Source organism: Mauremys mutica, chromosome 3 (assembly GCF_020497125.1).
Source record: "Mauremys mutica isolate MM-2020 ecotype Southern chromosome 3, ASM2049712v1, whole genome shotgun sequence".
Taxonomy (NCBI): domain Eukaryota; kingdom Metazoa; phylum Chordata; order Testudines; family Geoemydidae; genus Mauremys; species Mauremys mutica.
The window spans coordinates 186,416,725-186,560,903 of NC_059074.1; the positions used below are offsets into that span (position 1 = coordinate 186,416,725).

The following is a 144,179-nucleotide window of genomic DNA, read 5'->3' on the forward strand; positions in this document are numbered from 1 at the left end:
ACTGGTTATCGACTGATCAGTAGCTGTCTGGAGTTTCCAGTTTCCAGATTGCAATAGCCACCTGCTTCTCCACCGGCTGGGCAGCTCTCAATCTCGTGTCCCTACACTGGAGGGTGGGGGCGAGCTCATCACACAGTCCCATGAAAGTGGCTTTTCTCATCCGAAAGTTCTGCAGCCACTGCTCGTCATCCCAGACTTGCATGACAATGTGATCTCACCACTCAATTCTTGTTTCCTGAGCCCAAAAGCAGCGTTCCACTGCAGTGAGCATGTCCGTGAATGCCACAAGCAATCTCGTGTCATATGCGTTATGCGAGTTGACATCATCGTCAGACTCCTCACTGTCAGTTTGTAGCTTAAGGAGTAACTCGACTGCCATTGTGATGTGCTGGTGAGACCCATCAGCATATTCCTCAGCACTTCGGGATCCATTCCTACAGACCGAAAGGGAAGACAGAGCACACAGTACAAAAAACATTGAAAGATGGTGCCAATGTGGATGGAAGCACAGAGATTGCTGGGATGCGAAGCAATGCATCATGGGGCATTGGGACAGGCCCCGCAACCCCCTGCCCACAAGCCATAGTGCTAGAATGGGAAGAGGTGCTCGATAACTGCCCATAATGCACTGCTCCCAGTGATGCTGCAAGTACCACAAATGTGGCCATGCTAGTCCATTTGCAGCTGACAGTGTGAACACACTGCGGCGCTTTCCCTACTGTGCTCTCCGAGGGCTGGTTTAACTCACAGTGGTCCACATCTGCAAGCGTAGCCATGCCCTGAGTTGCAATCAGCTGTCCATGGTTCCTAGGGGCTGTTCTGGCAGCTGGGGATCAGTAGTGCACATGGATACTCTGGCCACACCTTTTTCTTTGGGAACACTAAGCATAGAATATCAGGGTTGGAAGGAACCTCAGGAGGTCATCTAGTCCAACCCCCTTCTCAAAGCAGGACCAATCCCCAGACAGATTTTTGCCCCAGATCCCTAAATGGCTCTCTCAGGGATTGAATTCACAACCCTGGGTTTAGCAGGCCAATGCTCAAACCACTGAGCTATCCCTCCCCCAGGCTGCTGAGATAGGGGTGGCATAAAGCCACTTGGTTGGTTCTACCACACCTGGGGATTCCAGACTTACACAGGTGGACTTTTCAGGAGGTTGGTTAAATCTCTTTAATGGCTCCTTTGTGCTGCTGTAGCTATGCCAAGTGTCTGTAGCAGAGAGAGAGAGAGAGTCTTGCTGCAGATTACTTGCTTGTGAAAATGTTTACCTGTGTACATTTGGCATATGCAAAATTAAAAAAACAATTTAGAGTGAGGTAATAAACAAAGCAGATTTATCTATAAGTATTAACAAAAATAAGTGTTTTACATTCAGTTTTGTCAGAGAACTTGTTAAGTGACAATGAGTGTCTCGTTCATAACACATTAGTTGGAAGAGATGTGCAGAATGCAACATACTCTCATGTAGACTGAAGGAGAGTTTGGTTCAAGTCATGTGACTGAGAACAAAATTAGTCATATGAGAAGAGTAATCTTGAATACCTGAATGAGATTCTATTGCAGTTTGTCTAATTCAATGTGTTTTATTTAGTTAATTTAATTATGCAGAACTCTCAAGTGTTGTGTCATACTGAAATTCACTGCTTCAAGTACATTATTTTATAAGTTTACATTAACACATTTAATGCATGAAAATTAGTTTATCCTGTACTACAGTATGTAGACTTAATTTATGACCTCAGATAGGTGGTTATGCATTACTGAGGATTTTGGAAGAGAATTTGAACATTCAATGATTTTTATGTTTTGTAATGAACATGCTGGTTAGGTTAGAAATAAGAGGATGTATGACAAATCACTCCACAAATTGCCTTGTGAATATTTTGCTGCGTGGGCGATTACACAACTATGTTTGAGTTAAAACAAAACCAGGGACCTATGCTTTGTGACTATAGAGGAATTTCAAGTGTTGCATAAGAGCTAAGGTGGTCCTTTCAGAGACTGATGTTTTGTGAATCTCAAAGTTTAGCTTAGAGTTTACAAAATTAATCTGAGGTAACTAAGCTAACTGGTAAATATACTGTCTACCCCAAGTTTAGATTCAATTTAAAATGTTTTTCTAAAGGGAAACCTGTACTATTAGAGATAGAGACCATCCTTCCCCACGCCTCCAAAATTTAGAGAGGCATGAATGGATAACCTGGACATAATTTACATCAAATCTATTTTTTCTTCAGAATTTTTGCGTCTCTCTTTCTTTCTGCTGTTTGTTTTAATAGTCTTTCTTAAGAAGGATGCAGAACCAACAACATTCAAGTTGAGACTGAATATTTGAATGTTTGAGTGGGTTTGAAATCAGGCAAAATGAGTTCACCCATCACTAATGAGAACAATGCCCAACCCTCAGGAGGACAGGATTTTCCATTTATTTTATATATTTCATTTATTTTTTCATTTTTTTTCTTGCCTTGTTTGTAACCTTGTTATATAGTTAGATTTTGATTGAACAGTGTCATGTAATTTTTTGAAAAGTAAAGCAATATACTGAATTTTGCAATAGAACGTGCACTGAATTTTAATTGTCACTTTGTGCACACAAGTACCTTATTTCAGTGCACACACATCAGGTAGCTGCCGACATAAGGTTCACATAAATGTATGTATGTAGTCATGCATAATGAAGTTGGAAAACCTGGGGTAAATCCTGGTTCCACCACAGTCCATGGCACAACTCTAATTGAATTTTACCTCTGGTGCAAAAAGTTTAATAATTTTTATGAATTATATTACTTTCTAGTTAGCTACGTTCATCAATTAATTTTATTCATAACTTGTCTAACTAGTAATATATTAGCAAAATAGTTGTTTTTTGAGGGTCACAAGTGAAGATTGAAAGCAACGATCTTTATCTTTTATGTTATTTAATTCTGCAAAAAGTTAGATAACTATGTTAGCCAGTTTAGATTTACATAGCATATAACTTGAACTGTGTACCTGCCTTTGATGGAACATGCTTGCAAACAAGATATGGCATCTCAACAGGCCTGTGCTAGATTCAAATTGTTCATATGCAATTAGATAAGTAAACAAATAAGGAATTTAGGGAACTTTTAAATTCTCTATCTCTCTCACACCCACACACCTATCTATGGACCTGCTTTTTATCTATAGAGCTGTCTCAGATGATAAGTCTATTCATTTATTTGTTTCTAGGTCATTACCAGCGTTGTTCATCTTTGTAATAAACTAGCAGGACTTAATAGACCCAAGCACGGTATGCAAGCTTCATGACTGGGAGGAAATACCACACAGATGGAACTTTCATGCAATCTGATAGTACATTTAATTAAACAGGTTCCTATACAGGGTGACCATATTTTTCAAAGGGAAAATGGGACACTGCGCGGGGCTGGTCTGAGTTGCTCGCCTGACCCTCTCCCATGCAGGCTGGCCCGAGCTGCTCACCTGAGGCCCCCCCGGAGCTGGCCCGAGCCACTTGCCCAAGCCCTGCTCCCCACACTGGGGGCAGGCAGGGCGCGGGGAAGCAGCAGCACACATACTAGATAGGGTGACTATATTTCCCAAAGGCTGGGGCTGGCTGCTGGCTCAAGCCCTGCCTTCCTCCTGCCAGACCCTTCCCCCCCACCCCCCACAGGGCTGACATCACTGCTTGCCCCCCCGCACCCCACTTTTTTGACAAAAGTCAGCATTTATCCCATTTGCTCTTGCCAACAGATCAAGTAGGTGAGAGCAAATGGGACAAATGCCCACTTTTGCCAAAAAAGTTGGGACGGCTGGGACTGGGCTTAAGAAAGGGACTGTCCCAGCCAAAATGGGACGTATGGTCACCCTATCCCTATATTCTTCTCAAAGAATTTATGCTCTTGCGAAGAGCGACTTGTCATGTTAGTTACACAAGTTACTCAGTTTAGCTCTTCTATGAAATGCCATTAATCTGTATAATCTTGGATATTTCATTTTGAAGTCCTAGGAAAGCCTGTTGAACTCTAAGCAGGCATGCAGTTTCAAGGGAGACATGATGAAAGGAGACTAGCCACAAAAGAACATGTTATGATGATTCCTAAATGTAAAGCACTGAATGTGTTTGAAATATCAGATATTCAAGTTTAAGTTGCCCCAAGGCAACTTTATCTTATGTGAGTGACATTTACATCATGTATAACCAAGCAGAAACCGAGCTTTGCTAGTGAATAATAGCTTCACTAGGACAAAGTGTTCTTGAACATTTTATCATGTGTGTTAAGAGCAAACCTGCTTTTCTTTTGCAATGGGTAAGATTGGGTATTCATGTCATACCTCCTATTGACACTGACCAGAATGGGATAATCTCACCCCTTATTCAAGTCTGAGTTCCACTTTGTCCTTTTCTTTCTTTCTTTCTTTCTTTCTTTCTTTCTTTCTTTCTTTCTTTATGCCTTTATGCCTTTATGCCTTTATGCCTTTATGCCTTTGGCAATGGATATGGATGCAGCTGCTTTTTCAGCACACCATAAAAGACATAATCAAGAATAGACTGTGTTGTGATTGCTGTGCCATGTGGTATCCTGAAATCAAATGGGTTCTGTGCATGATGTAGTGACAGAGGGTACCTCTCTGATTCACATGCAAAAATGTTAATTTCATTAAATGTCTTGAATTGCTAATAGCCTTTGCAGCTTGAAGTGAGTGATAGCCGTTGATGATATAAGTGGTGGTATGCATGTCAAGAAGCATCATGTGCCTTTCCCATATGTTTCCACTGGGATTTTGCATGCCAGTCTGCACAAGCCAAGTATCTTGATAGTCAGCCAAACCTGAATATTTTGGCATAATTGGGCCTGGTTCTATTCTCATAGTGGTTTTACATTGATGACTCGCAACAGTGCAAGTCAGAAGAGAATTGGATCCTGGTTTATTTTTTGTTTACTTCTTGAAGATTTAAAAAGATCTAGGGGTCAGTCCTGCAGAACTGAAACACCATCAAAGCACCAGTTCTAATTTTGGCTCCAGACATACCTCCCTGAGATATTAAACAAACTTGTAACAGATACAAATGTTACATTATATACAAGAATGCTGACATGAATTTTTTTACAGGTGTTACAGTAGCCCACGATTTATATAGTCTTATAGACTCATAGACTTTTAGGTCAGAAGGGACCAGGATGATCATCTAGTCTGACCTCCTGCACAATGCAGGCCACAGAATCTCACCCACCCACTCCTGTAAGAAACCCCTAACCTATGTCTGAGTTATTGAAGTCCTCAAATTGTGGTTTAAAAACCTCAAGGTGCAGAGAATCCTCTAGCAAGTGACCCGTGCCCCATGCTGCGGAGGAAGGCGAAAAACCTCCAGGGCCTCTGCCAATCTGCGCTGGAGGAAAATTTCTTCCCAACCCCAAATATGGTGATCAGCTAAACCCTGAGCATGTGGGCAAGACTCGCCAGCCAGCACCCAGGAAAGAATTCTCTGTAGTAACTCAGATCCCACCCCATCTAACATCCCATCACAGGCCATTGGGAATATTTACCCTGCTAATAATCAAAGATGAATTAATTGCCAAAATTAGGCTATCCCATCATAGCATCCCCTCCATAAATTTATCAAGCTTAGTCTTGAAGCCAGATATGTCTTTTGCCCCCACTACTTCCCTTGAAAGGCTGTTGCAGAACTTCACTCCTCTAATGAAAACAGGAGTACTTGTGGCACCTTAAAGACTAACAAATTTAAGTCTTTTAGTCTTTAAGGTGCCACAAGTACTCCTGTTTTGTTTTTTTTGCGGATACAGACTAACAGACTAAGGGCTTGGCTACACTTGCAAGTTGCAGCGCTGGTAGAGGCTTTCCAGCGCTGCAATTACACCCTGTCCACACTTGCAGGGCACAACCAGCGCTGCAACTCCCTGGCTGCAGCGCTGGCCGTACACCCAGGTCTGCTTGGGGTATAAGGGTTGCAGCGCTGGTTCTGCAGCGCTGGTCATCAAGTGTGGACACTCACCAGCGCTGTTATTGGCCTCCAGGGTATAAGGAGTATCCCAGAATGCTTTTAACTAAATTATTCCCTTTGTTTTGTTATGCAGCCTCTCTTTGTTTTGTTGTCAATTCGGAGCTCCGGGCTCTGTGCACCGCACCGGGAGCTGCTTATAGCTCCTGTTTGCTGTCATTAATCTGTAACTACTGTCAACAATGAAATGAGATAACCCCTGCAGGGGTTGAGTGTTTGCTTTGCTTGAGAGAAACGGGGGGAGGGGGCAGAGGGGAGTATGTTGGATGCAGGTTGTTTGCAGTTAACAGTAAGGGGGTGGGAAAATTTTCTGATTTTGCACAGTGTCGGTTCCAAAAATCCACTCTCTCTCTCTCCCCCCCGGTCCCTGTCACACTGCCCCACACCCCCCTTTTTTGAAAAGCACGTTGCTGCCACTTGAATGCTGGGATAGCTGCCCATAATTCATCACTCCCAACAGCGCTGCAAATGCTACAAATGTGGCCACACTGCAGCGCTGGTAGCTGTGAGTGTGGCCACACACCAGCGCTGGCCCTGCACAGCTGGATGACCAGCGCTGCAACTACCAGCGCTGCAGATTTGTAAGTGTAGCCATACCCTAACAGACTAACACGGCTGCTACTCTGAAATCTGACTCCTTTAATGGTTAGAAACCGTCGTCTAATTTCACGTCTAAACTTCCTAGTGTCTAGTTTATATCCATTTCTTCTTGTGTCCACATTGGTACTAAGCTTAAATAATTCCTCTCCCTCCCTGATATTTGTCCCTCTGATATATTTATAAAGAGCAATCATATCTCCCCTCAGTCTTCTTTTGGTTAGGCTAAACAAGCCAAGCTCTTTGAGTCTCCTTTCATAAGACAGGTTTTCCATTCCTCGGATCATCCTAGTAGCCCTTCTCAGTTTGAATTCAGTCATCAAGGGAGCTGCCATAGCCTGTTGCAGAAATCTACTTTTAAAGTTCCTGTTAGTTCCTTATCAATAGTCCCAGGCCAGCTACACTTTTCTTGCTTCAATTTTTATTTGAGGAAATCTGTGATCCATCCAGATGAACTAAAAATCTACAATGTGAGCTTGAACACCCTGAAAGTCACCTGAACTGCAGACTAGGTATAGTACTGTAGATCTCCTCTCCTGATTAGGGAGACAAGGTGGTGAGGTAATATCTTTTATTGGTTGAAGTTCTGTTGAAGAGAGAGACCCTTTCAAGCCACACAGAGCTCTTCTTTTCCCAGACTTGAAGAAGAGCTCAGTGTAGTTCAAAAGTTTGTCTCTGGGACCAACATAGCTATAACAACATTCCTCCCCGATTGTCATTTAGTAGGACACATATGCTCAGCTGTTACTTTTCTGTACCACAGGGGATCTCCTGGTCCTTACTAAAGCCCTATCCTTGTTCCTCATGTTAATCTCTTCCTTAGTGCCTTTCACTGTTGAAATAGATGGGTAGGCATTAATATCTTAAAACCTTTTAATGTTTGCACAGACTAATGACTACGTGGTTATTGGCTCCAGCATCAGTGCCTTAGGGCATGATTTCAGCCATATCTATGGAGACTAATTTACAACATCAAAACAAACCAAAATCAGTGGAATTGATATTACCTTTTAAAACATAAGTCAACAGAGCTGAGGACTTTACTTCAAGGAAGTCTCCTGGGTTGGTTCAAGAAATTAGGCAGTGCAGATTTAAAAATCTTGCAGGGATTGAAGACAATTCCAAGGAGCTCTTTCCACGTCCTGCCTTTATGAGTGATGGAGATCCCCCAGATTGCAGGCCAATTCAAGGCTATCCTAAGAATCCTGTAATAATGTGTAATATCAGATTTTGACAACAAACAATCCTTTATTTTGATGGCTAGGTTGGTAGGTATGAGCTTCCTAGGTGATATTTTCTAAACATCTCAGAAATCTATAATCTACCAGGGTGGTGATATTATTATTATTTGTATTATCATAGTGCCTAGGAACCCTAGTCATGGACCAGGACCTCACTGTGGTAGGTGCTGTACAAGCACAGAACAAAAAGACCTGCCCTGTAGAGCTTACAATGTAAGTATACGACAAGGGATAACAGACTGATAGAGACAGGAGCATTCAATAAAACAATGAGACAATATTGGTCAGCATGATGGGCTGTGGTTTCAGCCCACTAGCAGTGAAACTATTGTCAAGTTTTTTGTAGGGATCATGGCAGAAGCGTTTAAGGAGGGCCTTGCATGAGGATGATGAGTTAGTTAGACAATGAGGAGGAGAATAATGCTGGTTGGGAATCCCGTTGGTGGTGGTTGACTAACGGGGTAACCCGTTGGTGGTGGTTACCTTGGGAATTTTTAAAAAATGCATGCATATGTCACGGACTCACAGGACTCGTGCTCTCTCCCAGCTCCATACGGTCCCTGGGAGGAACCCCCTTCAGTGCGACAGCCCTTCTCGGGGCTCCACTCTCTCTCGGGGGTTAAGCTGGTGGCCTCGTCGCCTCCTGGAGCCGCACCTCTCTGAGTCCTCAGCACTTCTGTCTCTCACTGTGGGCCCCCTCAGGGAGTCCATTTGCTCTGGACCCCTGGGGCCTCCAAGCCCAGAGGGAATAATGCAACCCTGATCTCCAGACCGGAGTGACTCTCAGCCAACATAAAACAGGAGGATTTATTGAGCGTCTGAACACAGCATAGGAAACTCTCAGGCCTCGTGCCTAGCAACCCTCACAACAGAACATCTAGGTCTCTCCAGCCTCCAGGTGGGCTCTGGCTGCTCTCTCCTCCCAGCTCAGAGACCCGCTCCTTCCAGCTGAGGCATCCTATATCATCAGCTGCAACAGCTCCTCTCCTGTCCTTTGTCTTCTGTCCCAGGTAAACAGGTCTCTGGAGCCCTCTCTCTTCCATCCTTTGTTCCCCTCTGGTTGGAGCTGGTTGGTCAGGTCATGGGGGTCCTCTCTCCTCAGCCCTTTGTCCTCCCACTGGCCAGAACCAGCTGACTGCCAACCTGGAGTGGGCCTCTTAGTCACCAGGTCACCGGTTGTTAGGGTTCCCCATCTCCAGGCCGTTGTCTGTGGGTCCCAGCTGCTAGGCGAGGTCACACCTGGTCCTCTGCAACAACAAACCCTCTCCCACCACCTTGTTATACATGCAGCTCACAGGGAAACTGAGGAGTGCACACACTATTCATGTAAAACACTACAAAAATCTCCAGCTTCGTCACAGCATATGTGGTGTATTCCAAAGGGGGGGAAAAGCTCTTCTGAATTATCTTTATGCCTCTGGGATAGAAATTATGCCTGGCAGGGATGGTTTAACAGTATCCAGATAGATGGGATAAAGGAATTGAACTTCAAAGGCAGGAAAAGTCTGCAATGAATTATATTAGGATTAATCTGGAGTCCTATCGACAAGAGGCAGTTCAGAGCTGCCATAACATTGGATTGCAAATACTCTATCCTCATCCCCTATATTCCTCAGAGCAGCTTAATGACTGTGACTGAATATCTTGAAGAATCTATAATGGAGTTTCCAGTATGCCATGCATAGTGACCGGAGGTGAGTTGGCACAAGATACTTATAATTAGTGATTGTAAATTTGAAACTTCATTTACAGTTCTAATGCAATAGAAACAAATCACAGTCCTCTGGTCCTGAGCTCTGAGTTGCAGAAGACACAAACTTTGCACAGTATGGAAGCTACCTGAACTTGAGACTGTGTCAGATTTATATCATCATCATCAGCTGGGGAAGTGGTCTTGAGCGGTCCTTCCTCAATTTGTGGGAGGCTTCCAAAGGCAGCCTAAGTATATGGCTAACCTTTGCACGCAAGCTCTGAATGCTCATTAGGCCCTGACACAGCAAAGCACTTGTGTATATAACTTTATGCCACATGAGTAATCTCATTGAAGCAAATGGGGTCATAGTCAGGGTCATAATTAGCTTTGTGGGGTTCTTTTAAAGCACCGCTTCAGTACAAGGGCATGGGAAGCAAATAATTAAAATATTTTACACATCTATAATCTAGTGCATTTAATCTAGAATAATCCCCAAACATATAAAATACAGTACAAATTGGGTTTCCCCTGTATCTTGGCATTTATTAACAATGCGATAATATTATGTGGAATTCCATACTAGATGAAAATGTTGGCAGTTAGGCCAGCAACAGGAAACTTTATAAAGAATCTTTTGTTATAGCTGTTAATCTTCTCCCATGTCACACCCCTCCAGCAAAAGGAGCACAGGAAAGAAAAAAACAGTCAACATTACTAGAGTTACAGTTTTAAAGTATCTTGTTTTAATGACTTTTTGGTCTTAGTACAAGCATCAAATTATTACAAGTTGAATGGTTACTTAACAGCTATTTTTATGATAGCAGAGGGCTATGCCTACAAACTGCCATCTTAGAAATTGTATTCTAATTATGTAGGTGCCTTGCAGGTGAATGTATTTGCCTGGAATATTAATATCAATATTATTTGATGTGAACATGAACACTAACAGTTTTGAGTGTTCATTTCTTTTCTGAACAATGTGATATCTTTTAGGAGAGTTTTATTTGTGAGGTAAAGGAACAAAACTGAATTAGCAAAAGTGGATTGTTAAAGAAACTTTCTGTGTAATATGAGAAAAGGCCAAGTTAGTCTTTTCTACTTTATATATAAATTTCACACAATTCTTCTTAGGCTCCAAAGTAACAGTATTTCTCCTAATGCTCATTAGCCCTTCCCTCCCATAAACTGGTCTGATTTTACTCAGTGCACTGAGTTCTGAAATAAAAAAGAACTCCTTTAGAGGTAGACAAGTGAACATTTACTTTTCATGGACAAGTCCTCCCTACATGTTTGCTCTTAAATTCTTTCTTCCCTCAGCTTCCTCCCACCAAAAGTCAATGAGAGGTTTGGGTATGCAAGAAATTCAGTATTGTCCCCGAACAGCATATTCTACCAGATCCTCACGTACCACCGAAGCAGTCAATGACAAAACTCAGTCAGAATAGGAACAGGTGTTTGATGGTGTTAATTAAACTGCAGAAGTAATTTCACAAATTCAAGTCCTCTGATGATTGTTGTGGCAAAAATAAAAAATCCTAGTGAAAATAGGAGTAGGAATTTACATAAAGTGGAGACAATAGAATTTGTATCACAAATTGGCTTTTCTGGGAGGTGGTTAATGAAGTTCCTACTAGGAAAATTGATTCCTTTCTCTGTTTTCTTTTGTTAGCTGGGAGACTTTCTATTGCTGTCCAATGGCATAATCCCCATGTTCCTTCTAGGAGTGTCTTGTTTACTAAAGCATGGAATGTCCTGCAGCGGAGAAACTTCCTCACTTACAATAATTAAAAATTCATATTATCTTGCTATGTGGGCACTATTTGTTATTCTTTACTGAATCTAATATAGTGTATTTATCTAAAAACCTGAAACACTATTCTCCATTAAAAATATGCGGTGCCTGTTTTCCAACTTATGTTTTCATCTGTATGTGAATAGTCCTTGTACACCATTTACTTTTGCATTTTTCCTGTCTGGTAATTTTCCAATTATTTGCCACTCCCCAAAATAAATTTTAACAAACCTTAAACTGATAATTATGAATAATTAAACTGCTTGTTTGTGATAGAACCAAGAACAAAATTTAGCATAGGTATGCTGTAAATAATAATACAATAATACAATAATAATGACAATAATCAGTTGCTTGTTAGGACTAGCCTTCAAATAAAAATGGGAAGCAGAATTATACCCAATACATTTGGCAGTAATCTGGGCTGTGCCCTAAAACAGTGTATTCTTTTGTAAAGGTTTCACTACAGTTCCAATCAGATAACATTTATTTGAAACAGTGGAGAAATGGTACATGGGTCAGTTTGGAGAGACACTCAGCTCTGCTGTGCATTTATTAAAAGAGAAGGAAAGGGACTTGTTGTGGCATTTACATAATATGTTCTTAAAACAAACGAACCCCACTTTGACAGCTTAGCCTGAATTCCATGAAATTTTAGTGCTTGATTAAAGATGTTCACTGTATAATTTAGGGCTTCCCCTTTCAGCATACCAGAGCAAATGCAGAATTCTTCCTATCCCAATAAGGTTTCATGTTACTATTTTGATCTTCATGACTTGGTTTTAGGCATAAAATAGCTTGCCTCACAATGACTGCTCAGCATGTTGCTTCATGTTTCCCATTATCTACCTTTGCCAGTTCTTTTAAAGAACTCATGAAACAAAATAGCCTCATTAAGGATTAGGGTAGGATGGGGTCTGAGTTGCAAAATACAGATTGGGCTTTCAGATACCCCACAGTTCAGGAGGAGGGTTGTTTGAATCCAGGGCTGCCTGGAGGATTCAGGGGGCCTGGGGCAAAGCAATTTTGGGGGCCCTGTCCATAAAAAGAAGTTGCAATACTATAGAATACTATATTCTCATGGAGGCCCCTGCAGGGCCCGGGGCCTGGGGCAAATTGCCCCACTTGCCCCGCCCCTGGGCAGACCTGTTTGAATCAGGGTTTTTGGATTTACTCATTATAGAAATGGGAGCAGCTGAGAAATTTAGATCCATATCCAGGTTCACATTTCTATCCCCTTCAAAGTGCAAGTGTACCATATTCAAAACTAGGATTTTAGTTTGCCCTACAGTGTTAAGTGGTCAGACTACATCTCCTATAATACAACATGATCTCCTATATAGGTAAGGGGACGAGGTGCATCATGGGAAATACTGAACTGGTTGGGGATACAGACCCTAGCCCATTGAAGAGAATGGGAACATGAGGCACTTGAACAATTTCCATGACGCACTCCAGTGGCATTTCTTAATTAAAATATTTTGGTTAACAGTCAAAATATTTTGGTTTTCAGTGCTTATTGTTTTATTTGGTTTTCTCTAACAAGTTTGGGCAGCTGAAAAGCAGGGAGGTCCTGATTAATACATTAATCTTTTGTACACAGATGTAAAATGTGATGGTTCAATAGACATTTTAGTCATTTTGTGATCCTTTCAATGAATCAGCCCTCAACAAGTTGCTGTGTATTAGCTGACACCTTTTAAGTATTGGCTTTGTTCTTTTAGTTGTGCTTGTCAGTCTGCTATGGCTTAAGGGCCTGATTCTGAAAGGCTCCTAAGGCCCACTGAAAATGCACCTTGCAGGATTGGATTTAGGATAAGGATCCCTATTCCACCAGATCTGGACTTTGTTTAGATAAGGAGATAAACCAAAACCCAGAGTCTGGGTGCTTTTCAGTGTGGTGTTTCCCAGAGTTAATATGGAGAGAGACTAAGCTACATACTTGGACCCCCAGTTTAGATTCCCTGCCATCTCTAGTTTCAGGGTGTATTAACGTGTGATATGGGACTGGTACAGAAACTGCCTGTGTTCCCCAGGAGCACCATACTTTGAATTGTCTGGTCCTTACTAGCTCTTCTTAGTATGTCTTTCTGTGGGCTGTTCCTTGAAATTGGACAGAGACAAAAAACTGCAACTCTAAAATGAACATTTTGTAACAGGGTGCTGCTCGCTGCATTACTCTGCCACCATGCTTAGCTTCTGTTGTGTTTTCTTTTTCTAATTCTGGAGTAGATGGCACATTCCCATCTAACAGTTCAACTTCAAGCCTCTATTTTCATAGGTTTACTATAGCTTGGGTGAGGGACAAATTCCTGGGCACAAGCAAGTGTGCTGGAAGTGCACAGAGCTAATATAATGGTGAGAGTCCACAGGATGGTTTCTGATTGATATTATTGGTGTGTGCCAGCAGCTGAGGGAGAAGATCCCAAGACTAAACAGAAAAAATCAGTCAATTCTGCAAGGACAGCCAGCTTTGTAGATGCCAACTGTATTTATCTGTTAAATTTCTAGAATGATGAGTTGAGACCCTTCCTTTCAGCTGATCTCAAAAGAGACTATATGTGGTCGTATATGTCTACATATCTGAGGCCAGGATCAATCTCTTACTATCTGGGGGGAGGGATAGCTCAGTGGTTTGAGCATTGGCCTGTTAACCCCAGAGTTATGTGCTCAATCTTTGAGGGGGCAATTTAGGGAACTAGGATAAAAATCTGCCTGGGGATTGGTCTTGCTTTGAGGAGGGGGTTAGACTAGGTGATCTCCTGAGGTCCCTTCCAACCCTGATATTCTATCTGACAGATAAATTAGGGTAGACATAATAATGGACCAAATTTCCAACCCACTCCTCTTTTGTACATTTCCTTTGCACATGCAGCTGATTGCTTCTGACTGGAAGCACAGAAATTGAGAGTGGCTTGAGGATGATTTAAAAATTTGTCCCAGTATCTTTGGATCATTGCAATTAATAACTGGCAGTCTGTGGGTTACAAGCAGGCACACATTATATAAACCAGTTGTCAGAGGGTGTTTTCCAAAATGCTACTCTGTATAAACTCTGAATGACAAAAATAAAGCTAAGAATATGTATTCTTCACTTTTCTTACAACCTGTGTCCAGTGATCTGAGAGCCTTACAGTACTAATTAAACAGGTTTTAATTATTGCTGTTATTAATAGGTATGAATCATAACAGAAATATACTATACCAATGGTAACCACCTTTATACTAGCATAACTGTATCCAGGATAGGAGGTGGTACCACTTTATGTCAGGTTCTTAGTTAAAGCAGTATAAACACTATGTATATAGGAGCCCTAAATTTCTAACCTATTTATTTTGTTTTTTGTTTTTTGTTATTATTAATAATAATCAGTTTATAAACATTCATCTTTAGTGAAACATTCTAGAGCAGGCTTAAGATTAGGGTCTAGGGCTTTTGCCTTCAATCAGTAGCCAGACAACTTCATGGAGAACATTGTACTCTCCTGGTCTTGAACCCAGAGGTTAAACAATGAAAAATGATATGCTACAGTAACACTTCCATGAACTGAATCTACTATCAAAGGGCTTGATTCTGGAAGCAATGAGAGGTGTTGAGCACTGAACATAGTGGGAATTATGGATACTTACAGCAATTAAGTGCAGGCTCAGAATGTTAGGTTACCCCAATGGCTTACTAAAAGGATGTGAAGAGGAAGCATTTGACACAAGATAAACACATTTATAAACAAAACTGGAGGTCTAAGTCCAATATTTTGGTCTACAGAGCTCACCAGCCTGCAAATACCTACAGGAAGGTCACCTCACCTACAGCGTCTAGACAGTAGGGGTAAATTAAAGTAAGATTTTTACATTTTTGGACTTATTGATATGAGCCAGAATAAGCCTATTGCTTGATTTGCAGAGACCATTATATGTTTAAAATCATAGGGAAAAGGCTCTTCTTGCCAAACAGAGATGCATTTTCAGATAATTAATAGGAAGTTTTAAGGAAAGGAGCACTTTTGTGACTGCTAATTTGCTTTAAAAAGTTATTTGTTACATATACATGTCCAGTATAAAACAGGTTCTCATCTTTGTTCCATGCAAAGATGAAAACAACTGAATGGTTGTATTCTGCTCTTAAATTTCCTCTTGCAACTATATGCCAACTCCATTTTATTAAACAGGTCTGTCTTTTCCTAACATATACAGAAATACGTGCAGTGTAAACAGCTTATCTAGACATCTATCTTTACCTACATATAAAAGGCAGTTAACTTTTTGCCCTGTTTCTGTTCACCAGTACTGATAAATTATTCTGCTAGCCAGATGAAATAAAATTGATTTAAATATCAGATGTAGCACAGTTGAAGTTTGTATTATGCAGGTGTTCCTCCAGCTGGAAAGTATGGACACTTGCCATTTTGCTGAGATGAGGATTTGTGTTAGAAATGTGAGGGTGTTAAAAATAATTCTACTTGTTAACAGTGGGCTTTGTCCCTGGTGGGCTCCATGTGCCTAGCATATGACCAGGGCAGCAGCTGCTCTATATTTTAATAGGAGAATTATAAAATTAGTAACATGTATAGCCATTCAAAACATAAGCAACTGCTTGCAGTCATGGAAACAGGATTCAACAATAAACTCTTATTTGTGAGTCTTCCAAACAAAATAATCCCATTGCATTACATTCAGGTGGTCTAGGATAAGTGAATGAACTTGGTTTCTATTTCCTTATGTCTTGTTTACTTAAAGTTCTGTTTGACAGAAAAGATCAGTATTTCTGAGATGACAGGAAGCATTTTAGCACTGTGCTCATGAAGGCAAACAGAAATTTGCATTGGATTTTTCACTAAAATGCATTTTAGGTATTACTATAGCTTTGTAAGAGATAACATAGACGAGAGAATTGCTTGTACATATCTGATTACTCAAGCTATACAGATACGCTGCAAGCAGCCTACTCTGCACTAGTGAGCTGTATTTTAGCCTCAGTAAAATTCTTATCTGGTTTTACATACCAAAAGGCCAACCACATGGAGGATTCATATAATAAATGTCTATCACAGTCAGCATGTATGATGGCTAGGAGTATGCTTTGTGCCAAAAAGTTGTTCCATCTTGCCTTGCAGTGTATTAAGCCAAATATATGAGTATGCTCAGACTTGGAGATCTACCAAGTACGGTATGGTAGGTAAGTATGGTAAGTAGGGTATGGTTAGGTCAAAAGTAGGAGGTTATAGTCTTCTGCGCCATTTATTTTCATGTTTATATGTGAAAATAGCATGTGAATATGAGTACAATATATTTCATACAGTAACGTCAATAAACACGAACCTTATTAGATGCACAATCATTGGGGATCTATCTACCTACATGGACTTTTGCCTCTTTCAGTTAGTCCAGAGATCCAAATGCAAAATCCATCATGCAGACAACAGGTGGATTGGTGACATCCACAAGGGATTCTGGATCCATATGTTAATTAATAGACTATACACAGCTTTGTGGAATTTACATGAGCTAGATATAATAGTCTCAATCCTAGGGTCCAATGTGGCTTGTTGGCTCTGTGCTTACCTGTGTATTAGAGTACTCCGTCAGCCTAGGGGACTGTCTGGTGTAATGTTGCCATAATGAGCCTATGCTTTCTGACACTGAGTGTCAGTGAGGAAACAGGTGAATTGACAACATGTATGTACTAGCAGTCTCTGGCTGCCAGAATAGCCCATTGGAACTGTGGGAGCTGTACATAAATTGGAGCAACCTTGAGACTGTTTAATTTATGATGGTGAACAGACTTGCTCTCTGTCAGCCCCAGGATTGGTGGAGTGTAAAGGTGGCTGGAGCCACCTTAATCTCTGGTCTTGCACCAAATGCAGCTCTGCTGGATGGGAGAATCTAACTCAGTATGTATAATAATCTTCATTTTAACCTTAGTAAAAACAATGTCATTTCCAAGAGGATAATCTCTGGAAACACGGTTTAAGAAGTTAGGACCAAACTCTTGGGTGTTGTGGTGATGGGGGTAAGTGGGTGTGTTTTGGAATCAGCTGGGGGCAACTTTGTTCATTTGTGCGGGTAGAATATGAGTAGGGCAAACATGACAGCTTGGCAACTGAGATGGTGTGAAATGGAATTTGTGCCATTTGCTGGAGGTGGAGAAACTGTGGGAGGATCCGAAGCAATGGATGCTTGTCTGGGGTAGTGAGATTTATTGGTGGATTAATTTTTTGGTACGTGAGTTATTATCAGGTGCTAGGCTATTGGCAGGGAGAACGAGAGGTGGGGATGTCTTCCTGGGAGGAGAGGAAAGAGGCTGTGTCTGAGGTTAGACCAGGGGCTGGGACTGGGAGGGGTGGGCAGTGGAGGAAGCAGGGACAAGATGTTTGGAATGTCTGTGGTTAACTAGTGGGTTTAATAGCTGGGAAAGATCCAAAGTGCTTCAATGTACAGGTCTGACTGGGAACAGAACAGTTAATGGAAGAGTGTTGTAAGGGTTAATAAGCAATCCAAAGGTAAGTCAGTAAATTACTAATAAATTAATGGAAAACTGACCCTAATATGCTCAGCCCACCTGTATAAAAATTCAGATTAAGAAAGCGAACAAGAACAAATAGTGAAATGTTATTTTTAAAAGACTTTGTTTGTAATTACCATATAAAACTTTAACAGACGTGCCTGTGAGAAGTGCTGGATTTAGGAATACCACTATTGAAGTCAATGGATCTATGCTGATTCATACCAGCTGAGGATTTGGCCAATTTACAGTTATTCAATATAAAATATCTTAAAAGACTAAATAACTCACTATGGGAGAGAGATTTATTTATTAAAAAACTTTGTACACCAAAGTATAAACTATTACATTTTAAACAAGAAATAAGAGAAGGTCTTACATATTACAAGGAAGATGTATTAATTCTTGAATTACTATGAACACTGTACATGAAAAACAAAAATCCAAGTTATAGAAAACAGGAATAGGACCAATTGCTTGAAAATATGGCATAAAACGTAATAATCAAGCAAATGTTCTGAAGTCTAAGTATACAATTTTGTATTTCTGGAAGAGTAGCATTTAAATTCTGTCTAGAAATGCAGTATCCCTCTACACAAAAACTAGTAGTACCATTCTCATAAACAAGCAGTCATACACATACAGAAATATTTCTTGGTTGATGATTTTCCTCTGAGAGTTTCAGATCCTTAAGAAACATCTAATGCTAAATATTTTTTGCAATGTTCATTTACGCCACACCAGATTAAAAAACCAACTTGATAGCACATAAGTGTCTAAAAAATAAATTTTTATTGACCTTTATCCTTTCTTACAAGGCAATTAAAAAGGAGAAATACATTGTAACCTATTAGAAAGCTTTTATTTTGTATTTCATTAATGCTATATTATCCTTTTTGAGATTCAGTGTAACTGTGCTAGAACTTAAAATCTATTATAAACAACACAGGAGATCACCTTTTAATTGTATGACTACTTGGCTAGGAAAAGTGAAGTTTTACAAAATAGTGTAAGCATATATTTCTTGTACAAAAGTGTAATATGTAGATGTCTAATCCAAGTACAGTAATTAAGGCAAGACTTTAGTCTTTATACAGCAAGTGACAACATCCACATTATAATATGGAACACACGTATTAATTTTGAATAACAGGTATAATGTGTTGATTATAGATATTGATTTACTAAATAAATCTTAAAAAAAAAGAAGCAAAATCTATAAATAAAATAGTAAGTGCTTTCTTTAAGATAATATTCTTTGGCTGCTTTAGGTGCCTGTGAAGGGTTAATAACTAAAATGAGTAAGGTCCCACTATTATTGTTAATCTTAGCACTGAACTTGTACGATAGTTCAAACTGTTGACCGTCAGCATCTCCAGATCTACAATATGTTCTCTTGGTCCCGATAGTGATTTCACCAGTACGAGCATTGCACTTATTGCACTTGTTTGCTGAAAAAAAAATATAGCAAAGATAAAACTGTTTCATTTAGGCAAATCTGAAATCATTCTTTAGTTACGTCCAGACGCTGCCTATATACATTGCTTCCCTGTAAAATAATTAATCTCAGACATCATCATAATGCATAACTCAAGCATTATTTTAACATTTTAAAATAACTATAACAATATTAAACCTAGTTTTGATGATTATACATAGCAGATGTAAGGTAGTATGTGAGACAAAAATTGGATCTCAGGAGCTTACAAATAATTTTCCAAAAGGGACCAGAGAAAGGTGAGACCGCTTTCAAACATTTTAAAAAGTAGTTGTTTCTGACATCTTATTACTCCATTTGCATCAGCCCAGTCTAGAGAGACCCATCACAAAACGGTCAAATGACGTGAATTCTAATGTCTGTGTTTTGTTTCCTGAAACTTTTATAACACTCCTGAAAAATAAAGATCTTCAAACCCCGTCAAAATGAAACCTTTGCTGCAGCCTTAACTGCGGTGTTGCTACCACTCCATCATAATATGTTATGTATATTTTAATGAAAGCTGAGATTCTGAGCGCAGCATATGAGTGAAGAAGTTGGGGCCATAGGCATGGATTTATAGTGCTTACATCTGGGGGGAGGGATAGCTCAGTGGTTTGAGCATTGGCCTACTAAACCCAGGATTATGAGTTCAATCCTTGCAGGCGCCATTTAGGGATCAGGGGGGAACCTGTTAGGGACAATACTTGGTTCTCCTAACAAAGGCAGGAGATTGGACTCCATGACCTTCCAAGGTCCCATCCAGTTCTATGAGATAGGCATAGCTCCATATTTTATTAATCCAGCTCTGGTTTGAGGTCAGAGCATTAGATCCCAGACTATGGCAGTTTTTACTTTTTACAGCAGAGAAAAGAAATGTCATGCAAATAAAATATATTAAAAGCTAAGAGCCAACAGAGACCACTATAGTACAGATACACTGGGGAACAGAGTGAGGCATAAGAAATCCTTTCATAACTCTCCCCTTCAAATGCAGGACAGCCATAATCTGGGTGCTGACCTTGGGAATGCAAGATGTAGAGGGGTGCCATCTGGACCCCTGGCAGGGATAGCAACCCCTCAAGGGGCATGTCCCTGCCCTCTCTGCATGCTACGATATCTATGGTGGGTATATTTAAGCAGCTGAAGTAAAGGGGTGAAGCCCTCCCCTCATTCCCCCTTTCAGGGACTTAATGCCTACAGACACCATGTTGGGCACAGAGCAGCACCTCCTCCTCCCCAATCTCAGCATGGCTCTGCCTTATAAGAGTCATCATTGAACATCAGCTTTGACCTGTTACACTGAGGGCTTCTTTTAGCTCCAAGGATAGACTGTCACTAAATCACATCTCAGTTTCCCCAAACCAGCAGTCTAGTAGTTCATTTTCCAGTACCAAAGAATTCTTCTCCTAGCTGTTTGGTTGTCATATGGTCATTTGGGCGTCTATAGCTCTGAGGACCACAGCAGTCTTTATAGCGCTCCATTTTTCTTCAAGGACTTGCATCTGTATTTATTTTCCAGATGATTATAGTGAATACTTATGAAATCCTCTTATGAAAGGGAACATAATTTGAAGACAATGGGTTCACATGGGTCTTAATTTGTCTTGCTGAACCTTATTATCAGTGATGATGCACTGAATGAAAAGAACCTCAGAGATTGAGTTTGCAGGGCTAATAGAAGAGAACATCTTTTTACTTGTAAACTTAGCACATTTGATAGGGAAATTATAGAGAGACAATAAATATAGGATGCCAAAATACCATTTTTTACAGAGCAGAATTGTTTTTATGGCTATGAAAAACAGCCAAAGCACTGTAGCACTGGCTTTACCAACACATCTCCCAATTCTCTTTGCATGCTTGCACTGGTCTGGCCCCCTACAATACTTACTCGCAGGTAGAATTCTCCATTTTCGTTTCCAGACTTAATCCGGAAAGTGTTTATAGTATTGGGGTAAATAGTTGTTGCCTGAATTTGGAAGATATCAGAGGGCACAGTTCTGTCTGACCGGATGCTCATGTATTTGTACACAATAGAGTATGGCAGCTCTCGACAAATGGCATTGGAAACTGGGCAAACACAGCGACTGAAAAACAAACAAAAATGGATCAAACTTGGTTCATGTGCAAACTAGCACGATGCTCTTTCAGTTGTAATTAGTAATGCTGCCTATTAAGGATAATCCTACAAACTATGTGTGGTTTTTCTTACTTCTCAGATGTCAGGACATAAGGTTCTTGACAAGGATTTCTTGGGTAACAACGAAATCCACCATGATAATTCCAGCACATTTCATCCTCTCTGCATTCATTAGTAGTCTCACATTCATTTATATCTAGATAGGAAGGAAGGAACCATATCAATTCCCAGTCTAAGTAAATGTAGATGGAATGCAAAGTTGGTATGAAAAAACCTATAAGGGAGTGTTTTAGTTTAAAAACAAACAAAATGCCTCCTGCTTCTGCACTGAGGAAACCCAACACCCCCTGCTCCCCACCTCTCTTCTAAGGCCTTCTGGAGTAGGATTCTTCTATGCAGAAACTGAATGTATTTATCAAGTTGACTCTTGGTTTAAATTGACTGAACACATCCAATAGACCAGAGGCTCTCAAACTGTGGTCCATGTACCACCAGTGGTCCGTGAGCTCCATTCAGTTGGTACATGGATAGTTCCCTCTAAGGTGAGCAGCTGGGCAGCCACACACGAGAGAATGAAAGGCCACCCACCTAATTAGTGGAGCTGAGCAGGCGTGGCTCCACTAATTAGGTGCCTGGACCCTGGAGAAGACGCACATGTAAGGTGAGGTGGTGGCCTTGGGGGAATAAGAGGTAGGTGTGAGCGGGCAGTGGGGTGAGAAGAGGGGGTGGGGATAATTTGGGATGTGCAGGGCTGTGGTGGCCAGAGAAAGTGGTGACTTTCCCCATCTCCAGGACTGAGGCTGCCAGGGAGAGATGGCCCTCCTTCCCAGCCCCAGCTCGGAGGCTGCTGCAGCGGGGGGAGAGAGGGCACATCCATTGCATTAGAAAGGTAATACTACTGATATTAAAATGTGAGTTGTGTGCTTTTATTTGTAGAACAAAAAAGTTTATTATTATTAAGGGTTTTTTTATATAGTACTTTTATCCAAAGTGCTTTACAACAGTTAGCTAATGGTATACACAACATTTGGAAAGATCATTAAGTGGTCCACCAAGACCCTCAGCAATTTTCAAGTGGTCTGCAGAAAATTTGTTTTGAGAACCACTGCAATAGACTAAAGAAATATATTAAATTATACTATATAGTACAAATGTTCTGATGTATTAAGAGTCCTAGTTCATAACAACACAGCTTGGTGAGATATTTGTTGTTAGAAGGAAGATTTCTGGTGGGCAGGTAAAGGGTGGGCATCAATAGAGAAAGAGGATCAGGCTTGGTTTGTGGGGCCTCATTTATGAATTGCCTGGCTTTCAAAGGCTTATTTAATTTTTTATATATATAGAACATCCTAACTGTCAATGAGGCTTTATTTAACTGATATATTTTTCATCTTTAACTTTCAATTTTTTTTATCTGAGAATACCCTTTGGTTTTATAGAAAGTGTTTAAAACACAGATATGTGCAAATTTGACCCAGGGTTTCCCCCTGACCACCTTCCTTTCATAGGTTTCTTGAACCTGAAGCTGGTAGAACACTCACACTCTGTATGGGTGGCAGTAAGGAAGGTAGTAGATTGATTCTGAGGAAGAGGCGGTTCCTGTGCTCTAGTACTGACAGGTCACTTGCAGGGGGTGAATTGGGGTTTTGACATTCCCTGTACCCATCCAGGGCCACAATTGGCTCAGTGAGCCTCACCTACCTTCTTGACTTTCCAGTCTCCTGCCTCTATCCATATGCCTTCTAGTGGTTCTGCCAGTTTGCTGTGCCTGCTGTTTCTTCTCTCCCAGCCTTTCTGCCCCACTGTACCCATACCTACAATGCCCAGAACTTATTCTCTAAATGACATTGGAGCCCAGCTGCCCTGTGCTGGGCTCCTGTGATGTGTTGCATTCAGTGTATGCCATGCCTACCCCATTGATCTGTACACTGCGGCTTGTTCTAAACATTAAGTCATCTTTGTCTTGCATGACTGGTAAGGAAGTAAATATGCCACAAGGCTTCAAATCATCAGAGACAGGAATGGAGATTCTGCCTTTCTGATGGGGTTGGGTGTGTTTGAGAAAATCTTCCCTCATCTGCCTCTTATACTTTCACCTCTTGCAGAAGGTGAAGACCCTGTCCCAGAAAGCAAAGCACAGCAGTATCTGCTCTATCTCACCAGAGAGGAGTTTGGAGAAGCAGGGAGAATCTTCTAAGAGTGGTGCTGGAGGAGCTGCTACATCAAAGAGCAAGGGTTTGAGGGCAATGAGTGGGTTTGTGAAGATTCACCATTCTCTGACCTTCCTGATGGGAGCTATGATTTAGGAGAGAGTAGCTGTGGGTGGAGCTGAGAGTGTCTGGAGCAGAAAAAGTGCAGGAAAGGGGAACGCTGGGTTATGTGGAGATGTGGATGTTAAGGAAATAATGACTAGTGCACTTTCTGCTCATGTAGTCAGTATTAATGTTCACGACTTTTTTTTTTAAAAGTTGCAAAAATGAGATCACACAAGTCTGAAGGGTTAGCTGAATCTACAATTTCTCCCAAAACATACCAAAGGTTTCAAAACACCAAATAATAACAACAAATAACCCTCTAAAATTAATTACCCATCCATCCTTAAAATACTCGAAAGTACTCGTTATCCCTGAGAAGAACTGAATGAAATAAGTTTGAAGTTTCTAGACCAAATCGCTTAAAGGAGATGTTTCTAAAAAAAATTACTCTTTCAAAACCAAAATAAAAAATTCTGCAAAATATTTTGTCAAATTAAGCTCTAATTAAAAACAAACTAACAAAACCAACCTAGTCTAAGAAGACAGTATGCATGAGGAATTTCTGCTGGAGGGTAGCTTGCAGATAAGAACTGTCATATTCAGATTTAGAACAGAAGCTTAGTTACAACTTCAGTTATGGAGTTACTGCGGAGCCTCCAAAATAGTGACAGAGAATCCATTTGTGTTATTTCCTTGTTCTTTATTGAGAATAAGTTGCAAAATTATTAAATTCTAAAAATCAAGACTGCTTCAACAATTTTCTGGCTTATATAGCATACAGCTCTTATAATTAGTATACTGTGCTGTTTGTTTGATTTCACAATACAGAGTACTTTCCTAGGTGAGAGAGATCACTTCATGTATTTAACATAAGCCCCATCGGGCCTGTAGCAGCAGAAGGGAAAGAAAAATGATTTGAATGTTGATATATGTACATTTGTTTTGTTTTATAAATATACTATACATTCAATATGCTTTTGAAAAATTCTCGCACCTTTTTTCTGTTACTGGAAAGAACAGTTGTCTTTCACTTGTGGTGTGATGTGACTCAGGAGTCTATGTAAAATGGAACAGCTGATGTAAATCCATATTTAGATACCTGAACAACTGGCTTGATTTTCAGAGGTACTCATCTCTCTGTGTATCAGGCTGCTTGTTTAAGTGTCTAACTATGGATGTAGGGATCTAAATTTACTACACACCCAAGTTTGAAAATTGTGTTCTGAAATCATAAAAATCCCAAAGAGAGACCAGAATTTTTAATAAAATGTAACTCATGTAAGTTATGTGGCAATTGTCAAGCAATGTTGTACCCTCTCTTACTCTAGTATATGGGTAATCCTGTTACAAAAGATACACACACACACACAAAACTTGTAGTCATAGTCTTGTTTTAAATGTTAATTATTGCAGTAGTTTAAAATGTTAAAGATCAGTACACTTACCTTGACATGTTCTAGCTCCTACCACCTGGTATCCTTCAGGGCAGATGCATGAAAATTTCCCTGGTTCATTGACACACTGATACTGGCATATGTAACTTGAAGTTCTGCATTCATCAATATCTGCAGAACAGCAAAATAGTTTGAACTTATTGTCTTAAAAACCTATCTTCTCACAGTAAAAAATGGTTACTCACCTTTGTAACTGTTGTTCTTCGAGATGTGTTGCTCATGTCCATTCCAATTAGGTATGCATGCACCGCGTGCACGGCTGTCTGAAAGTTTTTCCCCTAGCAGCATCTGTCGGATCGGCTGTGGAGCCCCAGGAGTGGCGCCTGCATGGGGCTCAATATGTGACCCTGACAACTCGGCACCCCCTCAGTTCCTTCTTGCCAGCTACTCTGACAGTGAGGAAGAGGGGCGGGTTTGGAATGGATATGAGCAACATATCCTGAAGAACAACAATTACAAAGGTGAGTAACCGTTTTTTCTTCTTTGAGTGCTTGCTCATATCAATTCCAATTAGGTGACTCCCAAGCCTTACCTAGGGGCTGGGGTTGGAGTGAAGGAATGTTGACTGTAGCACTGCTCTACCGAAAGCTGCATTGTCTCTGGTGTGCCAGACGATGGCATAGTGTGAGGTGAAGGTATGCACCGAGAACCAAATCGCTGCCCTGCAGATTTCTTGGATCGGTACCTGGGCCAGGAATGCCGCTGATGAGGCCTGGGCCCTAGTGGACTGTGCGGTAAGAGCTGGGGTTAGCACGCTCAATGTAGAAAGCTAGGGCCCTGTGGACCTCGAGGGAATGCAGCCACTGTTGCCGGGGACCAGCATGAGGTTTCGGGTAAAAAATGGCAAGAAACTATCCTGGCTTGTGTGAAAGGCTGACACCACCTTGGGAGAAAGGCTAGGTGTGGTCTGAGTTGTACCTTATTCTTGTGGAAGACCATGTAAGGCGGTTCTGAGGTGAGGGCCTTCAGCTCGGAGATACGTCTTGCTGACATAATGGCAACCAGGAAAGCTGTCTTCCAGGAAAGATACAGGAGGGAGCAAGTGGACAGTGGTTCGAATGGGGGCCCCATGAGTCGTGAAAGGACCAGGTTAAGGTCCCATGCAGGGATAGGCTGCTGGATCTGAGGATTGAGATGGTCCAAGCCTTTGAGAAAGCGACCAACCAGAGGGTTGGTGAAGACAGTGGCCAGACGCGCCTGGGTGAAAAGCTGAGATGGCAGCGAGGTGAACCTGCATGGAGAATGCCACCAGGCCTTGCTGTTTCAGGTGCAAGAGGTACTCCAAAATGAGGGGCACCGGCACCTGGAGGTTGTGTGTGCAGAGCTGGTCACACCAACATGAAAACCATTTCTAAATTGCCATATATGTGGCTTGAGTAGAGGGCTTCCTGCTGCCCAACCTTATGGGGTCTGAACACAGAAGCTCCATGGGGTTCAGCCATGCAGCTTCCAAGCTGCGAGGTGGAGGGACCGCAGGTCGGGATGACAGAGGCGACCGTGGTCCTGAGTGAGCAGGTTGGGAAGGACGCTGAAGCTACAGAATCACCCTCACCCCATCCCTGCGGATCTTGAGCAGGACCTTGTGCACCAGGGGGAATGGAGGGAAGGTGTAGAGCAGGCGACCTGTCCAGGGAATGAGAAACGCGACCGTGAGGGAGCCCAGGCTGCGACCTTGGATGGAGCAGAATGCTGGGCACTTCCTGTTGCTGCAAGTGGCAAACAGGTCGACCTGGGGAAACCCCCACCTTTGGAAGATGAGGTGGACGACATCCGGTCAGAGAGACCACTCGTGCGAGTGGAAGGACCTGCTGAGACGGTCTGCAAGCATGTTATGGATGCCAGGAAGAAAGGACGCAAAACTCCTTGCCCCTTAGTACCCACGGCACCTCTTCTATAGCCCCCATGGCGAGGAGTGCCTGAACCTCCTGAATAAGGACTGCTTGTGAGAGGGGTCCCTGAAGAGGGATAGGGAAGGGGAGTGGGAGGGTGGAAATAGGATAAATGATTAAAAAACGGTGAGGAAGGATCCAGGGGTAAGTCTGGTATGCCGTCATTGGGCGTCCCTTCAAAAGGCCTGCTAGGAACCCAACGATGGTTTGATCAGGCCCTGGCCTTGCCCAGATGGGGGGTTGGAGGGCTTCCTCCTGCCATTCTGCCCCAACCGCCTGTAAAAGTCCTGCCTTGGACAAGGAGGATAGGAGTGCTGCTGAGGCTGTTGGGGCTTGAAATGCTTCTTCTGGGTTGCTGGGGTGTGCATACCCAGGGACTTCAGGGTCGCTTGAGCCCTTAAGGCTATGCAGCCTAGAGTTAGTCTGCTCCATGAACAGGCCCTCCCCATCAAAGGCTAGGTCCTGCAGTGTCTGCTGAACCTCAGGTGGCAGGCCAGAGGCTTGTAGCCAGGAAGTGCGCCTTATGGCAATCCCCGAGGACAAAGTATGCGTGGCCAAGTCTACAGTGTCCAATGAGGCCTGTAAAGAGGTCCATGCCACCATCTTGCCCTCATCAACAAGGGCCCCAGTCCCTGGACTCAGGAGGCACAAGCTTCTTGAACTTCAGCATGGAGTTCCAGGAGTTAAAGTTGTAGCAGCTCAGGAGTGCCTGCTGATTGGCAATTCGGAGCTGGAGCCCACTCGTGGAGTACACCTTGTGGCCAAACATGTCCAGCTGCTTGGTGTCCTTCAACTTGGGCACTGAGCCTCTCTTTCTCATTCATGGCCACAACCACCAGTGAGCAGGGCTGTGGGTGCTTGAACAAATAATCATACCCCTTCAATGGGACAAAGTATTTACAGTTGACTCCTTTGGCTGTAGGGGCAATGGAGGCCAGATGGTTTTGGCATTGGTCTGGAAGGTCTTGATGAGGGGCAGGGCCACCCTTGACAGACCTTCTTGGGCCAAAATGTCCACCACCAGGTCCTCCAATTCCACCACCTCCTCGGCCTGCAGGTTCATGTTGCGTGCCACCCTGCGCAGGAGGTTCTGATAAGCACAGATATCTATGAGGGGGGGCCCAGAGATAGAGGTGCCCACCACAGCTGCATCAGGAAGGACGATGAAGAGGCTACAGGGGGAGAGGGTCATCCTGACCCCCCCGTGCCATGGGGGCCTGATGTCCTGCATCGCTGACCAAAGGCCCAAGCTCGGGAACCGGAGTCAGAGGGGGTCTCGAGGTGGGAGGGGTCATGACATCTCCTCCACACCCTCAGGAGTGGGCCGACCATCAGAGGTACCTGTGGTTCAGAAGTGGCCAACCAGGAAGCACCACACTGTGCACCCTGGGCCTGGTGGTATGCCCATGGGGTCCAGAACAGCCACTGGGTGGGCCCCTGCCTGTGCGCTGCCATGGTCCTGCCCCCACATCAGGGCAGCCACAGTCCAACTGGCAGCAGTCCCGGTCTGAAAACTGCAATCTCGTCTCCAAACCCGAGGAACTAGAACTGGACCATGAGGGCCAGGGCAGTGCTGAGCAAATCTGTGCTGGTGAGCGATGTCAAGGAGAAAGAGAGTGATGCTGAGAGACTGGGGACCGGTGTCAGGACATGCAGCGGTACCGGGATCTGGAGAGGTACCGTGGCCTGGAGCTGCATCGAGATGATGAACGGCACCGGAATTGGTGCTGGGTCTGGGACCTGCTGTGCAACCGGCGGGCGGAGCGGCACCATGATTGGGAGCATCGACACGAACCAGAGCGATGCTGCGAGTCTGACCAGTGTCGTGATGGAGAGCGGTGCTGGGACTCCAAGAGGTGTTGGGAACAGGAGTGGTGCCGGGAATGGGAGTGGTGCAGAGGCTCGACCGATGGAGCCGACGGTGCCGAAGGTCAGGTCAGTGCTGGCTTGCCTTGAGACAATGCCGTCCGCTACGGCACCGGAGGCTTAGCAGGGAGCAGAGGGCACCTTGCTGCCATCATGGCGATGAGGTCCCCCACTTCCACAGTGCTGCAGGCTGGGGAGTCCAATGGCACCAGACTCAACGGTTCCCCCCGTGGGGCTGAAATTGATGGTGCCATTTCCACAACCTTCGCTGCTGGGCTCTCCCCTCGGGGATGTGCCACAGTGGCTGGCTCCAGGGAAGTGGGTCTCTGGGAAGGAGAGCCACCCTTCTCTAGCTTTCAGTGCCGCTTCGGTGCCGGGGAGTGGGAGCGCTGTTGCGTTGATGTTGCCGGCTTCAGTGCCGGGGAGCGGCGGTGCCGCAGGTCTCAGCCATTGTCCAACCATGGTGCTGCCTCCACTACTGCTACCGGGGTGCTGCGCACCGAAGAACTCGCTGCCGGGTCCTGCCATGCCGAAGGAGGCTGGGGACTAAGTGCCACCTCCATAAGGAGCTGCTTCAGGTGAAAGTCCCGCTCCTTTTTAGTCCGAGGACGAAATCCCTTGCAGATCCTGCACTTCTTGGCTTGGTGAGCCCTCCCCGCCCCCCGGACACTTAGGCAAGAGTCATGGGGGTCGCCTATTGGCATAGGCTTGGAGCAGGACTCGCAGGGCTTGAATCCCGGGGACTTGGGCATGAAGCCCCAAAGAAAAATAGTCGGGGTGGAGGGTAACTCCCCAACCCGATTGCCACTAACTAAAACAAAAACAAAGAACTACCAACAAAAAACAAACAACAACTATCTACCAAAGCTAGGGAAACATGGAGAACTTGCAGAACAAGATGCCACAGTTCCAACATCGTCAATGGGTGGTAAGAAGGAACTGAGGGGGTGCTAGGTTGGCAAGGGTATATATTGAGCGCAATGCAGGCACCACTCCACGGGGCTCCACAGCTGACCCAACGGATACTGCTAGGGGAGAAACTTTCCGACAGCTGTGCATGGGGTGCGCGCACACCTAATTGGAATCGATATGAGCAAGCAGTTGAAGTATTAATATATTAATTTACAACTACTACACATTAGCTTTAAGAGAAGTAAAATATATCCAGTCTGAAAGAAGGAAGTTCTCCATAATCTGAAATGAATGCTATGCTTAAGCAACTTAAAGTTGTCACCAAAAAGCTAATTCTACTGGGTATATTTAACTATCTCTAAAGATCAAATTTTTAAGAAATATACTCTAGGAAACTGAGATTAAATGAAAAGCCTTCAGAACAGGTTTGGGAAAATAATTTTAGAAAGTCATTTTTTAGTGTTCCAAAATGTGATTTTTCCCCCCTTGATCAAAGCATTTACCACTTTAGTTATTTAGTTCAGAGGAAATGTTTTGCCCTCACATATGTATGGAACTCCCACTGTAATCAATGTGAACTGCTCTTGGGAAGAGGATAAGGACCATTTTCTCCCTTCAAATAGTATTGGCTGCATGCCATTCTCTTTTGGCTTTTGTAGCTTTGCCTAATTGATTAGCTGTCAGCAAAAGCAATTTAGGATGGAATTTAATTTTATTTAGCAACTTATGTGATATTTCTGAAAAAATAGATGCATCAACAGAATTAGGGGGTGTCTTGACATTACTGTAATGTGTCTTATCATATTGGAGACCTGAGCTCAGTCCTTTACTCTTGGGCTGCGAGCTCTTTGGAGACATCATGTTGAAGGCTTGCTCCTGCTCCCTACGATCACCATGTCTCCAAAGTTGCCTAGAGGACACCAGTGGGGTTCGGACAGAGAAAATTAAGTGCTAATTGTATAATTGTCAGGAGATGTATGCTGTTTGGACATCCACTTGCATAAAAGCAACTCAAAGGCACAACTGTTTCTTCTTTGGAATGACAAGTTTAAGAGAAAAGAACAGGAGTACTTGTGGCACCTTAAAGACTAACAAATTTATTTTAGCATGAGCTTTCGTGAGCTGCAGCTCACTTCTTCAGATGCATAGAATGGAACACACAGACAGGGGATATTTATACATACAGAGAACATGAAAAGGTGGAAGTATGCATACCAACAGGCAGAGTCTAATCAATTGAGATGAGCTATCGTCAGCAGGAGGAAAAAAAAAACTTTTTGAAGTGATAATTAAGTTTAAGAGGATTTGTTTAGAGCAATTTTACACCACACAGAGTTATCCTTGTTTAGGTTTGCCTTCATTTCTAGTTTGTTGTGATCTTCTGTATTAGATCAAATACCGTTTAAGTTAGTTTCAGGAGTAAGTTTTCAGAAGTGTGTCCGCCGACCCAGGTGTTGCCTGAAAAATGTGTATATGCAATTTTGTGCTTGCAACTGAATTGTGAGTACACATCTGACAACAAAAATGATGAGGGAGCTGGAGCACATGACTTATGAGGAGAGGCTGAGGGAACTGAGATTGTTTAGTCTGCAGAAGAGAAGAATGAGGGGAGATTTGATAGCTGCTTTCAATTACCTGAAAGGGGGTTCCAAAGAGGATGGATCTAGACTGTTCTCAGTGGTACCAGATGACAGAACAAGGAGTTGCAGTGGGGCAGGTTTAGGTTGGATATTAGGAAAAACTTTTTCACTAGGAGGGTGGTGAAGCACTGGAATGGGTTACCTAGGGAGGTGGTGGAATCTCCTTCCTTAGAGGTTTTTAAGGTCAGGCTTGACAAAGCCCTGGCTGGGATGATTTAGTTGGGAATTGATCCTGCTTTGAGCTGGGGGTTGGACTAGATGACCTCCTGAGGTCCCTTCCAACCCTGATATTCTATGATTCTATGATCTGAGTAGCAGCATCTCTACCTACCTGAATATAGGTACAACTACTCGCACATGTGTCTGCAATTCTATTCTGGCAGGTGCAAAAATATGATATCAAATTTTATGGCTGCAAACTGTACCCACTAATAGGGATGCCAGACCTCAGTCTGACTAGAACCATGCATACCTTTTAATTCACAGAATAACTTCTCAGAAAAATTGCAGAATCAGAAAATGGCACTTATCATGTATCAATATCTTTCTATTATGACATTATGTATAAAGCGTAGTTTACCTTCACAGTTGATTCTGTCACTGCTTAACTCAAATCCTGGATTACACTGACAGATAAAAGAACCAAGTATATTGTAGCATTGTTGTGCGCATGGGTTGTTGGCATCACATTCGTTTATGTCTGAAAGGAAAGGTTACATATCTTCATGCACATCTTGTTCTTTGTATTTGATAATTAAGCTGATCAAATTGATTGGGTCCACCACTTTGCAAAAGTTAGTAGATTGTATCAATAAAGATTTTGCAGTTGCTAGAACAGTGTCGGATCTATGCTCTTCATTCCTTGTAGAAAAATTGGAATATTTTTCCAGGAATGAGAGTTATTCTAACATGTAATGAACTCTTCCAAAAATGTTTAGTACAGCTATTAAACTCCACATTCCAGCATCTTTTTTTCCAGGTATGAAATGCCAAGTCTATAAATAATTGATATAAGGAACACATACTGATAAGACTTCTCAGCATGCAGTGATTTTATCTGAGCTATTTATTACTCTTAAAATCTGTTCTTTTAAATTCCATTACAATTATAACATATGCCATTGAGACCAGTAGAGAGTTTTGCAAAGCTCTAAGACATAGAACATATTGGGGGAAGGCATTTTTTGATACTAGATTATTTCTATGATGTTCCTATCTTAAGATCATGTGTGAGGATACTGCAATCTGAAAAAGGAGGCATTTTCAATGGAAATTTATGTACAGGAACCTGCAATACATCCCTCTGGAGTCTTTAACACTTATTTTCCATACACCGTTGACTACTTTATTTATGTGTATCATCTTGTATGTAGATTTTTAGTGTACATAGAGGAGGAATACAAGAGAAAATACTCTTCATTCACATCCTAATGTGTTTTATCAGATGCAACCATTATTGAACTTTTACAGTTTTAATATATTTTTTATTTCATGGGCTTTTAAAATGCATATAAACAATGTCAGAACTATTCAGGTGCAGATACAACTAATACAACTGACAAAATTCACTTCTCTACAATCAAAATGTCTATTAAAATCAACCATTCACAAAAAATTCAACTAGGGAGTAAAACATTTAGCCCATATATGTTTAAGATGTGGATGGGGAGGAATGACTATGAAGCATTTTTTCTGTTAAATACTTTTTGATAAAAGTGCAGTGACATTTGTGAGAACAATGTTATCAGAAACACTAAACAAAAAGACAGAAAAAACAAATGTATCTACTGTATATGCTTCTCTAAAGTTCAACCATTCTCAAGAGATACAAAAGTTTGAAAACTCGGTGATCGGGGGAGGTCTCGGATGACTGGAAAAAGGCTAATGTAGTGCCCATCTTTAAAAAAGGAAAGAAGGAAGATCCGGGGAACTACAGGCCAGTCAGCCTCACCTCAGTCCCTGGAAATATCATGGAGCAGGTCCTCAAAGAATCAGTTCTGAAGAACTTAGAGGGGAGGAAAGTGATCAGGAACAGTCAGCATGGATTCACCAAGGGCAAGTCATGCCTGACTAACCTAGTTGACTTCTATGAGGAGATAACTGGCTCTGTGGATGAGGGGAAAGCAGTGCATGTGTTATTCCTTGACTTTAGCAAAGCTTTTGATACGGTCTCCCACAGTATTCTTGCCAGCAAGTTAAAGAAGTATGGGCTGGATGAATGGACTATAAGGTGGATAGAAAGCTGGCTAGATCATCAGGCTCAATGGGTAGTGATCAACGGCTCCATGTCTAGTTGGCAGCCGGTTTCAAGCGGAGTGCCCCAAGGGTCGGTCCTGGGGCCGGTTTTGTTCAATATCTTCATTAATGATCTGGAGGATGAAGTGGACTGCACTCTCAGCAAGTTTGCAGATGACACTAAACTGGGAGTGGTAGATACGCTGGAGGGTAGGGATAGGTTACAGAGGGACCTAGACAAATTAGAGGATTGGGCCAAAAGAAACCTGATGAGGTTCAACAAGGACAAGTGCAGAGTCCTGCACTTAGGACAGAAGAATCCCATTCACTGTTACAGACTAGGGACTGAATGGCTAGGAAGCAGTTCTGCAGAAAAGGACCTAGGGGTTACAGTGGACAAGAAGCTGGATCTGAGTCAACCGTGTGCCCTTGTTGCCAAGAAGGCTAATGGCATTTTGGGCTGTATAAGCAGGGGTATTGCCAGCAGATCGAGGGACGTGATCATTCCCCTCTATTCGACATTGGTGAGGCCTCATTTGGAGTACTATGTCCAGTTTTGGGCCCCACACTACAAGAAGGATGTGGAAAAATTGGAAAGAGTCCAGCGGAGGGCAACAAAAATGATTAGGAGGCTGGAGCACACGACTTATGAGGAGAGGCTGAGGGAACTGGGATTGTTTAGTCTGCAGAAGAGAAGAACGAGGGGGGATTTGATAACTGCTTTCAACTACTTGAAAGGGGGTTCCAAAGAGGATGGATCTAGACTGTTCTCAGTGGTAGAAGATGACAGAACAAGGAGTAATGGTCTCAAGTTGCAGAGGGGGAGGTTTAGGTTGGACATTAGGAAAAACTTTTTCACTAGTAGGGTGGTGAAGCACTGGAATGGATTACCTAGGGAGGTAGTGGAATCTCCTTCCTTAGAGGTTTTTAAGGTCAGGCTTGACAAAGCCCTGGCTGGGATGATTTAGTTGGGAATTGGTCCTGCTTTGGGTAGGGGGTTGGACTAGATGACCTCCTGAGGTCCCTTCCAACCCTGATATTCTATGATTCTACACGAATGTATCCACTGTGGACTTCTGAGCTGTCATGGGAATATAATAGTTAACAGATATACTCATCACAAACAACAGGTCACCACATTATATAACAAAAATGGCAATCAGCCATTTGTAAAATTTCCTTTTGAGATGAGACATGTGCTTCGAGGTTGGTAACAGGAGAAGAATGTGCTGTAAAGGACCTTTCATGTTTCTTGGTGCTATAGTAATACAAATATCTGAAGAAATATTTCTTGTAAGCTATGGGCTCCCCTCTGCTCACACAACCTGGAGAGGAATGATTCAGTACCTGTGAAGGGATATGGGATGGGAAAGTGTGTGGAGGGTGGCTTCTTTTTCACAACCACCCCAGGAAGCTGCCTCTCCCCTGTTGCAGACACTGTAGATGTGTTCTACTCAGCGATGGTGGAGTGGAGCGAGGGGATAGTAAGCAGCCAGGGGGAATAGCAGCTCTCTGTGATGTATATCACCTCAAGACAATCTGGAATTATAACTAAACCATTGTAGAAGTAGCAGTAACTTACCTTCTGTGGCATTTCAACACCATGGAGAAGGCCTGTGTATGTATATGGCATATCACATGGCAATGCTTTGGAGCAGTGGTGGCAGCTGTGATACCCCTGGAGAAGCCCAGTGATTGGTGGGCTTCTTCCCTGCCGGTCACAGCATCCATAGATTTCAATGGCCAATTCCCTTCCCAAATCCACCATACCCTGGGTAAAATCTCAGCTCCACTCATGTCAATGGCAAAAACTCGATTGATTTCAGTGGGGCCAGGACTTCTGCAATATCCTCTCTTGGGGGCTGAAGATCTGTTTTCCCGTTATTGTCATTTCAAGCTCAAAGGGGGATAATTTAGTCTTATGTATCATATAACCATTTAGCTTAGTCATATTCAGTGAAAACAGATTCCCTTCCCCACCCCACTTCTTAATTCGAACCCACACAATAGCAGTAGATGAAATGCAAACTTTAGTTCCCTTCTTCATAAATTAATTCATGGATTGCATGTATCTTCACTGGTGCGACTGAGTAGTTTTTGCCACATACGGAAATAAATCTATTCTTGGCCCCTGGAAAATCAACTTTCTTATCTGCTTCACTTTAGAAATAACATCCCTCTATCAAAAAGTTACTAAAAGAAATAGTCATGTTGAATGTATCTTGCACCTCATTAGGCAAATCTGCTTGCAGCCCAATGTCCCCCTTTCTTCTTATTAACTCTAGGTCTTCCAATAGAAAATCCTGTAGATTCCATCAATGTCAGTAACGATCTTATGGCTCAGTTACTAGGATTTCTTTAGCATTTTATTTACAATGGCACTAGTCCTCAGCGTGCCCCAAATCACTCATTTTAATTTTTAATACTGTTTCCCAAGGATTTACATTTGAAATGCCGAGACATGTTTTCTTTCATCAATATATTTATCACGTGCTGCTGCGAATTAACCTGAGTTGTAAGAACTTGGCATTGCTTTCTCCAGTTTCCAGTTCTCGGGCCTGATTCTGATCTCATTTAAGCTGCTGTAGATCAGAAGTAACTCCACTAAAGTCAATAGATTACTAGTGTAAAACCAGCATAACTGAGAGGAGAGTCAGGCCCAAGATTTAATAATGAGTTCAGTGCCCTGATGACCAGATTGCCAAATTCATGGCCCACAGAAACCAGTCTGCCAACAAAATAATCCATTTTCAAAGCGAGTCTCCATTTTTGTGTCCAAGGATTCTGTGTTCCTCAAGATAATTACTTTGATCAGTTCCAAGAGTCTGTAAGCCTAGGAAAGCACGACATACTTTAAAATATTCTGCCTGGTGACTTGAGCTGATGAAAGCTAGCAATGGGTCAGTAGTTGTCTTTTGTAACCACATGGGCTGGTTCATATGGATATACAGAGAAGTGCTTACCTACGCAAGTGTGGTTGTTGGCTGCTAACTGGAACCCAGAGTTGCACTGGCAGTAATAGGAACCTGGAGTATTCACACATCTATGGTGGCAGTATGGAGGGAGATTGCATTCATCTATGTCTGTTACCATAACAAGAGCAAAACAGTAAAAATGTTAGCTCAAATGTAAAAACAAAAGTTCACTGTAGCTATCTTGTGCCCAAATAAACAGTGTAAAGTGAGCTGGATCTGATTAAATGAAAAGAGAGAAGCTAATTTGCAGCTCGATTCTGCTCTTACTTAAGTTCCCTCCTTGACTTCAATGGGAGCAGCATTGTGCTCTTTTTCTTATCTTCATGTCTTAAGTTTTGTTAAAATCAGCTTTACACTGAGTATGTTTCTCAGCCAATGATGTCAATACACATAAACATTATCCTTTATTTGGTGTTTAAATCAGATCCATACTGTAGTATTGATCTCTATATTTGTTATGTAACTTACAACATGCTTCCTGACTATATCTTGACCAGACATAAAGTAGACCAGCAGAGTGACAATTATGCTCATTTTCTGTACAAAAGTACACATAGCAACAACTTAATGCTAAACCTCTGTAGTTCCATTAGCAATTCAGAATCCAAGCACTCTCTCTGTCCTGAGTCCAGGGCCGCCCAGAGGATTCCGGGGGCCCGGGGTCTTCGGTGGCGGGGGGGCCCTTCCGTTCCGGGACCCGCCGCCAAAGTGCCCCGAAGACCCGCGGCGGGAGCCCCCCGCCGCCGAATTACCGCCGAAGCGGGACCGCCGCCGAAGCGCAGCCCGGTCTTCGGCGGTAATTCGGTGGCGGGGGGGGGTCCCCGCCGCGGGCCTTCCGGGCACTTAGGCGGCGGGTCCCGGAACAGAAGGGGCCCCCCGCCGCCGAAGACCGGGCTGCGCTTCGGCGGCGGCGGCGGCGGCGGCGGCGGGTCCCGCTTCCCCCCCCGCCACTGGTCCCAGCCCCAGCCCCGGCCCCAGCCTCTTACCAAGCACGTCTCCGGCGGGGCCTGAGCTCCGTCCCGCTCAGAGCCGCGTGGTGAGGGGGCGGGGCTGGGAGCTCCACGCCGAGCGGAGGCAGCTGCCCCGCCCCCTCCCCACGGCGCTCTGAGCGGGACGGGGCTCAGGCCCCGTTGGAGCTCCCAGCCCCGCCCCCTCACCACGCGTCTCTGAGCGGGACGGAGCTCAGGCCCCGCCAGAGACGTGCTCGGTAAGAGGCTGGGGCTGGGGCTGGGGCCGGGGCCGGACCGTCTCTGAGCGGGGCGGGGCTCAAGGGCCCCGCCGGAGACGCTGAGGCTCCAGGAGAGGGGCGGTCCCACCTCCGCCCTTCTCTTGGGGGCCCCTGCGGGGCCCGGGGCAAATTGCCCCCTTTGCCCCCCCCTCTGGGCAGCCCTGCCTGAGTCCATGGGAGTGACAGGGGTGTCAAGTGAGCAGGGATCAGGCCTGGAAAAGAAGCAGAGAGCTGGGATTTCAGGGGAATGTGGGCTCCATCACCCCACAGGACTTGGCCAGCTACTCAAAGGACTCCCCTCACCCCTCTCCATCCCTTCCTAGGCAAGACAGCACAGCAGTTCCCTATAGCCACTGGCTGCCAGCCCTTGGCTGTGCTCTCTGACTCAGTGGAGGAAATAAGATTGCATGATTGAAGCCAATGCTATCTCGGGCAGTATTAACTTTCCCTGCCGACTGGCCAGAATTCTGGGGTGGAGCATGCTGCCTTTCCCAGTTTCAGCATTCCTAAAGTGCAGCCGAGCAGGTATTCCACCTACAAACTGTATAAAGTGTTCAGCAGCCCTACCTTGACCTCTTGGCACATTGCAAGCTATGCATGGGTCAAGCCACAGGCCTCTGCCTCAGCTCATGTGCATCTGCAGAACAGTTTCTACTACATAGCTAAGTTGGCCATGCATGCATGGGAGAATCTTCTTTAGCTATGACCTTTACAAGCTTAACAAAAGAAATCCATGCAAAGTCCTATGTATGTAGAGAACATGATCTCTAAAAGGCTCAGCACTCAGTCAAATAAATCCCAGTTTTCACTGGAACACAGTGAAAGGCAGTTCTCATTTTCATGCCAAATTTAGAATTTCCTGCCCCCAGCTGATTCTGTTGTAGATATGTTTTTAAAGATATATTTTTTTACAATGGGGAAAGTGTTCATTTTTTCACTTTAATATTAAAAAATGACTTAACCCCTTTTTTTGAAAATGTACTAGTCTCACACCCAAAAGCTGAGAATTTTAGACAGTTATGAGTGATGGAAAACAGGGCTTTGATTGGACAGAGTTTGGCAATCTTAACTATGGGGGTGGGGGGGAATGGAGGAGGCTCACTACAGCTCTTTTATTTCAGAGAAACAGTAGTGCCATTGAATCTTTTCAGTTCCATAAGACTACTCTTATGCTTAAAGTTACTCCTGTATGTACATATTTACAAGCTCAGACCCTAAGTCAGTGTGAGTTTAGTGTGAAGGACTAGGCTATACCATTTATGTGCATGATTCTATGAAAGACTATGTGAAACCTTAGCTAGGCAAGATTTGATCATAGAACCAAATCATCTGTTTGAAAGAATGTTGCCAAAAAAAGGTTTCCTTGTATCTGAAGTCTCCATGTTTCAGAAAATAACATCTTTGTGACATCTGAACAAATTGTTTTTAAAAAACAAACCCTTTAATTAAATAATAAAAAAACCCCACCAGACATGTTTTTAGAGTAAATTAAAAATAAAATAAAGTTAGAAAAGGGTCTCTTTCTGTCTTCAAGCCAGAAAAAGTCTGGAACAATTTTTTTCAAACTTTGAAGGATCATTTCCTCCCAGGATAAGAGACTTTATCAAGGTTTTTCTGGCTCACTTATTTTAAAGTCTCAAAGGAGTGGTTTTATTATGAAGTGCTGACAGTACTTAACTGTAGCATTGTGTTTGTGCTGTTTTATACTCTGACCTAAGTCACATAGGAGGAAGTAGGAGAATGGAAACTTTTCCTTCTAGAGAGCATATGTATGTTTAAATTAAAATATACATACAATACTTTGACTTTTAGTAATTTATCATGACGGTTCTTTACTTTCAATGTTACATTAGACCTTTAGGTACAAGCTGAACCCTAATTCTGTTGAAATGAAAAGGAGTTACTGTACAAAGGGAATATACCTTCTAGTGAAAGCATAACTTTTTTTTATAAGAATCAACAACTTGTCAAAATGATTCCCCTACCTATATGCCAAACTACTCATCCTAGTCCTGCACAGAAAACTGGCAAATACTGGAAAGAGTTATATATTCAGAAGTCTGCTCTAAAGCCTAATTAAGTCATTGAGAATCTTTCCATTGACTTTCATTGGCTTTGCATCAGGCCCCTAAAGAGAAGAGGTTTATCTTTCTTACCAAATTAAAAAAAATTAGCAATCCATCTAAATGGCCGCTGATACTGCCTCTGCTTCCCTCCCAATGTTCTCTTTTGAGAGGAACTGACTCTCATCACAGTGAGGCTATGGCTATACTTGCACTTCAAAGCGCTGCCGCGGCAGCGCTTTGAAGCGCTAAGTGTAGTCAAAGCGCCAGCGCTGGGAGAGAGCTCTCCCAGCGCTGTCCGTACTCCACCTCCCTGTGGGGAATAACGTACAGCGCTGGGAGCCGCGCTCCCAACGCTGGGGCTTTGACCACACTGGTGCTTTGCAGCGCTGGAGAGGGTGTGTTTTCACACCCTGCTGCAGCGCTGCAAATTTGCAAGTGTAGCCATGGCCTGAGCCTTCTAGTCACATATTAGGGATCTTGCAATTTGTGACAACTCCTTCAATTTTGGTTTTGTCTCTATTTTGAGGATGTGAAAAGGCCTTTCTCTCACCCGGGGTGCTGGAACAACCTGTATAGTGGGGATGCTGAGAGCAGGGGTGAGCTGCAGACGGTTCGCAACGGTTCGCGCGAACCGTTTGCTAAAATTAGACGCCGGACAGAGAACCGGATGCTAAAGTTCTCTGTCCGGGGTCTAATTTTAGCAAACGGTTGGCGCGAACCGTTGCGAATTCTGCCTCCACCTCCTGCCATGAAGCTCCTCCTTGCTTCTCCTCCCCCACGGCTTCCCGCGAATCAGCTGTTCGCGCGGGAAGCCTGGGAGGGCTGAGAAGCAAGCAGGCTTCCCCGGCCCAGGAAGAGGACGCTGAGGTAGGAAACGGGGGGGGCGTGTGCCCCGGCCGGTCCCTGGCCGCGGCCCGTCCCCGCCTCCCCGGCCGTGACCCTGCCCGGCCCCGTGTCCCCGACTCCCCCCGAACCCCTCCCCGGCCGCCCGACTCCGGCCGCACCCCCCCCCCCGGCCCTGCCGTGCCCCCACCTACCGTCCCCGGGTCCCCGCCCGACCCTCCCTGGCCGCATCCCCCCCCCCGCGTTCCCGGCCCCGAGTTCCCGGCCACGACCCTGCCCGCCCCCCCCCCCCCGGGTCCCCGCCCGACCCTCACCGGCCTCCCTGGCCGCGTCCCCCCCCCGCGTTCCCGGCCGCGACCCTGCCCGGCCACCCGCCCCCCCCCCGTCCCCGGGTCCCCGCCCGACCCTCCCTGGCCGCGTCCCCCCCCCCCGCGTTCCCGGCCCCGTGTTCCCGGCCCGGCCCGGCCCCCCCCCTGGCCCCGGGTCCCCGCCCGACCCTCCCGGGCCGCATCCCCCCCCCCCGCGGCCCTGCCCAGCCCCCGCCCGTCCCCGGGTCCCCGCCCGACCCTCTCTGGCCGCGTCCCCCCCCCTGCGTTCCCGGCCGGGACCCTGCCCGGCCACCCGGGCCCCCCCATCCCTGGGTCCCCGCCCGACCCTCCCTGGCCGCATCCCCCCCCGCGGCCCTGCCCGGCCCCCCCCCCCATCCCCGGGTCCCCGCCCGACCCTCACCGGCTGCGGCACGGCCCCGCGTCCCCGACCCCCCCCCCGAATCCCTCCCCGGCCGCCCGGCTCCGGCCGCACCCCCCCCCGGCCCTGCCGTGCCCCCACCTACCGGGATGCTCAGCTCTGGACACGGCCCCCCACCTCCAGCCCGGCCTGGCCCCGTGGCTCCAGCCGCCCCTGCTGTTTTGCCAGGGGGCCGGGCTCCGGCAGCGCGGGTCTGGGCGTGGCGGCGGCCCCGGCTGCCCGGCTCCAGCTCTGGCCGCAGCCCTCCCTGGCTCCACCCGGCCAGCCACCTGGCTCCGGCCGCTGGGCTCCCGCCGCATCCTCCGGCTCCGGCCGCGCGACTCCTGTCCTGGCCCAGCCACGTCCAGGCAGTGCGGTAAGGGGGCAGGGAGGGGGTGTTGGAGAGAGGGTAGGGGAGTTTGGGGGTGAGGGGGGTCAGAGGGCAGGGAACAGGGTGATTGAATGGGGGCAAAGGTCCGGGGGAGCAATCAGGAAAGAGCAGGGTTGGATGAGGTGGTGGGGGCACTCAGGGACAGAGAGAAGGGGTAGTTGTATGGGGTAGGGGTTCTGGGGGGCCATTGAGAATGAGAGGAGGGGTTGGGTGGGGCGTCAAGGGGCAGTCAGGGGACAGGGAAGGGGGGGATGGGTCAGGGGTCTCGGAGTGTGTGTGTCAAGGAACATGAGAGGTTGGATGGGGCACGACCCCCCCCCCCGGAGGGGGGGGAAGGAGGGAACCCGTTGTTAAAATTTTGGAGGGAGGAGGGAACCCGTTGTTAAAAATTTGGCAGCTCATCACTGGCTGAGAGCCATTGAACCAAACTGTAAATCATGTATATAATGGTAACCACTTCAAGCCAGGGGGTGTGGCAGCATCCCCAGCACCCTAGTTCCAGCACCTATGCCCTCTCCTTGTCTGATCCAGTGTATATTACAGAGGTACTATTAGACATCAGCTAATGGAATGCCTTTTATTCTACTATTTCACACTTGTTTTCTTACATGTGACAAATGTATGGCCCAATCTTGTGGCCCTTATGAAGGCAAAACTTCCAGTGAAGTCAAGATTTGAATTCTGTTCCTTCATGAATTAGGGCTTATTATTATGCTAGTAGTTTAGAGTTTACAGCCCCTGCTCTTGGCTCTCAGGGATTCAGAACTGTGGCTGATATGTCACAAAGATCAGACATCTAGACCCAACATTTCCACTGAGTATAAGCTCTTCAAGGCAGGGACTGTGTTGTCTTGTGTGTCTGCACAGTGCCTAGGTCTGTATCGCTGGATCTAACTATTACTAAAGTCAATGGAAAGACTCCCATTGATTTTAATGGGAGTTGCACTTGGCTCACAATTGTGCCAAGGACCATCGGGCACTACCCCCATACAAGTAATAAATATAGTAACAGCTAAATTCAATTAAAAGAATTGAATATGCTTAAAATAGTTTGCAGCTCCATCCTTTGGAGACTATTTACTTTTCATCCGTCATCTTTCTAAACAGACCCTCCGACAGCAATTCTGGGTCCCAGGGCAGAACAGTCAATGGGCTCCCAGCCCGTGCAGATGTGGTCCACCTGACATTTAGGTGGTGCTGCCGCCTACGCTGGCTGGTGCCCAGCAAACACTGCTGGTGCCAAGCGAGCTGCTGGCTGTGCTGCTGGGCATGCTCTTTCAACACAGCCATGGCTTCCCTGTGCCTACCTGGCTGCCTTCGCCACCGCCAGTACAATCCTGCGCATACCTAGGAGCCCTGCCAGAGGCGACTAGTGGGAGGGACTCAAAGAGGAGCACCAGCTAAGAGGGGAGACACATGACACCCCAACATGACCCCTCCCACAGGACTCCTCCCTGCCCTGCCCCCAGCCCAGGCCCTCCGTGCTATCCCCGTCCCCTCCTCCCCAACCCACATTAACTGAGCAGGGGGTTTTGTCCTCCTGCCAGGGTCGGATCCAGGCATCAGCTTGGCAAGCAGGTGCTTGGGGTGGCCACTCCGTAGCGGGGCGGCACATTCAGGTATTCGGCGGCAATTCGGCAGAGGGTCCCTCACTCCCGCTGGGAGCAAAGGACCTCCCGCTGAATTGCCGCAGATCAGGATTGCAGCTTCTTTTTTTTTTTTTGGCTGCTTGGGGCGGCAAACCCCCTGGAGCCAGCCCTGCCTCCTGCTGTGCCAGCCCAGCTCCCACTGCTGTTCAGTTGCTCTTCTGGCCACCAGGCTCCGGAACCACACTCGGATGCTGCACGGTGCCGCACAGCAGCTACTTGGGAGAGTGCCTGGCTGCGGCAGCAGCATGCCGCAGCTGGTGATAGTGGCCGAGTGAGCCGGAGTCCCCCCACCCTCCCTGGCATACTCGGAGTCGGCTCCTGTCCCCAGAAGCTGAGCCTGGGCAGGGAGAGGGCTGCCACTGTTGCTGCTCCCTCCCTTGCCCAGGCTCAGCTGCTGGGGACAGCAGCCGACTCTGAGCATGCCAGGGAGGGTTTTGGCTCACTCGGCCACTGTCACTAGAGAAGCTGAGCCCCAGGGCAGCTGCTGCGCTGCATTGGGCAGCATGGCCGGAAGAGGAGAGACTCTGGCCCCGCCTCTTCCCTTCCGGCTCCGGCCCCGCCCCTTCCTCTCCCCAACCAAGGCTGGCTGCTGGGTTAAGTGCCCTGAGCAGGCGTCCGGGGAAGGCGGGTGGGCGACGCTTCCCGCCCCCCCCCGCCCCGGCGTTGCCTCTGAGCCCTGAGCTACAGTATTGGCGGCCGAGGGCCTCCAGCCCCTTTAAGTTGTCCTGGCCCCTGGGAAATTGCCCCCTTTCTCTCTCCCTGCTCTCGGCAGGCCTGTTTCTAAATTATATGGAGTTACTTTATAGTTCCACATAAAGTTTGAAAATGAACTTTGATAGCCAATGAACATCACTTATGCTAGTTCAGAACTTACCAACACACTGTTCCCCACGTTTCTGGTAACCTGAGGGACACTGGCAGCTGAAAGACCCTCTTAAATTGACGCATACTTGATCTGCCCTGCAGTTATGGGTTCCTGTTGCACATTCATCTATATCTTCATAAAACAGCAAACACAACGTTAGTCAGAAACTTTGGTTCAAATTTAAAAATGTTTACCCATCTCCAACCATACTTTAAATGAAGATAGCAAGTTTCAAATTCATTCAAAAGATTTTTATGCCAGGGTTTATTCTGTTTACAGAACACACAACACTGTTCTGACATTCCCCTCTGGTGTTATCTGGACCAGTGATCTGCTAGGTCACCCCAATCCTTGACTCTGGGAGCCAGTCTTACCCTGCTCTGCTGTGAGAACCCCCACTCCTGGGCTGTTCATGTACAGCCTCTGGCATGTAAGCTGCTCCCTGCATTGTGCAACCAAATGACAGTAGCCAATATCTCCCGTCCCAGACACAATCCTAGGAACCTCTGTCTTGCAGTTCCCAGTTATGCCCGCTGGATGCTGCAAGCTTATATAAGTTTGTCAATTTAACAAAGAAATTGATATGTACCAGACTTGTTATCCTAAGGGAAGTCTCTGACATGCTTCAAACCAAACGCACTGCTTCAGGTACAATAAACAAACAGATTTATTAACTACAAAGATAAATGTTAAGTGATTATAAGTCAAAGCATAACAAGTCAGATTTGGTCAAATGAAATGAAAGCAAAACACATTCTAAGCTGATCTTAACACTTTCAATGCCCTTACAAACTTAGATGCTTCTCACCACAGGCTGGCTGGTTGCTCTTCAGCCAGGCTCTCCCCTTTGATCAGCGCTTCAGTAGCTTGGTGTGGTGTATGTAGATGTAGGTGGAAGAGAGAGGAAGAGCATGGCAAAGTCTCTCCCTTTTATAATATTCTTTCTTCCCTCTTGGCTTTGCCCCTCCCCCCAGTCAGGTAAGCACTACCTCATCGCAGTCCCAAACTGGCGAAAGGAATGGAGGGTGACTCGCTTAAAAGTCCAACAGATCCTTTTGTTGCTGCCTAGGCCAGTGTCCTTTGTTCCTGTGAGGCTGGGCTGGGTTTGTCCTATACCTGCCCTGATGAGGTGTGAACTGCCTCTCCGCTCTTGGAGAGTTTTTGCCTGGGCTTATTTTAAGACATGAGGATACATTTTCAGCCTCATAACTACATACATGAAATTATAACCTATAACATTACAATAATAACAATGCTCAGTGCATCAGGCGCCTTCTGAAGATACCCAACATGACAAACTTTGCATTGGATACCACACAATCATTTTACAAGAATGAACATGGGGGTGCTGGGTGTTCCCCTGAGGTACAGAGCGTCATAACTGTCTGATTCCTTTGGGTCACAAACCAAAAATTTCTAACAATACTTAAATCTGACCGATTGTATCTTAACATATTTCCAATACTGTTTTTTTCTCCATAGGAATTTATTCTAGATGGGGCTGGTAGCGCCACCTATTATTAATGTTGCCAGACACTCCCCATTATAAGACCTGTTTTCAATTGCTTACAACTTTCCAAATATTAACTATTTGGGCTGAAATTGTCACTGCTGGGTATCTTTTGTAGGTTGAATATTCAGCTACAATGCTTCAACTGTTTCCAAGAATGAGACTAGCAAAAAATATGTTGTTCTGTGGATGTTAAAAAAAGTTCTGGTGATCTCTTTTTGTCCTGAGAAGGGGACAAGTTTCATTTAGAAGCCCAAGTGCAGGGCTGGAGTTTAAAGGGCTCTAGGATGGGGCTGAATACCTGGAGGTAGACTAACCATTTGTTAAACTTTGTTATCCCCAGAAGGCAATGGAAGTGAAGGAGTGACCTGGCTAGAGAGCTGGGGACATCACAGAACCCTAAAGGCGAAGAGTCTTCAAGCAGAAAGCCCTGGGGGCATTGCTCCATACTAAGGCAGGGACAGACTTAAAGCTCAGAAGGGGCTAAGAACTGAGCCCAGAGACAGTGCTGCAGGTACCAACAAGGGCATAGTGATAGGCCCTGTTGTACTTTTGTTACTCTGGAAGGGACTTGCTTGTTTGTTCACATATTGACAGTGTGTGAACTGGCTGGAGGGCCGGGCCACTGAAGACCCACCTGATGAGGTTAACAGCCGACACGGGGTGTCGGGACCAGAAAGAGGGAGAGTGTAGGGTTCACACCCAACTGAGAGAAGGTGCTCATGAGAGGTGAGTGTCCCCCATCTCAAGTCCATTAGCAAAATGTCTCAGCCTTCTGTAGTGCTGGTCCCTGTACAGGATTAAACAAACTACTACTATCAGTTATTTGTTAGCTCAAGTGGCAGAGGTCTGTGCAGCACATCTAAAGATTCCAACCCTGCTGATGAACCATGTGGATATCATTATAAGGCCACATGATTAATTTCTTTTTTTAAAGTTAGGAAATTACACACACAAAATGACATTAAGAGAACATTATTAAGTTTGCAAAGTTAAAGCACTTAAAGTAGGAAATGACAGAATTAAGGTTGCTCGTACACCTGAATCTGCCCTCCTTCTGCATACACATTATGACAGTCTTCAATTATATGATCATATACTCATCAATGGTTTAGATAATGGCATCACGAGTACACTTATAAAGTTTGTGGATGATACCAAGTTGGGAAGGTGGCAAGTGTTTTGGAGGTTAGGATTAAAATTCAAAATGATCTGGACAAGCTGGAGAAATGGTCTGAAATAGGATGAAATTCAAAAAGGACAAATGCAAAGTACTCCACTTAGGAAGGAACAATCAGTTGCACACATACAAAATGGGAAATTTTGAGTTTGAGGCGCAAGTGGTGTTCTCGTCTATCCTCCCTGTGGCAGGAAAAGGCCAGGGTAGAGACCGTCGAATCGTGGAAATCAACGAATGGCTATGCAGATGGTGTCGGAGAGAAGGGTTTGGATTCTTTGACAATGGGATGGTCTTCCAAGAAGAAGGATTGCTAGGCAGAGACGGGCTCCACCTCACGAAGAGAGGGAAGAGCATCTTTGCAAGCAGGCTGGCTAACCTAGTGAGGAGGGCTTTAAACTAGTTTCACCGGGGGAAGGAGACCAAAGCCCCAAGGTAAGTGGGGAAGTGGGATACCGGGAGGAAGCACAAGCAGGAGACTGCAAGAGGGGAGGACTCCTGTCTCAGACCAAGAAAGCGGGACAATCAGCGAGTTATCTTAAGTGCCTATACACAAATGCAAGAAGCCTGGGGAACAAGCAGGGAGAACTAGAAGTCCTGGCACAGTCAGGGAATTATGATGTAATTGGAATAACAGAGACTTGGTGGGATAACTCACATGATTGGGGTACTGTCATGGATGGCTATAAACTGTTCAGGAAGGACAGGCAGGGCAGAAAAGGTGGGGGAGTTGCGTTGTATGTAAGAGAGCAGTATGACTGCTCAGAGCTCCGGTATGAAACTGCAGAAAAACCTGAGAGTCTCTGGATTAAATTTAGAAGTATGAACAACAAGGGTAATGTCGTGGTGGGAGTCTGCTACAGACCACCAGACCAGGGGGATGAGGTGGACGAGGCTTTCTTCCAGCAACTAACAGAAGTTGCTAGATCACAGGCCCTGGTTCTCATGGGTGACTTTAATCACCCTGATATCTGCTGGGAGAGCAATACAGCGGTGCACAGACAATCCAGGAAGTTTCTGGATAGTGTAGGGGACAATTTCCTGGTGCAAGTGCTGGAGGAACCAACTAGGGGAAAAGCTCTTCTTGACCTGCTGCTCACAAACAGGGAAGAAATAGTAGAGGAAGCAATAGTGGATGGGAACCTGGGAGGCAGTGACCATGAGATGGTCGAGTTCAGGATCCTGACACAAGGAAAAAAGGAAAGCAGTAGAACAGAGACCCTGGACTTCAGAAAAGCAGACTTTGACTCCCTCAGGGAACTGATGGGCAAGGTCCCCTGGGAGAATAACATGACGGAGAAAGGAGTCGAGGAAAGCTGGCTGTATTTTAAAGAAGCCTTATTGAGGTTGCAGGAACAAACCATCCCGATGTGTAGGAAGAAAAGTAAATATGGCAGGCGACCAGCTTGGCTTAACAGTGAAATCCTTGCTCATCTTAAACACAAAAAAACAGCTTACAAGAAGTGGAAGATTGGACAAATAACCAGGGAGGAGTATAAAAGTATTGCTCAGGCATGCAGGTGTGAAATTAGGAAGGCCAAATCACACATGGAGTTGCAGCTAGCCGGAGATGTTAGGAGTAACAAGAAGGGTTTCTTTAGGTATGTTAGCAACAGGAAGAAAGTCAAGGAAAGTGTGGGCCCCTTGCTGAATGAGGGATGAGGGAGGGAACCTAGTGACGGAGGATGTGGAGAAAGCTAGTGTACTCAATGCTTTTTTTGCCTCTGTCTTCACAGACAAGGTCAGCTCCCAGACAGATGCACTCTGCAGCACGGTATGGGGAGGAGGTGACCAGCTCTCTGTGGGGAAAGAAGTAGTTCGGGACTATTTAGGAAAGCTGGACGAGCACAAGTCCATGGGGCTGGATGCGCTGCATCCGAGGGTGCTAAAGGAGTTGGCCGATGAGATTGCAGAGCCATTGGCCATTATCTTTGAAAAATCATGGCGATCGGGGGAGGTCCCGGATGACTGGAAAAAAGCTAATGTAGTGCCCATCTTTAAAAAAGGGAAGAAGGAAGATCCAGGGAACTACAGGGCAGTCAGTCTCACCTCAGTCCCTGGAAAAATCATGGAACAGGTCCTCAAGGAATCAATCCTGAACCACTTAAAGGAGGGGAAAGTGATCAGGAACAGTCAGCATGGATTCACCAAGGGCAAGTCATGCCTGACTAACCTAATTGCCTTCTATGATGAGATAACCGGCTCTGTGGATGAGGGGAAAGCAGTGGATGTGCTATTTCTGGACTTTAGCAAAGCTTTTGATACAGTCTCCCACAGTATTCTTGCCAGCAAGTTAAAGAAGTATGGGCTGGATGAATGGACGGTAAGGTGGATAGAAAACTGGCTAGATGGTCGGGCTCAACGGGTAGTGATCAATGGTTCCATGTCTAGTTGGCAGCCGGTATCAAGTGGAGTGCCCCAAGGGTCGGTGCTGGGGCCGGTTTTATTCAATATCTTCATTAACGATCTGGAGGATGGTGTGGACTGCACCCTTAGCAAGTTTGCAGATGACACTAAACTGGGAGGAGTGGTTGATACGCTGGAGGGTAGGGATAGGATACAGAGGGACCTAGACAAATTAGAGGATTGGGCCAAAAGAAATCTGATGAGGTTCAACAAGGACAAGTGCAGAGTCCTGCACTTAGGACGGAAGAATCCCATGCACTGTTACAGACTAGGGACCGAATGGCTGGGCAGCAGTTCTGCAGAAAAGGACCTAGGGGTTATGGTGGACGAAAAGCTGAATATGAGTCAACAGTGTGCCCTTGCTGCCAAGAAGGCTAATGGCATTTTGGGTTGTATAAGTAGGGGCATTTCCAGCAGATCGAGGGATGTGATCATTCCCCTCTACTCAGCACTGGTGAGGCCTCATTTGGAGTACTGTGTCCAGTTTTGGGCCCCACACTACAAGAAGGATGTGGATAAATTGGAGAGAGTCCAGCGGAGGGCAACAAAAATGATTAGGAGGCTGGAGCACATGACTTATGAGGAGAGGCTGAGGGAACTGGGATTGTTTAGTCTGCAGAAGAGAAGAATGAGGGGGGATTTGATAACTGCTTTCAACTACTTGAAAGGGGGTTCCAAAGAGGATGGATCTAGACTGTTCTCAGTGGTAGAAGATGACAGAACAAGGAGTAATGGTCTCAAGTTGCAGAGGGGGAGGTTTAGGTTGGACATTAGGAAAAACTTTTTCACTAGTAGGGTGGTGAAGCACTGGAATGGATTACCTAGGGAGGTAGTGGAATCTCCTTCCTTAGAGGTTTTTAAGGTCAGGCTTGACAAAGCCCTGGCTGGGATGATTTAGTTGGGTTTGGTCCTGCTTTGAGCAGGGGGTTGGACTAGATGAGCTCCTGAGGTCCCTTCCAACCCTGAGATTCTATGATTCTATGATTCTATGAAATGACTGCCTAGGAAAGAGTACTGCAGAAAGGGATCATAATGGATCACAAGCTAAATGAGTCAACAGTGTAACACTGTTGCAAAAAAAAGCAAACATCATTCTGGTATGTATTAGCAAGAGTGTTGCGAGCCAGACAGGAGAAGTAATTCATCCACTCTACTCTGCCCTGATAATTAGGGCCCTACCAAATTCAAGGTCTATTTTGGTCAATTTCACAGTCATCTGATTTTAAAAATAATAAATTTCATGATATCAGCTATTTAAATCTGAAATTTTACGGTGTTGCAATTGTAGGGGTCCTAACCCAAAAAGGAGTTGTGGGACGGTTACAAAGTTATTGTAAGGCGGGTTGTGGTACAGCTACTCTTACTTCTGCATTGCTGCTGGCAGTGGCGCTGCCTTCAGAGTCAGGTAGCTCGAGAGCAGTAGCTTCTGGCTGCAAGTCCAGCTCTGAAGGCAGAGCCACCAGCAGCAGCAGCGCAGAAGTCAGGATGGCATGGTATGGTATTGCCACCCGACTTCTGCGCTACTGCCTATAGAGCTGGGCCCTCCGTCAGCAGCTGCCAGCTCTGTCTGGCCGCCCAGCTCTGAAGGAAGCAGTGCAGAAGTAAAGGGTGGCATGGCATGGTATTGCTGTCGGGGCACTGCCTTCAGAACTGGGTGCCCAGCCAACAGCCACCGCTCTCCGGCTGCCCAGCTCTGAAGGCAGCACAGAACTAAGGGTGGCAATACTGCAACCCCCCTAAAATAATATTGTGACCCCCCTGCAACTCTCTTTTGGGTCAGGAACCCCAATTTGAGAAGCACCAGTCTCCCCCATGAAATCTGTATAGAATAGGGTAAAAGCACACAAGAGACCAGATTTCACAGAGGAAGACCAGATTTCACGGTCTGTAACGCATTTTTCATGGCTGTGAATTTGGTATACTGATTCGGCCTCAGCTGGAGTATTGTGTCCAGTTCTGGGTGCCACATTTCAGGAAAAATTGGAGAAAGGCAAGAGAAGAGCAACAAAAATGATTAAAGGTCTAGAAAACATGACTAATGAGGGAAGATTGAAAAAATTGGGTTTGTTCAGTCTGGAGAAGAGAAGGCTGAGGGGGGACATGATAGCAGTTTTCAAGTACATAAAAGGTTGTTACAAACAGGAGGGGGAAATTATTCTCATTAACCTCTGAGGATAGGACAAGAAGCAATGGGCTTCAATTGAAGTAAGGGTGGTTTAGGTTGGACTTTAGGAAAAACTTCCTAACTGTCAGGGCACTGGAATAAATTGTCAAGGGAGGTTGTGGAATCTCCATCATAGAAGATTTTAAAGAGCAGGTTAGACAAACATTTGTCAGGGATGGTCTAGATAATACCTAGTCCTGCCATGAGTGCAGGGGACTGGACTAGATGACCTCTCAAGGTCCCTTCCAGTTCTATGATTCTATTATTCTATTTTTTCACAGAACCCTGGCCACATTTAGTACACAGGATGGTTCTGCTCTGGGGATGATCAGGTTAGTGTCCAAAGAAGGCTGTTGTCTGTAGAATCCCTGCCTCATTTGTTGCAGAAGTTGGAAAGTGTGTACTATTTGTACCACTGGGGCAGGTGGGACTTGGCCTGCCCATAACTAAAGGCTTGCCCTTCAGATAAGGAGGAGGGACCACAAAGCACAGACTACAAGTGAGTCCTTGAGACAACAAATGAAAAAAGCAGGAGCAGGAGTGAGGTGAGATTTAAAAAATGAGGGATCTAGAGGAGAACCCCAAGCAGGGAACCCTGGACAGCTCCCATTGCTTCTCTAAAGGAGTCAGTGGATGCTGCCCAGAGGAACTCTGCCTGGAGATGTGAGCAGACAAGGTACAGGAAATAGGCCCCACAGTCACTGAGTACCCTGTGTCCAGCTTCCTCCTCTTGAAGTGATGGATGGCCATCTTGGCTAGTTCTAGGAGGAGACTGAGGAGGAGGTTCTTTGACTTGGTGGGGCCAGGGATGGGGTGTGCATAGATTAGGGTGACCAGATGTCCCAATTTTATGAGGACAGTCCCGATTTTTTGGTCTTTTCTTATATAGGCTCCTATTACCTCCCAGCCCTGTCCTGAATTTTCACACTTGCTGTCTGGTTACCCTAGCATACATCAGGAGGAACAGGGATGGAAAATGTGTAGAGAATGAGGCAGGGAATTGCAGGAAGAGAAAGGAGGGCCTCATGATTAAGGCAGCTGAATGCTGCCCTAGAGCAGTGGTTCTTGAACTGTGGGTCAGGACCCCAAAGTGGGTCACAACCCCATTTTAATGGGGTTGCCAGGGCTGGCATTAGACTTGCTGGGACCTGGGGCTGAAGCCAAAGCCCCCATGGTGGGCCTCGGGTTTTGGCTTCAGCCCTGGGTGATAGGGGTCAGGAGGGAGGGATAGCTCAGTGGTTTGAGCATTGGCCTGTTAAATCCAGGATTGTGAGTTCAATCCTTAAGGGGGCCATTTAGGGATTGGGGCAAAAATCTGTTTGGGGATTGGTCTTGCTTTGAGCAGGGGGTTGGACTAGATGACCTCCTGAGGTCCCTTCCAACTCTTGATATTTTATGATTCTACAGACCCCCACCAAAGGCTGAAGCCTTTGGCTTTGGCACCCCCACCCACTGTGGTGGAGCTCAGGCTTCAGCTTTGGCCTGCCCCCACCTGGAGTGGCAGGGCCTGGACGGCCTCAGGTCTCAGTCCTCTCTCCTGGGTTTGTGTAGTAATTTTTGTTGTCAAAAAGGGGTCCCAGTGCAATGAAGTTTGAGAACCTCTACCTTAGAGACATGGATTCTACCTTTGTTTCTGGCAGAGAGAACTTCCATGATGCTACTCAAATCACTTAAACCAAACTTTTCACAAGTGGGTGGCCACTAATTATCTTCCTCATTTTCCGATTGCCTGACTTGAGATTTGCAGAAGTTCTGAGCACTCACAGCTACAACTGAAGCCAATGGAAGCTGTGGTTTGAACATATACATGCTATAAAATGTTAAGTACTCTGAAAAATCAGAGCATTTCAAATTGGGCACCCAGAATTAGTGGATGGTTTTGACCTTATTTTGTGTGCCTCGGTTCCCAATCTGTAAAGCAGTAGTACTCTCTCACACACAAGGGGGTTGAATGAAGTTTGCACGGGCAACTGAATTCTGGCATTTCCTAACTTTTAAATGCTTGACTTTGTAATCTTAACAATGTTCTTTTAATGTAGTTTTTTGTGTATGTAATTATATGTACCATTCCATGCAGTTTATGTCAGACTGAATGCAGATATATAAAAGTATACAAAAGAGTAACTATTGTGTTTTTCTGATATTCTGATTTATTTTCTTCATAATATCTTGGTGTACTTAGTTATAATTATGCTCTGTGTGTTGATAAGGATTGTATAAAACTAAATTACAATTTGCTTTATCATTTGATCATCCAACTTGTTTCTTAGAGTTTCTTATTGTAACCTGACACAGAACAGTGAAAAGACTTTGTAATGTTGGCATTCTACACAAACTGGAAGCTGTAGGCTGAATAAACAAATTCCTTTAAACTCATGATCTCTAGTTTACATACCTCAGCTAAACTCTCTATTTGTACAGGCACCGGGGATCTAAGAACATCACCTGTGGCAGATTCTGGGTGGTGCTTTGGAAAAAAGTGATGGATTCTTTCACATATCAAATTAAAATAATTTTGACCACAAAATTCAATAAAAAATAAACTATCAACAGTTTGAATTAATTCTCAGTGTTTGCCCTTTTCTCAAAAGTCCAAATATTTGCTATATACTTCCTCTCAATCTGACAGCTCAAATAAAGGTCTAACTCTTGTGCTGTCCTTTTCATTTCTGCATGTTATCAGTTCTGAAGTCAGCATACTAATACAGAAGTAGCTGATTCCACTATCCTGGACTGACAGCTGAGAAGCTTGTGCTCAGATGCAGAGCAGGTTTTTCAGGCACCAGACCAGGCTGCCTAGCACAGAGCAGACAGGCCATTAATGGCTTGATCCAAAGTGCAGTGAAGTCAATATGACTCTTTGCATTGACTTCAATGTGCTTTGTATGGGACTCCTAGTCTTTGCATAAAAACGGAGGAAAGCTGTTTATACTGCTTAGATACTTTCATCTTTTTTATAATATTCCTGGAACGAGGCACATTTAACCTCTGATGACAACTAAATGAGTAGAAGTGTCACTGCTCCAGAGCAAGCAATGCCCTGGACAAACAGCCTTGCCAGAGGGACACAGGCTTTTCAGTAACAGGTACTCCAAAAGCATACTGCAATAAGACAGTTTAAATAAATGTTAATTTTATTTCTTTTTTATGAACTCATCAGCTTGTCATGAGAAACTTGGTACAACTCACTTTTGATAAAGGCTTTTACACCTACTCCATCACATCTTGTGATATTGTTGCTTTCTCAGAGTTCAGTTTTTAAATGACTGGGCCACCTTAACACTATATCACTAATGGAGAGTTAGGTTTGTCATGAATGCTTGCTTTATCAGATTGTGAAGTAGACTCGTCTTGTAAGTAGTGGATACCTTTGCTGGAAAACTTAGCTTCAGCTCTAACAAGTAGGTCTATGCTGGGGTGTATAGGCCCACATGGACAAGTAAGGGGCCAGAGAGGTCCTGGCAGCAAGGCTAGCCCCACTCTTCCGGCCTTGTCATGTATGCATGATAGGGAGGAGGCCTTTAAAAGGGAGGGAAAAAGCAGGCGGGGGCAGGGGCAGAAGGGGGAGGAGAGGAGAGAAGGATTGCCCCAAACAGCAGTCTGCAGGAGTGACTCCTGAAGCTGTACAGGGAACTCTTCCTCAGGGTCAGGGTGAAGGTTTCCTGCCTAGGATATAGCGGACTCTTAAGGTAAGACAGACAGGCTGAACCTGTCTCAAAGACCCAGTCAGAGCGATTTCCCCAAACCCATTACACTGGGGCTGGATCATTGGTAGCACTATAGACTAGACAGTCCCCTTGCCCTGTGCCTAACCCCAAACCTGTAGGACCAGAGTGTCTGTTTTGTCTGGCCCCTCCCTCACAGACCAAGCTGGCATGGCTGAACGTGCCAGGAGCAGAAAGCCCCCACCGATACAGACTCTGGGGATCTTTAGACAAGGCACAGACACCAGAAGCAGGAGTACATTGGAGTGTGTCATGTCTGCAATCTTCTTCAGCATTCCCATTGACTGGGTAATGCAGCGTACAACAGAAGACATGCCAAGAGGCATTAGACCTGGACTTTGCAAATGATCTCCCTCTCCTATCACAATATCCAACATCATATACAAGAATAAACAGCCTGACTCAACACATTCAGCCAGCAAATTGGACTGAAAATCAGCCACAGTAAGACAGATATCATGACCTTTAATATTGCCTCACCATCACCAGTACAGATAGAGGATCATGTTCTCACCAATGTAGAAACATTCACATACTTGGGCAGCACCATCAGCAAGGACAGTGGAACAAGCCAGGACATCCAGAACAGAATCAGTAAAGCCAGGAACATCTTCAGGAGCTTAAAATACAGTCTGGATATCATCAAAATACAACACCAAAACCAAACTCAAGATTTATCAGAGCTGAGTACTTTCAACACTACTTTATAGTGTAGAATGCTGGGGAATGACAAAGTATGACATGTCCAAACTGTCTTCATTCCATACAACTTGCCTCAGAAAAATCCTCCATATCTTTTGGCCAAGAATAATTTCAAACCAAGACCTATTCACACAGTGCAGCCAAGAAGATATGAGCACCATCACTGCCAGAAGGCGTTGGAGATGGATTGGGCATGTGCTTCAGATTAAAACTGATTCCATCACCAGAATAGCAATAAGATGGACACTTGAAGGCAAATGAAAATGAGGCTGCCCAAAAACAACATGTTGAAGGGCTGTGGAAGCTGAGCTGAAAAACACAACTGGGGAACCATTGAAAGACTTGCCAGAAACAGACAGGCGTGGAGGAACTTCATCGCTGCCCTAAACACCAGAGGTGTAATGGGAACTAACTAACCAACTAACTATAAAGGGCAGCGCTCCCCTTGCAAATAGATAAATGGGCCTATATTGTGACCACCCCGTGTAGATAACTGGATGTGGTCAGGTTCCCCTACTTCTGAGGGAGGAATCACAAAGGACGCTGTTACAATATCAGTTTTTTAGTCCATTGCTATTGCAAACACCATTGTGTGGACTTCTCCATTGGTTTTTTACCCTCTATGATTAAACTTGATATGTGCATTTCCTAAGCTCTTAACTGAAGACAACTTGCCAGAACTATCAATAATTCATTTAAGTGATAATAGCTCTCAAATATAGGGCCTTTTGTCAATCTGATGATGTGGGTTGTTCCGCTGTATATAGTATAGGGATCCTTCTACTGCCATCTGTCCTTTGGTTGGTGATGGCAAGAGATCATACACCTCAATTCTATATATATCTAATATAAGCTATGAGTTTTCTGTTCCCAGACTATTTCACTCACATTGCTTTGTACCATCTATCTCCTCTGACCACTATTTTTGTTTAAATTGAAAGCTTATATTAGGATAAATGGTATAGAATATCCAGCTCAGAATCAAACACAGAAACAAGAGTGTCTGATCCGAGAGTGTCATTAAATCTGACAAATCAGTCATGTTTCCAGTAATTTTTATTTCACTTCTGCTTCTTCACATTAAATGAACCACATATCTCATTTAGTACCAGCTCACTCATTGCATATGTCTGCACTGAAGGTGGAGGAGCAACTTCCAGCTTGGGTAGATGTATATATGCTAGCTTTAATTGAGTTAACATGCTAAAATATAGCAGTTTACATATGCTATTCCATGGACCACACCTCTTTGTTCTACTTGATCTTTCAGGACAAACCCTCCCCAGCAGAATATGAATAGCAATGAGGCTATTGGGAATCCATGCCTTTTGGCCTGTACCTAATGCAGATACCTATGACTGCAGCTTATTTGTCACCACTGAGGTAATGCTGTTTGCAGAAGACAGGCTTTTCTAGGGGGTTGGCCCATGGCTGTGGAATGAACACCCACAGGAACTAATAATCATCACAAACTTTCCGCTCTAAATGCAAGGCATGTTTCTTTGACCTTGCCTTCTCTAACATAAACATATATCAATGCGAGTGTATGTTTGTGTGTATAAATAAATTGTATTTTCCAAAACAAAACACTCCACTGTATACACACTTCTCTCCTTGTGAAGGCGATGAGAGAACAAACACATGATGGATGTTAGTCACATTATTTAGTGCATTACCAGAAGGTACTCATATACTATGATGATGAGCGTGGTATAAGAACCTCTTTAGAAAAGAAAAGAATGTAATTTTATGACCTCATTCTTGGACATCTCTCTATTCCCTCTTCATCCTCTTCCACCCCGCCCCAAAACTCAATGTAATCGTCATACTAATGTTTGTTTCTTGAGTGTTTCAGAAATAGCTGCTATCTTATATACATTTCTCCTGGGAAATGCCTAAATCTATTCCCACCAGGGCAACAAGAAGGCCCATGTCCCCACCCCCCGGGTCCCCTGCCCAGGGCAGGTGGAGGGTCCGTGGCTTCTCACAGCTTTCCGCGTGGCTCTTATCCTGACCTGGCTCCAGCTTCTGGCCAGGGGGTGGGGCCTCAGGGGCCAAAGAGCAGCAGCCGGGCCATGGTAAGAGCTGCCTGAGCAGCTATGGGGTGCTGTGGACCCTCCACCTTCCCTGGGCGGGGAGTCTGGGGGATGAGGACATGGGGAGCTGTTCTCGGGGCCCCCCACCCTAGACAGGTGGAGGGTCCATGGCTCCCCACAGCTGCCCAGATTCCCAGACCCAGGGCTGCTCTTACCTGGCCTGGGCTCCAGCTTCCAGCCTGGTCAGGGGGTAAGACCTTGGGGGGAAGAGGAGGGGCAAGGAGCTGGTCCCGTGGCAAAAAGTGGACTGACCAGGCCCGTTCACTTTAAAAACTGGGAGGTCCACGGTCCCTTGGCCCCCTGTGTCCTGGTGCCCCGACCACTATCACTTTCTTAGTGACTGGTGACTGTATTTTTCTATTCCCTTTCCATATGTTACATAAGGTCACAAGAACAGCCGTACTGGGTCAGACCAAAGGTCCATCTAGCCCAGTATCCTGTCTACTGATAGCGGCCAATGCCAGGTGCCCCAGAGAGAGTGAACCTAACAGGTAATGATCAAGTGATCTCTCTCCTGCCATCCATCTCCACCCTCTGACAAACAAAGGCTAGGTACACCATTCCTTACCCATCCTGGCTAATAGCCATTTATGGACTTAACCTCCATGAATTTATCCAGCTCTCTTTTAAACGCTGCCATAATCCTATCCTTCACAACCTTCTCAGGCAAAGAGTTCCGCAAGTTGACTGTGCACTGTGTGAAGAAGAACTTCCTTTTATTTGTTTTAAACCTGCTGCCCATTAATTTCATTTGGTGGCCCCTAGTTCTTGTATTATGGGAACAAGTAAATAACTTTTCCTTATTTACTTTCTCCACGTCACTCATGATTTTATATACCTTTATCATATCCCCCCTTAGTCTCCTCTTTTCCAAGCTGAAAAGTCCTAGCCTCTTTAATCTCTCCTCATATGGGACCCGTTCCAAACCCTTAATCATTTTAGTTGCCCTTTTCTGAACCTTTTCTAATGCCAGTATATCTTTTTTGAGATGAGGAGACCACATCTGTACACAGTATTCAAGATGTGAGTGTACCATGGATTTATATAAGGGCAATAAGATACTCTCTGTCTTATTCTCTATCCCCTTTTTAATGATTCCTAAAAATCATTAAAAAGTTTGCTTTTTTGACCGCCACTGCACACTGCGTGGACGTCTTCAATGAACTATCCACAATGACTCCAAGATCTTTTTCCTGATTCATTGTAGCTAAATTAGCCCCCATCATATTGTATGTAAAGTTGAGGTTATTTTTTTCCAATGTGCATTACTTTACATTTATCCACATTAAATTTCATTTGCCATTTTGTTGCCCAATCACTTAGTTTTGTGAGATCTTTTTGAAGTTCTTCACAGTCTGCTTTGGTCTTAACTATCTTGAACAGTTTAGTATCATCTGGAAACTTTGCCACCTCACTGTTTACCCTTTCCCCAGATCATTTATGAATAAGTTGAATAGGATTGGTCGTAGGATTGACTGTTGGGGGACACCACTAGTTACCCCTCTCCATTCTGAGAATTTGCCATTTATTCCTACCCTTTGTTCCCTGTCTTTTAACCGGTTCTCAATCCATGAAAGGACCTTCCCTCTTATCCCATGACAACTTAATTTACATAAGAGCTTTGGTGAGGGACCTTGTCAAAGGCTTTCTGGAAATCTAAGTACACTATGTCCACTGGATCCCCCTTGTCCACAAGTTTGTTGACCCCTTCAAAGAACTATTAGTAAGAAATAGTTCAAAGAATAGGTTAGTAAGACACGATTTCCCTTTACAGAAACCATATTGACTTTTGCCCAACAATTTATGTTCTTCTATGTGTCTGACAATTTTATTCTTAACTATTGTTTCAACTAATTTGCCCGGTACTGATGTTAAACTTACCAGTCTGTAATTGCCGGGATCACCTCTAGAGCCCTTTTTAAATATTGGTGTTACATTAGCTATCTTCCAGTCATTGGGTACAGAAGCCGATTTAAAGGACAGGTTACAAACCGTAGTTAATAGTTCAGCAACTTCACATTTGAGTTCTTTCAGAACTCTTGGGTGAATGCCATCTGGTCCCGGTGACTTGTTACTGTTAAGTTTTTCAATTAATTCCAAAATCTCCTCTAGTGACACCTCAATCTGTGACAATTCCTCAAATTTGTCACCTACAAAAGCTGGCTCAGGTTTGGGAATCTCCCTAACATCCTCAGCTGTGAAGACTGAAGCAAAGAATCCATTTAGTTTCTCCGCAATGACTTTATTGTCTTTAAGCGCTGCTTTTGTATCTCGATCGTCCAGGGGCCCCACTGGTTGTTTAGCAGGCTTCCTGCTTCTGATGTACTTAAAAAACATTTTGTTATTACCTTTTGAGTTTTTGGCTAGCCGTTCTTCAAACTCCTCTTTGGCTTTTCTTATTACATTTTTACACTTAATTTGGCAGTGTTTATGCTCCTTTCTATGCTCCTCACTCGGATTTGACTTCCACTTTTTAAAAGATGCCTTTTTATCTCTCACTGCTTCTTTTACATGGTTGTTAAGCCATGGTGGCTCTTTTTCAGTTCTTTTACAGTTTTTTTTAATTTGGGGTATACATTTAAGTTGGCCCTCTATTATGGTGTCTTTGAAAAGTGTCCATGCAGCTTGCAGGGATTTCACTTTAGTCACTGTACATTTTAATTTCTTTTTAACTAACCCCCTCATTTTTGCATAGTTCCCCTTTCTGAAATTAAATGCCACAGTGTTGGGCTGTTGAGGTGTTCTTCCCACCACAGGGATATTAAATGTTATTATATTATGGTCACTATTTCCAAGCGGTCAATGTTACGCATATATATAGATATATAGATATATAGATACACACACACACACCCCAATAGCCATTTCAGATTATATCAGTAACCCATAGTTAACACTGTCTTTTATTTTGCCAGTATCCTTTCTTTATTCCTTTATATTTTCTAATCTCACCTATCATTCTAGCTGATGACGGTGTGTATAAATCAACAGCTGCATGACTGTGCCAAATTGTTAAATGTCTTGTATCATGTTTGATAGTTGAAACATGCAGCATACACATTGTATTTAGTATTTTATAACTTAAGGAATCTATCACAGTCTCATCATTGCAAATCACTCACATAAACAAACAGAAGTTTGGGCAGCGATATTAACTTTGTGGCAACTAGCCACTCACTCACCAGAAATGATAGTAGAAAAGTGAGAACATATAAGACAATATCATAGCCAAAACGCATCCAGCAAAGGCTTGGCTGAATAGCTGAGCTCTGCATCATTCTCTGAAGGATAATAAATGCTAACAGATTGCCAGAGGAAGTAAGCTTCATAGTAAGGGACCCTCCACTGAGATTACCCTGTCTCCAGTCCTCAAGCACAAACATCTAGGAGCTGTTAATTAAAGCACAGTGGTTAACGTCAGCCATCATGAAAGCGCATGGTAGTGTCTAATATATGCCTTTATTTAAATTTTCATCTTTTTTTGTGATAGGGATTTCTCATGTATTTTCCCCTCCTATCCAAGGATGTGTTCCAAGGAGACTCACAGTTCCTTAAGGTGGTTAATCAAGCTATCTAGTCTATCCCAAATAGAGCCAGTAAGCTTTTTATCATGTCACAGCTCAACATTCAGGCCTCCATTTTTTATCTTGTTTTAAACCCAGTTCCCCCTCCTCAACAAGTACACTAACCCTACACAATTTCTTTTGAATAGCTGTATTTTCTCTACCAATAGATATACACTAATTTTTTTAAAAATTCATTTTGAGTTAAGCCACTTTCTTTATTTGCAATGCCTTAAACAACAGTCATATTACTTGAAGAGGCTTGCATTGAGAGCTAAGTTTTGTTGCTAGATTTATTTATACTTGCTGTACAGTTATAAGTGTTTGGTAGTTTTTATTTTACTATAACTTGCATTGGAATTGAGTAGTTTGGTTACCATGTACTGTTTGTAGTTATTACACCACAAAAAACTACCTTAAAAGAATGTTAAGGTTGCAAAGTCAAACACTCAGAAGTTAGGAAATGCAATGTGTTCAACTTTAATTCAGCCCACTTGTGCATGTGCATTATAATAGTCTTGAATTACATGATCACATAACATTTTTAACACAGACTTGCACTCAATCAAACCCCACCATTCCCAGAGTGGGATCAGGTGGCATGGCTTTCTCTATTCAAGTAGAATGTACCCAGATGCTATAAAAGATTAATGGTATATAAAGTCCTTAGTTAGATGTTATGGGTCAAAGTGATGGTGGGGGAAAAATAACTGAAGTTAACTACATTAAAATTTAGGGTAATGGGCTCTGAGTAAAAATGCATTTCAACATCTCTTTCAGAAATGTTTATGATGGTATACTATGGTATTGCCACCAGACCCCAATCACTCATCATAATATAAATACTGCCTTTTGCAATAATCTCCAAGACATTTAAAAATCTATTGTAGAAGGCTTTCATATACATAAATATCTATAGATTCAGAAAGTGCTAATTGATTTGCATTGCTACTGTTTGAAGTTTGCAGGATGCTGCAAAAATAATGTGAGAACCATTAAGGGCAGCAGAGCTTGCCCCTTGCATTCTTGCGAAATATAAATCAACTTGCATTTCATAGTTTTAATTCCACAAGCTTTGCTAATAGCTATACCCACTGATTCCCTCACTTTCCAAAAATGTACCCACGCTCCCTCTTGAAGTGATTTACACAATTATGTCCTTCCATTGCTGACTTTGGCAGCCTGCTCCATATTTCAACTGCTAGTTGTGTACAGACATTTTGCCTGACCTGCTTTTAGCTATAATCTTAGCTATAGTTTCCCCAAAATCTAATCCACAGATCCTTGCTGTAGAGATAGTTAGTTAGTTTTTCAAAATCCCTACTATATCTATCCTGTAAGTCTCTTATCTATAATCCACAAAATCCTCTCTTAGTCTCTCTCTTTCTGAATTACAAGCCTGGCTCTATTCTTTCCATGCTGTGACTCATTCCTCCCAAGCCCCTGACTCATGCTGCTTGCTCATTTATGCAACTTTTTAATCCCTGCAGTTTTCTTCCTATAACTTGGAATTAGAACTGCACACAATATTTCAGTGTGTCTTTCACCAGTACTTTACACTTCTGTAAATTCAGTTCATAGCTACTCTGCACCTTTATCTAACCAATCAAAGCTCCTTTTTCTCTTTTAATCACTATCAAGTATGAGGCCATGGCTAGAGAACAATATCCACTATCAATCCAGCTATATCCTATATTTAGGACAGTCCATTACTAATAAGGTTTACAGATGACACAGATGAGTGGGGGTGGTAAATAATGAAGGAGACATGTCCCTGATCCAGAGCAATCTGGATCTCTTGCATAGCTGTGGGTAAGCAAACAAAATGCATTTTAATATAGCCAAATGTAAAGTTATACATCTAGGAACACAGAATGTAGGCCTTATTTGCAGGATAGGGGACTATATCCTGGGGAGCAGTGACTCTGAAAAAATGTCATGGTGGGTAATTAGCTGAATGTGAGCTCCCAGTGTGATGATGTGGCCAAAAGGCCTAATGCAATCCTTGGATGTATGAACAGGGGAATATTGAGTAGGAGGAGGGAGGTTATATCACCTCTGTTTTTGGAATTAGTATGACTGCTAGTGGAATACTGTGTCCAGTTCTGGTGTCCACAATTCAAGAAGGATGATGGTAAATTGGAGAGGCTTCTGAGAAGGGCCAAGAGAATGATTAAAGCATTGGAAAACATGCCTTTTAGTCAGGCTTGGCAGAATTAGATATTTTTTAAAATAATTTTGATAGATAATATCAATGTTTATTTTTAGGCAGGTTTTTTTTATTTTATTGATTTACAATTTTGCACAACTGTGAACTTTTTTTTTTTTGCGGAAGGAGGGAAGGGCAGTCAGTATCACATGTCAAAATATACAAAATAAATATCCATCAATCAAACTCTAAGAAGTTCTGAATTTTTCTTCCTTTGCCTATCTGTAACCTTCAATTATTAACAATGAAAATATTTTTGTTGGTTTATATGTGCATGTTGAAATTGACATTTAATGGCATTTACCGAATAAAAAACCCAAATCTCGCCAAGCCTACTTATAGTGATAAATTCAAGGAGCTCAATCGATTCAGTTTAACAAAGAAGGTTAAGGGGTGACTTGAGCACAGTTTATAAGAACCTATATGGGAAACAGAAATATAATCAGAGGGCTCATCAATCTAGAAGACAAAGGTAAAATAATATCCAGTGTTTGGAAGTTGATGCTAGACAAATTCAGATTCAAAATATGGTGCAACTTACCAAAGGTTGTGGTGGATTCTCAATCACTGGTATTTTTTAAATTGAGACTGGATATTTTTCTAAAAGAGATGCTCTAGTTCAAATGGGAATTAATTCAGGGAAGGTCTATGGCCTGCATTATGCAGGAGGTCAGATTACATTATCACAGTGATCCCTTCTAGCCTTTCTGAATGTTTACTGGCTTTGGAAGACAACCTTTTATATAGTATCACTTTGAAATATTGGCAAATTATATTTGCATTGCCTACCAGTTTAGGAAAGAGTATTCAAAGAACGTAAGGAAATACAATAGCCATAACCTTTCCATTAACTTATGCTCACTGTATTTTACCAAATTAAGTATTCTAGCCCTTACTTAAATGTCTCATATTGTTCTTACAACTGAAGCCGAGCTCACTGATATTAGCTTCCAGGATCCTCCCTTGATCCTTTCTTACACACAAGAACAACATTAGTAACCTTGCAAACTCTCTGGTTCCCTCCCCAGCCTTAGCAAGCTATCAAAAAATTCTGTCAAAAGCTTTTCTATTTCCCTTGCTACTTCCTTCAACATTTGAGATGTTATTCATCTGGGCATGGTGCCCAGATAACTTTTAACTCATTGGTGATGAGAGCCTGAATTCTCCAAGGCAAGCACCAATGGAAAAACTGTTATATAACATCAGATAAATAGATACCTAAAGGGTTAATAGTTTTAGTTGACTATCAGTTCTGGAATGATGGAGCCTATTAATATTTCAGTGCTGCTTTAGTGTATTCAGCATAAGCTAACAAATTCTCATGCTTTTTTTTGCCGTTTATGTTATGTGTATGTCAGACTGACAGCCCTAGCAACTGAAGTTTTCAGATATTTAAGAGCAGACAGTTTGCAAAAACATCTGTTTGCAAGGGCAAGATACCTGCATTTTTGTGAGCAAAAACCTGTATTTGTGCATACCTCAAGTAATTGTGAGCAAATGGAAACACAGGTTTTCACCTGATTTTCATGCAGAGATGCAATTTTTTTGCATGCATAAATATATGCACTCTCAAATTTTTCTGGGCACAGCTAAGGAGGACCCTCATTATTTTTTTTTCAGTGCTTCAGGCATTCCTAGCAGGGTAAAAGTAACCCCTTCAGGATGACAAGCACAGTAGAGGTGAACCATAATCACCAGATGAGATTCCTATATACAGTCTCCAATAAAGTGAGCATATAGTACAGAAAACTACCCACTACAATGAATTTATGAAGAGGAAGACATAGCAAAAGTGTCCATTTGTTAAACAAAGGAGTGAGCTGTAACAGTTAAGTTTGGTTTAGAGTACTTTGTCACAATTATGTATTGTCTTTGGTATGTCCAAATTGAATTGATTTAACACAGAGATTAACTAAATAAAGGAGTGAGCCATAGTTTTCAGCACTGAAACATCTACCACATGTTTGTTTGGGAGTGGTAGGCAGCCGAAAGGAAAGCAGTGAATGAAGCTGTCAACCAATGCATGACTTCCTTTCTGCTCCCCTCTGCCTGCACCGGGGTACCATCTTTCTTCGTTAGAAGAGTAGATAAGGTAAAGTGCTTTTGATTCAGATACTATTTTATATGACCTGGTACAAGACTAATGCAAGCCCTATAGAACTGAACATGTGCTACATGCTTCACTCCTTACCTAAGCCCTGATTAAGGAAATACTTAAGCATGTGCTTAAATCCATGGACAGAAGTTCAGGGATGTCCTAAATAGGAACGTTTTCTTGAATTGGTGCCTCAGTGCATATTCTGCCTCTATAACTCCATTGAAGTTTATATTTTCTAACCTACCCAACATCTTTTGAAAAATGTAAGTTTGAAACAATATTCCTTTTCTTACTTACTTGGGGATTTGTCTAGATTGAGATTTTAACTTGTGTTGTTTAGCAGGTTTTAGCTAATATGCTCTAAAACTCTCCAGTAGAGCAGTCTTTCCCAAACTTGGGTCACCGCTTGTGTAGGGAAAGTCCCTGGAGGGCCGGGCCTGTTTGTTTACCTGCTGCGTCCGCAGGTCCGGCCGATTGCGGCTCCCACTTGCCGCGGTTCGCTGCTCCAGGCTTCCAGCAGCTCCCATTGGCCTGGAGCAGCGAACCGCGGCCAGAGGGAGCCGGAAGCCAGTGGGAGCCACGATCGGCCGGACCTGCGGACACGGCAGGTAAACAAACAGGCCTGGCTGGCCGGGGCTTTCCCTATACAAGTGGCATCCCAAGTTTGGGAAACACTGCAGTAGACAAATGCAAAGCTGATCATGTTGAATTCAAAGCTACTTGTTCCTGGGCTTCAATTCTACAAGTTTAGCACTGGCTGCACTATGCTTGTAGTAGTTAGAACTTGTTAGCTAAACACCTTCTAACAACACACCTTTAAATTGAAGTTGAGACAAATCCTGGAATTAATCAGTCCTGGGATCTACTCCACGTAGATCAGTCTCCACGTATCTAAATTGGGAAAATAGGTGTTCGCTAATGTGTTAAATAAAACACAGTCCCAAACACAGTCAGACTGTGATTATTTAACCCTAGGTTGATCCACTACCAGCTAACGTATTGTGGACCCCAGTTACAACAAAGTAGTGCCAAACACAGGTTAAAACATAATTTGGTTTTACAGTGCAGACCAGACCAAACAGTGATTTAACTGTATTCTTAAAATGTAAGTGTGCTGAAGCACAGATTGTGCTAAAACCTTGGAAATACAGTAAGAGTGGAATGATATTGTAACCATGCAACCATGCAACCAACATGTTATAGCTGTGTCCCATGGTAGCTCTTCAAAGTATAACTGGGATGGGATCTAACTGTCTTACTGTGAATTGTAGACAGCTGTCCATAGTAGTAATACCATAGTTAGAAGCTTCTTTTGCTATGTAATAGCATTTTACTTTTTAGCATGGTGTTTTATACTTCAGCAGATCTCTAGCAACAGATGTCCATAATTCAGCAAAGTATTTAAGCATGTGCTTAACATCAAGCATGTGATTGAGTACTTTAGAGCCGGTCAAAATTCTTAACCACATACAAAGAATCCTACCTGCAAAATATTGCTGAAATAATAGAACATTTAAGCAGTTGACCATATGTATGTATGCAACCAATATATTAATCCAATATAGGGGCATAAAAGTTGTTCCATAAAGGCTTTTCATATGAGTGTTTTCAATTTGAGGTTCTTTTCATTAAGATAATGGAAAAACTGAAGGTCCTGTTCTTAAAATAAGCACATGGTCGTTACATTAAAAAGGAAAAAGCCTCTCAGAGGGAAGAGTAGAATTTCCCCTAGTGCAAGAATGTAAAATTAACTATTATCTTCATCATTATTCAACAAGACAAACATTCCACATTGTAAAATTGTCTACATTTACTTTAAGGGCTGTATTTTTGGCTTTCCTGGTTCTAGTAGGATTGTAAATTGAGATATATTTACTTTTACGTTATAATCTAATAGTTGAATGCAATATATCAGTAAGCTGCAGAAAGTCTCACTGACTGGTATGTTAATACTAGCTGTCAAAATAATAATCTGACTGATTTACACTGTAATAGCTTATTTTTACATTTAGTGGAGTATTTCCTGCTGTTACCGCCTTATGATCTTATAGTAGAGAACTAACAGCTTAGGCAGGCACGAACTAAAAAGGACAAGTAAGGATTACCCACCCATGATGACCAATACAATTGGACTATATTCAAAAACAACAAGGGTGGATAAAAAAATTCCATTATTGCAGATGAAAGAGTTTTCCCCTACATCTGGCATGTCATTTTCAAACCTGATATGAAACATTTCCATAAATTCAGCTTACCATTGTTTTCACCAGTGTTTCAAAGTATTTTTTAACATGAAGTAATAGCATACAAACCCAATTTCACATCTGAAAATTAAGCTTCTAGTTCTCATTCTCTAAGTAAATCACACAGTTATGAAAAAGATGATCACTTCCTTGAGGCATGATGTTTTGTTTAGTTAAGTTAATGGAAAAGCTAGCCAGTGTTTGATGTAAAGTTGTCACCCTTGCATGAAAGAACCAACTAGTTATTTATTATGAATATCTTCTAATAGTTTCCAGAATTATCTGAACTATGTATTTTTTCTTAATGACATAATTTTAAATTCCAAGTTCCCTATTCATTTCGTTTTTGTTTATTTCTCTCCGTGGAAACCTCATAAGCATCTTCTTTTACTAGGCTTGACTGGACAAAATACTACTGTTACAACCTGCAATATTGGGAAGTAAAAGTGTGAATTTTTTTGTGTTTTTTAACTAGGATGTTGGAGAATCACATTACATTTTTGCTAGGCTTTTCAAAACACTACCACTGCACAATCTCCCCACAAAGGAAAGCCTGCATAGTATACTTTTAAATGAAAATCTGTGTATTATTTGGGGGAAAAAAGCATAAAGAATCCCATAGGAAACAGTTACTCCAGAAGTTGCCTTTTGGCAACTAGCTCAGAATGGTATTTTAAACTAAAATAAACTGTAGTTTATCAGTGTACAGAACAATTTGGTTTGTATGGAAAACTGCACATGCTGTGACCCAATGGCGCTCAACCTTTCTAGACTACTGTACCCTTTTCAGGAAGCTCATTTGTCTTGCCTACCCCCAAGTTTCACCTTATTTAAAAACTACTTGCTTACACAATCAGGCATAAAAATACAAAAGCGCCACAACATACTATTACTGAAAAATTGCTTACTTTCTCATTTTTACCATATAATTATAAATCAGATCAATTGGAATATAAATATTGTACTTACATTTCAGTGTATAGTAATATATAAAGCAGTATAAACAAGTTATTTCATTGTCTGTATGAAATGTTAGTTTGTACTGACTTCGCTAATGCTTTTTATGTAGCCTGTTGTAAAACTGGGCAAATATCTAGATGAGTTGATGTACCCCCTGGAAAACCTTTGTGTATCCCCAGGGGTATATGTACCCCTGGTTGAGAACTGCTGCTGTAAATAATGACGTTTAAAAAACCACACTGGGAAGCATCACTTTTCAGCGATAAATCTTCTCCAGCTGTATACTACAGTATAATTCCAGTTATCCAAAATCCCTAGTTATCTGAATCCATAGTGTGTCTCCCATGTAGTCCTGTGTTAGGCCTGGTCTACACTACGCGTTTAAACCGGTTTTAGGAGTGTTAAACCGATTTAATGCCACACCTGTCCACACTAAGAGGCCCTTTATATCGATATAAAGGGCTCTTTAAACCGGTTTCTGTACTCCTCCCTAACAAGAGGAGTAGCGCTAATATCGGTATTACCATATCGGATTAGGGTTAGTGTGGCCGCAAATCGACGGTATTGGCCTCCGGGCGGTATCCCACAGTGCACCACTGACCGCTCTGGACAGCAATCTGAACTCAGATGCAGTGGCCAGGTAGACAGGAAAAGCCCCGCGAACTTTTGAATATCATTTCCTGTTTGCCCAGCGTGGAGCTCCGATCAGCACGGGTGGCGATGCAGTCCGAAATCAAAATCCAAAAAGAGCTCCAGCATGGACCGTATGGATGTGATCGCTGTATGGGCAGGCAAATCTGTTTTATCAGAGCTCCGTTACAGAAGACAAAATTCCAAAGCATTTAAAAAAAATCTCCAGACAGAGGCCACAGCAGGGACTCAGCACACTGCTGCGTGACAAACATAACGGAAAGCCAAAGAATCAAATGGATGCTCATGGAGGGAGGGAGGGGGGACTGAGGACTCAAGCTATCCCACAGTTCCTGCAGTCTCTGAAAAGCATTTGCATTCTTGGCTGAGCTCCAAATGGCTGTAGTGTCAAACACATTGTCCGCGGTGGTTCAGGGCATAGCTCGTCAATTTACCCCCCTCACCTACCCCTAGAAGTAAAAGGGAAAAAAATCCTCTCTTGACTCTTTTAAATGTCACCCTGTGTTTACTGAATGCTGCTGATAGACGCGATGCTGCAGCAGTCAACTGCAGCATCCTCGTCCCCCCTCCTTGGTGGCTGATGGTACAATATGGCTGATATCCATCGTCATCATCAGCCTTGTGGCAGATGGTGCAGTGCAGTAGGACTGGTATCCGTCCTCATCATCAGCCTGTGAGTGCTCCTGGCTGGCCTCCCGTGAGGTCGGCCGGGGGCGCCTGGGTAAAAAACTCCTAATCATTCCCAGTAGATGGTACAGAATGGCTGGTAACCATCTTCATCATAGCAACAGGGGGCTGAGCTCCATCAGCCCCCGCCCTTCATGTGTAAAGAAAAGATTCTGTACTGCCTGGACTATCATAGCAGCTGGAGTCTGGGCTCCTCTCCCCCACACTGCTTAATGTCCTGTCTGGACTATCATAGCAGCTGGAGGCTGCCTTCCCCTCATTTTATCTCACTAACAAGTCACTGTTTCTTATTCCTGCATTCTTTATTACTTCATCACACAAATGGGGGGACACTGCAACGTAGCCCAGGAAGGCCGGGGGAGGAGGGAATCAACAGGTGGGGTTGTTGCAGGGGCATCCCCTGTGAATGGCATGCAGATCATCATTTCTGTGGGATCTGACACGGAGTGGCTGTGCTCTCTGGTTCTCTGATACACTGGTTCTCTAGTACACTTGCCCCATATTCTAGGCAGGACTGATTCTATTTTTAGGTACCATAAAGGAGGGATTGACTCGGGGAGTCATTCCCATTTTTGTCTTTTGCGCCCCCAGCCGATCTCAGCCAGGGGCACCTATGACAGCAGCAGATGGTACAGCACAGAAGGTCTGGTAACCATCATCTCATTGCCAATTTACAATAGCATGGTAGATGGTACAGAACGGCTGATAACCATCTCTGCTATCATGCAAAAGCAAATGAATGCTGCTGTGTAGTGCTGCTGAATCGCCTCTCTCAGCGGCATCTAGTACACATACGGTGACAGTGACAAAAGGCAAAACAGGCTCCGTGGTTGCCATGCTAATGGCGTCTGCCAGGACAATCCAGGGAAAAAGGGCGCGAAATGATTGTCTGCTGTTGCTTTCCCAGAGGAAGGAGTGACTGACAACATTTACCCAGAACCACACGCGACAATGATTTTTGCCCCATCAGGCACTGGGATCTCAACCCAGAATTCCAAGGGGTGGGGAAGACTGCAGGAACTATGGGATAGCTACGGAATAGCTACCCACAGTGCAACGCTCCAGAAATTGATGCTAGCCTTGGACCGTGGACGCACACCACCAAATTAATGTGCTTAGTGTGGCCGCGTGCACTCGATTTTATACAATCTGTTTTACTAAACCGGTTTATGTAAAATTGGAATAATCCCGTAGTGTAGACATACCCTTAGTTAACCACCCACTAATAACTTCTCAATTAGCTGCTTGAGTCCTGTTAGAGCTAATCAATGGGTTTGTATTTATATAGTGGTTCTGAGTGGTTATCTGCAGTTACTGAGACCTAATTCCATTTCAGCTGCAACAGCTCAAAATAGCACTTCTGAAACTTTCAGATAACCAGGCATTCAGATAAATGGCTGTCCCCTAGCCAGCATTTCTCAAATGCAGCCACCGTGGCTGCATGTGGCCACCAGGGGCTTTTCCTCCTGGGCTGTGATTGGGGGTGGGGAGCGGGATGGGGAGAGAAGAAGCAGTGGCCCCTCCCCCTCCCTCTTGCTCCTGAATGCACAGCCTTGGTGTTGGCTGCTGGGGCTGTAAGCAGGGGTTGGACCTGGCCCCCCTCTGGAGATATCAAGGGCACAACGCTGGAGGAGCAGGAAGCTTGTGAGTTCCCCACTTTCCCAGGGGTGGTGGGGCTCAGGCTTTGGGCTTCAGCCCTGGGGTGGTGGGGTGGCAGGCTCTGGCCATGGGGCTTCAACCTCCAGCCCTGGGCTCCAGCTTTGCGGTGGCAGGCACCAGGCTCCGTCCACAGGGCTTCTGTCTCCATCCCTGGACCCCATCCACCAGGCTTCAGGTTCCGGCCCCCCACTGCCTCCCCCAGTCACCCACCCACCCAACCCATCTCCCCTGGTCCCCGCTGCCTCCACCTGACCCCCCATCCATGGCTTAATTTGTCCCCAAGCTTTCTGGGACTGAGTAAGTCTGTTGTGAAAAGTGATACTTGTATGTTTGTTAATATCACTTTTCACAGCAGACTTACTAGCTAGCAATAAATAAATTACAATGATTTGGATGTGTATATTTGCGTATTTATTTGTTTTTCCTAAAGCTAATTAAGTATTTTAGGAAAAAGTGCAAGAGCAACCACCAGCAAGAGTTGGTGGCCACACTCTGAGGCCACCGAATAATTTGTCCCGAGAACCCCTGGGCCATTTGGATATCTGTACTGAGTGTACTGTACCTTCACCATCAGATAATAATGTAGGCCCTCTTTCTTGTCCCCACTAATCAAAGATATGCTATGGGAATCTGTCCCTTGAGGTAGTTGTAACAAAATTTTAGAATATACCACAGGAATTGTTGATTTCAATTTCTTTAGCTCTAGATATTGCATTATAATTAAAATAGATAATGAAGTTTTCTATAATAATAATAATGGCTCATTATCATCATAACAAAAGTCCTACCTCTGACCAATTTAGATCCTTCAGCAAATCCTTTACCTTAAAGTCCTGAGTGGGTGAGAAATCCATTCAGTAGCAGACCAAGAGGAAAGTCGAAGGGAGGCTTCTTTTGTTTCAACCTTCTGGCTATCAACTGTCCCAGTCACCCACCTAAGAGTGATCTACTTGTCTTGTAGCTAAAACAGGTCAATGGATGGCCAGCTGTTAGGCAGGAGAGACGGACTACAATGATGACAAGAAAATGCCAAATAAACTGTTCACTACAACAGTCCAAATTATCTGAAACAACCCCTGGAATGCTTTAAGGAGTGAAACTAGATAGCTTTGGGGAAACTTGAGGCCTACTTTTAAAATAAAATTCAGCATCTACGCTGCTGAAGAAACTACATATATAATCTCTGTTTACTGTTTGGTATTTTGGTCTTCTTGCCTTCCCCAGCTGCACGGCATCCCAACCGCATGGGTGAAAAATGCGAAAAGAGCATGCTAGAAAGACAAATCCTACATCTATCGTGATTGTAGGTTATCAATTTTGCAAATTTCTTTTTAATTTTAATGTAAATAAATTAAACGTTACCAATTTAGCAGCATCTGACATGACAGGCATTACAATTTCCCAGAGTTCTATTCATTATTACACTCCAAAAGAAAGTTTCTCATTTGAAGCATTAACATCTTGTTTGTGTGGCAACAGTAATTGATAATTTTCCATTTATTATACTATAACTTCACTATTACCAGGGCCCACAGAGGTGGCATAGAGCAAAATCTGAAACTGAGATACCCCCTTACAAAAAATTACCGCTGAAGGGGGCCCTGGTGAAGGGGTGGGGGTGGGAGTTTGGAGAGTGAACCCACACCACACTCACCCACAGTGGTGGCTCAACTCTTGTCCTGCAGGGCTGGGCCTGGTTCCCTGAAGGACAACCTAGTATACAAGGTCACAGTGCCACTCCAGTTTAGTCATGACAGAGGGGCTGCCAGGCCAAATTTCAGTGGGTGGCATTGCAACCTAGCATGCAGGGCTGCTACACCACTTGTTTTGGCGGCCCTCTCAAATAGGGGCCTCAGGGAAAACCATCCTCTCCCTCTCCACCCCAAGGCAGTGCTTTCTGTTATTGCTCTCTGTCAAACACAAGACAGTGTGCTCAGTGCTCTATAGAACAAAGAACAGACACCGGCCCCTCCTCCTGCAAGGCCAACAGTTTCAAACCCAGATGCTTAAAAATAGCACCTACATAAAAGTAATTTGATTTTATTCAGAGATAATGAGCTCTCACTGACTTCCACTCATTCCATATTGACTTCAAAGAGACCTGCAGGTGCTTGGAATTTCTCAAAATTAAATAACTCTTCTTAGATGCCAGACTTCAGGCACTCAAGTTTTGAAACATTTCACCTTTATTATTATTTGTTTTATCGTAGTGCCTGGGATTTCTAGTCATGTACCAGGACTAGGCACCCGTGATCCCCAAACTGTGGGGTGCAACATTCAGAGGAGGAGCGTGCATGGCAGGGCCAGGGCCAGCCCCCACAGAGGGAGGGAAGGGAGCGCCACCCAGCCCGGCTTCATCCCCAGCTGCAGCTCCACTCCGCTCTCAGCCCAGCTCAGGACCCAGTGACAGCCCTGTTCCCAGCCGCAGCCCCATCCTGCCCCGCCCCCTGCTCTGCCTTCATTCCCTGGCCGCCCCCAGGCCAGTTCCAACTCTAGCCCCAGCTCCTTCCCCATCCCCAGGTCTGTCCACAACTCTGTCTGCAGTGCAAGCTCCTTTGCTGAGCCTAGAGTTGCCAGGCATCTGGTTTTTGTCCAGAATACCCAGTCGAAAAAGAACCCTGGTGGTTCTGGTCAGCACAGCTGACTGGGCCACTAAAAGTCTGGTTGTGGCAGGCTGGTTCCGTGCCCAGTTCCTCATGGCTCCCAAAAAGCATCCGGCATGTTCCTCTGGCTCCTAGGCGGAGGAGCAGCCAGGAGGGCTCCACACACTGCCCCCATCCTCAGGCGCTGCCCCGAGTGCCAGCTCTGCAGCTCCCATTGACCAGGAACCATGGACAATGGGAGCTGTGGGGGTGGTGCTGCAGGCGGGGGCAGCCCTCAGAATCCCCTGGCCTCACCGCTGCTTAGGAGCTGGAGGGACATGCCAGACACCTCCAGGGAGCAGCCTGAGGTCACCACCATCCAGAGCCCGCACTCCCCCCCACGCCCCAACCTTCTTCTTCAGCTCAGAACCCCCTCCTGCACCCAAACTCCCTCCCGGAGCCCACACCCTGCATCCGCAGCCTTCAGCCCTCTCCTGCACTCCAAACCCCTCATCCCTGGCTCCATCCCAGAGCCTGCATCCCCAGATGGAGTTCTCACCCTCCCCTGCACCCCAACCCTCTGCCCTAGCCCTGATCCCCCTCCTGCACCCTGAACCCCTAATTTCTGGCCCCACCCCAGAGCCCACCCCCCCCAGCCAGAGGCTATATCCGCTCCCACACTCCAAACCCTCGGCCCCAACCCTCAGCCCAGAGCCCCCTCCTGCACCCCAAACACCTCATCCCTGCCCCCACCCCCAGGCAGAGGCCTCACCCCCTCCCGCACGCCAACCCGCTACCCCAGTCTAGTGAAAATGAGCGAGTAAATGGGGGAGAGAGAGTGATGGAGGGAGGGGGGATGGAGTGAGTGGGAGGTGGGGCATCGGAGAAGGGGTGGGGCAGGGGCAGGACCTCAGGGAAGGAGTGGGGCAAGGGTGTTTGGATTTTCTGCAATTAGAAAGTTGGCAACCCTAGCTGAGCCAACTGTGCAGTAATGGAGCGGGGCTGGGGACAGATTCCATTCCCACAGTATTCTTGCCAGCAAGTTAAAGAAGTTTGGATTGGATGAATGGACTATAAGGTGAATAGAAAGCTGGCTAGATTGTTGGGCTCAACAGGTAGTGATCAACGACTCGATGTCTAGCTGGCAGCCGGTATCATGCAGAGTGCCCCAGGGGTCGGTTTTGGGGCTGGTTTTGTTCAACATCTTCATTAATGATCTGGATGATGGGATGAAGTGCACCCTCAGCAAGTTCACAGATGACGCTAAGCTGGGGGTAGAGGTAGATACGCTGGAGGGTAGGGATAGGGTCCAGAGTGACCTAGACAAATTGGAGAATTGGGCCAAAAGAAATCTGATGAAGTTCAACAAGGACAAGCATCTTTGCTCAGGAATGGTGCTGACGGATGATCCTAATTTTAAGCCTATGATTAGGCTCTCTGGCTGAATAGGGATACTTTCTTCAATCAGAATTTAAAGTAGACAAAGAAAACAATGCATTTAGCATTGGGTAGTAAGAAGCTGTGGGAATAACAGGGCAGTGCAGAGAAATTTTTAAATAAAAACTTTGTTGGGTGGAATATGATTGAGAGGCTTCAAGGAAAAGTGTGTTTTATGGAGGAAGAGGAGTAATATAAGAGCCAATATAGGCATGAGTGCATTTGTAGTTAGAGGAAAATGAGGACAAGGACATTGAATCTCATGAAGAAGGAGTGAGAGCCATTCTTCGAGAGGAGCAGGATTTGGACACAGAGTGACTATTTTGGATACCTGAAGGGGGTGAATGAGGAAAGGGTTCAATTGGTTAACGTAAGATAAAATAATTAGATAAAAAGGTTTTACTGGTAGGAACGGAGAGAAAAGGACAGGATTTGGGAACATTTCCCAAACTGGATGAAAGAGTGGTACTGAAAAGCACATAGATGTTATTCTCAGGGAGAACAACAGAAATGGATATTATATTACAACATTCTGTTAAGAAAATATTACATGAATATAAAACATCAAGCATTTAAAATTATTGTGAATGTATTATTTTATGTATTACAGTTGCACCTAGAGGACCCAGTCTAGATTGGGACCCCACTGTGCTACTGTACAAATGTATAGGAAAAAACAGTCCCTGCCCTGAAGAAATTACAGTATAAATAGACAAGACAGATGGTGAACTGTGGCAGAGAGATCAACTGACTTGCTGTAAATAGAGCAAAGCTGGGAATAGAACTCAGATCTCCTACAAGTCCATCCTTCCTAGCCCCTACATCTAATTAAACTATAGATAACTATCAATTATTCTGTTCAATAATCAACATCCCAAAAGGACAAAAACAATGGTTTAAAAAATAGTTTGCAGTGTTCCTACACAGCCATCCCTTTATTAGTTTACATATCTTTTTGTAATGAATGCAAGAAGTGGTCCCATGTAGTACTAAAAGTCACAAATCAACTCTTCATTTATATGCCAGAAGCTTATTAACTGCACATTCAGTAGCAATGGTCAGAAAACAGGCTATTTTCCTACAGAGAACTTCAAATTTTTGGCAAAAAAATAAAACACAAAAATAATTTGGTTGAAAATTGAAATATTTTGATTAGGAAATGCTGGTGCCTCATGTTTCCATTCTCCTGTGTGGGCTGGGCTTGGACTACATTTCCCATTATGCACCACGTGGTGGAGGGGAGGTATTTGCATCATGGATGTTCCTGGCCATGGTGCATAATAAGAGATGTTGTTTGGCTTGGGTCTAATCATACTTTTATTGGCAGAACCCCTTACTCATATGTTGATTATTAAAAGTAGTTATAAAAAATAATAGTTAACACAACAGGGAGCAAATGTGTTGAGAGAAAATAATTTAAAATCTGAGCCTACTCTGAAATACAGTGGCCTAATTTTTCTAGCAGTGATGTCTCAGGCAAGACATAACTTAACAGTCAGTGAATTTCTTTCCTTTTACTAAATTGGGATGTTATAGGTATGTACCACTATAAGGACAACTCACGTGAATAAAGTTACTCGTGCTTAAGATTTGGCAGGAAGATCCCCATAGGGCAGAATCACTTAAAATTTTTTTTAAAAGATAACTTATGCGAGAAGCCATTTAAAATTATCAGAAACATACACCAGAGTATCTGAGTGTATTTTCCTCCCCCAAATTAATTCCCTTCGATGAATGAGCTCTTTTAGAATCTGTACCTATAATTCCCTGGGAACATTTAAGTTCATGTTGAGTTCAGTAGCAACTATCAGAAGTAGAAGCTTTATCTAAAAGATGATTTTTTTAGCACTAATCATCCTATCTGTTGGCAGTACCAACATTCTAAATCTCTACAACTCCCTGTGTAAATAAGCAGATTCCTGATGCTGTTCCAGCTTCAAAAAATGCCTTTCAGCTAGCCATGAATTTTTTCTACATGCTTGTGTAATACTTTAATGTGCTTCTGTGTGTACAGAGGTATGCTGTTTTGTAAGAAATATTTCCAAAACATATTTACTTCTAAACTATAACTGGATTATTTGGAAAACACTGTCCCATTTATGAACTTATCTAACAGTTAAGATGAGATGAATACAGTCTAATTCTTCTGCTCTCTGCCGTTATAAATGACTAATTTATAAAACCAAATTACAGAAATTATACTTTTTATAAGCAACAATGTCAGTAGATTTAGTCCAGAACCCAGGCTTTGTGGGGATGGGGGAGAAAGACAATGGTCAGGTTGCAGAGTTCAAGTAATATGGTAGGAAATGCATAAGTTAAAGTTTCTATAGCAATGTTGTTTCAGTCATCCCACAGGCACGCAACATTATATGGTATCATTTAACAAGAACAAGAGGAATATTATATACTCCTATATTGACAAAATAGTGTTGGCACAGGAACCATATATTTGCATTACCTGATTTTTTTAAATGTGAATTGTGCAACTTGAATATTCATTAACAAAGATTTTTTCATGGATTATAACTAAGCTCTAAGAGTACCTAATAGATAAAAAGTTTATCAAAAGTTTGCTTTATTAAAGATTTCCATAGATTCTAAGGTCAGCAGGGACTATTATAACAATCTAGTCTGGCTTCCCACATAAGACACACCATAATGATGGCCTGGATGAAGATTTGGATGTTCACATTTTGTCTGAAAGGTTTATAGGTACTTGTCAAAATGTGAACATCATACTCCTATTCACTGTGCACATGAGACTGTCAGGAGTGTTAGTTAGAAGGTAATAATAATAGGAGACATACTAATCTCCTAGAACTGGAAGGGACCTTGAAAGGTCATTGAGTCCAGCCCCCTGCCTTCACTAGCAGAACCAATTTTTGCCCTAGATCCTTAAGTGGCCCCCTCAAGGATTGAACTCACAACCCTGGGTTTAACAGGCCAATGCTCAAACCACTGAGCTATCCCTCCCAAGGTGTGGGCTGAAGTGTTGATAACATACAGCTTTATATCTCCATCTTGTTTGTCTTGGATAGTGCAGGTGAAGGTGTCTCCCAGTGTCTGTACAAGACTGGGACATGGATGAGAACAAGCTAGATAAGATGAAAATGAGTACAGTGGGTTGGGGTGGAAGGCTTGGCTGAAATTAGATTAGAACACCTTTGACATGGTGATCACTCTAGATTTGTTACTAACGTTCATAACTAGAGTCAGTTGGGAAATATTTTCTATTCCTATGAAAAATTTAGATGAAAATCCAAAAACTGATTGATTTTTTTTCCTGTTTCTGACAACTAAAAACCAAAACTTTTTGGCTAGAAACTGAAATTTTCTGGATTTTAGCCACACTTTTTACTGTTTGGTAACTGAAAAAATTCGGGACTTTGGTTTTTTGATGAAAACCAGAAAAAATTCTCTGAAAATTTTCCCACAGAAATTTCTATTTTAATGAAAAAGCCATTTTCCATCTAAAAATATTTTGAATTAAAAAAAATTCAACTGGCTCTTTTCACAGGCTTGGGATCTGGTTTAACTCCCTGCTACTTTTAGAGGATCAAATTGCAGTAGTGATCATGACAGTTTTTCTTCTGTCATTGTCTGGCCAGGAGGCTGCATCCTTTTCTCTCAAATATTGAACACACTGCTTCCAGGATCCAGACCTTTGCCACCTGGATATTAGATTACTACAATATGTCGTACAATGGCTACCTCTTATAACACTTGGATACTGAAGATAGGGCAGAATGCAGTAGCTTTGTTAAATGTCATGCTGTGAGCATATGACACCAATGCTTCATGATCTTAACTGGCTGTCTGTTGGCTTCTGGTGGAGTTTAAGATGTTGACTTTGACCTGTAAAAGCCATAAATGGCCTAGGACTATCCTCCTATGACACTGCCTCTCCACCAGTGTCACTAGGGCTAGAGCTCTCTTGGTATATAATAAGCAGAATAAAATAGAACGGGTAAATACCAGTAAAAATTGCAGTTTATTAAATATAAAAATGCAACATTACTGGACGGAAGGGATGAGACGCAGTAGGTGGTGCTTCAAGTCAGGACAAATAATCGCTCACTGACTAGCCAGTAGCAATGGCAATTCTCTCTTTGCTATTAAGCCTATTTCTGTGTTCTACATTTGCTTTTAAGCTTGAAGGATTTTGTTTCATAAGATCCTTGTTTTACTTCTCTGTATTTACACATCATTTAAACAAGCATGTAAATATATTTAGAATCTAAGTAAAGGCTAAATGTTCTCCTTCCTCTGGTTTTTCTTCAGGAAGAGAAAAAGTGCTCAGAAAACTCGGAGGGAGTGGGATTTTCAAGGGGGAAGAGGGCTTTTACACTGAGGCCACGTCTACTCTATGAGTTCTACTGCAGCTCAAGTGCAACGCAGCAGCTATGCCACTGTAGCACCACAGCTTCAGATAGTAACGGAAGGGGTTTTTCTGTCAATGTATGTAATCCACCTCCCTGAGCAGTAGTAATTAGCTTTGTGGAAGAATTATTGGGTTGACGTACCTGCGTCCACACCAGGGATTCAGTTGGCTTAACTACGGCACTCTGAGATGTGATTTTTTCATACCCCTGAGCAGCACAGCTAAATTGATGTCAATTTTAAGTGTAGACCAGACCTTAGTGGTGAGACCACAAAACACAGTATTGAAGCCCTGCTCTTCAGAAAACCCCATAACCTTTGAGTATCAGGAAAGAGAGCTGGGCACACCATGTGCACTATGGGAACTCTACTGGCTCCCCAGGGTAGCCTGCCATGGAAAGCACCTGCAGTACAGCTCCATCTCTGTTCCAACCACAAGTTCAAGGATCAACACTTGCAGAGTTTTAACATGGAGTTATTTTGGCAGGCTCCCTAAAAAGTACTAGGAAGAAGGTGCAATGTGCTGATGCTTCCCTGGTATTGTGACTTTTCAGCTCATATTTGGGGGACTTCTTTGCCTCCCTTCCACAGTTGAGAACATTAGGGAGTATGGTAAATAGCACATTTGCAAAATATTTAAAGATACTAAATTGGAGCAAAGCAATAATGGATTGGTTAAGCTATACTAGAGTTTTGTAATTTTGTAATTTTATATTTCTCTCAAAATTCCTCCAAACATGGTAGGATTTAGGATCTGAAGCTTCTGTAAGCGAAAACCCCAAAGAAGTGTCTTTGTGTAAATCACAGTCATATAATCTAAGCAGAGCATAATTTCTCTTGAATGAGAATAAAGATATTCACTAATGAGAGATTTTGCAAAGGAGACTTGGTTGATCTGAGCTTGATTCAGCTTTAGCTGAAGTCAATGAGGGTCCTTCTGTTGACTTCAATTGGACTGAATTTTAACAGGATAAACTGGCTTCTTTTAAAAATGCTGAATGTTTTACTCTGAATTTTGCCAAATTACTTGTGAGACACATAGGTGACATTGCACTAAATCTAAATCTAGTTAACATTTCATTTAAGTCCACCATAGGTAAATTGTCTAAAGAGCTTTAAAACTGTACTTTCAACTATATCAAATCAAAATTTTCTCCTTGTTTGTTTCCTTCACCTCTGACCTCCCACCTTCCTTCTCCTCTTATTTTTCTCTGTATATTATTCTCCCTGGTTCTGCCCTTCAAAATACTGCAGGGCAGGGAATTTGTCTTCTCTGTTTGTAAAGTGCCTATGGCATCCTATTAATTATATTTATTAATCATATCTAACTGAATTTTTCTCATAGCCCAAAAGTGGCCATATGCCCAGAGGCATTACTGCCATTAGCTGTATTTTCTATTTCTAAGGTATATTTCAGTTTACATAAGAGGCCGAGGGAGAGACTTCTGCTTGATATCACTTCTGCCAAGTGAAATCCACGGAGAGGTTGTAGCCAAAGAAATTCTGTAAAAAAGTCCAGGATCTGTAATCTTGTTCACATGGGTACATGGTAAAATAAATTAGCTGCCAACAAAAATAAACTAAAATAGATACAGCATTGTGCTAGTCTCAAAATGATCCTAAGTGAGAACTGAAAGAGAACATACTTTGGCAAAATGCAGTTCTGTGAGAAGGTGAGCCCTGCAAGGTGGCCATGAAAGGATGGGAAGTTTCTCTGACAGTGTATTCCACTCTGCACAAGTTAATGAAATCCCAGAAAGAGTAGTTTATAAGCGACTTAGAGAAAATTGTTGTTTTTGAAAATATTTGTGGTTGTGACAGAAAATATAGGTGCTCGAAAAAGCATACTAAAATTAAATATGTAGTATGGCAGGGAATAGTATAAATTAACTCTCTAAGTACTACAGGGGGTTACTAGTATTGGTAGCTCCTGAGACCCCCACAGGAATTATTAGTAAACTCCCTTGTACAAACAGGGAAGACGGCAGATCCTGGCTGATCTACTGGGCAATTTGTTTTAATTGTGTGGCAAGGGATGCTTTTCCCACTCCTGATTCCAGGGGATGGTGGTGGCCAGGGATGATCTGCCCACATCAACAAGGAGTATAATTTGTGGTGATGCCCTTTTCCCCCATTGAACTTTTTTCTGGGGGTTGGGCATGATGTTTGGTCTGGTACACCCTCATCTTTCAGAAACAACATTTCTAGGCCATAACACAACCCCCTAAAAATTCTTCTCTGGCTAACTGCATATACTTAGCCAGGGACAAACCTGCCTACAGCTTAGCACTTTTGAGGGATCAACTGAGCATGCTTAGTACATCCCCCAGCATAATCGCTTCTTCGTCCAATTGCCATAGAAGTCACAGCCACTAATTCTTGGACACAGTCAGAAATGGATGTTTAATACCTAACCTGGTCACCACCTGACAGCCACTGAGATGAACTAGCCCCTCTGAAAAGGGGAGGCACAAGGAGGCTGTGTTCTGCTGGATACAGGCCAGTGATGGCTGGTTTAATTTATTTTCTCATGTAAAAATGTGTTCAGTATGGAGGAGGGATTTTTTACCCAATTTGAGGTTTACAAAATGATTGGAAAAGACTGTCAGAGTCATTGAAGCTTTTTTCATAAAGTGCTATCTTCTTCAAATGCTTTCCAAATGGATTAGACCCAAGGTGAGTGACTGGCCATTCAGCTGCAGCTGTGCAGTCTAGCTGAGGAGCCTAGATCATGCTGATTCCAATGCTTGATGGCAAAAAATGACAAAAGAATTTGTCCAGCAAGAACTAAGAGGAGAGATTGCCTATGTCCAACTAACATATCCAAAAAAGAACAAGAAATAATTAAAATGAAGAGCAGGGAAAGATGTCTAAACAGGTGCTTTATAAATGACTGAGGAAAGGAAATCCAAGTATCTTCGTACAACTGCTAGAAGTATATCAACTTTATTTACAAATAACAGAATAATAGCAGAATTGCATAGAAAGACAAGTTAAAAATCATATATTTTAAACTAATAATGCCTATTATTATTACTAACTCATGAATAATCAGATTTGCTCATCACCTAAATTCCCTCTAAGCTGTGCAGCCGCGCAGCAGCCTATTAAGCACCACGAAGGTGCTCAGGGCTGCGGTGAGGAGAGATGCCTCTCCCCCAGCCCCGGACTTAGGGTGACTGGGTGTTCCAGTCGAAAAGGGATCCTGGCGGCTCCAATCAGCACTGCCGACCAAATCGTTAAAAGTCCGGTAGGTGGTGCTGTGGTGCTAAGGCAGGATAGTCCCTACCTGTCCTGGCACTGCACTGTGCCCCGGAAGTGTCCAGCAGGTCTGGCTCCTAGGTGGGTGGGGGGCAGGACTCTACGCACTGCCACTGCCGCGAGCACTGGCTCCGGTCCGCACTCTCATTGGCTGGGAACTGCAGCCAATGGGAGCTGCAGGGGTGGTGCCTGTGGGTGAGAGCAGTGTGCAGAGCCACCTGCCGCACCTTTGCCTAGGAGCTGAATCTGCTGCTGGCTGCTTCCGGGGTGCAGTGCAGAGTCAGGAAAGGCAGGAAGCCTGCCTTAGTCCCTGCACTGCGCCGCTGACTGGGAGCCACCGGAGGTAAGCCCACACCCCAGCCCTGAGCCGCAACACCCTGCCCCATCCCTGAGCCCCCACAAATCCGGAGCCCCCTCCCACACCCCAACCCTCTGCCCCAGCCTGAGCCCCCTCCCACACTCTGACCCCCTAATTTATGGCCCTACCCTTGAGCCCACACCCCCAGTTAGAGCCCTTACCCCCTCCTGCACCCCAACTCCCTGCCCCAGCCCAGTGAAAGTCAGTGAGGGGTGGGGGAAAGCAAGCCACCAAGGGAGTGGGAATGTAGTGAGCAGGGGCAGGGCCTCAGAAAGGAGTAGGGCATGGGGTGTTGCCTCAGCAAAGGGGTGGGGCTAGGGTGTTCGGTTTGTGTGATTAGACAGTTGGCAACCCTACCTGGATCTGCCATGGTGGGAAGAGGGCCCCTCCCCTGGCCCCAGCCCAGTCCTGGCCCTGCCGTGGATGGGAGAGAGGAGCCCCAACCAGCCCAGCCCCAGACCTGCCTCAACCATGGCAGAGGCACCTATCCCATGGCAACAGCCCAGCCACGCCGCAGCCAGTGGTAAGGCACTTCTCCCTCCCCTCCTTGCCAGCCCAGGTGCTGCTGTAGCGGGAGAGGGCTGAGGGGAGTCCTCTCTCCCCATTGTAGCCTGCACCCCAAACTCCTCATATCCAGCCCCTCCCCAGAGCCCACACCCTGCCCCATCCCTGAGCCCCCACAAACCCGGAGCCCCCTCACCCCCACCCAACCCTCTGACCCAGCCCTGAGTCCCTCATCCCCGGCCCCACCCAGAGCCCACAACCCCCAGCTGGAGCCCTCACCCCTGCACTACAACCCTCTGCCCCAGCCCTTAGCCCCCTCCCACACTCCGAACCCCTTGGACCCACCCCCACCACATGAATTTTTTTATGTGCACCAATATGGAGGTGATGTCTCAGACATCACCTCCATATTGGTGCACATAACAAAATTCCGCACATGCATGCAAAAAATTAGAGAGAACGCTGCTCATCACTGTGATCTTTGCTTTCTAATTCTCTATCTGGAAGGACAATGAAAAGAGACTAGTCAGTTTCATGTTTGTTATCAATTTCACTTTTAGATTCCCATGATTGAACCAAATGCTGCAGTACTTGAATTGCAAACAGTGAAGGAATATGGAAATGGAAAACCTTTCCTATGGAATTTTAAAAAGTTTTCCAAAAGAGATTAGGAAAGTAAATACAGGTTGGTTGCAATGTTGAGCCTGTAAAAATGAGACAGCAAAAACAATAAACTAGTCAGGTGAGTGCTGGCTCTTCATGAATTGTAGATATCAATGAGACAAAATGGCTGCAGTAATACCTTTTATTGGACCAACTTCTGTTTGTGAAAGAGACATGCTTTTGAGCTCTATAGTCTACTTCCAGGTGATATCAGATATCAATGGCAGTTAAAGAAAGTGGATTGGAAATTGTTTCTACTGCTGTAAGAAGGCTGGAACATTGCTTAAAGGACTTGTTTTAATTACTCAGATGTTAACTCAGTCAATAACTGCAAAACACAGGTAAGAGAACAATTGCAAGATTGAGTTCCATTAATTTGTTGAACATCCTACATGGATAGAGCCTATCGGCACCTAAACTTATCAAAGAGCCCAACTGATGAGAGCATCTACAATCAACATCATTATTTGCTTTGAAAACCACATGAGAAAGTACCAGAGGAAGCAACAGATGAGCTAGTCTTTAATATTGTTGATTTTATGGGAATGCAAACTGCCTAAGAACTTGTGAATGGATTTCTGGTAGGGCTGTCAAGCGATTAAAAAAATTAATCGCAATTATTTGTGCTGTTAAACAATAATAGAATACCATTTATTTAAATATTTTTGGATGTTACCTACATTTTCAAATATATTGCTTTCAATTACAACACAGAATACAAAGTGCATAGTGCTGACTTTATTTTTGATAACAAATATTTGCACTGTAAAAAAAAGAAATAGTATTTTTCAATTCACCTAATACAAGTACTTTAATACAATTTCTTTATCATGAAAGTTGAATGTACAAATGTAGTATTATGTACAAAAATAACTGCATTCAACAAGATCACAATGTAAAACTTAAGAGTCTGCACTCAGTCCTACTTCTTGTTCAGCCAATTGCTCAGACAAACAAGTTTGTTTACATTCACAGGAGATAATGCTGCCTGCTTCTTGTTTACAATGTCAACTGAAAGTGAGAACAGGCATTTGCATGCCACTGTTGTAGCAAGGTATTTACATGCTAGATGCACTAAAGATTCATATGTCCCTTCATGCTTCAATCACCATTCCAGAGGACACAAGTCCATATTAATGATGGGTTTTGCTTGATAATGGTCCAAAGCAGAGCGGACCGACACGTATTCATTTTCATCTTCTGAGTCAGATGCCACTAGCAGAAGGTTGATTTTCTTTTTTGGTGGTTTGGGTTCTGTAGTTTCCACATTGGAGTGTTGCTCTTTTAAGATTTGTGAAAGCATGCTCCACACCTCATCCCTTTCAGATTTTGGAAGGCACTTCAGATTCTTAAACCTTGGGTTGAGTGCTGTAACTATTTTTAGAAATCTCACATTGGTACCTTCTTTGCATTTTGTCAAATCTGCAGTGAAAGTGTTCTTAAAATGAATAACGTGCTGGGTCATCATCCGAGACTTCCATAACACAAAATATATGGCAGAATGTGAGTAAAACAGAACAGAAGACATACTGTTCTCCTGCAAGGAGTTCAGTCACAAATTTAATCAATGCATTATTTTTTTAACAAGTTTCATCAGCATGGAGGCATGTACTCTGGAATGGTGGCAGAAGCATGAAGGGGCTTGTGAATCTTTAGTGCATCTGGCATATAAATACCTTGCTACGCTGGCTACAAAAGTGCCATGTGAATGCCTGTCCTCACTTTCAGGTGACACTGTAAATAAGAAGCAGGCAGCATGATCTTCTGTAAATGTAAACAAACTTGTTTGTCTTAGCGATTGCCTGAACAAGAAGTAGGACTGAATGGACTTGTATATAAGAACATAAGAATGGCCGTACTGGGTCAGACCAATGGTCCATCTAGCCTAGTATCCTGTCTACCGACAGTGGCCAATGCCAGGTGCCCCAGAGGGAGTGAACCTAACAGGTAATGATCAAGTGATCTCTCTCCTGCCATCCATCCGCACCCTCTAACAAACAGAGGCTAGGGACACCATTCCTTACCCATCCTGGTTAATAGCCATTAATGGACTTAACCTCCATGAATTTATCCAGTTCTCTTTTAAATGCTGTTATAGTCCTAGCCTTTTCCTGAAAACTTTGCCACCTCACTGTTTACCCCTTTCTCCAGATCATTTATGAATAAGTTGAATGGGATTGGTCCTAGGATTGACCCTTGGGGGACACCACTAGTTACCCCTCTCCATTCTGAGAATTTACCATTTATCCCTGCCCTTTGTTCCCTGTCTTTTAACCAGTTCTCAATCCATGAAAGGACCTTCCCTTTTATCCCATGACAACTTAATTTACATAAGAGCCTTTGGTGAGGGACCTTGTCACAGGCTTTCTGAAAATCTAAGTACACTATGTCCACTGGATCCCCCTTGTCCACATGTTTGTTGACCCCTTCAAAGAACTCTAATAGATTAGTAAGACATGATATCCCTTTACAGAAACCATGTTGACTTTTGCCCAACAATTTATGTCCTTCTATGAGTCTGACAATTTTATTCTTAACTATTGTTTCAACTAATTTGCCCGGTACAGACGTTAGATTTACTGGTCTGTAATTGCCGGGATCACGTCTAGAGCCCTTTTAAATATTGATGTTACATTAGCTATCTTCCAGTCATTTGGTACAGAAACCAATTTAAAGGACAGGTTACAAAGCCTAGTTAATAATTCAGCAACTTCACATTTGAGTTCTTTCAGAACTCTTGGGTGAATGCCATCTGGTCCCAGTGACTTGTTAATGTTAAGTTTATCAATTAATTACAAAATCTCCTCTAGTGACACTTCAATCTGTGACAGTTCCTCAGATTTGTCACCTACAAAAGCTGGCTCAGGTTTGGGAATCTCCCTATCATCCTCAGCCGTGAAGACTGAAGCATAGAATTCATTTAGTTTCTCCACAATGACTTTATCGTCTTTAAGCGCTCCTTTTGTATCTTGATCATCCAGGGTCCCCACTGGTTGTAGGCTCCAAAGTTTTACATTGTTTTGTTTTTGAGTTGTGTAACAAAAAATAATCTAGATTTGTAAATTGCACTTTCATGATTGCATGACAGTACTTGTATGAGAAGAATTGAAAAATACTATTTCTTTTGTTTATTATTTTTACAGTGCAAATATTTGTAATAAAAAATAATATAAAGTAAGCATTGTACACTTTGTATTCTGTATTGTAATTAAAATCAATATATTTAAAAATGTAGAAAAATAGCCAAAATATTTAATACATTTCATTTGGTATTCTATCGTTTAACAGTGCAATTAAAACTGCGATTAATCATTATTAATTTTTAATCGCGATTAATTGTTTTGAGTTAATTGCGTGAGTTAACTGTTATTAATCAACAGCCCTAATTTCTAGGTTTCAAATATACTTCAGAACAGCAGAAGCTAAGGCCCCATCCTGAGAGGTCCCGAGTGTCTTCTAGTACCATGGATTTCAGTGGGAGTGGAAAATGCTCAGTGTCTTTCAGGCCCAAGTCCATATTTAAGTGACTTCCAAGAAGACCACATGTAGAATGGTTTCGTTTTTTAAATGGGGAGGAGGGAAATGAAAAAAGAGGCTAATGTGTAACAGATGAGTAGGAATTAAACAAATAGTGTAAGAAAAAGTAGAAGGCTCTTTGGGGGGAAAAACGCAACAATCTGGAAATGGGCATACGGCAAAAAGTTTAGGGTTTGAGGCTGTTTTGGATGCTTATCTGAACCTCCTGGGACTGAATCTCCACTCATTTTCACCTTGTGTAGTCACTGACTCCTGTAGTTAAAATCTTAAGACTTCACTCATATTCTGAATATGTGTGAGTTTCTGCACAAGGTGCCAGGCAGTGGAGAATCAGGTCTCTTGAGTCTGAAAAATTAGTCTGAAAAGATCAAGAAAACAACTCTCTTGTAAGCTTTCTGATACTCACACTTCCATTCCCTGCCAGGAGTAATGCCAGAGGAACTGTCCTTTCAGTGTTCTGTCATTTCTAGTTCTGATCCTGGCTAGCAAATGGTAGTGAAAGGAATTTATCTGAATGTTTCAAGTCGTGACTAGATTTCACTTCTAAAAATGGGTGTGGAGTAGTAGGGAGGTGGTTATTTTGCAAATCAGACCGAACGCAATCCACTGGGACCTGTTTTTAAAGGTATTTTTAGGTGACTAAAGATGCAGATAGGTGCCTGAGGGATTTTCAAAAATGCCTAGATACCTAACTCCCACAGATTTAAATTATTGAGAGAGACAGGGGAGTAAAATGTAGTGACATAACAGTGTTGGGGAGATGGAGAAATTTAGACTTATTGGTCCAAATGGTCTTTTCCTATTCAGCAGCTTCTTTTGTCTATTATTGTAACTGAATAATGAATGGTATACATGTCTTCATCTGTTAATAGTAACAGAATATATAGTATATTTTATGTGCTTGGCTAAATCCAAGATCCAGATTTCTTACAGAAATACAGTGTTCTGTAAGTAATATTTGAGTGAGATTTCTGCAATAATAAATGTATGAAGACTGAGTCATACATCTAATCCTTATGCAAACTAAGCACTAAACTAAAGAAGATTAGGACAGCTGTGAAATAGAGGCCAATAAAAATCTTAAAAGAAACAATTTGCTTGCCATTATGCTAAACAGTAAAAATAGTGTTAAGCTAAGGGTCTTATATGCAGGACTGCAAATGAAGGAAAGGGAAAAGATTAGGCACAGAAGCACAGAGGACTTGGGAGCTGTGAAGCGTGTCAAAGATTAAAATGGAAGAGTGCTGATGGAAGACAATGAAATCACTAGCAGGTGGCAGTGGTTTTAGGAAATACTGCCCAGTGAAGAGAATGCACAGAAACCGTTGAGGGAAGTATGAGCAAGCAACAGTTTCAAGGCCCATCACCATCATGGAGCTAAAGATGGTGCTAAAGATGATGAAACGTGGGGAAGGCAGTGGGTGTGCTCATGGAGGCATTTAAAGCATTAGGCCATGAGGGAGTGATGATGATGACAAACTTTTAAAACTTAGTTCTCTGTACTGGAAAAATGCCTGAGCACATTGGTTCCGATCTTCAGGCATAAAGGAGATGTGCAAGAATGTAGTAATTAACAACCCATCAAGTTAATGAGTCACATGATGGAATGGCTGGGAAGAATTATCAAGAAAAGACTAGGAGGATCTGGAGCATCAAGTAAGTGACAACAATTCGTATTTATGCCAAGAAGGTCAACAATGGATGCAGTGTTTGAAGCCTGAATATTGCAGGAGAAGTACAGGGAGAAATGCAAGGAACTGCACTTAGTGTTTGTTGATTTAAAGAAGGCATATGACAGAATTCCTAGAGAACTGTTACTGTGGTGTCCGTGGTCATACCATCTGCCAGAGATGTATATTCAGACTATCATGGACATGTATGAGTGTAGCAAAATAGTATTATAGCTGCAGCTACAGTGAGTCATTCATTGTGACAGTAAGTATTCATCAAGGATCAGCCTTAAGCCCATTCCTATTCGATTGTAATGGACACCTTGAGGCAGGAGATTAGAGGAGAAACTCCATGAAGCATGCTTTTCGCTGATGACACTATGTGGTGATATGAAGATAAATCCGAACTGGAAAGGGACCTAGAACTATTGCTTACATTGTAAGCCATGAGAAAATGAAAATCTGTGAAAAGACAGAATAGGAGCACTGCTTTGTTGTGTCATGATCAGGATGTGGACAGTCTGACCAAGAGGTCAGTCGGGAGCCAGGCTGCATCAAATACCAGGAGATTAGACTCTGAGATATGCCAGCGGACAGACTGAGAGTCAGGTGTCAGGAGGCAGGCAGGATCACGTTAACAGGATATCAGAGTTAGGCAGTAGGAGCAGGCAGTGCAGGGAAGGTAGTCCTAAGTAGGAGAAACCCAGTTACATGGACAACTTCCTGTTCCTGTACTTGGTTTAATAGAAGCAGGGAACCAGTCAAGACCCCCAGAATTCTGCCAGTCAGATCCCAGGATTGAAGTCCTCTGTCAGAGTTGAGCTTTTAGTTCTGGCAACTGTTAGCAGATCACTGGGTGATCATTCAGAACTTACTAGCTCCTAAGAACCCTGCGAACCAGCGTTCGAGACCCATGGTCTCTGATATTTTAAGAGGGAGTAGAAGCAACCAGTAGAGCTGGATGGTATAGAGTTAAAGTTGGTATGACAGTCTAAAAACGTCAGTGTTCAGCCATGATGTGGATGTTATAGGCTTCATGAAAAGTGCTTTGGTGTAAATGGAGGGAGGTGACAGGAATTCTCTCTGATAAGAATATGCCAAGTAAACTAAAGAGCAGCGTGTATAAGATCATGATTAGACCAGCCATGACGTATGGGTTGGAATGCTGGCCAATGAGGAAAAGAGAAGAGTAACTACTTCACACTGCTGAAAGGAGAATGCTCAGGTGGATGCTGGGTCAGAAAAGAACTGCACAATGAAACCATACAAGCTTTGATGCCGGTGGCCCACATCACAGAAAAGCTGAAGGCATTCCAACTTAGATGGGTGGGTCATGTGAGATGATAATATGTGGGATATGATGGCCAAAGTGCACACGAGCTAGCATCCCACTGGTTCAAGATGCTGCAGGGGGAAATGAAGAAGGGTGATGTCAGCTTGGAAGACACACTTTTCCAAGAATGCTTGGAGATGAAGAACAAGAGCTGCCAACCTCAGTTGATGGGACAAAAAGCATACTTAATGTCAAGAACTGAACAGAGAAATTTTGTTTTTCAAATTAATATAAAAGCTGGTAGGCTCACATACACAAAGGCACATAGTAATTTTCAATTGTAGATTATCTGTATATCTTAGGATCAAAATTGGGCATCACTATTTTCTTAGACTTCTTTGGTAAATGATTTTTAATCTAAACTATAAAGCCTGTGCAGGAAATACTGCAGATGTAACCGGAATATTTAAAATTGTGTTAACAAGCCTAGTTTACTCTTAACATGCTCTGAAAACACAGAGACAGAGGCATGGGCAAAGCTGCCTATTTTCACTTCAGATTCTAAGGGCCATCAATCTCTCCATCCACATCCTTGTATCTCCTGGGGATATTAAAACCATCTTGAATCTGACTCTGTAGCGTAAAGGAGGTTCTGCATGGAGCAGGAGTGTGTTTTTGTTTGGTGTGTTAAGTAAGTTTCTGCAGTATTCTGAATAGGTCAGCCTGTGATAGATCCTGTGCCCATGGCTATTCAGCTTGGACTGCTATGGATAAAACCTCCTCTCCATTGCCATTTTTCTTATTTTCAGGCATGAAGATATATTTTTCTACCTGGCTGAACCCCCAGAATGGAGTACTCGGTCTTGGAAAACCCCAGATTGTCCCTTTGGTCTTTTTAATTTTTTTTTCTCTTAGCCTACTTTGTTCAAAACTGTCACAAGTTTGCCTCTTCCTCAGGGTGGGGTCAATGTGCAATGGCCCATTTGGCACCATGTGGTCACAGATGAGGCATGCATATGGAACCTAAGAGGCCCACACAGCTTCTGAGAACCATCAGTTGCTGAGACCATGTTTTGGCTACACTGGACACAAGAGATATTCATTAAAACTTTAAAGAATCAAATCCAAAGAAAAGCAATTGAGGAAGAAATCACTTTAGGCCCCATGTGTAATGTTAAACATGTGTAAAGCACTTGATTATTCATTTGCACATGTGTAAGTGCTTGCAGCATCAGGGTCTTAGATTGTAAGACAGGGACCATCTGTTCATTCTATAAGTGTACATTGCCTAGAACAATGGAACCCTCATTAAGGTCTGTAGGTGCTACTGCAGAACAAACAATTATAGTTTCAGGGTATGTCTACACTATGAAATTAGGTTGATTTTATAAAAGTTGATTTTTAGAAATTGATTTATACAGTCGATTGCATATGTCCTCACTAAGTGCATTAAGTCGGTGGAGTGCATCCTCACTACCATGGCTAGCATTGACTTACGGAGTGGTGCACTGTGGGTAGCTATCCCTCGGTTCCCACAGCCTCTGCTGCCCAATGGAATTCTGGGTTAAGCTCCCAATGGCAAAAACATTGTTGCGGGTGATTTTGGGTACATGTCATCAGTCGCCCCTCCCTCTGTGAAAGCAACGGCAGACAATTGTTTCACGCCTTTTTTCCTGGGTTACCCGTGCAGACGCCATACCACGGCAAGAATGGAGCCCGCTCAGCTCACCATCACCGCTGCTGTTGTGGGCAAGTCTACTGTGGGGGCTGCTGTGATCCAAGTAGCCAATGCAATCATTGACGTTCTGTTATCAAGGGTAGTGACTCTGGGAAATGTGCGGGCTTTTTTAGATTTTAGGTGCATCATATTCCTGTCCTTTGCCGCTGGTGAAGAAGTCTTGCAGCCGTACATTCCAGTCCGGTCAGCGCTGTAACACCCCATAGCACTTCTGTGGTTGACACATGTAACAGCTCCAGGGCTCTTGCTCTTTTGCCTTGGCCAAGGTACCTTGCCCTACCAGGACCTCCAAGCTTTTGACACAGCAGCAGCTCCTTGCCTTCGCAGCAGACAGTGCAGTAGGACTGGTACCCGTCCTCGTACTACATGTAGAAGAGCTCCAGGAATCGATCCCTGCAAGTCTGGCAAAGGCCCCCCTCAAACAGCGGGTGGAATGTGGCTGGGTTTTTTCTCTCGCACAATAAACAACTGTGTTCAAGGCTCCTGTTGTTGTTTGTGACTTCAGAAACCATTTGCTCTCTGCTCTGGTCCTCCTCCACCCACTCCTTGCTGTTGTTGAAGAAGTTATTTTTTAGCCACTTGGCTGGGGGTTCTGGGAATGTCTTCCCTGCCCGGATCCTAGCAACCTCCAGGGCATGGTGTACGGCTTGTCAATAGGAGACCAGCTTATTAAACGTGGAGTGTCTGAAATGCTGTCTAAAAGCCATCAGACCCACCAGCTTGTCTGTTGAAACCTCGGAGAACTTCCCGTCCCCAAACCATTGCACCCAGCGCATTCCGGAGATTGCCTGACATTTGGACGTGACTCTGTAGGAGACGATGATTGCAGACCACCAGGAGAAGCCCTTCATCTTCCCCCACACGAGCTCCCCAATTCCAAAATCTTTCCCATCCTGGTATTCCACTACTTCCCCTGCAACTCTGCTCTTCTGCTCCCCAGTGACGAGCTTGAGGGATCTGTTCTGGTCTTCCTGGGTGCTGCTGGCAGACGTGGTACTGCTGCACTGGGATGACTCCTTGGAATCATCCTCAATGAGGTCGATCGGGGTGCGTGGACAGACATGGCCATCCTCCTCTTAGAGCATCGAATGGGAGGCAGAGACTCCAGGTCATTCTCTTCTTTAAGTTTCATCTCATGGAGATTCAGTCCTGCCTGGAATATCATGCGAGCGGGAGGCTTCTGCCTCAGGCTGGTCTCCCAGCTGGTAGCACTGTGTGGTCGCACCTACCCCAGCCTACCCCTTGCTCCCATTGCTCATGAAGCCTGGACAGTAGTAAGGAGCAGTTCAACTATAGGCTGAGCAAGTGCAGAATGGTGGTAGAATGTGCCTTTGGACGTTTAAAAGCTCACTGGCGCTGTTTGCTGTGGCTTTGGTGTGACAGTTGTGTGTGTTTCTCTTTGATGCAAACCCACCCCCTCTGTTGATTTTAATTCCCTGTAAGCCAACCACCCTCCCCCCTTTGAAATAAAGTAACTATAATCATTTTATTAATTTTTTAAAAATGGGATAACGGACAAGGTAGCCCGGGTGGGTGGGGGAAGAGGGAAGGACAAGGCCACATTGCTTATTGTAGCCACACGAAAAATCAAATTGCTTGAATGACAGCCTTCTGTTGCTTGGGCCATCCTCTGCAGTAGAGTGGCTGAGTGCCCAGAGCCTCCCCCACCATGTTCTTGGGCGTCTGGGTGAGAAGTCTATGGAACATGGGGAGGAGGGTAGGCGGTTATACAGTGGATGCAGCGGGAGTCTGTGCTCTTATTGGCTTTCCTGCAGCTCCAACAGACGCTTCATCATGTCCATTTGCTCCCCCATTAGCCTCAGCATCATGTCCTGCCTCTGCTCTTCACGCTCACTTAATTCTTTCCTGGCCTCTGACACTGTATGCCTCCATGCATTAAGCTGTAGCCTATCAGTGTGGGAGGAGTGCATGAGCTCGGAAAACATGTCATCGCGAGTGCGTTTTTTCCACATTCTAATCTGCGATAACCTCAGGGATGGAGATGATAGGGAGACTGTAGAAACATTCTACATTCTACGATTCTGGGGGGACTGCATGGTCACCTGTCCTGTTGAGTGCTGCTGAGTTCGCCATGCTGACCAAACAGGAAATGAAATTCAAAAGTTCCCGGGGCTTTTCCTGTGTGCCTGGCTAGTGCATGGGAGTTCAAAGTGTTGTCCAGAGTGGTCACAATGGAGCACTCTGGGATAGCTTCCAGAGGCCAATACCATTTATTTGTATCTGCACTACCCCAAATTCGACCCAGGAATTGGGGTAGTGCTACTCCCCTCACTGGGGAGGAGTACAAAAGTCGATTTTAAGATCCCTTTAGGTCGACGGAATGAGGTTGGTTGCATGGATGCAGTCATTTTTAAATTGCCCTACCGTGGCTAAATTCGACCTAACCCCGTAATGTAGACTAGTCTAAGAGCTGAACTCCAGGCATTAAATATATAAATGACTAAATCAACATATTTCAGTATTATGCATATTTCCTTCTATTAGGACTCTTTGGCTCTTTTGCTGAAAGCATTCTGATATTTCTATCTGATTTCTATTTATTGATACGGAAACACATTAAATTCTATTAGGTAGCTAATGTATTTATATATGATTTATATATGATTATTTGTACATAAGCTTAATAATGTTACAGAAAAATTTCTGTATTTTACTCTCTTTTCCCTGATTTCTTCATGGCATATTAGTTTTATGACAAAAATATACTGGTTTACTGACAGTGAAGCTGAAAATCTAATCCTGGTCTTTGTTCATGTGGCAGAATGGGGACAGGACTCCCATATGAATACATAAACCAGTTCTTCACTATTTTGACTGATCTGAGATCCAGTGCACAGAGAGGTGGAGAGGATCTATGTCAGCTCCATGGACAGCACTCACTGAACATAGGAATTGCCACACTGGATCAAACTCAAGGTCTATCTAGTCCACTAACATGTCTCTAAAAATGACCAGCACCAGATGCTTCAGAGAAAGGTGCAAGAATCTGAAGGTAGGAAGGCAGCTGTGCGGTACTCTGTCCCACCACTATTTGGTCTCATCCTGATCTCTAGCAGTTAGCGATTGCTTTAAACCAGTGGTGAGCATCCTGCAGGCTACACGCGATCCATCAAGGTATCTGCTGGCGGGCCACGAGACAGTTTGTTTACATTTGCACAGCCACCTGCAGCTACCAGTGGCCGTGGTTTGCCGTTTGCGGGCAATGGGAGCTGCGGGAAGCGACGCAGGCCGCAGGAATGTGCTGGCCACCGCTTCCTGCAGCTCTCATTGGCTGGGAATGGCAAACCGCAGCCACTGGGAGCTCTGGATGGCCATGCAAATGTAAACAAACTGTCTCGCGGCCAGCCAGCAGATTGTCCACCACTGCGTTAAAAACTGAGTCATCAGGTTTATATCACTTCCAAAAAATGTTCTAGTTTTTTTTTTTTCATCCGAATAACCCATCCAATCCTTTTCAAAATCTTGTTAAATTCTTGGCCTCAATGAATTCTTATGGCAGTGATTTCTGCATTTTAATTGCACATTAAGTCAAAAAGTATTTCCTTTTATTGGTTTTGAATATGTCACCCTCCTCAATTTCATTGAATGTCCCCTTGTTCTTGTGTTATGAGACAAGGAGAACAGAAGTCCCCAATCTACTTTCTTTAGAGTATTCATTATTTTAGATAACTTTTAACACGTTCCCTCTTATTCATCTCCTGCCTGAGGTAGACAATTCCAATCTTTTCAATCTCTCTTCATCTGAGAGCTTTCCCAGGCTCTTGACCATTCTCTTTGCCCTTCTCTGAACTGCCTCTAATTCTGCAATATCTGTTTTGAGATGGGGTGACCAGTGCTGCACAAAGTATTCCAGATGAGCTGTTCAACAGATGAGAAACTCATGCAAGTGTACTGTCTCTCCATCTGGAGCAGCTCTTAGCATATCCTGGTCCTGCTTCTTCCTGAACTGGGCTATAAGAACTCGCTTGCAGTGCCAACAAAGGTGGGGAAGGCAAAAACAGGATCAGGACCACAGGGGAAGAGGAAGTCGGAGGGGCTTCTCTGGTTCATTAGTTTCTGATTTTGGCTTTATATATTACATGGCCTATACTTTTAATTAAAAGAAACGTGCCTGGAGCCTTATAAATCTAAATAAATCAATAGGTATTAAGGAAGATAATCTTTTGACTGGTGAATAGTGAAATTCCAAATGAATACCATTTGGGGGATGTTTATACTGAAACATAGACTGAAGCAACCTTTCCATAAAGATGTTTTCTATTAAGCTAGATACAGCCTTCAATTGATGTACAATATTAGTACAGTAAAAGCTTTATCTGGCATTTTGAGGGAATGGGGGGTGCTGGTAAGTCAAAAATTCCAGTTAACTAAGAGCATCAGAGGCGTAGCTGTGTTAGTCTGGATTTGTAAAAAGTGACAAAGTGTCCTATGGCACCTTATAGACTAACAGAAGTATTGGAGCATAAGCTTTCATCTGATGAAGTGGGTATTCACCCACAAAAGCTTATGCTCCAATACTTCTGTTAGTTTATAAGGTGCCACAGAACTCTTTGTCGCAGTTAACTAAGAGTTATACTTACCGATGGAGGGAGGGAGTTTGGGTGCAGGAGGGGGCTCAGGGTTGGGGTGCAAGAGAGTGTGAGAGGCATGGGTTCTGGGAGGGAGTTTGAGTGCAGGAGGGGGCTTGAGGCCAGGGGTTGGGGCATGGGTTCTGGATCTGGATCTAGGTGGTGCTCACCTCAGGCAGTTCCCGGCAAGCAGCAGCATGTCCCTGCTGCTCCCAGGCGTAGAGCCTTTATAGAAATGGAGGCAAAAAGGAACCATCTGAAGTGAACCAAAGAAAAATATTTGCTCTGGCTCTATGAAGAAGTTATTGTAGTTCCTTGCTGGAGGGTAGAAGATTATGCCATGATGGTTTATTAATTTCACAGCAAAAGGAGGAGGATTCTCCAAAGATTGTTTGAACATGCTTTAGAAATGCTAGATCACTACTGTCATTAAAAGGCCATTCCTGTTCATTGATATTAATAAAAGGGTATTACAACAATTTTTATTACCCTTTCACCATGTAAGTGAGCAAGTATAGCCTTTTACTGATGTCAGCAGAAAAGTGTAACAACTCTTAGTAGAACAACGACATTACAGGTAAGGTTGGCAACTTTTCCAATGAAGAGGTCAATATGAATGCTTTATTAATGTATCAATGGTCAAATGTTAATCTTTAACTGCTTGATAGTGCCCCTTTAATAAATAATAAAAAAATTCATAAATGGTGTCTTAATATAGGAAATATTAAACCAGTGGTCTGGCCAGCTAAACAGGCATGGGATGAACATGACTAAGACTGAGGTAATGTGTGTCAGCAGAGGTGCCACAGGGAAACTGGATGTAGAGATTAATGGAGCATGCCTACACCAAACTGACCTGTTCAAGTACCCTGATGGCAGGCTTATGGAAGATGGTGAGCTCGAATGTGAGACACAGTCCAGACTGGGGAGTGCTGGAATAGTGCTGAATAACACCTCAGGTCTTGTGTATGACTCTGAAACTGAAAGTCCAACTGTTATAATACAATGGTACACCCCACCATGCCGTATGGTGTAAAAGCATGGCTGGTAGAAAGATGGCCTACAAGTGGTGTTCAAGATATCTTCACACAAATGCAAGTTACATGAAGGGACAGGTTTTGAAATGAAATCATTAGGATGGAAGTCAAAGTCATTGATGTGACTGACGAAATCCTGGAAGTGTGACTTCGCTGCTTCAGACACATACTGAGGATGAATTAAGGGGGCCTGGTGAAGACAGAATGGAAGGAGATGTTGTCAGGAAAGAGACCCTGAAGAAACCCTAGGAAGCAATGGATGGACCTTAGTGCCGCCTTGGACAGACAAATATGGCAGATGCTTACAGGATGACCCGACTCCAGAGGATGGGCTAAGGGGAACAAGAAGTTTATGACTCGTAGAGCACCCGATTGCCAGCTGGCACGCTGTTGTCATGATACTTACCTTAAAAGTGGCATGTAATATACCATTAGAAAATTAGTAACTCACTGTTCATTAATGTTCTTGTGTCACATATGTACGGCAAACCCACAAAGAACTTTATAGCGGTGTTGGACACATGTGACTAAAATGTGTGTGTTTTAACCAGGAGTGTCAGGGATGTTGATAAACTGGTTTTCTCCAGACAGAGGAAAGAGACCAACACCTCAAACCAGGTGTGACTAAAGTCTATGTGATACTTATTTGTATTGGAGGTTGCAGGAAGACATCATTTGCATTGGAAAAAGCACCAGAAGTGGGAGAACCAGTATAAAGTCTACACTAGACAACATGGTGTCTACAGCCAGGAGGGAAACAGAACTTTATCTGAGGATACCCTTCAGAAGAATACATTTTGAAGATTTACTACTATAGAGAGAGGGGGAGAGAACCCCTTCACCTGAGAAGCCAAAGGGTCTGACCACTTTGAGCTCTGTGAAGGGTCTTGGCCAGAGATTCTGGTCAGCCATGCAGGAGAAAATACTTGGTTTTAGAGACTTAGAAACATATTTTTATTTTTATTTGCTTGTAACACTTTCTATCTTTATTCCTTATACTTGGTATCACTTAAACCAATGACTTTTTGTTTAATAAACTTGTTTTACTTTTACTAGCAGGGGTGGGTCTAGCTTTTTTGCCACCCCAAGCATGGCAGGCAAGCTGCCTTCGGCGGCTTGCCTGCAGGAGGTCCACCGGTCCTGCGGCTTCGGCGTACCCACCACCTAATTGCCGCCAAATCTGCGGGACCGGGGACCTCCCGCAGGCATGCCGCTGAAGGCTGCCTGACTGCCGCCCTCACAGGGACCGGTAGGGCACCCCCTGTGGCTTGCTGCCCCAGGCACACGCTTGGAGTGCTGGTGCCTGGAGCCACTGCTGTTTACTAGAAAGCAATCCAATACTTTGATTAAAACAGAGTGTTTGTTAACTCCAGTTAAGGTAGTAAGCTGCTGGGCACTGTCTCTTTAAAGAAGCAGCGAATCTAATAATGTCTGTAAGTGTTCAGCAAGAGGGCTGGACACTACAGGGCAGACGGTTTGGGGAAATTTGGGACTAGGTGGATGTTGGGGTCAACCTGCAAAGAGTAACTGGGCAGTGGAAGCCAGGGTGTGACCTGCATGTTTATATGCTGGCTATTGGTGTTAGGGTTGTAAGCCACAGTAGCACAGCATTTAAGGCACCCCAAGTTGCAGGGTAGGCAGTGACACAACCCCATACTGGTCTGGCTTGAACACCAAAGCATCATAAAGGTGTCTTAACATAGGCCCTAATTCAGTAAACACATGCTTAAGTTCCATTGAAGCCAAAGCTAAGCAACTGCTTAAGTGTTTTGCTGAGTCAAGACCATAATGTGTAATTAACGTACGTAATATAAACTAATCTCTGTGTGGAAAAAAACAACAAACAAATTGGTCCAGGGATTGTGACATTAATTAGCACTAATTCAACTTCCCTAGATAAAGTCCTGGATTGAATGTGGTAGATAATTGTGTAGGCTGTTACCAGAAAAAACACAAAAAGAGGTTATGCAAAAAATAGAAGCTAACTGTATCAGTTTAAAAACACAACAAAACTCAAATGCACCTTTAAAGACCTATTGTATCCTAGGCTAAAAATAATGATGGAACACATTAAATACTTACATGCTATAGAGGATTCTGTTAATGATGAAATATAAGTATTTGTAACACACACACAGTACTCTTTCATATATTCAGGGCTTGTTCCACACTACTACAAAAACATGTTTTGTACATAATACCAACGGTTACAGGCAGGTTAGAGACCAAAATAATAGTTTGCTTACTGAGCTGCTTGTGGAGCATGATAGGCTGGTACAAAATGTATTTTTTCCTTCTCAAACGTATCAGTTTCTCAGTGCATGAAGGTACATTTTGATTGTCATGCCATTCCAGCCAAAGCTAGTAGTTATATATAGGCCAGATCCTGCACCATCAAAGTCATTGGGAGTTTTTCCATTGACTTCAATAAGATCAGACTCTCAGTGATCTGAACAATAAAGTAAAAGTAAAATATGTATACTCCTTGTATACAGTAGAGGTGAAATCCTGGCCCCACTGAAGTTAATGGCAAAACTCCCATTGACGTCAATGGGAAAACTTTAATGTGTTGCTCCCCCGTATCATAAATAAATGTTGGTGGCCGTTAGTTAAAGTTTATTTAAAAATGTATTTCCTCTGCTATTTCTGTTCAGTAATCTTGCAGCTTCTTCCCTCTTTGGGTGATGTCCTCCCACTAGCCCTCACATTTACCAGTGTGAGAAGAGCTGATAAGTCTAGAAACCAGTCAGCATTCTAAATAAAGGTTTGTCTACTTAGCTCAGCAATTCAGTAACAATTTGTATGCAACAGGGAGAGCTGTTTTAGAAGTAACGTGAACTCACTTTCATCAGTGGAAGTTGTCTATTTGAATCAGAGAAAATGGATCAAATTGAGGGCATATTTTAAACCTAATTGATTATTTTTAAACGCTGAATTTTCTGAGTTTTTGAATTTAAATCAGACACCTAATTTTACTGTATGCATTTTATATAAAGGTCTTTGCTTTGCAATATATGACTTAAGGCAAAAGACTACTGTTTCCTATCATATAAGTATATATTCATGCTATTTTTCAATTTTTTATTATGTATCTGATGTAGGATGCATAATGAACAGAGATTTGGTTTTTGGATAAATATGGTAGATTGTATGTTACAAAAGCCACCTGAGAAGTACTTATTATACTGTATATGGACAGTAAATACTAATCAAAGTGAAATATCTTAATAATTTTCATGTATTTTCTTTTAAATAACAAAAATGACTGAAATATTATGGATGAATAGCTACATTTCTCTTTTTTGCTAGTCACATTAGTCACAGCATTGTTGTAGGAAGAGCTTAGAATATAGTGTCCATTGAAGTCAAAGAAACTTTTGCCTTCCATGTCAGTAGAAACAGAATCTGGGCCCATTGTGTATCTTTAAACTTTACCCGTTGACTAAGATTGGTTGAAAATTGAAGTAAATTGAATGCAAATATGATTAATCTTTAGATACTCATTTATTCCAAATTTATATACCAAAGTGAATGTATTTTGATTATCATACCATAGCTACACAAAGTTTAAAAAGGGAGTGGACATTTGTATTAAAACAGAAGGCCCTTCTTACTCCAACATGATGTCAGTAATATAGCTCCTTAGAGCATACTATTGTTTTAAACAGAGGTCCTCAAACTTTCACACTGGTTGTAAAATATTATTTAGTGTTGCTGGACTGGGAGGAAAATGTCATACATCTGTAAACAATTAGAAGGCGTTGGACTTTTTTTTTATTAATTAAACAATAAAACATCCTTAAATGTGACTGTGGGCTCATCTACACAGTGTGGAAAACATGCTACAAGGGTCCTTTTTGTAGAAAGCTCTAATGGGTTGTTCTCTAACTTCCCCATGTAGACCCTGCTGGTGTGCTCTAAAAGGTACTGAATTCACGTTAATGTCCTGCCCTGTAGAGCACTTTTCCATGCCATGTAGACAAGCCCTGTATGTGTGGAAGTCAGATTCCCTGGGTACTTCCTGCAATTGTCATATGCAATAAGAACTTTTAACAATTAAGTAAATCCTCTGTGGGGCCACTGGTGATCAACAATATCATTTATAAGATCTTTTCAGCATTGCAATGCATGAAGATATCCAAGTTGTGTGTGTACTTTAAATCCTCCAAAATCTTTTAACCTTTCTTTCAAACATAGTGACCATTACCCATTTTGGAACTGGGATTCATTCAGTATAATAACTACCACTGACTTTAATGGAGCTAAGATTTCATCCTTATTTCATACAGTCTGCTTCTCCAACATGATTAGCCAAAGTTAAGATTTTAGCCACAGTTAGTTAATTATTGTTATAGTTAACCAAAGCCTTTACAAAACTGGTTTTATCTTTAATTGGAAAGCTTTCTGGAAGCCAAAGAATAGACAAAAATATTAATACCACAAGCACCTTTCTGCTCAAAAAATGCTGGTATAAGAAATTAGAATGTTTTGTTCAACACTAGGAAATTAATACTTCATTATACCATGAATTTTATAAATTCATATGAAAATTCAAAATACTCAGAACACAGTAAGGCATTAATACTACATAAAATTAAGCACTTCCATACTGGCACCTTAAATAATTGTAAACCTAAAAAGAATGTAGCAGGAAACACACTTCTATTTAAAACATTTTAGAGTTATTTATGAACACCATAATATATAGTATATATTAAATAATCCATTACATTGAAATAATATTGAAATTCAACAAAATGAATGTTAACGAATGTCACATTAAGTTCAGTTCTATGTACCATAACTCTGAAATTAAAGACATAAAATACACTGGTCAGACAGACGAAGCATCATTGTTGAAATTTTGATTTATGGTAGTAACTAAAAACAGTTTCTATTACAATAACTAAGCTTCTACTTATTAGTAAGCAAATGATGTTGGTACTGTATAAATGAATACTAAGAAGAAAGGAATTACAGCTGTGTAACACAGCTTGCCCTGATTATAGCCACTTTACTACTATTTTATATGATTACATTGATTTTGAAGCCAGAGGATGGAAAAAATGAACAGGCCAAGTTTCAGTGGACACTCTGAGTGCTCCACAAGTTTCCTATTGACTTGCTTGAAAACAATGCTTATGAATCAAGGGCAGAATTTAGCCCAACATCTTTTCTTCCATAAAAGTATACTTCCTAAAAGTAACAGATGTTCAAGTAAACTATTTAAACAAACAACAAATGAGAAACCATCTCAGTTTAGAATAGTGTTGCAAGTCTGACTCTTGAATTAACATTAGCATTGCTAATACTCTGAGAATTGTGGAACTGCGCATGATGCATATACACTCATATGGATGTTGTTCATTGCCATAGTTTCACAGGCTAGCTAACCTTCATATTGGAAGTAAGCTGGCAGGCTCTCAGACGATATACTCTTTTAAAATCGGAAGAGCACAAGTTGTTCAGATATTTGGTTCCTAGTCTTTCAGATAGAGACTGTAGGCAAATGTGATCTAAATATATGAAACATTCTACATTATAGTTTGAGTCTAAGGTAAAGTTCATAGTGCACATAATCTTTCATGCATTCAGATTTTAATTAGAGAAAATATATAGTTTAAGGAAATCTCTGAAACTGAAAGACTACCGCTCGCTTTCTCGGGTACTATGTTGCCTACTTTCTTCAATGCAGTGTATCTCAGACCGATTTAATGTAATCCAAAATGCTTAATACAACTGAATTTGCTTATCTAAATTTAAAATGAAGATTTATAAACAATAGGACTGATTCTACTCATTCACATCAGTGGGAGCAGGAGCAGAACCAGAGTTGGTAAAGCTGCAGAAAATCGCAAATATTGTTACCTTGAACTGTGACAGTGAAATATATAAATGACAAATTTTAAAGAACATCCTGAGGAAATATATGTGTACTATACTAGGATGCAGCAATGCAATTGCTGGCAAGGACAAAACTCCACTGCTGTCATTGTGTGTATATATGGTTTTCTATCATTCACTTTGAGCATGAATGTAAAGGTTAATAGAAGGCAGTTGCTTACCTTGGCACACATTTTGCTCGCTTTGCTCATACCCAGTTGCACACTGTATTTGGTGAGTTGGATTTGGAGGTGGTCGATGAGGATCAGCAGGGGTCCGTCGAATGACATTGTTTCGTCCACCAGTGGATTCAGCAGCTGTGTCTTCTCGCCCATTATTTACAATAATTTGAGCTGTTCTAGGTAGACAGAGGTATCCTCCATAGTGGTTAACACATTTCATCCCACCTTTGCATGCATCTGGGACAATTTCACATTCATCAATATCTGTGGTTAGCAACAACACAAGTCATGTTTTAAAATGGGACCTTGACAGACATTAACATAAGTAATGTAACAAGGCATGCAAGCACACTTGTATTGTCCAAAACATCAAAACAGGGGATGTAGAAGATAATAATTCTTTCACTTGTAAAGATTTACTATACCTTTGCACCGCTGCCTGACAGGATCCCATTCATAGCCATCTGTACATTGCTGTATAGAAAAGAGATTCAGAAAAATGATCGATTAATTCATATTTTAAATACTTCATGCACTTGTTATTGCTACAGAAAATTGTGTTCTGAACAAACAATAACCAGGCTGGTTATATATTTTTGATAATATCAGGGAAATAGATCTCAGTGCAATACTGCTGTGTAACAAAACTAAGCAGTAGTTTATAACAGGAAATGGATAATCTTTTCCTAAATGTTGGCCTAATGTCTATTTTAAATTGACAAATTTAGGGCCTGATCTTTTAAGGTGACATGACCTTCCTCTGTTCCCAGGAAAGTCAATAGTTGCAGAAGGCTCTCAAGATCTTGCAGGACCAGATCCTAAATTCTTTGACTTATAAAAGTGTAGATTATGCTCCAGTTCAAGACCTTGATCCTGCCAAGCCTTACCCACATGAGTAGTCCTATTGATGTCAATGTAACTATAGTATTGCCAGCTTAAAAATAATGAGTCATGCCCCAAATCATGAGATTTTTAAAAATAATAAATTGTGGGCTCTTTTTTATCTGCCTTCTTGATTTTGAGCCATTAAGGTTCATGTTCTTAAGCTTTTCTCTGCAGCCAGGAGGGCTAGAGATTTACTTTATTATTTTAAAGAAGAAAGTTGAGATCCTCACATAATCATATGACTCCAGGAGCTCGGGCTTTAGGAAAAACAGCAAGTATTGTGAGACTCATGATAAAATTGTAAGTTGCAACACTGGGACTACTCATGTGAGTAAGACTTTGCAGGATTCAAATGAGAAAAAACATGCAGTCCATGTATCTATTCACATCAGTATGGACTACAAAAGTGAGGAAGAGTTTGAGGGTTAAGGTCCCAGACTTTTTAGAAGGGCATCTTCCCTCTGCCCCAACGTATTCATTTTCTAGAACACAAGATCTAATTTTTGAGAGGCTTAATTATCATCTGACAATTATCATCTTAATTATCAATGACAATTAGTGGAAACTGACTGAGCATCATAGTGCTGTTGAAGTGCACGAGGATACAGATGTAAAATATCAATAGATAAACTAAGATGTAGTACATGTTTCTGTCCTGCTTGATATATTATTTCTCATAGTGTTGCAGAAAAGGAGTTGACTAAATAAATCAGCTGGTCACAGTGAGCCAAATTAATTCTTGCTGTATCTCCTTGGCTTTAGTGGAGCTACATCAGGGATAAATTTGACCCAGAGTGTTGATATCCATATTGCTCAATGTATTATGCTGAAGTTGTTTTGAGAAACTTGTTACTAATAGAGATTGAATCAGCAGTAGAAACAACAACATTTTGTTTATTCACAGGTGACATCAGTGATCTGCCAAATGTAGCAGTGAGCTGGAGAGAAAAGCCTCTAGTGTTAGGAGGGGGTAAGAGGACAGCTAATTGTATTATAATTCTAGCTCTCTAAAGGAATGACTACATGCTGAGTTGACACCACAAAAGTTACTGTAGCTATGAAAACCCAAGCCCAAAGGAAAACAAGCAAATTCATGTATTTACTGAATCACCCAATTCCTGCTAATGCACAACAGAAGTAATGTATACTTAATACTAATGAGCCAAATCTGCTCCCATCAAAGTCAATGGGAATTTTGCCATTGACTTCGGTGGAACCAAGATTTGGCCCTAAATGCATATAGTACATGTATCAAAAATATTAGTGTAATAGGGGTACGATTTTCAAAAGCAACTAAATCCCATTTTTAAAAGCGAGTTAGGCACTTAAAGCCTAAGTCCCACTGACATTCTATGAGGTTTGGGCTTCTAAGTGCTAAAGCCACTTTGGAAAATGGGACTTGGCAGCCTACATCACTTAGAGGCTTTTGAAAAATTTATGGTAGGTCTAAATGAAACTAGGCAAGCTTACTGGAAGAATGCTAGATTTTTTTTAGGGAATACACAATAAAAAATGGAAAATGAGCCTGGGTACTAGGCATAATCTCACTTTTAAACATTTTATAAATTGCTTGTTGCTGTAACATAAGTAATTATAACATATAGACTGATTCTGCAGCACTTACTGAAGTGAGCAGTCCCCTGACTTCAGTGAGACTACTTATGTGAGCAACAATTGCATGATCTCAGGCCCTTTAGCCACAATCCTACAATTTGTTCCACAAGGACAAACTTCTCTGCTTGTGTGGAATCCCACTGATTTCAGTGGGGCTCTGTGCAGGAACAGCAGTCCACCTACATGAAACAAGTTTCAGGATCAGGGCCTCTGTTTGTAATAGGGGTCAAATATGAAAATGTGTTGTTTTTTTCATGATCCAAGCCAACGTAAACATTACTTTGATATTCATTACAAAAGTAAATGAGCAAACATAGATGAAAAAGTAACATATAAAGGAGACAGCCCTGCCCCTCTATTCTTATCACTTCAATTTTAGGGTGTGAGTAGAACATATTTCCAATATTTTATTAGCAGCTGGTCACAGCCACTCAAATAATTGTTCAAAACTATTCTTGACACTGATGATATACCAGCTAGAAAATTTTGTAATTTACATACAGCATTAAATGTTAAGACTACCATTACGAAGTACTTATATTTTGTTAAACCACCTTGAAATCTCCCAGCAGAAATGGAGCAAAACATTTTGATTAATAGCCGACATATATGATGTTTCATATATTTGTAATTAATGTAATACATTTGTTTTAAATAAGTCATATACAGTATTTCTGTAATTTTGAAGATGCTTGGGTGTCTTATTTCATAGAACTTGGACTAGCATATAACAATATGTCATACCCTTTTCTGTTATGGATGACATTTACTTTGTACATTTATGATTTTCCAGTCTATTTTGTGCATCCATAAAACAAAACAAAAATACTTCCAGAGGGTTCAAATCTTTCTGAAAGGTAGGGAAAAAGCCTCATCTTATAATTTTGTTCAATTCATATAATTCAGTACCTAAATAAACCTTTCAAAACAGAAGGTATCACCAACAAGTTCAAATTCTGAAACTTGGTTTCACTATAAAAGCACCTTAGTCTAAGATGAAAATACAAAGTCAAAGAACTTTGAATTGAACACTATATTGGAAAGGAACTATGGTTTCTCTGTCAAGGGTTATTTAGAAAAGAATCCCTGCTTAAGCAATAAGTATCTTAAAGTCTATTAAACCTTACCGTGTATGTTATAGTTTCTTCAGTTTCCTGTGAATTTACTGTAGTAAGAGTGAAAGCAGCTAAGAACATAACTGTCAACATCATGAATCTTGAAAGAAAGAAATAAAACAAAACAATTTTTAGCACCTTTTACTGTTAAAAAGCTAAGAATAACCAGCTATAGGGGCATATCCCACACTCCTTACTAGGATAAGACTTCCACTGAAGAATAAGGAGGGCAAGATGGAGCCCTTGTTAGATTATGAGAAAGTGGCTGAGATTTAGCAATGTCTTAGTCTGTCTTATCTTTCCCCAGCTGAAGTAACAGACATTAAAATAATATAGCAATTAACACTGCATCACACTCAAGTGTCTGTTCTCTAAAACAACATAACCCAAGTACTATACATATTTACAACATCCTCGCAATTATCTGATTTGGTTTTAAAATTAATTTCCAAATGACTTCATGTCCCACCAGAAATGTGTGTGTGAGAGATATAACAGGTAAAAGAACCAGGGGAAAAAAGGGTAAAAATGGGATTTACCTGGATCCTGCCAGTTTTTGTAAACAACCCCCATACTGTACAATCAAAATAGAGACTAAGTCTAGCCCTATCTACGGCACCAAAAAATCCCAGACCCTGATGAAACAGCACTGCAAAATGATAGATCTAGCACCTGCATCCTGACAATTGTTGGCCCTAGTCCCCCAAACTGCATCATCTAAACAGATAACAGGTTTAGCTGCTCTGACTGCAACTTAAAAATCCAGATCCTGAGGTACCCATATACAACCGTCCCACAAAAACTCTGATCTGAAATCTAGATGCTGCTGGGTCTTGCCCAATTTTTCCACAAACCCAGAAACTGTACCACCTTCCATTATTCCACCAAAACAATCTGGATCTCCACTCACCCAGGTACAAGGAAAGCTACCAACAACTCTCATTTGGCATATGTACTCTGCTGGATCTGGCTAAGTGCTGGCTGCCTACTCCCCAATTTCCCATTTAAATGTATGTTTCTCTTAGTCCACCACAATCATCTGGAACCCTATGTATCACAGTGCAACAGTGCTGCAAAAACTTGTATCCAGTGACTAAATCTGGCTGACTTTTGGCCATGAACTTCCCAATCGCACTATTACCACCCAACTGTATTTGACCCTTCATTTCAAGGAATTAATTTATGTTTACCAACATACTGTGGCCACAAAAAATGCTTTTTGGCGCTGCTGCACCGGGGTGCATCAGGGTCAGGGTTTTCAAGGTTGCTAGGAGCAGCTAAACATGTTCTCTGGGTGTTCAGATTTGGGTCAGAAAATGGGAGATCCGGCAGCATCCAGGTGCGGGATCCAGAGCTGGTGACACTGTTGTGCCATGATGTGCCTGGGGCCAAAATCTGGCAGGATTCATCTTTTCCCCAAGTCCCTGGCAGAACCAGTTTATAAACTAAGCGTGGGAAGTTCCAATGTATTCCATTCTCAGAAGGTTTTTAAAAATAAACCCATCTAGTCACCTTCAGTTCGGGTTACTTCCTATTTCAATTAACTCAGAAAAGTTCTCTGCTCAACCTTCCCCCATGCCCTGATTCACGTTGCCAGCGTCGGCCAGATTCCAAGCAAAGCAGCCCCCCATCCCCTGCGCACTGAAGAGGGGGCACGGGGGAAGCCAGTGCCCCGACCCCGCGGGAGTCGTATTCTGCCCCGAGCCCCGTGATCCCATCCCCACTCCCGGTCTGCTCGGCCTCTGGTGCCCACAGAGCAAGTCACCAGCAGCTCTCGCAGGACTGTGCCCCACGCCCGCACTCACCCCACGGCGAGCCGTGCGCAGTGCGCCCCCAGCTCCTCGTCTCCCGCGCGGGCTGCTCCGGGCGCCTTACCTGAGCGCACAGCAGGGCTCCTCTGAGGGCACCTAGGAGCGGGGCTAGCCTGGCAAGCGCCGCCGGGGAGGAGAGCGAGTTTCCGCAGCAGGTTGGCCCCGCGCTCGGCTCCCAGCCCGTCCTCTCCGCACGCTCGCAAGGCTGCCTGGCGCGCCTGCTCCCCCCGCCGGCCTGGCATTCAGTGACAAGGGCCCGCTCCGGTGGTGTCTATTGAACGCCCCCTCCCGGCCCCTGCTCAGTGCATTAACCCCTTCGGCTAGGGCGCTCGCTGCGGGGGGAGGAGAGACAGACGGGGGATAGGGAGCGCTCTCCCCACGCCCAGCGGTGCCACCCACAGGGGAGCGTGTCACCTTTGTTAAGAGACCCCAGCTGCTGCCCCTCCGCACCTGCCCCAGGCTGCCGCAGGCTGCTCCGAGGCTAAGCGAGAATAATGTGAACGCGTCGTTATTTCGGTAGCTCCGGGGGGCGGGCTGTCCCCTTCCAGACAAAATGGGAAGAGCCCGATCCTGCAGAGACTTCAGCACTCAGTGGGCCAATTTGGTTGCAATGGGACTGCTCGTGCTGTTCAAATTGAGCATGTGCCGGAGTGTCTTCAGGAGTCGGACCACTGTGTGTAAAGTTCCTCACAAATGTAAGTGCTTATCGGAGTTGGGGGCTATAAAAGGCAGGTCCCTGCCCCAGAGAGTTTGCCATTGGAAGTCAGGCACATCTGCATTAGCTGCGGTGGTCAAAAGGACACAGGGTGCACTAGGATGGAGATTAATATGGAAAACATTATAATGCCATTATATAAATAAATGGTGCAGCCTCATCTGGAATACTGTGTGCCCTAGCTAACAGAAAAAAATGCAGAATTAGAGGGAATGAAGAAAAGAGTGATGAGAATGATGAAGGGCTTGGGAAAACTCATATGAAGGCCGAAAAGATTAAGGTTATTTACTTTAGAAAGGAGATGAATAAGAGAGGACATGATAAAAGTATATAACATGATGAATGGTCTAGAGAAGGTAGATGAGGAGTTTCCATTCTCTCTGTCTCAGAACACAAGAACAAGAGGGTGTTTAATGAACTGAAAGATGGCAAATTCAAAACCAATCAAAATACTTTTTTCACACAATGTATAATTGAACTGTGGAACTCATTGCCACAGGATGTTGTTGAAGTAAAAAAATCAGCAAGATTTAATACTGGATTGGATATTGATATGGCTAACAGTAACAACCAGCATTGTTATAGTGAATGCTAATGTGCATTTTGGAAGATGTAGTAAACCTTATAATTCAGGGTTTAAGGTAAAGTCTAATTATTAGGGATTAGGAGGAGACATAATGTGGGGAGCAGAGTAAACTATATCTGTCTAAAGTGGCTTGCACTCTCCTTTGAAATATCTGATGTTGACCATGTCAGAGACAGGGTACTGGACTAGATGGATCATGGCAATTTTTGTTTCCTGTGTGAATACCTTAATCATGCACTGAGGCCAATGGGACTACTATGTGCGGTTTTGTCGGCTTGGACCTGATCCTGCAATGAATTCAGCATGGGTGGATCTTTATAACTGACTTCAACAGGGAACTGCCCAGCCACCAGGATCCATCTATGCTGAACCCACTGCGACACTGGGGTCCAAATTAATGGAAAAATTATATTTGCCTTCCTGAAGAAATAATAAAAAAAAAGAGATGAAGAGATTTTCCTTACCCTTGTTTTTTAAAATACACCATTGGGTTGAGGCCAAACATGGAAAGGAGATTTTTTGAATAGCTGTGAATGAAGACAGGATTAGAATGAGATGCCTTGCAACCTTCACTATATTTTGTCAACTCTAGGGGGTTGTACTGCTTTCAATATACTGGGGTAGTTCAAATGGTACAACTTTTGCTTGTAGATAAGTGCTTGTACATATGCTTAACTTTATGCACCTGAGTTGTTCCATTGGGACTACTCATGTATAGAGCTAAGCACAAGTTTAAGTATTTGCAGGATTGGGGCTGAGTTTTTAGAATGTTAAAATAACCCCAAAATCCTAAAAAGACAGATGTATTCAAATCTTTTCATAAGCCTTTTTGTAATGTAAAATGTGTTTAAGAATTATTACTATATCCATCCCTTGTTTTCATGCGGCATTGTGCAATTCTTTTTGGAAAATGATTTGAGTGAAACAAGCAAAAGTAAATTTAAACAAAATAAATTAGTTCACTTTTGAAAACTTAATCCAGCCTAAGACTCTTTAAGTATTGAGTAGTTTTTTTTTACAGCCAATCCATTTTGAATTTGAAAAAGCATGGGTGAATTGGGTAAAAAACAATCATAAATCAGTAAACAAGAAGAAAATGAAGCAACATATCAGACCTCCAGCTGGAGAGCCTGCCAGAAGAGCACGATTATTGTTAGTAGTAGTTGTAAATGTTTGTAAGACTCAAAGGCCCTAATTGTGACTGGAGTCCACTTGTGAAGAGTGCTGTACAAAGATATAAGTGCAGTGAGGGCTTTTCCTGTACAAAGATAAAAGAGATGGAGGATAGGGGGCTTTCTTGGAGGCCAGTCCAAGACTGTGGAATGTACTCCCACAGGAACTAAGGTTCGTCACACACCTCACCATTCTCAGTTTTAAGTGCAAGATGCCCTTCTTTGACCTTGCCTTCTCTAACATAAACCCATAGGAAGGTGTGTAGCTGTATTTTTATATGTAACCCTTCTGCCTGTCTGAGTTGGCAGCAACAAGGGCCGGGTTCGGTATCTAGGGGATCCGTTTCAATAACACAGTGCAAAACCGGCCCAAGCCCCCACCCAGTGACCTGGGACAATTACATACTTCCCCGCTCCCGCCCCGGGCAACTCTAAGAGGCAATACTTCCCCTCTCGCAAGCACGGAGCAAAATGTAGCAAAATCCTTTTACTAAAGAAGGAAACAATGCTGCATTATGTTGGGGAAACACCACACACAGGATTCATAACACCAACCATGAGCAAAAGACCCACCCCCAAGTAAGTTTGGCAGTATCCTTTTCCCCTAAGGGTCTTAAGTCCAGCAACCCAAAAATATCACCCAAAGTCTCAAAAGTCCAAAACCCCAAAAGTCTCTTCAGTCCAGCAACCCAAAAATCACCCAAAAGTCCAACAACCCAAAAGTCTCTATCCCTAGTCAGTGCAGCCCCAGAGTTCAAAAATTTATCTGCAGAGTTTTACCTCCCAGCCTGGGGTGGGGGGCGCAGTGGTGTTAAGGGGCACCTTACGTGGTCCGAGGCCGACTGCCCCGCCTCTCCATGGGGTTCTGCTGCAGCCTTCACCGTGAGCCACTCCACCAGCCGCTCTACTCCACCAGCCATCCCATGAGCTGCTCCAGCCATTCTGCGAACTGCTCTGCTCCGCCAGTCGCTCAGCAACATATAATGAGCCCCCCCCAGCACTCAGTGATTTCAGCTCTTAGTAATTTTAGCTCTTAGTGATTTCAGCTTGTAGTAGGGGAGCCTCAGTGCTGGTGCACCATTGGCCCAAAGTGGATTCAGCTCAGTAGCTTGTAACTAGACTCCTAACAGAATGAAAATTAGCTCTGATATTCCACAGTAAAGAGAGAAGAAGGTGTAACTGGTATTTTAGGCCCTCAAAGGGGGCCCATACCATCAGGTACAAATATCTGCCCCCAGCCTCTCTCAGTTCACTGGGTTTTGGAATCCATGTCCCTTGTCTAGCGAGTGCTACTTAGTTGATGGCAAGTCCCTCTGTCATAAAACAGTTTCACCGTCCTTGGTTCACATAATCAGCGTAACAACACTTTATTCTTCCTGCCCCAATAACAGCGAAACTGGGGATCCCACAGCAGCCAAAGTGACCATTTGGGCTGCTGCGGGCTCATGCTAGGCGGGGTAGGTGTGCTTATGCAAACAAGATCAGCCCCTGAAGTTCTTTTCCACAACTCGCCACAATTCACCACCAGATGTCAGGGTAGAGCTCATCCTGACTCTGCTTACATATATATAAATATAAAAATTCCCAAACAAAACATTCCACTGCACACATGGGACAGATATGCAGTCACATTGCTTAATGCACAACTGAAAGGTGCTTAGATAATGTGGTGATGAGCTCAGTATAAAGAACCTATCTAGAACAGAAGAGTGTAGGGTTTGGGGATATAATGTTACAAAGTCAATGTATATGGTGAAGAACTGGCAGAGCTTTACTAGTGACATTTTGTTGGTGGTTTTGTTTTGTGTTTTAATATGTTTAATTGGGGTACTGGTAGGGTTAGAAATGGAAAAATCAGTAAGAGTTAGGGCGTAAGAAAGGAAAGTGAAGAAGCATGCTCACAGCTCAGCACCTGCCAGCCATGATCAGCAGGCATCATGACAGAGGTGAGTCTTATAGAGGGATTTGAAGGAGGATAAGGGAGAAGTTTATATGGATTTTATCATTCATAAGAGGCAGATGGGAAAAAGCAAGAAGTGTTTATGGACAAAGCTGACTGGTGGGTGGTAAAGGCTGGGAACATTGGAGTGAAGGCAGGGGTTGATGTTGCAGTGCATTACTAGATCAGATGAGTAAAGCAGAGCTAAGTTGTAAAAGGCCTTAAAGGTAAAGTAAAGGGGGGATTTTCAAAAGGGCCCAAAGGATTTAGGAGCACAAGTCTCACTGAAAATCAGTGGGACTTGTCTTGTGCTCCTGAGTCACTGAGGTGTTTTTGAAAATCCTATCCAGGAAACTTGTGGTTGATGCAGAGCTGAAGGGAGAGACAGTGGAAGGACTCAAATAGGGGAACGGTATAGGCCAAATGAGGACCCAGGAAGTGGGAAGATGATTTTAGCAGCAGCACTTTGAACAGACTTGAGGGGAGCAAGGTTGCAGTGGCCAGGGCCAGAGAGGAAGATGTTACAGTAGTTAAGACAGGGAGGCCCTTTCTCTCTTTGGTATCAACAGAAGACTATTAATGGGGAGGCTCAAAAGACTCCTTCAGTGCCCAGGTAAGCTCAGGAATCATTAGTTTATGACATCTGGTGTGTGAGGTGTTAGGCCTTCAAGCATGGGGCACCTGTACATATGAATGCCTTGCTGCTTTGCCTTTAGAAATAAGAAGTCTGTTAGGAGTTTCCACAGAGATATAGAAACTCTCATAGGCTGTGTGGTTCCCATGGGAGGAGAGAGGAATAGGTTCAATGCACAGGATTCTGTGCACTCTATCTGCTCTATCTCTCTCTCCTCCTCCTCCTCTGTATCCCTGTGCAGGGGCTGGCACACTGGTAATCCAACTGCTTCTCTGAACTCAAGGACCACTCAAAGCTAACGGTGCTCTGCTCCCTGGGATCCTCCAGGCTATCCTTAGAGGAAGGGGTGCTGGAACAATTTGTATAGTGGGAGTGCTGAGAGCCATTGAACCCCCAGCACCCCTAATTCCAGCACCTGTGCTTGGGGCTAGATATATGGAAAAGATAATACTGTCCTGGGCTGTATTATTATTTATGGGGAATCCCCACAGTACAGAAGTGGGAACAATGGGCAACATCCCTGTCTCAGACAATTCTTCTCCCATCCTTCCTGCTTTCCACCTCCTCCTCCTCTCCTGAAGCCAGTGGGATTCCTCTGTGGAGCTTGGAGGGTGGGGAATGTGGAGGAAGTGGTTGAGTATCCTGTTGATGTAGGAGGAGGAGATATTCATGCCAAAGGACGCCCCTCTACGTATGGATGATAAGGGCCAATGGATAGCTCAACAGATGTGCTCCTGCAGGGGTTGTGCCTGCCTGTGGCATAAAGCCACCTGAGCCTCCTGCTGGGGTAGTGCAGCTCTGCATGGCTCCCGAGCCACAGCTGAGTCCATAGGGAGTGGTGGAGGGAGGCGCTTCGTTAACAAGAGTTTTCATCTCCTCTGCAGCAGCTTATGAATCACTAACACAGATCAGAGAAGGCTGAGATTTTTTGACCTTCCATGGTAGGCAACAAATACTCTGCTGAAGCTGGTCAAGAGCACGACTATTTACATAATCTACTAAATCCCCAGTTTTAAAACATGTCTTGCTTTATTCAAAACATTAACTCTTTGTTTGACCTCCATATACTGCACTAATTCTTATTCAGTGAACCAAATTTATGTCTCTTTTCACTTGCTTTAGAAGAGCCATGTTAGCATCTTCCAAAGCAGCTTTAGAAGCACAGTATATTATCTTGTTTCTTTCTCCACTGCAGTTTCTATGGTTACAGGTGAGTGAGGCTCCCTCTAAAAATTCAGGAGTTGAAGTTCATACAGTTCATTGATAATTACAGCATAGCAGTGGCAACAAAATGTGGTACAAGAAATGTATGTTCAACACAAGTTTTTAAGGGCATTTGGCACATATTTTCATGAAACTGGCAATTTAACAAGCTATCATTTGACAAAAGCCGTTTCTTTTCCTCAAAGTGCATATAAAGCTTCTAGAAACAGAAGTTCAAAGTGTTGTATAGGTTTTAACTGCATGACTCCTAGATTGGATTCATGTCAATTGGATGCATGTGGCTAATGCCCTACACAGTGCTTTGGAAATGTTCTGGTCAGTGCTTATATCCAGCAGCATAGACATTAGGAGAAAACAATTTTGTCCTTGACTCAAAAGAAGTCTTCCCAATAATCCGATGGATGCAAAATAATAATATCTAGAATACAGATGTGATAAAAGCAGGGGTCAATGAATTTTGAATGTGTAAGTCTTTCATCTCAGGGGATCTGGATTCAAACCTAGATTAAGTCAAAAAGAAAAAAAAACAGTTTGGTCTTAACCTAGCACATAAGGAAAATTTTATCTGTACCACAAAACTATCTCAGATAGTCCCTGCTCTGGAAAAGCCTAGGACTGAGGAATACTGGCTGACCATGTACCCTGTAGACAGTGCTATACATTCACTGAAATACACCTCCACAATATCCCAAGAAATATTATTTCCCCTTTTATATTAATAACCATAATATCTTTTTAAAATAGAGATAATAGGTCCATGCCATAGTCCTGTAGTCTGGAGGTTTCCACTGACTTTATTGGGGTTTTAAAGGGCAGCAGGATCCACACCCTTGACAATTTGAAGAAGTATTTGAGAGAGCTGAGTGAGCGTGTTGGTGTGACACTCTGTACCTTGGGGGAACACCCTAGACCCCCATGTTCATCTTTATAAAATGACTGTGTGGTATCCAATGCAAAGTTTGTCATGTTGGGTGTCTTCGGAAGGCTCATCATGCACTGAGCATTGTTATTATAGTGATGTTATAGTAATAGTTACTGTAATTGTTATAGTAATGTTATAGGTTATAATTTCACGTATATAGTAATGAGGCTGAAAGTGTATCCTCATGGCTTAAAATAAGACCAGGCAAAAGCTCTCCAAGGGCTTGGCTACACTTACAAGTTGCAGCGCTGGGAGTTACAGCGCTGGTCATGCAGCTGTGTAGGGCCAGCGCTGGAGTGTGGCCACACTGACAGCTACCAGCGCTGCAGTGTGGCCACACTTGCAGCACTTTCCAGCGCTGTATTGAGAGGTGCATTGTGGTCAGATATCCCACAGAGCACCTCGTCCCATTTTGGCGCTGAGTATTGTGGGAAGGGGAAGGAAGTGTGCGGGTCATTCCGCTTCCTGTTTGCCAGCGCCCCGTGGTGCATCGCTTCACATCCCAGCATTCACTCTTTCTGGCAGCGTTTGGCGCCATTGTGAGTGTCTTTCTGTTTTACTCTCTGTGTGAATCGCGATTTCTGTGGCAAATGGAGCCCGAGCTGCTGAGGACTGTGCTGATGAGTGTCGCCAGCACAACACGTTTGGCAGTCGAGCTATTCCTTCAGCTCCAAAGTGACAGTGAGGAGTCTGACGATGATATCGATATCGATTCTCCTGCCGCGTGTGACACCAAAGTGCTTGTGGCATTCACAGAAATGCTCAGCACCGTTGAACGCCGCTTTTGGGCTCGGGAAACAAGCACTGAGTGGTGGGATCACATCGTCATGGAAGTCTGGGATGACGAGCAGTGGCTGCAGAACTTTCGTATAAGAAAAGCCACTTTCATGGGACTGTGTGCTGAGCTCGCCCCCACTCTGCGGCGCAAGGACACAAGATTGAGAGCTGCCCTGACGGTGGAAAAGCGGGTGGCTATTGCAATCTGGAAGCTGGCAACTCCAGACAGCTACCGGTCAGTCGGGAACCAGTTTGGTGTGGGAAAGTCGACCGTGGGAATCGTTTTGATGCAAGTTTGCAAGGCAATTAATCGCATCCTGCTAAGAAAGACTGTGACTCTGGGGAGCGTGCAGGACATTGTGGATGGCTTTGCACAAATGGGTTTCCCTAACTGTGGAGGGGCGATAGATGGGACGCATATTCCTATTCTGGCCCCCCCCCCCACCTGGCATCAGAGTACGTTAATCGTAAGGGGTATTTCTCTATGGTTCTCCAGGCGCTTGTGGATCACCGCGGGCGTTTCATTGACATTTACACAGGCTGGCCTGGAAAGGTGCATGATGCACGCATCTTTCGGAACAGTGGCCTGTTCAGGAAGATGCAGGCAGGGACTTTTTTCCCAGACAAGAAGATCACAGTAGGGGATGTCGAAATGCCCACTGTGATCCTTGGAGACCCCGCGTACCCGTTACTGCCTTGGCTCATGAAACCCTATACAGGGAAGCTTGACAGGAGCAAGGACCGGTTCAACTACAGGCTGAGCCGGTGCAGAATGACTGTGGAGTGTGCTTTTGGGCGTTTAAAAGCCCGCTGGAGATGTCTGTATGGGAAGCTAGACTTGGGGCAAAGCAGCATCCCCGCGGTTATATGCGCTTGCTGTACCCTCCATAATATTTGTGAAGGGAAGGGTGAAACATTCAGTCAGGCATGGACCACCGAGGTTCAAGTCCTGGAGGCTGAATATGCACAGCCAGAGAGCAGGGCTAATAGAGAGGCCCAGCACAGGGCTACAAGGATTAGGGATGCCTTGAGGGAAGAATTTGAGGCTGAAAGCCAACAGTAATGTTTGCTGCCTTGCATGGGAGTGAATTGCACTGCTTACACTGTTATTCTATTATCCCTAATAATAATATGATTTGCAGTGCCTCTTTCTTTACTGGGCTAAGTTATCTTTAACTATCTGCTATAATAAAGACTGTTTTCAAAGCCAAGAATTGTTTTATTGAAAAGAAAAAAACTTCCTTGACAGACAGACAGACACACAACATTTCATGAACACAAGAGGGCAGGGGTGTGGGTTGGTGAACTGTACAGTCACAAGTTTGCATATGTCCTGTCTGGAGTGCTGTTTAATGAATCCTGCACTTCAGGGAGCATATACTGCATGGTGATGGGGGTTGAGTGCAGAGGGTAAGGGTGGTGGTAGGTATCAGGGCTGGTTGGTGAACGTACAGGTGTTGGAGGCAGCTGGTGGTGGTAAGAACCTGAATGCTGGGGAAAGGCGGTTTGAGCTGACATTGGGGCACAAGGCAAAAAGCTTTGGGATGGGGGGGGGTGGGGGGAGTAGCACGGTAGTGCTCTGCTTGCATGGCAACGAGTGACTCTATAGAGTCTGCTTAGCGCGACAGGATGCTTAGCAGCCGCTCCGTGCTTTTCCTCTTGGCCACTGCATTTCTCTTGCGGATCCTGCTCTCCTTCTCTCTCCACTCCTTCAATTCCTTTCTCTCTGTAGCAGAGTGATGAAGAACAGTTTTCAGCATGTCCTCTTTGCTCTTTCGGGGATTTTTTCTCAAATTTTGAAGCCTCTGTGATGTTGAACATCTGGGCAGTCCAGTAGTCAAGGTCACTGTAGAAACACAGAAATGACAACATTTAACACGGGCAGCATTGTATCCACTATCTCCAGACATGAATTGTTACACTGAGGGAGTTCTCACTTTAGCATTCTTTTCCCAAACGCATAACACGACAGAAGCCACGAAATGGTGAGTGAGGGGTGCTTATAGAGGGAGAAGTGGGGCTTGAGTGATAGAGGGGAGCTGGTTGCTTCGGGTAATCTGGAGTGCTAGAGGGGTTGAGTGAAGATGCAGCTGCAGGGGTGATCTTATCTCCCTATCTCTTCACTAAAGAGTCTCCCAACATTTTTCACAGGAGTTAATCCTGGAAGATGTCTCCCTTCTGCGAGTCACTAGGGCACAGCGGGAGGCTCTTTTAGAGCAATGTGGATTCCGCCCGGGACCCTACGCGGCTTGCCTGTGTTCAGAAATGGTCCCCCCACCACTGGCAGCACAGTGGCGCGGACGCGTCACCGTCACTGGGACAAGGGACACAGTGGCTCTGCCTATAAACCTGCGCAGGCATATTGCCCACGCTCTGGATGAAACTTTTGCTGAGATAACTGAAGCAGATTACCGCGACGTGATAGACCACATCAACGGGCTATTCCACATCTAGAGGCTGGCATGCATGCAGCCATAACCCCCCTTCCTCTCCAGAAACATTTCCACCTAGAAAATAAAAGCCGCTTACCGTTAACCCGCTCCTCTGCTTGTCCTTCTGCAACTGCTGGCTGCTGCGATTGGGTACTTTCCTCCTGGCTTGAGAAGAGCTCCTGGCTGCATGCCCACTCTGGGGTGTCTTCCCCCATCCCAGTAGCTTCACTCGCGGTTTCCTCCCCCCCCCGCCGCCGCCGCCGCCTCCGCCTCCGCCTCCTCCTCCTGTCCCCCAGCCTGCTCAGAAGTGTCCATTGTTATCCTGGGATTGGCAGTGGGGTCACCCCCAAGTATCTCGTCCATCTCCCTGTAAAAACAGCAGGTCGTGGGGGCAGCTCCGGATCGGCGATTCCCCTCGCGGGCTTTGTAATAGGCACTCCGCAGCTCTTTAACTTTCACCCTGCATTGTAGTGCGTCCCGATCATGGCCCCTATCCAGCATGGCCCTTGATATCTGCTCAAAGATATCGTAATTCCTACGGCCGGAGCGCAGCTGTGCCTGCACAGATTCCTCCCCCCAAACACTGATGAGGTCCATCAGCTCGCCATTGCTCCATGCTGGGGCTCGTTTGCCACGTGGAGGCATGGTCACCTGGAAAGATTAACTGATTGCACTCCACACACACCTGGCTGCAGCAAACAGGAAGGAGATTTTTAAAATTCCCGGGGCATTTAAAGGGCGGGTCACCTGAGGCAAGAGCAGTAGAGTGCAAACTGATGAGCAGAGTGGCTGAACAGGAATTCTGGGATAACTCCTTATTCCCTGGAGGACACTTAAAGCGCTGGTGAGTGTCCACACCTGCTGAGCAGCGCTGGATCACCAGCGCTGCACTTCTTATACCCCTGCCGGGATGGGTTTTCAGCCAGCGCTGCAGCCAGGGAGTTGCAGCGCTGGTTGTGCCCTGCAAGTGTGGACGGGGTGTAATTGCAGCGCTGGAAAGCCTCCACCAGCGCTGCAACTTGTAAGTGTAGCCAAGCCCCAAGAGTGGAGAGGCAGTTCACACCTCATCAGGGCATGTATGGGACAAACCCAGCCCAGCCTCACAGGAACAAAGGACACTGGCCTAGACAGCAACAAAAGAATCTGTTGGACTCTCGAGGGAGTCACCCCCACTTCCTTTGATTAGTTTGGAACTGTGAGGGAAGAAAGGACATGATAAAAGGGAGACACATTTGCCATTTGTCTTCCACCTACATCTACAGACACCACACCAAAAGACTGAAGCACTGATCAAAGGGGAGAGCCTGGCTGAAGAGCAACCAGCCAGCCTGTGGTGAGAAGCATTTAAGTTTGTATGGGCACTGAAAGTGTTAAGATCAGCTTAGAATGCATTTTGCTTTTATTTCATTTGACCAAATCTGACTTGTTATGCTTTGACTTACAATCACTTAACATTTATCTTTGTAGTTAATAAATCTGTTTGTTTATTCTACCTGAAGCAGTGTGTTTGACTTGAAGTGTGTCAGAGACTCCCTTTGGGATAACAAGCCTGATACATATCAATGTCTTTGTTAAATTGACAAACTCAAATAAGCTTGCAGCGTCCTGCAGGCATAACTGGACACTGCAAGACGGAGGTTCCTAGGGTTTTGTCTGGGACCGGAGATATTGGCTTGAGTCATTCGCTTGCAAGTAGCTGGGAGCAGCTTACATGCTAGAGGCTGTGCGTGAACAGCCCAGGAGTGGGGGTTCTCACAGCAGAGCAGGGTAAGGCTGGCTCCCAGAGTCAAGGATTGGAGTGACCTAGCAGATCATTGGTTCGAATAAAACCAGAGGGGAATGTCACAGTTGATTGCCAGTGGATTACCTGTTATTTTAGAAATATGAATTAAAGTTAGATTACATGTTCGAAGATGTCAGTGAAAAGTGTGGTTAAACCATTTATTTCACTATAATCTTTTTTCCCCCCACTCTATGATATTGAATCCCTTAGGACAGATCCTGCCAACATTCACTGCTGGCATAATGCTTCCTACCATGAGTAGTCTCAAGAGGTTGGTCCCTAATTAATAACTCCATATCATATTTATTTTTTATCCCACTTTTCTGATATTAATGTACTTGATTACTCTCCGCTTCAACTAACTGATTTCCACAATGCAATTATTTTAAAAATAGGATTTTCATATATTTTGCTCTAAAGTGTAAATTTATTTATCATTTATATTTATCCTTTTTATGTATCACTTATACAGTATTTCCACATTAGAGCTCTCAGGCCTGATTCTGCGGTCACTCGCACCATTGCTCAGTCTCCCTTGACTTAAGTGGTGACACTCCTGTTACATCTGAGTGGGGGTGAAATCAGAAGCACTGGTGGCCCTTTATGCTTGCCTTGCTACACCACTGATTAATGCGTGAAACAATCAAGTGCAGTTCCCTGCTTTAGATGTCAGTGACCTCATCATCTATTGCACAGAACCTTGAAAATTGATCTTGGTAGGTCAAAGCTTTCCAGTTTACCTTTAAAATATGTTTAAGAAAACTTTCTAGATCATCTTTAAATGAGGTCAAGTATCAGAGGGGTAGCCGTGTTAGTCTGGATCTGTAAAAGCAGCAAAGAGTCCTGTGGCACCTTATAGACTAACAGAAGTTTTGGAGCATGAGCTTTCGTGGGTGAATACCCACTTCGTCAGATGCATCACCCACGAAAGCTCATGCTCCAAAACTTCTGTTAGTCTATAAGGTGCCACAGGACTCTTTGCTGCTTTAAATGAGAGTGGCTGCATGGTCAGCACACTTAATAAGATTATGTTTTAAAACCTGAGGATTTGATCCTGCAAGATGCCAAGCACTCGGATCTCACTGACAACATATGGGATTAAACTAAATCAAAGGGAGTGAAAGGCACCTCACAGAATCAGGCTGCTTCATATCAGACATGAATCTGAACAAACCCTCAAACTTTGAGGCTCAATTCCGGACTCTGCAGCTCAGGCCTGTCACTTAATCTAAGGAGCCTGATTCTCCATTGTGTTATGGCCCCTTTATGCCGATCTGCTCATTCAAAGGGCATTAAATAATGTGAATCTAGCCATTGGAGAGTTCCCCTGGCATGGCGCGATCCATGGGTGATGTAGAACTAGCATAATTCTGTTCTGTTCTCTATAGCTCTTACACTGCCCTCACAACTGTACTATTTGAATGCCTTCCAGTGGTGCATCAAGCAACATGACTAACATTTATCGCGTATAGTTAGTTCTTTCTCTTATTCTGTCCCCAGGGGGAGAATTGTGTGTGCAGTGCAGTATTTTGTTTTGGTACGTTTTTTGTTTTGTTTTGGGAAGGGGAAGGAGTAATTATTTTTTTTAAATGTACATGTTGCTAATAGCTCTATGCCACCCTGCCTCACAAGCCTGTCAGGTAGGAGGTGGGAATGGCTGAGGAAGGAATGTGTACTACAGCTAGTCCTGGCTGCTGGAATTACCCCTTGGGGCAATAGGCAGCCAGGCATAATTTAGAGTAGCCCTGAGACTGACCCTAGAGAGACTGGCCCAAGAATAAGAAAAATTATTCTTTGAGATTTAATCTCCTCTGTCTCCCACTCCCTTTTCCCCTTTTCTGGGCCAAATGTAGCTCATCTGAACAAAAAATGAAGCACACAATGAATGTAAGTAACTTGTATCTATTAGCTCAGGGTGCTCCCAGTGTCAGTTTAGGAGGATTTCTTTTCCTGGGCATGTATCATGTAAAAGTAGAGTTGTCTATACTAGGTGCTGGAATGGAGGTGTTATTTTCATGTTGGATTCACAGGAATTTTAGAACATAAATTATTTTGATAAGATGGCATGCTGCTTGTCTGCTGTAGTACATGGAAATATTAAACATTTTCCACATTTCTACTTGGAATTTACAGCATGTTGATGAAGGATATATTCTGAGGAATTACATTTCTGAATTTATTGCTGATTAAACATGACAAATGTTGAACTTTTATTTCAGGTAAGAGATTACAAGTTTATCTTGAAGAGAGGTATTGTGAGTGTATTGCATACAATGTGAGGATTACAGATTGCTTGCTTTATTGTAAATCTAATTTTAAAAAGAATTTTAAGGACAAATCACTCTTGATTTCAGTAGAAATCCAGGGAATGGTAAAATGGAAGATTTTTTTTAGAAAATTTCTGATCATTGATGCCAGGATTATAAATAAGTTAGTGAGGCTCAGGAAGTTGATAGTGGGGAACATAGGGATATTCTCCCTTTCTCCTTTTGGCCTCACGTTGAAATGCATTTCATATTTTTACTGTTGTCGATATTTATTCATTTGTGTTACAGTAGTTACTAGAGGTCAAAATCAGGCACTGCACAAACTCACAGTAAGAAACAGTCCTTGTCCCATGAACCTTGCAATCTAACTAGACAAAACAGACAAAGGAAAAATTCCCATTGACTTATATGGAGTCAGGATTTTACCCACAGGGTATGTCTACACTGCAATTAAAAAACCATGGTTGGCCCGTGCCAGCTGACGTGGGATCACGAGGCTCCGGGTTAGGGACTGTTTAATTATGATGTGAAAGTTCAGGCTCGGGCTGAAGCCCGGGCTCTAGGACCCTGTCATCTCTTGCAGGGTCCTAAAGCCTGGGCTCCAGTCTGAGCCTGAACATCTACATTACAATTAAACAGCCCCTTAGTACAGTCCAGAGGCAGGTTTTTAATTGCAGTGTAGACATACCCTAACTATTTGCTAAAGATATGAACTGAATGGGAGTTGATGCATCCCATTTTACTGTGCTGATACCTGCTTGCTACCTTAGCATGTGAAAGATAGTGATGCTTTCCAGTTAATAAAGTACAGTGATGGCCTTTTAAAAAAATCAAAAGTGATGCATCAGCCATGCATTTTTGTTCTTCTATGTGAATTTTACTTAGGATATGGTCCTTGTGCACCCAAAGCTCCCGTGGGAGTTTTGAATGCTATGAGAATGCAGGATTGGGCCCCTATGGAGAACTCAATCAACAGGAGTGTGTGTGTGTGTGTGTGTGTATGTGTGTGTGTGTGAGAGAGAGATCACAGAAATTAGCTGTCCTCTGTATGAGCCTTCCTTTCTGTATGGGTCCATTTGTGCAACCATAAAGAATTAGGGTGTTGGAGGGCTTGCAGGAATGAGTCATAAAGCTGGTGGGAGGGCATGTAAACAGCATACAAAATGAAGGTTTGGTGGTAGGACATATCCACCTTTCCTCCCTCTGCCACCTCCCTTCCCCACTGCCAGTGCAGTACACCTATTCCTGTGTCTTGTATAGCTTGTATTCTCCATACAGGAGCTTGGTCCTGATTGATATCAACAAGCTGATTCCAGGCTTACTTATGCCTCTGAGGAAAGAGAGGATATGGATTATAGGTGCATTCTCAGCATTTGAAAACGATAAAACTTTGGGACCTGACTTTACATACCCTTATTCACATAAACATTCCTAACTCATATGAGTACACATAGAAATCATGTTAGTAGGGACTACACATGGGAGTAAGGACTTGCAGGATCTCAGGCCCTAAATTAAATTGCTTTTGTTCTGAGATTTCGTTCTCCCTAATCAGTCTCTGTGTAATTCTCACAGTCTTTCTGTATTTTTAAAACTTCTATTTGTATTGGTATTTCTGGTCCATTCATTATCTTTCTCTGAGAGGGTCTTTTCTATTATCACTACCTACTGCATTCCTTTTTTCCTTCCACTGTCTCAGCTAGAAAAAAACACCTGTTTTGAAATCAGCACCAATGCAGTTGTATGGCTTAGGTGACCGCACGGTACTGTGAAGTAAATGTAGCCATTATTCTTCCTATCCTTTTCCACAAAAAAACACAGGTGTCAGCAAGCACAGGAGCTTGAATCTAATGCAGAGCTAGGGGTACAACCTGTTTGATTATAGTGTGAAGTGGCTCAAACTTTTACACACAACTCTAACTTAACAGAATAGTAGAGATAAGGAGGTGCTAGTCCCGTTATATAAGGCATTGGTGAGACCTCATTTGGAGTATTGTGTGCAGTTTTGGTCTCCCATGTTTAAGAAGGATGAATTCAAACTGGAACGGGTACAAAGAAGGGCCACTAGAATGATCCGAGGAATGGAAAGCCTGTCGTATGAAAGGAGACTTGAGGAGCTCGGTTTGTTTTCCTTAACCAAAAGAAGGATAAGAGGAGATATGATTGCACTCTTTAAATATATCAGACGGATAAATACCAGGGAAGGAGAGGAATTATTTCAGCTCAGTGCTAATGTGGACATGAGGACAAACGGATATAAATTGTCAGTCAGGAAATTTAGGCTTGAAATTAGACGAAGGTTTCTAACCATCAGAGGAGTGCAATTCTGGAACAGCCTACCGAGGGAAACAGTGGGGGCGAAGGACCTCCATGACTTTAAGATTAAGCTGGATAAGTTTATGGAGGGGATGGTATGATAGGATAACGGGTTTAGTCAATAGGTCAATAACGTGCCACACTGGTAATTAGTACAAAGGGTCAATGTTGGGATATTGTTAGCCTTTTCCAGAGGGTCTGGCTGGAGAGTCTTGCCCACATGCTCGGGGTTCAGCTGATCGCCATATTTGGGGTCAGGAAGGAATTTTCCTCCAGGGTAGATTGGCAGTGGCCCTGGAGGTTTTTCGCCTTCCTCCGAAGCATGGGGCAGGGGTCGCTTGCTGGTGGATTATCTGCTACTTGAAGTCTTTAAATCATGATTTGGAGCATTCAACAGCAGAGTCCAGGGAGAGAATTAGTTCAGGAGTGGGTGGATCGGCTTATGTGGCCTGCATCTTGCAGGAGGTCAGACTAGATGATCATAATGGTCCCTTCTGATCTTGAATTCTATGGTTCTATGAGAATACAAACTATTTTTGATGTTGAAAAAAGTCTGCTTGAATTTTATTGTTTTGTTTTATTATTATGTTTCTTATGTTCTTATGCAATTCCTGGTTCCGTCCAGGAAATAAAATAGAACTACCAAGGTTTAGTTCCAGAAAGACTCAGGACATCTGGATTCAGGTCCCAGCTCTAGCACTGATTTCCCATGTGATCTTGGGCAAGTCATTTAATCTCTCTCTGCCTACATTCCCAATGTGTAAAATGTGTAGGCTAATATATCCCTGCTTCATAAGGGTGTGGTGAGAATAAATTCATAAATATTTGTGAGTGCTCAGATATCTGGGATTTTCAAAGGTGTCTCGGAGATAGATGTCAAAGTCCCATTCAAAATCAGTGGAATTTGGATGGTTTGGCTTATTTGAAAATCTCAGTCTATGAGGATAGGAACCATGAAAGTACATAGAGAGACTGCAGTGGGAATTTTGCCATTGATTTCAGTGAAAGCAGGATCAAGCCCATTCTAGTGTGTTGCCTTATTTAAAATGACTTAATTTCTGTTTATACACTTGCTTGGAATCTCCTTCCTTTTCCTATGTTGTTTCCTTATGGTGGAATTCTATCATTAAACTGCAGATTCATTTGAGCAGTTTAAGACTTGGATTGTTAAAATGAACTTTCTTTTTTAATTTATTTGTCTGTTGTTTTTATTTATTGCATTCTTTGCTAATGCTTTTGTGCAATGTTCTATATTGTGCTCTTCTGCTTTCCAAAAAATTTAGAATGAGCTCTTCAAAAGCACTCAGCATTAGCCTAGTTCTGGTTGTCAAGAGTAAGCAAAGATAGGCCAACACTGAGTGCTTTTAAGAATATACCCTTATTAAATAATAATAAAACAAACAATGGTTGATTTTAAAAATCAGATACATGGCTGTTCCTTTATAAGTAGATAAAATTTGAAGAAACCCATGGTATTGATACTTGAAACTGAAGAAATTAGATTTTTGAAACAGGTGTTGCCAAATAAGATGCTGTTGCTAGCATAAGGAACCAAAACGTTCTGTTTTTCTAGTACTCCTTAGTTTTACCAGATGCTAGTAAATACATTGCTGCAGAAGAAGACACTGGAGAACTGTGATGTGCAAGACAGAACAAAATTTTAAAAAGGAAAAAAATTCTTTATGTTTTGCTAAGTATTAACTCTAAGGAAACCTGTAAAGCATATTTGCTTCAAGCTATGTACTTTAATAGTAAATAACACTTGACGCATAATATATATTCCTTTTTATAGCTGAATTAGAACTTTTCATTATGTTCAATGTAGGAATTCTTCTTAAACAATGTAATGGCTCTTTTCATGAAAACATGAAGCCATACAGAAATCAGTTCTTATTTGGTCACCCCAGAAAATAGTTAGCACATGTTAAGGGCCATTAAAACTTTAAAAAAATCATTGCTACACCAAAAAAGATAAAGGCCCAAAATAAACCGAATGCTTCAAAGAAACACAAACAACCTCCAGCCATGAGCAGCCTAGCATAGTTGAGTTAAATTGCTGATGTCACTCCAAAAGACCCAGAGCTCTGCTCTGCCAATAATAGACTCAGTGTGTGTTGGACTGTGGGCCTCTTTGGCCCCACAGCTGCAGATCGTAAATACAGTTCAGGAGATTAAAATATTAAAATGTCCCTTTTAGGTGGCTGCAGAATAGCACATTAGGGATTCCACCCAGCTTGTAAGGCAATCTGGTAACTCCCAGTGATTTCAGGTGACCATATGGAGCAAGGATCGGCAACCTTTGGCACGTGGCCTGCCAGGGTAAGCACCCTGGTGGGCCGGGCCGGTTTGTTTGCCTGACGTGTCTGCAGGTTCGACCAATTGCGACCCCCACTGGCCGCGGTTTGCCGCTCCAGGCCAATGGGGGCTGCGGGAAGTGGCGCGGGCTGAGGGATGTGCTGGCCACGCCGCTTCCCGCAGCCTCCATTGACCTGGAGCGGTGAACTGTGGGCAGTGGGAGCCGTGATCGGCCGAACCTGCGGACGTGGCAGGTAAACAAACTGACCTGGCCTGCCAGAGTGCTTACTCTGGTGGGCCGCGTGCCAAAGGTTGCCAATCCCTGATATGGAGCATACTCAGAGGACTTAACAGGAGGATTAGCTCTTCCCTCACTGATATATCCGCCATTTCTTATGTCAGGCAGGGAGTGTTTTGTTTGCTGGAGTTGTGCCTTCTTCTCCTCTAAGTCACCCTAAAGCTGGTAGAACAGTTTGTCTGGTATACATGAACACAATCCATATAAGTAAAGGAGAGTCATTTGCCTTTGAAAATATAAACCCTTTTGTACAGAACAGGTTATAAGTGGGTCATCAAACCCTCCATGCAGTCCAAATCCCAAAGCTGTGCCCCATTCTCCGGATTTATAAGGAAATAACAGAAAGTCAGAAAGGGCATTCGGAAGAATTGCATGTTGTGGTCCAAAAGAGGAGTGTGTTTTATTTTAAAGTGTTCCACTCGGCTCTGCACCTTTTTATTGCTTAAGGAACCCTTTTAACCTTTTTTGTGTAAAGAATATTTACTTTTCCAACTCCTTCCCCCCACCCCGTTTCCCAAAATGTATCTTATTTTATGGCATTTTAAATTTGTGAACTGTATTCAGCAGGAAATTTGACTTCTAAAAGCAGTAATCTGACATGTCAGATTTTGAGGCCTTGACCAGCTAGGGTTGCATTAATCAATCATTGTTTAAAGACATATCTGTAAGAAAGAACAGGCCTCACCATATAAATTCAAACTCTGAAGGAGAACACGAGAGCCAGAGAGGCATTACTGATTAGGATTGGCTGTTCTCTCTTCAAATGTAAAGAAATATCCTGGCTCAACTTTTTGCCAGCAAGTAGTGGCTTAGTTATTAATTATCTGACAGGAAATTATGAAATTTTTTGGGGAAAGCATTTAATGTGCAAGTCTCTAAAGTACATTACTTGAGTTCTTGACTGATGTCTGTGTGCACTCTGTTCGAAACATGTCATCTTGGAAATTAAGAACATTAATTGCTAGATTGCTTGATAGTAAAAAGACTTTCCTTGGTTCTTCTTTCTATGGGACTGAGGGTCAAATTCTCCTCCCCATCCTTCCCAGGTGCAGGGCATCCCAGACACATTGGCACTAATGTGCAAAATGGGCTAAATGAGTCTGAGAGCTTCCTGGGTGAGTGTACATATGTAAGGGGGGAATGGTCCCCCTATTGTGGGGAACTGTCCTGGCTTATACACTACCCTGGTGAAATGGGCTAGTGAAAGGATCTGAGTCCTCGCTCGCACTTCCTTTACCCAGAGGCCTGCCTGACCTCAAGGACTCCCATTTCACTCTCCTGTGTGGCAGAGTCCTCATAATCCCAACAAGGCTTGGCCCAGGATTCCTGGGGGGCTCAACCCCCAACCTTGTCATGGTCACTTAGGGCAGGGGCTAGGATGTCCCCACTCCGGCGTGCTCTCTCTGCACTGGATGGTTCCCTGACCTACTGATCATTACATACAGTTCAAAGCAAATACAATTTATTAAACAGCAATCAGTTAAAAAATAATTAAAAAATGGGAAAGGTTAAAGGAAAATACATAACCCCACTCTGTGGCAGGGAGACATCACAACCAGCATCTCTGGAATGTAAAGGAAGTTCAATCTGTTCCTCACAAGTCCCAAGCCTCCTTCTCAGGCCCTGGCTGTGCTGCAGGGATGCTGCGGGTCAGACACTTGCTCAGGCGGTGGCCACACGCTGTAAGGCTATAGGTGGCAGGACCCTTTCTCCCAGCATTGCTGCCGCCCCGTTGGGGTTATGATTCCCCTTAGGGTGACCAGACAGCAAGTGTGAAAAATCGGCACAGGGAATGGGGGGTAATAGGAGCCTATATAAGAAAAAGACCCAAAAATCGGGACTATCCCTATTAAAATTGGGACATCTGGTCACCCTAATCTCCCTCCACATCTGGCCTGCCAGGCGTCTTGGCTGGGGGCATCTCCCTGTGCTGGGCCCGCTGCCCAGCATCCCCCCTCGCTCTCCCCAGCTGCTCACCGCACTCAGCTCCGGACTGCGCCAGCCCCAGTTCCAGCTCCAGCTCCACTCTGTCTTAGCTCCAGCTCCACTCTGCCTCAGCGCTGCTGCTGCTCTACCTTCAGCTCCCTGGGATGCGTCTCTGGCCTCTCTGGCTCTGGTTGCCACAGCTCTCTTCCCAGCACAGGTCTGCTCTGTGGGCTGCTTCTGTGACTCTGCTCCCAGCACTGACCTGCTTCTCTGGCCACTCTGGCTGGCACGGCTCTGCTCCCCAGCTCAGCAAGGGCCCCTGCTTTCTCCTTAGCTCAGCCCCACTCTGTCTGACCCAGGCAATTCCAGCTCACACAGAGGATGGGACCACCCTGGCCTCCTGACTCCCTGATTAGCTTGCCCGCTCTGTCAATGAGGCTGACCTGGAGCATTGGCCTCTCCCCATTGTTCCTGAGGACTGTCAGTCTCAAGGTCCTGATTTCCCATCAACCTTTCCCCTTCTTTTGGTACTGGGCACTAGCCAACCAGAACACCCTCACTGAGTTTTAGTAGGGGGACAACAGTCCCCTTACACATAGTGGCTTTTGAGGGTAGGGCAGGTGGGCCTGCTGCTGAATGTTCCACCAGCCAGTGCACAGGAAAGAATAGGGCACAAAAGCCATGGAGGTTACTCCAGTCCTGAGACCAGAGTTTGCTCCAGCATGGAGTCAGAGCTTTGTCGCCTTTGGGGAAGGATTCTTCCCCTGCTTTCCCTCACAGATATCCCAGTGGCATTACTGGTGCTGAGGGTTTGCTCAAACTGTTGAGTTATAGTTTAATTTAGTAAAATAATTTATAAATAATATTTTTAGGAAAGTGCTATTATTCCTGACCTTTACAAGGATTATTCTCATGTTGTCCTGATTAGCTCTGGAAATAAGACATAATAGGTTTTGTGTGTACGTGCATGTGTGTGTGAGAGAGAATTTAGAGCCACATCTGTAGACAGAAGTCCTCTATTTTTTTTTACCAAGCAGCTACATTGGTGGTGTTAAGTACCCAGTGATGCCCCGTTAATGTGTCCTGATACTAGGGGGACCAGATGTCCTGATTTTATAGGGTATTTGGGGCTTTGTTTTATATAGGTGTGTGACGTTATTGATATAAACTGGGACCATATAGAACATGGTTTGCAACCAAGGTCCCGTAGTGGCACCAAATCTTAGGTAAAGGGGGTCATATAAGGTGTCTAAGACCAGGTTATGGGTTGCTGGTTATGATTATGCTGTCTGTATGTCTGTACCATTTTGTAGTTGAAGTTATAAGTATTGGCTCTATACTGTCTATATTTTGTATTTGTGCTCTGCTTCTGGGTGACACCGCAGACAAGTTGGTGTTAGCTCTGCCTAGCCTGCTTGATGGCCCATTAAGGACCATCAGCTACGCAATTGACCCATGAAGAGAAGGCAGACACGCCTTGTGACTCAGCAAAGTAAGCAGGGACTTGCCCATGTGACTCCAGACTCCATTTTGCTGGAATTTTCCACAGTAAGGACAAAGAGGTTCTTATACCTGGAAAAGCCTATATAAGGCTAATGCCTCATCTCCATCTTGTCTTCAGTCCTGCTTCTTACCTCTGGAGGGACTTTGCTACAAACTGAAGCTCTGCACAAAGGACTGATGACCCATCCCAGCTGGGGATGTTCTCCAGAGACTTGATTTGAACCTGCAGTTTACTCCATCACTGCTACAAGCCTGAACTAAGAACTTTGCCATTACTGTATGTAATTGATTCCATTTAACCAATTCTACCTCTCATCTCTACCTTTTTCCCTTTATGAATAAACCTTTAGATTTTAGATTCTAAAGGATTGGCAACAGCGTGATTTGTGGGTAAGATCTGATGTGTATATTGACCTGGGTCTGGGGCTTGGTCCTTTGGGATCGAGAGAACCTTTTTCTTTTATTGGGGTGTTGGTTTTTATAACCATTCATCCCCAGGACAAGTGGGACTGGTGGTGATACTGGGAGACTGGAGTGTCTAAGGAAATTGCTTGTGTGACTTGTGGTTAGCCAGTGGGGTGAAACCGAAGTCATTTTTGTCTGGCTGGTTTGGTTTGCCTTAGAAGTGGAAAAATCTCAGTCTTGGGCTGTGACTGCCCTGTTTGAGCAGTTGGTCCTGAATTGTCACTCTCAGTTGGGTCCCGCCAGAACCGCATCATCACAAGGCACCTATTACCCCACACTTCCATCACGATTTTTCACACTTGCTATATGGCCACCCTACCTGATCCTAACCCTAGTCTTCAGGAACTCTTCTACAGGTAAAAGGGTAATTTAATCTCCATGACCAATCTGGCCTCTCTACTGAGATGGCCAACAAAGATGGCAATTAGTGCCACTTGTACCACTGGTTTTGAGATGGCGATACCTAAATATTAGAAAATAGAACTACATAAAATGATTTTTAAATGAAAATTTCTCTAAGAGGGATAAAATATGCAAACAGTTATTATAAAAAGACGCAAAACACTCCAGATGTGTGTTTTCTAGGCATGACCTTTAAACCATGCCACTTATCCTTCCACTGCATATAAATCCATTTAGTTCCTTCTTTGCCAACTCGCATTATATATTGATAATGCCAAAACTGTAAAGATAGAAAAACATATGCAGTTTTCTAGCATGAGAGTGATTCATCTCAGGTTATTAAAATGATCAGTGACCTCATAAGGTATGGAGCTGTGTTTCAGACAATCCTTCCACTGTCTCAGCTTTTTTTCGGGTGGCTGGTAGAAAAAAACCCAGTTTGTGAAACCTGCACCAATGCAGTTGTATGGTTTAGGTGACAGCAAGGTGCTGTGAAGTAAATGTAGCCATTATTCTTCCTTTCCCCAAAAAAACACAGCTGTCATCAAGCACAGGAATTTGAATCTAATGTGGAGCTAGGGGTACAGCCCATTTGATTACAGTGTGAACTGGCTCAAACTTTTGCACCAACTCTAACCTAACAGATTACAAACTATTTTTTTGCTGTTCAAAAAAATCAGCTCAAATTTATTATTTTGTTTTTATTAATTTCAGGCAAGCCAAGGACCTGGATTCATATATCTGAAACATACACTCAGGTTTATGGCCCCAGTTCATCAAAACATTTAAGCTTAAATTCCTATTCAGCAAAGCATTTAATCATGTGCTGAAGTCAATGGGACTTAAACACAGGCTTAAAGTTAAGCATGTGCTCATAAGTCTTTGCTGAATAGGGACAGACTGCTGATTAGGGGAAAATGTGCTCATGTTCAAATTTGGGTCCTCATCTAGAGCCAGCTTCTGCTCTTCTTACACATGGTGAGTAGTACTATGCCTCAAATAGTTTTAGTGAAATCAATGTGACTAGTCATCAGTTGAGGTACTACTAAACATGAGTCAAAATTACAGAATTTGTCCCTTAAGGAGCTATGTAACTATGGGTACGTCTTCACTACCCGCCATATCGGCAGGTAGCAATCGATTTATCGGAGTTCGATATATCGCGTCTCATCTAGACGCGATATATCGAACTCCCAACGTGCTCCCGTCGACTCCGGAACTCCACCGCGAACGGCAGTGGGGGAGTCGACGGGGGAGCCGCGGACGTCGATCCTGCGCCGTGAGGACGGGTAAGTAATTCAAACTAAGGTACTTCGACTTCAGCTACGCTATTCGCGTATCTGAAGTTGCGTGCCTTAGATCGAACCCCCCCCCCTCCCAGTGTAGACCAGGCCTATTACAGGATAACATCACAAGATTATGCCTGACTGGCTTTTCCAAGGGGTGTCAATCATCATGCAACATTTTAGAAGGTATTTAAATATTCCATTCTCAATTCTTCCACAACCTATTGTGGAAATATTTTTTTTAATCTTGCCTTTCTATTCACCTTCCAAATGCAGCATTATCCTCACTTGCTTTAGACAGAGCTTGTTCTTTAACTCATCGGTTCTGTTCCCCAGGGTGAAATTCAACTCCACCCATAAAAAGCCCAAGTAGCTGGACTCTGTGTGGGGAAGGTGAAAACACCTCCTTCCCAATCTAGGGCCAGGGTATGGGGCTGCTGCATAGCCCCATCATGACTGTAACACAAGACTTTCGGCATAGAAGAGAAAGAGAAGTTGCAGCCCTTTTATATCGATTGCACAGGGCACTAGGGCTACTGCAGCCACATAGACATGGATTCACAGCCTAACGCTGGCCCAAAGCTAAATTGATATAACTCTCTGGCCTGTAGTGAGGTGGTGTGGTTTCCCCGCTGCCCCAGAGAGAGACAAGTCCCTGCAGACACCAGAGTGGGTGGAGCCAGGGAGTTCTGAATCCGCCCCCCAAGGGTCAGGTGTTGCCACGGAAGTATAAAGGCCCGATCCCAGAGCTCACTGAGAGAGCAGCTGCCAGGGAGGCCAGACGCCTGCGGCCTACCTTGCAATTGGGAAATCTCAGCGGCCTGCGGTAAACCCAAGGACTGGCCCGACCTGCCCCGCGCCAGCTACCCAGAGGAGTTGCCGAGCCTGCCCGTGCCAGCTACCTGGAGGAGTTGCTGAGTCTGCCCCACGCCAGCTATCCAGGGGAGTTACCAAGCCTGGAAATCTTTCGGCAGCAGTTCGAAAGCCAGACCTACCCCACAGGTGCCAGACCCCGGGTGGTGGCTCAAGAACTGAAGGAAGCGTTCAGGTGGTGGCTACAGCTGGAGAGGAGGACTGCGAACGAGATCACAGAACAAATTATTTTAGAACAGTTCGTACACATCCTCCCGGTGCGAGGAAGGGCCTGGGTGGGTGCTTCGCCATCGGCCAGCGATGCTAGCCACTGCCGTCGCATTGATGGAGACTTCCTCGCTGCCGAAGTGCTGGTGGGGCAAGTTACCAGAGCCCACCCCCCAGGGCCAGAGCGCTGTAACCCTGAAAAGAAAGGGGACATTCAGACTGATGTATGGAGTCTTCCCCATGAGCAAGAGGCTCACTTGGGGCTTCGGGCCAGACGCCCCGAATTCCCACCTTGACAAGGATCCATGCCCCCCCCCCCCCGTACCGAGTGTCCTGTGGACCAATTGGAGTCCACTCAGGGGCCTGACTGGAGCCCCAACCCGGGGTGGTCACCCGGAACTCGGGCCCTGTTTTTAATGCGGGAAATATGGACACTTGCAGCATAACTGCACTGAGATGGACTGCAGCTTCGGCCATGTCTGTGCGGGAGAGACCCAGGCCCGGCTGCCACAGGGCCCCAAGATCACGGTTCCTGTAGTTGTCAGGGACCACCCAACCCTGGCCCTGATCGATTCAGACTGTGGCCAGACACTAATCCATCAGACCTTGGGCCCCGGGCCGACCCCCACCTGGGGACAATTCGGCTGCAATGCATCCATGGCGACATGCGGCCCCACCCCAGTGCCTGGATCCCACTAATGGTGGCTGGGGTCACACGACGGATGGTTGTCAGCCTGACTCCTTGACTAGCCTATCTGGTGATTCTGGGGTGGGACTGGCCAGTGTTCGAGGAGATCCTCCGCTCAACCCCTGTGCTGGAAGGAGATGGCCCTGAGGCCCAAACAGAGGAGGAAGAGTAGACCCCGGATCCCGAGGGAGGGACCAAGGAAACCAAGGACCCCCAGCCTTGGCCGACAGTCAACCCCTGACTTAATACTGACTTTTGCCGCGATCATAGAGCAGACCCCATTCTTAGTCAGGCCTACAAACAACTAGCCACTGTTGATGGGGCCGTGATTGACCTGCATCGAGCAAACCAGTGGCCCCATTTCTATCTACGCCGTGACCGTCTTTACCGGGTGGAACGGGATCCATGCATGGAAGAACCATGGACGCAGCTGCTGGTGCCTTGGTGCCACTGATGAGCAGTAATGAAGCTTGCACACGACATCCCTGCCGCAGGGCACTTGGGCCATGAAAAGACCCTCGCCTGGATTTTGATGTGGTTCTTCTGGCCCGGCGTTCACCAGGAGGTAAGGAACTATTCTATCTCCTGCCCGGAGTGCCAGTTAGCAGATCCCGCATGGGTGCCCAAGGCCCCTTGGGTTCTCATGCCTGTAGTGGAGATGCCATTTGAGCGAGTGGCCATGGACATGGTGAGCCCGCTCCTAACAAGTGCTGCGGGATTTGAATCATTGTTGGTTATGCCACCTGTTTTCCTGAGGCTATGCCATTGTGGAGCACCACTGCCCGAACCATCACTGGTGAACTAGTGAAGGTCTTCGCTTGAGTGGACCTGCCTCGGGAAATCCTAATGGACCAGGGCACCAATTTCACCTCCCGGCTATTGCAGCAGGTATGTGAGCTCCTGGGAGTTAACCAGTTATGCACCTCCATCTACCACTCACAGACTAACGGGCTGGTGGAACGATTCAATCAGACCCTGAAGGAAATGTTGTGCAAGTTCCCCCTAGAGGAGCTACCTGGTGAGACCAGCTATTCCCACCCTTACTGCTGGAAATTCGTGAGGTACCCCAGTCATCAACAAAATTTTCCCTGTTCGAGCTACTATATGGCCACTGCCCGTGGGGCCTGTTAGACTTAATGCGGGAGACATGGCAGCAGTCTCCATCTCCAACTCAGGACCTCCTGAAGTATGTTCTCCAGCTCCAGGAGCATCTCGCTCAGGTTGCAGCCCTAGCACGCGAAAACTTAAAAGCTGCACAGGAAGCCCAGGCACGAACCTATAACCAGGAAGCGTGGGTCCATGCCTTTGAGCCAGGTGATCAGGTCCTGCTCCTCTTACAGTCGAGCGAATTGAAGCTGCTGGCCCATTAGCAGGGACCCTATGAGGTGGCCCAGAAGGTCGGGCCCATCACCTATGAGGTCCACCAGCCCGACTGGCGCAAGAAGACCCAGTGGTATCACGTAAATCTATTGAAACCATGGCGGGAGCAGGAGGGCCTATTAATTAACCCTTACCCGCCAGAACTAGAGTTGGGTCCCCACGCTCCCCTGACAGAGGACCCCGCAGGCCCCCAGCTCGGCGACATGCTCACAGAGGAGCAGCAAAAGCAGGCCCAATGTCTCCTGTAGGCTTTCAGGAGAACCTTTACGGTCCTACCTGGTTACACGACCCTGGTCCATCATGCCATCCAGACCAAGCCAGGGAAGGTAATCTGGGAGATGAACGGGCCCCTGCTGCACCGAATGTGGCAGGAGGTCGAGGAGGAAGTACAGGCCATGCTAGCCCTAGGAGTCATCAAGCCATCACAGAGTGAGTGGCGCAGTCCAGTGGTCTTGGTACCCAAGCCCGATGGAATATGGCATTTCTGTATAGACTTCCAGCGGGTCAACGCCATCTCAAGGTTTGATGCATATCCTATGCCCCGTGTGGATGAACTGCTTGGCCACCTAGGGGAGGCCCATTTCATCACCACCCTCGACCTCAGTAAACGGTACTGACAGATCCCACTTGACCCCATCTCTAAGGACAAGACAGTGTTTGCTACCCCAACAAGACTTTACCAGTTTACCTGGATGCCGTTCGGCCTCCATGGGGCCCTGGCAACGTTCCAATGACTAATGGATCACCTTCGTAGTCTACAGCTGCCAGAGGGAGGACCATCTGGAATGCGCTGCCGTGGTCCTGAGATCTCTGCGAAAGGTGGGACTCACGGCCAATCCAAAAAAGTGTTGCATTGGATGGCAAGAGGCAACATACCTTGGATACACCATAGGGGGAGGACGAATGAAACCCCTCTTTGGGAAGGTTCAAGCATTGGCAGCCTGCCCACCACGAAATGCCAAGTTCAACAATTACTGGGCCTCGCTGGCTACTATCGGTGATTCATTCCCCAGTTTGCTTCCATCGCAGCCCCCCCGACAGGACAGCCCCCGGCATGTGTCGTGGACCCAAGAATGTAAAGATGCCTTCCGGACACTCAAGGAGTGCCTCTGCCGGGAGCCGGTCCTATATAGCTCGGACTTCAACCGTGACTTTATCCTCCACATGGACGCTTCAGAGATAGGGCTCGGGGCCATCCTCTCCCAAGAAATCGATGGAGAAGACCACCTGGTCTTATATCTTAGCCAGAAATTATTCCCCCGGGAGAAGAACTACTCAGCAATAGAGAAAGAAGCACTTGCGGTGAAATGGGCCTGTGATGCCCTGCAGTACTACCTCCTCAGGGCCCCATTTACATTAGTCATGGACCATGCCCCATTCCAGCCGTTAACCAGAATGAAAAACAACAACACTAGACTAATGCGCTGATACCTGGTGTTATAGCCCTATGCTTTCACCATCCGGCATAGGGCTGGCAAAGACCATGCGAATGCTAACTTCCTATCCCACCTATCCCATTAACGATCTGGAGGATGGTGTGGACTGCACCCTTAGCAAGTTTGCAGATGACACTAAACTGGGAGGAGTGGTTGATATGCTGGAGGGTAGGGATAGGATACAGAGGGACCTAGACAAATTAGAGGATTGGGCCAAAAGAAATATGATGAGGTTCAACAAGGACAAGTGCAGAGTCCTGCACTTAGGACGGAAGAATCCCATGCACTGCTACAGACTAGGGACCGAATGGCTGGGCAGCAGTTCTGCAGAAAAGGACCTAGGGGTTACGGTGGACGAAAAGCTGAATATGAGTCAACAGTGTGCCCTTGTTGCCAAGAAGGCTAATGGCATTTTGGGTTGTATAAGTAGGGGCATTTCCAGCAGATCAAGGGATGTGATCATTCCCCTCTACTCAGCACTGGTGAGGCCTCATTTGGAGTACTGTGTCCAATTTTGGGCCCCACACTACAAGAAGGATGTGGATAAATTGGAGAGAGTCCAGCGGAGGGCAACAAAAATGATTAGGGGGCTGGAGCACATGACTTCTGAGGAGAGGCTGAGGGAACTGGGATTGTTTAGTCTGCAGAAGAGAAGAATGAGGGGGGATTTGATAGCTGCTTTCAACTACCTGAAAGGGGGTTCCAAAGAGGATGGATCTAGACTGTTCTCAGTGGTAGAAGATGACAGAACAAGGAGTAATGGTCTCAAGTTGCAGAGGGGGAGGTTTAGGTTGGATATTAGGAAAAACTTTTTCACTAGTAGGGTGGTGAAGAACTGGAATGGGTTACCTAGGGAGGTGGTGGAATCTCCTTCCTTAGAGGTTTTTAAGGTCAGGCTTGACAAAGCCCTGGCTGGGATGATTTAGTTGGGTTTGGTCTTGCTTTGAGCAGGGGGTTGGACTAGATGACCTCCTGAGGTCCCTTCCAATCCTGAGATTCTATGATTCTATGATGAGCCTGGCCCAGATGAACGGGAGCCAGACTTGAGGGTGTGTGTGTGTAGTGAGGCGGTGTGGTTCCCCGCCGCCCCAGAGAGAGACGAGTCCCTCCAGACACCAGAGTGGGTGGAGCCAGGGAGCTCTGAGTCTGCTCCCCAGAGGGTCAGGTGTTGCCACGGAAGTATAAAGGCCCGACCCCAGAGCTAACTGAGAGAGCAGCCGCCAGGGAGGCCAGACGCCTCCGTCCTAGCTTGCGATTGGGAAACTGCAGCGGCCTGCGGTAAACCCAAGGACTGGCCTGACCTGCCCCCCGCAAGCTACCTGGAGGAGTTGCCAAGCCTGCCTCACACCAGCTACCTGGAGGACTTGCCAAGCCTGCCCCACACCAGCTACCTGGAGGAGTTGCCAAGCTTGTCCCGCGCCAGCTACCTGGAGGAGTTGCCAAGCTTGTCCCGTGCCAGCTATCTTGAGGAACCCATGGTACTGGACCCCCTGGAGGACACCCGACCCAGGTACCTCAAGAGGGGGAGTCTGGAAGTAGCCTGGGGGCAGCTGACCCGAGTCTGGCTACAGCACTGCCAGAACCCATGTCAGAGTGTTGTGACCAGTGTATATAGCAACATTTGGGGACATAAATAAAAATAAATACAATTATTTCCCCAAAGTTGCCTGATTCTTAATTTTTTCCCTTCTTCTATTTCCAGCACTTTTCTTTCTTTCTTTCTTTCTTTCTTTCTTTCTTTCTTTCTTTCTTTCTTTCTTTCTTTCTTTCTTTCTTTCTTTCTCAATATCTGTGGGTGTAGCCTTTTGTTTGATTTAAAGGAAAGACACAGGCTTGCTGCTAAGATCCCATATGCTTTATTTTTCACAGACATGCCCAGTTTCCTGTTAAGAATTCTGGATAGTGTAATCCAGAAGGTGTCTCCTGCAGTGAACAGTACTGTAATTAGAAAGACCACTAGAAGGCTTTCAAAACACCGCCCAGGGACACATTACTATAGTAGGCATTCCAATCTCTCTTTCCTGCTGGCAACGGTTCTCACTCCATTTTATTATAGTCTATGACCTGTTTATTATTTTCTGTCTTTTTTCCTTGTGTATCTCCACATTCTTGCCCACCCACCTCTTTTTCTCTCTCTTCAGGGTTTCTCTTCTTCGTGTATCCAGATAAATTCCTCTAAACTGCCTCACGTACCTTTCAACAGGGTTGCTCCATAGGCCTCTCCCCTGGCAGAAGCTGTCATTGGGATGGTGTTGAGTGCAAGACTTCGGAGTCTTATTTCTCCATATCAGGAACAGCCTTCTGGCATGCGCTTACCAGCTCACTCCTGTAAGGGAAATGTTTTCCTGACAGCAAAGGTTTATCCAATCCCTCTACCTGGAATGATGGCCAGCAACCTTGATGGGTATTGGACTCCCCTTCAAAGCAGCTCAGCTGGCAATACACTCCCTCATAGGTACCAGGGGACTACACTTCCTGAACCTCATAGTCCTATGTTAGAACCTGGGTCAGCAGGCAGACTAGAGAAGTGATCTGTGTGGTTGAACTTGTCTGTTAACATGTAAACACAGTCCTGCTCACCTCAGTGCGACCACATCCTGTGTTTGGGCTTCTGAAGCCCCAAATCGTGTTTTCTTTTTCTTTAACTATTAGAAATTTTAATAAGAAAATACATAAATCTATCCCTCTGAGACTACAGTTTAGGTAAGGTTGCCAATCCTCCCAGATTGGCCGGGAATCTCCCGGAATTGGCCTCAACCTCCCGGAGGCTATTGAAACCAACCTGGGAGATTTTAATAGGCCACTAAAAGTCTGGTGGCACAGTGGGGCTAAGGCAGGCTCCCTACCTGTCCTGGCTCTGCATAGCTCCTGGAAGCAACTGTGTCCCTCTGGCTCCTAGGCATGTGGGCAGCCAGGGGGTCTCTGCATGCTGTCAAGTGCCGACTCAGCATCTCCCATTGGCCAGGAACCATGGCCAGTGGGAGCTGTGAGGGCAGTTCCTGCAGGCAGGGACAGCACGCAGAGCCGTCAGGCTGCACTTGAGCCTAGGAGCAGGAGGGACATGCCAGTCGATTCCAGGAGCGGCCTGAAGTAAGTGCCGCCCAACTGGAGCCCATGCCCCTCACCCGCTCCTACACCCCAACCCCTATCCTAGCCCTGAGCCCCCTCCTGCACCCAAACTCCTTCCCAGAGCTCACACCCCCTCTGGCACCCGAACCCCCTGCCCCAGCCCAGAGCCCCCTCCCACACTCCGAACCCCTTGGCCCCACTCCCCAACCCCTCCCACACATCAATCCCCTGTCCCAGCCTGGTGAAAGTGAGTGAGAGTGGGGGAGAATGAGCGATGGAGGGAGGGGGGGATGGAGTGAGCAGAGGCGGGGCCTTGGAGAAGGGGTGGGGTGGGGGTTTGGATTAGGTAATGTTCGTGCCCATGGGCAAATCTTTTTTGTCCAAAAAATGCAGATTTGGGTCAATTGAAGCATTTCATGAATTCATGTCACATTTGTCAAATTGTTCCAGTGAAAACAAACAAAAAAAATTTGAAAATATCAGAATGTTTTGTTTCAACATTTTAGAAATGAAACATTTTGATTTTTGATTCATAGCAACTTTTTGTTTTGAATTTTGCTTTATTTTTTTAAAAAGTACCCCCCCTGAAAATGAAACATATGGTTTTGTTTGACCCGAAATAGTTTATTTTTGTTTAACTTTTTTGGTTATTCAAATAAATGATGTCTTGGGTTGACCCAAAATTAATTCCCTCCCCTGAGTTTTTGGTTTGGCCAGTAAATAAAAAACAAACCAACAATCCCCACCCCCCAGTTATTTGTACAGCTC

At 44.0% G+C, this 144,179-nt stretch overlaps 1 protein-coding gene across 4 annotated transcripts; it reads right to left on the reverse strand.

The window, feature by feature from the left end:
- Positions 1-18,131: 18,131 nt before the first annotated feature.
- Positions 18,132-111,428, reverse strand: EFEMP1 (EGF containing fibulin extracellular matrix protein 1). Of its 4 annotated transcripts, none has more exons than XM_045011535.1 (11): positions 111,267-111,428; positions 109,018-109,105; positions 105,817-105,865; positions 105,392-105,655; positions 44,454-44,576; positions 36,665-36,784; positions 32,047-32,166; positions 25,151-25,270; positions 21,523-21,646; positions 21,202-21,397; positions 18,132-19,281 (listed from the first exon to the last, which is right to left on the reverse strand). In XM_045011535.1, exons 2-11 carry the CDS (start codon positions 109,099-109,101, stop codon positions 19,123-19,125), a joined length of 1,359 nt encoding a protein of 452 aa, XP_044867470.1. In that variant the 5' UTR covers positions 109,102-109,105; positions 111,267-111,428; the 3' UTR covers positions 18,132-19,122. The 4 variants fall into 4 exon arrangements, with proteins under 4 accessions (XP_044867470.1, XP_044867468.1, XP_044867469.1 ...); XM_045011533.1 differs by lacking the exon at positions 111,267-111,428 and adding an exon at positions 110,881-111,048; XM_045011534.1 differs by lacking the exon at positions 111,267-111,428 and adding an exon at positions 110,811-111,048.
- Positions 111,429-144,179: the final 32,751 nt, after the last annotated feature.

Excerpts from the sequence above, each read along its gene's own strand:
- EFEMP1 (XM_045011535.1), bottom strand. The coding sequence starts at position 109,101 with ATGATGTTGACAGTTATGTTCTTAGCTGCTTTCACTCTTACTACAGTA. Across the intron at positions 36,785-44,453 it reads ACGTGGGGAACAGTGTGTTG|ACATAGATGAATGCAATCTC; the intron begins GTAAGTTCTGAA and ends TTATGGTAACAG. Across the intron at positions 21,398-21,522 it reads TATGTCCTGACATCTGAGAA|TCGCTGTGTTTGCCCAGTTT; the intron begins GTAAGAAAAACC and ends TTTGTTTTTCAG.